Source organism: Ruditapes philippinarum, unplaced genomic scaffold (genome assembly GCF_026571515.1).
Source record: "Ruditapes philippinarum isolate M1 unplaced genomic scaffold, ASM2657151v2 ctg14_1_1_1_1, whole genome shotgun sequence".
Lineage (NCBI taxonomy): Eukaryota > Metazoa > Mollusca > Bivalvia > Venerida > Veneridae > Ruditapes > Ruditapes philippinarum.
This window is the reverse complement of record NW_026851921.1, coordinates 65012-186907: the sequence shown is the minus strand read 5'-3', so window position 1 is coordinate 186907 and position 121896 is coordinate 65012. Positions and strand designations below refer to the sequence as shown.

General features: G+C 33.2%; 3 protein-coding genes across 3 annotated transcripts; 2 read left to right on the top strand and 1 right to left on the bottom strand.

Annotated features, from left to right (window-relative positions):
* Nucleotides 1-2215: 2215 nt before the first annotated feature.
* On the bottom strand, nt 2216-22932 carry LOC132742712 (MAP kinase-activated protein kinase 2-like). Its single transcript, XM_060731180.1, has 10 exons — nt 22665-22932; nt 18286-18425; nt 14346-14410; nt 11750-11829; nt 8798-8924; nt 7552-7627; nt 6498-6622; nt 5709-5794; nt 4654-4734; nt 2216-4081 (listed from the first exon to the last, which is right to left on the bottom strand). The coding sequence occupies exons 1-10, from the start codon at nt 22833-22835 to the stop codon at nt 3917-3919; spliced, it is 1116 nt and encodes a 371-aa protein (XP_060587163.1). The 5' UTR covers nt 22836-22932; the 3' UTR covers nt 2216-3916.
* Nucleotides 22933-23137: 205 nt separating this feature from the next.
* LOC132742702 (protein mono-ADP-ribosyltransferase PARP3-like) lies at nt 23138-44212 on the top strand. The gene is made up of 12 exons (XM_060731171.1): nt 23138-23312; nt 25143-25325; nt 28938-29063; nt 29844-30023; nt 30674-30806; nt 34134-34354; nt 35102-35167; nt 35930-36022; nt 36848-36946; nt 37690-37867; nt 40548-40691; nt 44031-44212. The coding sequence occupies exons 2-12, from the start codon at nt 25143-25145 to the stop codon at nt 44198-44200; spliced, it is 1593 nt and encodes a 530-aa protein (XP_060587154.1). The 5' UTR covers nt 23138-23312; the 3' UTR covers nt 44201-44212.
* A 4690-nt stretch (nt 44213-48902) lies between these two features.
* LOC132742691 (uncharacterized) lies at nt 48903-71517 on the top strand. Its single transcript, XM_060731160.1, has 6 exons — nt 48903-49068; nt 55370-55501; nt 56086-56217; nt 59483-59552; nt 63704-63838; nt 70092-71517. The coding sequence occupies exons 1-6, from the start codon at nt 48916-48918 to the stop codon at nt 70286-70288; spliced, it is 819 nt and encodes a 272-aa protein (XP_060587143.1). The 5' UTR covers nt 48903-48915; the 3' UTR covers nt 70289-71517.
* The last annotated feature ends 50379 nt before the right edge of the window (nt 71518-121896 follow it).

Sequence of the window (121896 nt, the reverse complement as noted above, 5' to 3'; positions counted from 1 at the left end):
ACCGGACATGGATATGTGACGCACGTAGCGCACGTGCAAAACGACTTTTTTTACAGAAACGCATGGTTTCCTGCGTGTAAAATTCGGTCTACACATAAACCAACGATTATGCGATCATATATGGAGTATGTACTTTTTATTTCGGCTGAGTATACATTAAAACATTATTACATTTGTTTTGTATTTTAATAACATCATGTCCGAAACGTCGCCATATACCTTAGCTGGGTTTGTGTTAACAAAATAATAAACAAGAGGGCCATGATGGCCCTGAAGTCGCTCACCTGTATATAGGCCCCCAGAGTTGGGCCAGTTTAAACCCCAGGGCTTTTATTTGAACAAACTTGGTACACACCTATTACAAGATGTTTCATGCTAAACATCTAAGGTCTAGCTCGTTGAGTTTTAAAAAAAAGAAGATTTTTTAAGTTTTAACTATACACATATAGTTCAAAGCAATGACACCCCTAGGGCGGGGGCCAGTTTTTCCCCCAGGGCTTTTTTTAAACAAACTTTGAAGACACTCACTAGAAGATGTTTCATGCTTAATATCTAAACTCTAGCTATTTGGTTTCTTTCAAAGAAGATTTTTAAGTTTTTGCTATACACATATTAGGAAAATCAATGTCCCCCAGGGCAGGGCCAATTTTGACCCTAGGGCTTTTATTTGAACAAACTTTGTAGACACTAACTGGAAGATGTTTCATGCTTAATATCTTAACTCTACCTATTTGGGTTTTTTCAAAGAAGATTTTTTAAGTTTTTGCTATACACAGAAATAAAATCAATGACCCCCCGGGCAGGGCCAATTTTGACCCCAGGGCTCTAGTTTGAACAAATTTGGTAGACACCCATTAGAACATGTTTCATGCTAAATATCTTAGCTCTAGCTCTTTGGGTTCTTTAAAAGAAGATTTTATAAGTTTTTACTATATGCATATAGGGAAAATCATCCCCCTGGGGCGGGCCAATTTTGACCCCAGGGCTTTTATTTGAACAAACTTGGTAGACACCCATTAGAAGATGTTTCATGCTAAATATCTTAGCTCTAGCTTTTTGGGTTCTTTCAAAGAAGATGTTTTAAGTTTTTACTATATGCATATAGGGGGAAAACAATGACCCCCGGGGCAGGGCCAATTTTGACCCCAGGGCTTTTATTTGAACAAACTTGATAGACACTCACTAGAAGATGTTCATGCCAAATATCTAAGCTCTACCTCTTTGGATTTTTTTAAAGAAGATATTTTAAGTTTTTTTATCGGTTGCCATGGCAACAAGAGTTCTGCATGGAATAAAATTCTTTGAACAATTTTTAAAGGTGACCACCAATGGAACATTCCTGTAAAGTTTGGATGAAATTGGCTCAGCGGTTTATGAGGTGTTGTCATTTAAAGTAAAAGTTTACGGACGCCGGACGAAAAGCGATCACAAAAGCTCACCCTGTCACTTTGTGACAGGTGAGCTAAAAAAATATTAGGAAATATAGAGTATGTACTTTTTATTTCTGCTGAGTATACATCAAAACATTATTACATTTGTTTTGTATTTTAAGAACACCATGTCCGATTTTTTAAGTCTACTCCTGTTATTTGTAGAATTGATTTGCCCAGCTTTTAAATTTAATTGTATACATGTACAGTTATGGTTCTTCAGCACTGCACAACTCCGCGAGATCTATTTATTTGTGAAGTTTCAAGTAATCCAGTACCTTCTGAGTTATTCCCATAACAATAATTATGATAAAATATGAAGGGTATTAACTTCAAAAATATGCAACAATGTTGCTTCTCCTCTGTGCCATCTGCCAATCTATACAGTTGACACCTCCCAATAGTTCTTGTGCTTATATAAGCATGAAAACCTGCAAAGGGCAGTACCTCTAAACTTATGAAAAGATACTGATAGTTATGGTTCTTTAATAGATGCTACAATCAAGTCGATACCTTTTAATAGATTCATACTTTTTCATTATAATGCTGTGGACAAATATCAAATAGGAAATCTTACAAAGGGCAATAACTCCAAAATTTTGCAGCAGATAGTTATGGTTTCTGGATACTGCATTTCTCCCCATTGAGATTTATCCATCTATGAAGTTTCAAGTTAATACCTCCAATAGCTTTTCGTACTTCAAAAAAATCCTGGCGGTCAATTAGACAAACTGGCAGATTCTTGATGTGTATATATGTGTTTGGGCAAAGAACAACTAAATACATTTTATATATAAATTTGTATTATCTCTTGTGTTATTTTTTTTTCAGATGTCGAAGCATTTACATCTAACAACAAAATTCAATTATCATGTTACATTAATACAGTAGAAGAGCAAAGATACATTTATTGATAAACATCTTAAAAATGAAAAAAAATCTAAGACTTGCAAGAAAGTTTGCAATGCACTATCAAATATTTCAAGAAAATTTAAAAATAATCTATACAGTATACAAACAAAAAGAGACAGACTTTTTACCATTATGGAAGAGCAACTACCTAAAAATGATATTCGTTTGTTCACTAAACTGGATATTTAATATTTCTCACTGTTATTTCTCGGGTATTTTTCGTGAGCAATGCGCACAAGTTCAAGATATCAAAAAATATCATAGCTGGATATGAATTTATTCCATGTTCATTAAAACACATTCTTTTTTTTTATTTCATATCCAGTTGATGCTTTTCAATCAGTACTACAATTTTTCCAAATGAGTGATATGATATTTATCTCACTCGAGTATATTTTGTAACTATTAAATACATGTAACACCAACATACTGTATACATTTCAAAATCTACTAATTGATATGCATAATATCGGTAACTTTGTAAATTTATCAAACTTCATTTCTCTGAACTAAAATATTTGATGAATTCCTAAAATGGTGGGATTTCAAATTGAAATCAGTAGTACAGAATTGACACAAATGTGTAATTCTACTTATTCAGAATGGTAAGATTTGAGAATTTATATTATATGGATTTAAAAAAGGAAAGAAATATATTCTCTTAACATATAAAACAGTACCGGTAAATTCATAATAACTTATTTACTTATACATACGATGGGATTTCAATATGTCTCTATAAATGTAGTCATGAAAAAGTAGACGATCATAAAAACAAACAAATACATATTTCCTATACCTTGAAACAGATCTTCACTAACTCTGTTCCTACACACACCTTTCATCATGTAGAAACATTTCATTCTTTAATATTATTGATAGAAATATTTTTTTAAATATGAATAACAATTTAAAAAGTTGGGGTATATAATGTATATAAAACAACTGCATAAAAAAGTGACTTAACAAAGATACATTTTACAAAAATACCAAGATTTAACATGGGTAAACAAATTAAACAATTTATTATTTAAAAGCGTTCCAAAAACTCTCATTTTCAAACAGACTGTTCCCATATCCCTTCAATTTTCACAAATTATAGCAAACAAAACTTAGTTTTAAGTTTATCATTTTTCATCATATTGTTTTGCTAAAACGTTATTATTTTTGTATAATTTCTATTATAAATGGATAAAGTTAAGTAAAACGTATTATCATCTGTTACAATAATTGGACAGTGCAAGGACTTGTTGCAAAATATCCGTACAATCTTCATCGAGGAGTTACTGCCATTCACAACAAGCCCTTGACATTTTAAGAACCAAAATGGGAAAATTTCGATTTTCATATCTAGGTGTAAAAATATTAATACAACGGTCAGCCTGATCTATGATCTCTGTTTTAAAACGTTTGTTACCGGTACAGTTTTTAAAATGTATTCTCGTCACACGATGTACTCATCATCAAAACGAACAAATTTATTCCGTTTAAGATTGTTTCAGTTCAGTTTCTATTCAATCACTTGTGCAATTCATTTTTACAGTGTGTTCATCTCAACTTGAAATATTATTGCATCACTTAGTCTCCATGGATGTCTCTTCCAATAGAGGTGGTGGACCTGGGTTTCCTGTTTTCTTCCTACGTTTCATCAACATCGGGTTTGTGGACTCGTCCAAATTTTTGATATTTATTTGATCATAATCCACTCTCATTGTGGCTAGTGCATTTGTCATTTCCTCCTGTACAACAGAAGAAAGATAAAAAATTGTAGCAAGTCACTAAAACTGATAGTTACATATTAACAGCATAAAGAATGATTGAAGTTTACATGATTTACGTCTTGTGTTAGTGACTATAACAATGTGACTTAAAAAAACATACACCTATCCCCTCCTGAGTATCACATGTTATTCAATGTTATAATCTTAAGCAAAGATTTATGGTGCTTTTCTCTATGTAGTATGTCAAATATATTAAAATTCACAATAGTTTTTTCATACATTTTAGATTTTCTGCAGTAAGTTAGAGCCGTTATTGACTACACACTACATTCTCAACACTTAACCTGCTAAATCTTCTGCAACATATTCACCAGCTTTGAATCTGGAACAGTCCATTCCAAGTTTAAGGGATATTTCAATATCAAAATACAAATGTTGATTAACTAACAGTTGGCTTCCATGGAAGTACAGACTGGCCATGTAATATATTGGTGGTTAAAGCCAGTCACTCTTGATTTCAGCAGGTTAAATCTCGATTCATTCTCTTATGAAATATCTCAAAATATATATTATTAGATAACAACATTAACCTGTACATCCATCCAAGTTTCTTCTTCTTCTCGTAACACCTGAGCTGACATTAATGGAGTTTGTGGCACTACTTGGTGATCCTGTAATCATGAAAATACACATGAACATTCACATGAACATACACATGAACATATAGATGAACATACACATGAAAATACACATGAACATACACATGCATTATATGCATCTACCTTTACATCCATTGAACAAAATAAACATCTATTATTTTATTTATACAGTAAACATCAATTTCAAATAAGGGAAACCTCTTTTACATAGTTGACATTTATTTTACATAATCAACACCTTTTTTTATATGGTTAACATCCGTTTTATAAATAGACTATCTATTTAATACCCTGAGCAAATCTTTCAGGCACTAGAAAAACTAGCAAACTGTCTATAGGACACTGATGCATCCACATTCCAATGTTTTGTCTACATACCAACAGCATGATAGCAAGTCAGTGGGTTGGATGGACAATGACCAATTAATATCCCCAATGAGAGAGGGCATAAGTATATATTAATTTTTATTATGTTTTTTTGGCTTTTTTTGTTGGGTTTAACATCATGCCAACAAGAGAGGGTATAAATACATATTAATTTTTAAGATGTTTTTTTAGTTATTTTTTGTTTTCTTTTTGTTGGGTTTTACATCGCACCAACAATTTATAGGTCATGTGGCGACTTACCAGCTTTACTGGTGGAGAAAAAACCTAAGGTGTCCTGTGCATTATTTCAGGCACATACAGGCACCTGAGTAGAACCACGGACGTTCTGATAGCTTCCACACATGGAAGAATCCAAAGTCCCTGTGGGGATTCAAACCCACAGAAGTCAACCACCTTAACCGCTCCAATATTTTATGATGCAAAAATATTATGACATATTTTTCATAACAAAAAACATTTTACATAAATAAACATCCATTATATCTAAAACAATAATTTATACATCGTCAATCAAAATAATTATATAATGTAACATCCAATTTACATTAAAAACAACATTTACTAATTTCCAACACAATGAATAATGTTTTAAAACTTACTGAAATCCATTTATTTCTCATGACCTGATCAATGGTAAACCTTTCCTCTGGAACTGTTTTCAATAAGCCTTTGATTAAATCTTTTGCTGTAAAATATAAAATAAGTTTATTAACGTACAACTTTTTTGTAAATATCATCAAAATAAAAAGAATGCTTCCTAAACTTGTGTTAAAGTGTGATTATATACACAGGATGCACTACCTGTGTGTATGATAATTTGTGCTTCTTTTTTTGGATTTAGAATTTATAATATATTGCTTATGTCTTGGTCACTCAGTTTTCTTCTTCTTTGTAAAAAGATGTAGGGGGCTGGTAAGTTCGGTGGGGTGGTTTATTAGGGGAGGAGCATTTAATATAAGAAAAAAAAGTGCTAAATGAAAATATTAGTTTTTATAATTTTTGTTTTGTTTTATCATTAATTTGTAATAAGCAGGAAAAAGAATCAAACACCGGCTATCGTCACAGACAGGAATATCTGGCTCTCCGGTAACTGTTTAGCGGAAACTAGGCAGAGCCTTGTTACCGCCATAAACAGTTACCCTCGAGCTAGATATTCCTGTCTATACCTGCAGCCAGTGTAAGATTCTTATAGTATCTACTTTGGCTAGAATCATTACAATAGTTGTTAAGAAGCAATTGCTATACAGAAGGTCTCTCTACAAAGGTTGCATTTTATTATTGTAATAAACATGATGGCAATATTGGTTTTTATGTTATAAAAATCCTTCATTAAAATACAATAGAAACATGGACTACAAGACTATACAGTCATCACATTGAGCACTGACCTTCCTTTGAGACCCTGCTCCATTCTGGATTTGGGAATTCATATTGTCCGTTCCTTATTCGTTTCTTCATTCCTGGTGATATAGCTGCCCCATGATTACTGTAAAATGGTGGATAACCACATAATCTGTAAATAAAACACATGTTATTGTTAAGTTTTTAAACTGAATGTCTGAGTGAAAAACTTCATTCAGTACTTTTATTCTAGGCCTGTAAAGTGTAAACTTTGCATTGGATATATTGGGTTTGGTTTTACTTCCCATCCAACACTGTAAATGTCATATGGCAACTTTCCAGCACGATTGTTGGAGGAAGATAAGGTGCCCTCATGTGAATATGGGCACCTGAGTAGAACCACTGACGTTCTGACAGTGTGCTTGATATCTTCCAACATGGCAGAATTTGAACCCACAGCAGTAAATAAAACACTTCACACGAACCCTATATATGACAATGTCATTTCAATATTATACACTTGTTCTTTTCTTTCACCCTTCTATTAACTCAAATACCAAAATCGACAGCATTTATAAAGTCAAACTTGATATACAAATACACGTTAACAATACAGTCTAACTTGCCCATGCAACCACAAGTATTCATCTACTTAATAGATCAAAACTGATTGTCAATAAATATCTGAAAGTCATTTTATTTCATTTCATCATTTATTTAGATTTTCAGAGCTAAATAATTATTACACATTTAAATAAATGAAGTTGAAAAACTCCGCAACACAAATGAAATACATTTTGACTTTTTCTTAAGAGAACGTTGCATTAAACAACCATTTTTTGTGTTTTGCTGAATACAAGTTTGACTGTAAATACAAAACAAATACAGCTAATTACATTTCAGGTAGGTGTGTGATCAATGAGAAAAGACAATAATTCAACACTAACTTCTCACAAGGTAACAACCATTTCTGATCACACATATGACAATTTATACTGACTTATTACTGTAGACAAGGTCATTAAGCTTCTAAGCCTTTATTACAATTCAGCTAGAACATTATTATTGTAAGCTTACACAGAAGAATGAGTTTATACTTACAAAATATACATTATAACACCTAAAGACCACATGTCACAAGATTTATCATATTTTTCTGGACCCAATACTTCCGGTGCTGAAAAAAAAGAAAAATTATTTGAGCCGCGTCATGACAAAACCAACATAATGGGTTTGCGACCAGCATGGATCCAGACCAGCCTGCGCATCCGCGCAGTCTGATCAGGATCCATGCTGTTCGCTTACTAACTCTATTACAAGAAGAGAAACTGATAGCGAACAGCATGGATCCTGATCAGACTGCGCGGTGTGCGCAGGCTGGTCTGGATCCATGCTGGTCGCAAACCCATTATGTTGGTTTTGTCATGACATGGCTCATTTTCTTTTTTGTTTCAGGTTTAATTGATTTCGTTTAATAAACATATATATATTTTTTAAATCAACAGTACATGTATTGAAACAAAACATTGTTATGAAACTAACTACACATGTACATTTCGATGATAATTAGTATTTAAACATACAATTCCAATTACATTATGCTAAGTAATGAATCATGAAAATTTAACCATTAAAGACATACATAAAACATTGACCTTTACACTTTAAATTCCTCAATCTTAATATTGTCTGACTGATTGCTTATTTGACAGTAAACAAATTATAGATTGTGATTAACCTTTAATCAAGCATGCTTTAAACTTGCCAAAATTACACACTCACACAGTTAACCATTATATTGTTGAATTTATGTAATTGATTTTCTAGCTTTGAAATTAGAGAAGTCAAAGGATTTTAATATCAAAATACAAGAAAAGCTGTTGGTAGGTCAGCATGCTTGAATATTCTAAGTGCTTGATAGTAAAACAAGAGCTTCAATGATGTAGAGTTTTTTTACTTCAAAAAGGGCTATAATTCTGAAAAAATCCATGCTAGAATTATGGGCCTTGGATAGTGACCTCCTATTATGCTTTCAAATCATTGTGTGAAGTTTCAATTCATTCTCTTGAGTAGTTTTGGAAATAACAATTTGCACCCAAAAAGTTAACCAAAGAGTGATACCGACGATGGGACAAGTACAATAGCTCTCCCTATTAGATAAATATTGAGTTACAAACAGTATAGAGCCTGGTCAGACTGCAGGGATGTGTACAGGTTGGCCTGGCTCTATACTGGTGGCTAAGGCAAATTGAAACACATTGGGTTTACGTTAGGGTTTAATACTTATTGCACAAGAAACAAATTTAAGATTATTTTAGTGTTGAAAATTGAATTATTGAGTACTTACCAACATAATACGGAGTATAACATGGAGTTTGTAGGGATTTATAAGCTAAAAGTTCTTTGGCAAAACCGAAATCAGTTAGCTTTATAATTCCATCAGGACCTTTAGAAGAGTATAACAAATTCTCTGGCTGAAATATACAACAATGTTTACAAATTACAACTCAGTTAATATAAATAATATATACTGTACATTTGTGATTTCACTAACTAGCAATGAGTCAGTCCATTTCAAAAGACAATTTCAATTATAAAGGGCAGTGAACACTCAATATATAATGACACTCATTTATTTCATGGACAGTTCAGTACACAATGATAAAACCTTCACTAAGCAACCAAGTTTTCTTACTGACAAAGCCATGTTTGTTGCCCACTTTTATTTTTTTTTTTTGATATTTAAGTCCCTCAATCTCAAAATGGATACCTATATAAATAAGTTTAAACATTTTATTTTAGCATGATCATTATGATTGTAAGTTTGAAGCTTTTTGATTATCTCTCTAGCCCACTTCCTGGAAGTAACCAGTACTAGTGCCATAAAAAAAGAAATATGGTTGTGACTGCAGTAGGGCTTGAGACCCAAGAACCCTGAATTGAGAGGGCACATACCTTAACCACTTTGCCACTGCTCCCATTAATTCAAAGCAGGCCAAGTAAATTATATACATGTAATTCAGTATAGTAATGGTTAAATATATCATATTATGGAATATAAAAACAGCAGCATTTTTTAAATTTTGGCAATTTATATACTGATCATTCACAAAATTGACATTGCTAAAAATAAACAGGAGCCATATATAATTTTATCAGCTATAGTAGTAGTAAGTATTTATACAATTTATTATCTAGTGGGTTACAACCATGGTTAATGATATGAGATAAAAAGTTACAATATATCACACACTGCTGATCATCTGAATTACATTATTATTACACAACCACAAAAATATTTTAAAATGTATGAAATTTTATCAAACCATTCATATTAATGTTTCAATAATTCATTCGGAAACTTTACGATACAAGATTTTTTATCAGTGATTATATGAGATATTGACAAACTATGTCAAAATGATTTGAGCCGTGTCATGACAAAACCAACATAATGGGTTTGCGACCAGCATGGATCCAGACCAGCCTGCGCATCCGCGCAGTCTGATCAGGATCCATGCTGTTTGCTATCAGTTTCTCTATTTGTAATAGGGTTGGTAAGCGAACAGCATGGATCCTGATCAGACTGCGCGGATGCGCAGGCTGGTCTGGATCCATGCTGGTCGCAAACCCATTATGTTGGTTTTGTCGTGACACGGCTCATTTCATCATTTACTTAATCAAGCAAGAATTATCATATGTTTATCTATTATCTTCAGTCAAGTCAGAATATGTATAAATACATCATACGACGGTTGATCTACTATAAATAAATCCCGCGTCTCATTACCACTGTTTACATGACAACCATCTAGTGTCATTTCAACATTTTAATCTTGACAACCTTTCAAGTCTGTCATGTGTGTAACTTCTGTAAAATTCATACAATTATGACACTGGACTCACTTTAATTTTAAAGGCCCATTCTGCCACAGAAATGCTTTAATTTAGTTTGATAATTTTGGTGTACTTTTATAGTATCCAAAAAGTTGGTCAATTACCTGAACCATACATTTCATCTGCTGCTTTTTGACAATAAGTACTGTTAATATGAATAAATATTTTACATGGAAGTCAAAATACATTTTGCTACTTTTATGACGAATTATTTCACATTGACTGCTACTTTCTCTAGTTAACAAGCATCTAACATTCTCTAAAACCATTTGATCAACATTATCAAAATCATGTTTGCCCTTTCTAAAGAAGTAAAAATTTATTTGTTTCTGAGATATAATGTGCCTTTAATTCTTTTGTAACATATCAACTATATATGAGAGAATTCACAAGGCATTATGTCATTAACTAAAGAAATATCTAGCAAGTACATGACAAATATCTTTATAAAATTCAATGGTCTCTTATTTGTGGTGACCTTAGACATAGAAAGAAGCGTATATACGGTACTCAATCAAGATATAATAGCTTTGATAGCATTGATGCACAAGTCAAATATGGCAAAAATGTGCGAATAAATTTTATTCATTCATTTCCTTCAATTGTATTTAACTTTTATGGCAAAAATGTGCAACCAAGGTTTACTCACTCATTTCCTTCAATTGTATTTAACTTTTATGACAAAAAATGTGCAACCAGGGTTTATTCAACTTTTTCCTTCAATTGCATTTTTTTTATCTGAGTAACTTTTCAAACATTTCTTCCACAACAATAATGCATGATACATTCCCTTAAATGGTAGGTTTGGGAAAAGAGAATAACCTGTCAACTTGCCTCCAGTATTACATAATTAACATGTAACAAAGTAACAGCATGTATAATATTTTACATTCAAACACATACATGTATATAACCCAGCTATGTACTACAATTGGAATTACATGTCAGGCTGAGTATTAAGTAACATTCATAAACAGTGATGTCAATATGGTGTCAGCAGAAGTGGAAATACAATTTACTCCCCTGTATTTTTATTCTGAATATTCATGATAACAGTAATTTTAACATATGATAAAACATTTCAGCATATCAAGCTGATCCAAGTATGGGATACACACTCATTTAATATTTGAACAGCAACAACTATTTTGATAAAATAAAATTAAATGTTCATATTGATTATTCATTTAAATTACCTTAAGTGGCGGCATGATTAACCAGTAATATATCTAGCTATGTGCGTTCAAACCCCATCAGTGCAAGCTGTTGTTTCCTCGAGTAGGAAACATTACATTCACTGCTCAGTACTGGTGGGTTCCAGGAATGTATTCGAGAGTGGGTCTATAAGTTTGTAGTTTTTTAAACAATCAAAATAAGATAAATTCTGTATTAACTAACAAACCTTCAAATCCCTGTGTGCTATATTCATGGAATGTAGGAAGTGTATTGCTTTTACTATATCACTAATAACTGCTGCTGCCTCTGAAAGAGAGAAAATTAACATATTACTTTTAGACTTAATCCACATAAAATCATATTTAATGTGTATATCCAACTAGCCTACCTTTAACTTGGGTCTGCTTATTGTCTTTAAGGGGTATGATATCAAAATACTTATTTTATAAGTGGGGGTGGGGGTGGGGTATGATATCAAAATGTTTGTGTTAAAGAACCATGAGGGGTATGACCTCAAAATGCCTATTTAAGCAACTATGACTAAGGGGAATGATATCAACATATTAATTTGGTAAAGGAACCATATATATGCTTCTGTTAATCAAAGATCAGGGGTATGGTATTGAAATGTGTGTGTAAAGGAACCACTCAAGATTTCAATCAGGGGTTTAAAAAAATACACATACAATATAATGTGGTGTGTTTATCACTTTGTCCCCAATATATCACAAAGGTTCAGTGAGACAAGATCAAGTTATTCTTATATTACAAAAGAAACCTGCTATCAGAAAGATACCCCACACGCTACAGTGTTCACTGGTAAGAGGATCATGATAATGATTAAATGACCTTTTAAAGCTTACAGAATACAAATGAATAAACTAATCTGTGTTGTAACAGATTTCTAAAACATTAATCATAAATGCAATTTCTGCCATCATGTGTAACTAGTAACGCTTACGTGTGGAGGAGTTTACCAAAGTAACACTAACTGTAACACGTACGTGCCATTCTTCATAGAAGAAAATTATGAAAAAGGAAAAGAAAGGGAAAGATTTAAAATAGCACTACTTCATAATCTAGTGCCATGACAAACATTTTAATTGCGGAAAATTACCCTTAAACTGCTGAATTTGTGTAAAAGGACTTGCCCAGCTTCTATTTTTGGAACTGTCAATTATCATTTAAGGGGATATCAAGAGGAAAACTTGAATATGTTCAGCCTACAGTATAAGAACCTATTCAGACAGCACTGATGTTCAGGCTGGCCTGGTTTTATACTGGTGGCAAAAGATAATCACTTTCAGTTTCAATGTTTAAGGGTTTACTTTCACAGTAAAAACTTCCACGTGCAAAATTTCACGATGTGAAGTATGTAGTCTATTATTCCGATAATAAGTATAATTAACCATTTATTGGTACACGTACATGTTGAAGGGTTGATTGCTAATTCTCAGAAAATTAAAGTTACTTAACACTGAGGAAATAAACTGTAAATTCATTTCAAAGTAGCATATTCTAAACAATACTGTATCTTAAAGATCTTTCACTTATTCCCATTAAAATTTTAACCAAACCCTTGGAATTTTGATAGCACCAATTACTGTCAACAATCTTAAGAAGGATGAAAAGACCAACTAGGTTTCAGTAATTAAGATATGGCAAGTTTTACTAGTAATTTCTCAGTACTGATGTGGCATAAATAGACCTGGTATTTTTTAATCATAGCAAATGTAATCAATTAAGATACAGTCTTTTTAAATATGACAACTCAAAAGAAATTAATTAATGACAGCAACAACATGACAATACAGTTCAACCTCTGAAGAGTTACCCTCCTTACAGCTACCAGCTAATTATAACAACAGTATCAATTCTTCCCTATATAAAACTTCACAATAAATTTAGCCTCTGTAGTACAACCCCCTTCAGAAAGAACCAAAATCATTTTCTCCCAAAGGATGTTGTTCTACAGGAGTTATACTGTATTTTATACCTGTTACAATGATGTATTCACAAAAGTTAAAACCAAACATTTTATATCTGTTACAATAGATTGTTAACAAACTATACTGTACTTCATTAATCTGATTTAAATTAATATCATACCCTATAGGTACACGTCTAACAAGAGTACCGTATAACACATAATATACATATCAAAAAAGGATGAATATCCCCGATCCATGTAGCATAAACTTTGCATATTTTATGTAAAATATAGCTCAATTTACTGTACCCTCTTCGTATCACTATAATTATCAATGTGTTTAAAACTTAACAGCTTTCTTTAGGTTGACACATTAATATTATAGATATCATAAGCTCACTTGAAATTTGGCAATAGTTTAAATAATACTACCAATTCCTTAATTTTCAAAAAAAAGATGCATGCATCCAGATGCGTCAAAATAATTCAAGATAAAAAAATTTGAGAAAAATGCTTTAAGATTTTAAGAAAAGTCAAAAGATACAAGTCATAATTTACATATTATAAGGATGTGCGATAAGTGACTATATTGCAGTACTTATCACTAGTACTTACACAGTAAGAGCTGTTTTTGCATAATTTGTCCGCTTTTTGGTAATTAAGGTGGATTGTATGTGCTGTTTGCAATGTGTACATTACTTTCCTTGTTCAATTTACAGTATTTTACTTTAAAATTTTTATACATTTTCACAATTGTTATGAAAATTGTCATAGTGCTCTAACATAAGATAATAAATAAATCAATTATTACATATATTTTTTCTGTAAATTACAATCCATGTGCAGGTAATGTAAACTATAAGGTGTATTAGAAAAGTGTAAACAACTTTACCTCTTTCAGTGAAAGCAGAATCTGCTCTTTCTTGTATTCTACTAAACAGTTCACCTCCTTCCATACTGTAAACAAATAAAATACATAAATTATACACAAATTATATACTTTTCAAACATCAAGCGCACCCCTGAGATTGTATATTTTCTAGTTTTATTCAGCTCTTAACTCTGAAAATGATTACTGTTTCAACCTTAGTATGCTAGGATATCCTGTAAATCACCTTAATGACCTTATTTTGACTATTTCTGTTACCATAGCAACAACAAAAACCTCCACAATTATAATCATAATCCCTATATAACCAGTACCACAGCTTCACATAAATAAAGATTCATCAATATTATATTACTTGTATTCCCTTAGTTATCCCAGTGACCATCTTTTAGTGCCTTATTTTGACTTCTTCTGTCACCATAGAAACAAGAATTCTGACAGTGACTGAAGGAAACATTATATAATGTGCATCATCTCCAAAATCTTACTTATCACATACTTAGTTGTTTTATAATGAAACATACATGTGACTGATTTTTAAGTTACAATACTGGATAATCATGATTCCCAAATAGCTGGATGGTTGGACAGAGGCAATGGTAAACTATAGGACACTTTCCTTTAAACATAAAACTCGGTCCCTTCAGGATATTGTGTTCTCTTAAACAGCTTTACAAATATCTTTATAAAATAACATGCATTTAAACGGTTGTGTTATTTTTTACTTCAACGTGAGAACTAGGAAGTTAATAATTGTGGCTCTTAATAGCTAATAATCATGTATACATATACACAAATATTCATGTGTAAAATAGGATCATCTAAACATTATGCTATCTGCCTAGTTTCTGCTCATTACAATTTGTACAATTCATAATGTTTATACAAGGCTGTCAGATTGTGTAATGTGCAGAATGTTAAGTACAACAGAACATTACATGCTACTTGTTCAACTTTATATTTCATGTTTTCAGTTCTATTCTCCAACATTGTAACACCCCCCCCCCCCCCCAACACACAACATGCACCCACTTAGTTTAGTAAGTGATTGCATGCAAAATTAAGACTAAGTGAGTTCACATAAATAAACTACCATAATGACATAATGATACGGAAATTTAAATCAAAGACATGTATATATAATTAATACAATTATAACTGCAAAGTAAATGTTTTAAATTAATTTAAGGAAATTAAGTACATAATGAATATGAAAAACAATAGATAATCATCATAGCTCTTTTATAAACTCTGAATATATTCTAATCTTTTTTTGTGTGTTTTTTTTTATACTTTTTTTAAATCCATTCCCTCCCAAAACCTCTTGATAATGATAGTAGGCACATTTTTTTAAACCGACCCCCTCCCCGAACTTCTTGATAATGAATTTAGGCACTCTTTCCCTTCCCTGAACTTTTTGATAATGAATTCAGGCATTTTTTTTAAACCCTCCCCATTGTGGAACCTCTTGATAATGAAATTAGGCACAACTTTTATGAACCCTGCTAAACTTCAATCATTTCACTTTTAAACTTTCTGCAACACCAAATAACAATATACATTATGTAAATTTAATCATTAAGATGAAAAATGTACATAGAAAATGTAAAACAGACTTGTTGAAACATGCAATGTGGACGCCTTAGATGTAATGCATAACAGTAACCATAATTTCAATGGATAATTCAAATATTTAAATGTACATGTAATGAGTAGTAATATTTAAACTTTAAACCAGAAACTGCTAAATTTCTTGAATAAACTTGTCCAACTTTGAAACTGTCTATTATCTTTATTTAGGATATGAAGATGTTCAACTTCACCTTACAGTATCATGCTTAACTAAGCTGCATGGATGGCCGGGCTCTAAACGGATGGCAAAGGGTTTCAGCTTGTTAAAGGTTAAATCTGAATAAACATGTTCAAAATGGCTGACTGACAGGAAGTGTCGATTATATAACTGCTTCACTTCAGATTCCAAATTATATTACCCATACTATAACAATGTTTTCTTAATTAAACTGTCATTAACTTATATTACACTACAGCAAACTAGATAAACTGCCAGCAAATATATAAACATATATTATATATCTTAAACATCTGTTTTAAATGATTACCGTTTCAAACAAAAACTTAGAAACTTTAGAGCATCTGTTCAAAAGCATGGTTTTGGTTTTCAAATCAACATACAGTACAGTAACTGTTATTAGTTTTCACTCAGACTCTATATTCTAAACTTAATCCACTTTAATAGTATAAATCGCCTAGATTAAGTCCACCTTTTAATGAAAAACTGGAGTTTTAATCAATAAAAAGCTTTTTCCGTGCTTCTTTCGTATACTTAACAAAGAAACATGGAGCAAACAGCCAACAACAGATTTTTTTCAGAAAATGACAAAATTTTGTCATCATCAGAAAGAGGAATAAGCATGGAACACCATCATGATCAACAAAATAAAACACTATAATAGTCAATACAAAGAAAAATTCATCTTTGAAACAATAATAAAACAGACTGGCCAGACAGTAAAACATAGCTACATTGAATTCCGGGCTTATGAAAATTTTAAGAAGATCTAAGATTTCACACTTTGGAAAAAGAATTTGGGCTTGTAAATTGAAACATAAATTTTAAATTACTGATAAGAGTAACAAATAGAGTTCCAATAAAAAAAGTTTTAAAGGAAACTAAAAGAACATTTTTTTCCCCTCTAAATTAAGTGAAATTGTCTATGAGCACTTAGCAGATTTTTATAGCATTTAACCAAACACGACATAATTTGTATCCCTTTAATGGGCATTCTGTTACTAATGGACAATATACATGTACCAATACTTAAAATGGGCATACTGTATGGGTAATAATTAATATACCAATACCTTTAATGGGCATACCAATACTTTAAAAGTACATGAACTCAGTATAGTACGATTTTTACCATGTATCAAATTACATACATGTGTGTTAAATTGCACAACAAATAATGCTTTACATATCACCGCTTCTAGTCTGTCAAGTATTTTAAACTCAGTTAATAACTTACTTAAACTTAATATGGAAACTTCAGATAAAGACTAGGTCTGATATGTCTCTATATATATGTACAGATATCATCAGAAAACATTATCTTATCAAATCAAACTTTAATATCGTGTACACATGTTATATCAATTACTTGCCTACAACCAATATAAACTGGTGTTGGGATTCAGACACCTGGCATACATATATATTGTCCATCGGTAATGCTTAGTACATAGACATACTCATGCTGCACATACTGATACATGTGTATTATTTAGAACTAAAACAAACTGAATGGTAGCTTTTTTTTAGAAATATACATTCATGTATGTGCATTAAAATGTTGAAAATCTTAAAAGCTAACATTTGGTACATGTAACAAATGTACAAATGTATAATAAACTTATAATTAATCAAAGGGTACTTTGTGGTGACATTTTTAGATCATTAGCAAGGTTCTGATATAAATTTCAGACAATGTACATGTATTGGTATTATCTCTTCAATTATAAATACCACAATCACCCAGTAATAATAATGGTTACCAAGTAATACAATACCTTTTAACTAGTCATAAAGAGCGTGTAATAACCTAAAGTTTCATTAAAAATTCTGAAATAATTTATAAATTGCGTATTGGATATGAAAATTGTAATGTGGTAACAAATGAGCCGCGTCACGACAAAACCAACATAGTGTGTTTGCGACCAGCATGGATCAAAGCCAGCCTGCGCATCCGCGCAGTCTGATCAGGATCCATGTTGTTCACTAACCAACTCTATTACAAGTAAAGAAACTGATTGCGAACAGCATGGATCCTGATCAGACTACGCAATATGTTGGTTTTGTTGTGACGCAGCTCAAATGTCAAGATGGACCAAGTTAATATCTGTAGAAATAAAATATCACTCTCACCATTCCATGACAACCAGTAGACATTTCTGACCACCGTATGTGTTTTCATATACATCAATAATTTTCACGATATGTTTGCACCCTGAGGCTCTCCAGTGGAGGTCAATTTCTCTCCGCGCTTTTGGCACATCTCGGAGAACCTGCAAGAAACAAATTTCTAACGTTATGTTCATTCCATTACTTTCTTCTACCTTCTTTTTTTGAATATTTTTTCCATCAACTGGAAATTCAAATGTGGAATTAAAAGGAATTATGCATACTTTGAACACAATAATATTTTGCAGTGCATTGCATAAAAAATACAGTCATAAATAAAATGTCATTTGAACACATGCCAGCGAGGTACAAATATATTATAATTGTTATAAAGAATCAAATCAATAAACATGTTATTTATCTTAAATACACATGTATCTGCAAATAGGGTAAATGGCTATAGAGACATAATCAATCTTCTTCAACATTTGCTTTCTTTTTAGATTTAAATATTTATGTTAATGCCCCATTTTGATATATACTGTTACAACAAAGTAAACATTTTTAGGTTAAATCTCTACATTAGAATCATTTAACTTGTTACTCATATACATTACATGTATGTAATATGACTTAGTACCAAAAGATATATGAGTTAGTATACAAATTACAATGTACATGTATACAATTCTATATGGGTATCATTTACAGTATGGTAACAAAATCTCCTTTGAAATAGGGTACCTTTCAAAAAAAAAATTAGTGGAATGCATGACTGTTCATGACACAATTACATTAACATGTTGTATAAACCTTTAACCCCTTACAATCTTTTGGATGTTTTAAAGATTTCAATATTTGGTGTGACAGGCTGGCCTAGACTTATACTTATGTCTCATTGGTTCCAACTGGTAAAGGGTTAACTGCTACATGTATGTATTATTTATAATACTGCAAGTTTGTAACATTGCTTTTCAACGTTTATATAGTTTTATATACACCCTGCTGTCAATTTTAAATTTATGATATTTTTTTCATTTTTTTTTTCTCTAAAAAAGGAAGTTTGCTAAATATAAATTTGTTGTGAAGATTCCTGCTAGGTTATACAAATATATAAAAATTTATATATATATATAAATAGTTGTTAGATATATTATAACCCTTCCCTAGCAACTTGGGTTATATTTCCAAACAACCATTTATATATACTAGGGCCTGTCAAAATTTTTTATTGTCTATACAAACTTGAAAGTACCAAATATTACAATAAAATGTAGAAGTATTATCTTAATAACAATACTTATATGAGCCGTGTCACGACAAAACCAACATAATGGGTTTGCGACCAGCATGGATTCAGACCAGCCTGCGCATCCGCGCAGTCTGATCAGGATCCATGCTGTTCGCTTACAAACCCTATTGCAAGTAAGAAACTGATAGCAGACAGCTTGAATCCTGATCAGACTGCGCAGATACGCAGGCTGGTCTGGATCCATGCTGGTGGCAAACGCATTATGTTGGTTTTGTCGTGACACGGCTCAAATACTGTTTGTCGTAGTTGTGTTTTTTTGTTGTTGTTTTTTATAAAGAGACAGTAAAGTGTATAGATCAAAAAGTCAGGAAAAACTAAAAGGGACTTTGATGTTTCAGATCTTGTGACTAACAAATTACAACCTCTTGTTAAACGAGTTCTGTCAACATTTAGTATCACATTTTCCATAACAAGGATCTCTTATATTTATTTAGAGCACTAAATTTTCTTTTTCTATTAGACACTGACCAACAATCTAATGCTTAACCTTAACTGTCAAGGTTTAACTTTTCAAAACTTTATTGACCAACAAAATAAAGAATAGTTGCACGTTAGTGCTTTCAAACAAATTTAACTGTACTTCTTCCAAACCTTTATTGGCAAATAACAATGTTGTTCAATACCATATGGCTAAAAACAATAATATACATAAACATTATCACCAAAATCGCCGATACATAGAGAGTTCCTTCCGTTTAAAATACATTTTGTTCTGACAACAGACACCATACCATCCAAATAGCTCAGTCTGAGCAAAAAACAAACTTATAAATCTTAGTCTTTAACTTTAACAAATTTAAGGCCAACAGTAATTTATAATGACAAAATTTTTAACTAAAAGCTACAGTAAGTCACCAGGTTATCTGAAATGTCCTAAATCTGTGTTAAATTGTTTAACTGATTATATAATTTTCACGGCATATGATACAACTACTTTAATACACAGTGACTGTGCCAGGTCATAAAATATTATCTTTAATTTGATCAACGATACCTCAATTTTAATCATGTTTATTCTCCCCACAATTTATGATCACAGCCTTACAGGTAGCTGAAATTATCTCCCTTAGTACTGTTTTATCAAACTTCATTCCAAGTAAATGATAATTATGTTTAGATAAAGCGGAATGTCCCAATTCTTAATATGTTTCAATTGTTAGATAAGTTAATTGTTCCAATTCTTAGTCACCAATTTATAGATAACATAAAATGTTCCAATTCTAAAATATTGATTCTTAGATAAAGTAAAATGTCACTATGTTAATAGCTGAATAAAATCTTCAAGAGAGATTCATACTCTTTAATAATCAACATTGCAAAATGCAGAACTTCTATTAAATTTACACAAAACTTGTATATCCGTAAATCCCTTATGCAATTATAAATGAAATTCAATTTTTTTTAATGACATCAGGTTTATGTTTCAATTCTTAGATAAGTTAATTGTTCCAATTCTTAGTCACAATTTATAGATAACATAAAATGTTCAAATTCTAACATATTGATTCTTAGATAAAGTAAAATGTCACTAAGTTAATAGCTGAATAAAATCTTCAAGAGAGATTCATATTCTTTTAATAATCAACATTGCAAAAATTAGAACTTCTGTTCAATGTACACAAAACGTGTATATATCTGTAAGTCCCTTATGCAATTGTAAATGTAGTCAAAGGTTAAACTAAATTGTATGGTTATAATTGATGAAAATGTTTGTATTGATTATGATATAATGGAATGATGAATTCCAGGTTCAAGCTACATTTGTAGCCAAGCAAGAGGATAGAAAGTGACTTCTCACTTCAGACAGAATAGATTTCTTACACAAAGACAGGAAGGAATTGGTTTTAAATTGTATTCATATTACAGGCTAAATTGAATCTTATGTCAAATATAAAAAAAAAATGATATATCAATTTATTTCATGCTTTCCACTGTTCTATTGAAATATATCAGATGATTATATTCTGATAAACCACTAGTGAAATTTATAAAATATAATTTTCACTGTAGCCAGACTATATCTGCATGCGATTGAAAAGAAAATTATAACTTAATGGAATAACAGGCGTGCGTAAATAAATATTAAGAGATTGCAAAAAAGATCATAATTTTCTATTCTAAGGTACAATATTAAAACGAATCCGGGTCAGCTCGGCCCTAAAACATACTCGGCCCCCGAGTCAGCTCGGCCCTATTCCAACTCGGCACGGGTCAACTCTGCCCACTTTTAAAAAAGGGTAAAGGACATCAAAGGACTCCTATTGTCACGGGCTATTATTATCAATCAATGTGTATGTTAAAGATACCAAGTAATTAGGTGATAATTATGATTGACTTATTCATTCAAATTTGATTAGTGACCACGTGCAATTAATTAGAAGCTTATGCTATTAAGTAAACACGTTTTTGTTTCATTTTTTTTTTTGAAAATTACTTTACAAACAAAATGTATCTAAGGAAACACATTTTTATTATACCTATATTCACAGGCACAAGTATCGTACCTGGGAAGAAAGAATATGAAGTTATTTTATCAATCTGTTCATGTTTTTTCTTCCCAGGTTCGATAATCGTGCCTGTGTCTATATTAATTTTATCGAATCTGCAAGACAAATAAATAACTTTTTTTCTAAATATACTTTATTTCAGCAGAAGTACAATGTATAATTATATAATGATAATAAGATATTTCTTATTATTCATTTACCTTAACAACATGCAAAGCAAAGTAAATACGTTATAGGCCTATATATTTTTGTAAAGTGGGCCGAGTTGACCCGTGCCGAGTTGACTCTTTTCCTATTGAAACAATATAATATATGTACACATTTTAACACTGTTAAGGGGCAATCATATAGCAACAACATCACAAATATAAATAAGACTGAAATAAAACTTATTTCCTGAAAATCTTCTTAATTTTACAAGTCCTGTACCCTGTTAACTTTGTAATAATATTGATATAGAGTATGATGTCCATATACTATGACCAGTTCATCTTTCGTTCACGTGACATGTCCCAAACTTATGTCAGAACATGCCAGTTTATTGAATTGCCAAATTTATTTTCATAAATACACAAAATGATAACCTTCAGGGCAAATTTCTCTCCAGTTTTGTGAGAAAAACACTCCACTACTTTCCCATTTATTCCTAAACCTAACACACTTGCTGTCACTCTATAATCTTGACTGATTGAAGTCTTTTTTGGTTGTAAGTTCCCAAATTGTCTCGATTGAGTTTCGCCCATCATATTGAACATATTAAGATAGTTACAACACTTTTAAGTCTGAAATTAGTAAATTTCCGACATCTGTGCTTTACAGCACCCTTAATTGCGTAAAACGTCATCAGTTTACGTTGTTTGATGTGACCTTTTGCGATAAGGCCGAATGACATCAATTCTAAATTTAGTAACAAAGCGTTTGTATGATTGCGAAAGAGAAAAGGACCTAATGGGGTTTGTTTCCCCCATTAAAAAGAAATAGGAAAACTGACAATCTATTTCTTTTAACGATGGACAAATATATTATTAAATTACGAAATTCTCTTCATGTTTTAAAAAAAATAAATGTGATACGCTTCTTACTATATTCTCATGTTAATTTATACCTTAAAAGAGCCTCAAAAAATCATTGGTTGAAAATGGGCGAGCCCCTACTTGTCAGAGATAGGTAAACAAAATACACCTCCAAGTTGCTGGGTAAGCATTCTGTGCAAAATCGGGATTACTGAAAAGGGTACAATTTTCTAGTGTCTATTCCTTATGTTTTAATATGAAATTGTTACGTGTAGGATGAGACAATTATGCAAATAAGTTGACATGTTATTTAATATAAGTTATTCCCGATATCAAATTAACACATAATTTGAATCGTTCTCGTGTACTGTCGTACCACGGACTGTAATTGGCAAATTATTGTCCGTGGTCGTATTTAGTACAGTCTTAAGCGTTTTTTTAATTTTATTAAATTATACGTATCATGGAAAAGTCTGGAAATGGCATGGATATAAAGTTGTCGGTGCTTTTGAATTGAACTGTTGAATGTTATAAGTCAATAAACAAAGGGGTACAGCTCATTGAATTTCACAAAATATGTGTTTGATGGTAGAAAACATTTATCCTAAGTCAGAAATGAATTCTAAGTGAAAAGTCCATTGCACTATATACTAATATATTGATGGCAGAAAACATTTATCCAAAGTCAGAAATGAATTCTAAGTCCATTCCCATTACACTATTATAAACTAATATATATTAATTAGCGGTAGTAATAGAATGCGAAATGGACTCCATTTCGCGAAATGAACTTTTCGACTACGAAATGGACATTTGTCTCTTTAATTTTGGTTTAAGTGTACTATTTAATATCATTTTTAATAATGAACAAGTGATATATGACATGAAATTACTATTTAAACAATTTTGTTAATATTTTTTTCATTATTTATGCTTTTACATTTGAAAATAATCGTATAATAATGCCACATAGTTCAGTGTTTTATACATGGTCTTTCAAATAGAAAGATTCTGTTTTATATCATATGTTTAACCTGGGACAAAAATATTTTTGTCGTCCCAGAATAAACGTAAGTGAATAGAAAAGATACCCTTTGTGACATGTCAGTTACACCATAATTTGTAAAGCAAAATTTTAATGTCCATTCCGTAAGCGAAAACTTCATTTCGTGGCCGAAAACTCCATTTCGTAGAGGCCAGATTATTTTCAGAAATATGACTATAAAATAGGAAAATAGTAATTTTAATTGGTTCAATCTGTAGTTTTATGTCATATGTTAAACATAAATTAATAAAAATAATATTACTCATCATGGTTAAACAAACAAATGTCCATTTCGTAGGCGGTAAGTTCATTTCGCGAAATGGAGTCCATTTCGCATTCTATTACAACCCATTAATTAGTATATACATGTAGTCACAGATTTATATATAAATCTGATAAATCCGTGATGTGGTGCAATGGGAATGGACTTAGAATTCATTTCTGACTTAGGATTAATGTTTTCTACCATCAAACACATATTTTGTTAACATTCAATGAGCCATACCCCTTTGTCAATAAACAGATTCTGCAATGGCTTTAATTTTGTAAATAGTTAATACATAACAATTAAATGGTCATTTATAGACTTTACTTATTTATTTTACATTCTAGTTATCAGTGCATCATCCCAGTCATTGATTTAGGGAGTACCCATGTAAATGGAGATGCATAAACTAAAGATACTGAATGACATAAAAAAAAAATTTTTTTGAATACACATTTTACATAAATTTTTGTTTAAAAACAAGCAACTATATACCACCTAGATAATTGGTCTCATGTTGATGTCTAATGTACTTATGATTCTAAAAGAAATAACATTGATAAATTTTTATATTTAAAAAAAAACATTATATTTTTAAAGACCAGTTTGTTGGTTAATTATAGATAAACTGTTTATGTTTTTTTTTTGTATTGTGATATCTTCACTTAAAACCCTTAAAGAAACCATTGTCTTATAAACTAGGCAATTTCAAGCTATAAGCAGCAAATTTTTATAACAGATGCCACCAAAAAGGAAAGCCGCTGGTGCAGGAGCCAAGGGAGGTAAGAAGGCTAAGACAGAAGCGCCTGCCACCCCAAAGACGATGAAAGATGCTGCTGCAGCGCTTAAAGCAGAGGATAAAAAGTCAGGAGGAAAAAAATCTCATAAAATTGATTCCTGTTGCACATTAGGCTCAGGAGAGGTTTGTTATGTTTCCTGTTTTAACCCTTATATTTACATTAATACCTTGCTGGTGGCAACTGTATTCATGCATGCCATCAGTCAGGTTTTTTTTTTCCAGGATTTTGGGAACATGACCCATACCCATGGAATTTGGAATTTCAGCAATGTTTTGTTAAAAATTGGGAAAAAATGGATGACTTAAATTTTGCAGTGATTAAATGAATGCAAAAATTCTCTGTCTAGGACTTGGCATCTTCAAACATTTAAGCACCACAACAATGAAAAAGTCCTTATTTTCAAAGATTTTAGAATTGGTTTTTCAATATTTTTATTTGTAACTTTCAATTTGGATTTTTTTCTTAAGAAGAAGTGCAGTGCACAAGAACCGGTACTCTGCATTTCTTATTTTTTGAGTTATTGCCCTTTGTTAATTTTCATACTTTATTTTTGTCCAGGCCATTTCTCCTAAAGTATAAAAGCTATGGTCTTTAAACTTCATAGGATGATAGGTCTCATTAAGAAGAAGTGCAATGTACAAGAACTGGTACTCTGCACTTCTTATTTTTGAGTTATTACCCTTTATTAATTTTCATACTTTGTTTTTGTCCATGCCATTTCTCATTAATTATAAAACCTATGGACTTGAAACTTCATAGGATGAAAATTAGATCTTATTGATAAGAAGTGCAGTGCACAAGAACCGGAACTCTGCACTTTTTATATGCCCGAAAGTATTTCGGGCATATTATGTTATACCCCGTGGCGTCCGTCCGCCTGTCTGTCTATCCGTCCGTCCGTCCTTCCGTTAGCAATTTGGTTTCCGGAGCATAACTTAAGTTCCATTTAGCCCACAACATTCAAACTTCATAGGATGATTGCACATATTGGGTAGAAGACCCCTATTGATTTTGGGGTCACAAGGTCAAAGGTTAAGGTCACTATCACCTTAAAACTGAAAACAGTTTCCGGAGCATAACTTAAGTTTAATTTGGCCCACAACATTCAAACTTCATAGGATGAGTGTCCATATTGGGTAGAAGACCCCTATTGATTTTGGGGTCACAAGGTCAAAGTCACTATCACCTTAAAACTGAAAACAGTTTCCGGAGCATAACTTAAGTTTAATTTGGCCCACAACATTTAAACTTCATAGGATGATTGTCCATATTGGGTAGAAGACCCCTATTGATTTTGGGGTCACAAGGTCAAAGGTCAAGGTCACTATCACCTTAAAACTGAAAACAGTTTCCAGAGCATAACTTAAGTTCCATTTGGCCCACAGTGTTCAAACTTCATAGCACGATTGTCCATAGTGGGTAGAAGACCCCTATTGATTTTGAGGTCACAAGGTCAAAGGTCAAGGTCACTTTTACCTTAAGACTGAAAACAGTTTCCGGAGCATAACTTAAGTTCCATGTGGCCGACAGTGTTCAAACTTCATAGGATGAATGTCCCTATTGGGTAGAATACCCCTATTGATTTTGGGGTCACAAGGTCAAAGGTCAAGGTCACTATTACTTTAAAACTGAAAACAGTTTCCGGAGCATAACTTAATTTCTATTTGGCCCACAATATTCAAACTTTATAGGAGGATTGCTATTGGAAGGAGGTAATACTTTATTTAATTTATGTAATGTCTTACAAATGCTTCATCCTTAATATAAAAAAAACACTTTCGGGCATATAATGCTCCGCCTAGCGGTGCTCTTGTTATTTTTTGAGTTATTGCCCTTTGTTATTTTTCATATTTCATTCTTGTCCTGGCCATTTCTCCTAAACTATATTGTTCACAAGGCAACACATCCGGCTCGCGGAGTTCTAGTTTCAATTGGGAATATGACCAAATATTGGCTATAAAATAAACAAAAAAAAATCCCTGTCATTGCAGATCAAGGTTATCCTTTGCCATCTGGCCATGGACTGCACTGTTCCTTATTCAGTTAGTACATATTTTGTTCCTAAAAATGACCTTTTTCAAATAGGAAGATGGACAAGTCCTGCTAAAAAAATTAGCATGGAAACCACCTTATATCATGCTAAATACAAGTACTTAGATAATAAAATTAAAAAAAGAAAGAAAATTAAGACAGATTAATGGTAAATTCATATCTTGATAGGTTTAAGTGTAAATCCATTATTACTGACCTCTTAATTCAATTCAGTATTTGTCAATTTTCAGACATACATACAATTATATCAGTATGTAGCTTATCGTCAGTCACTAGGTAAGTAAAATATTGTTAAACAATGCAGCATACATTCAGTTTCTACCAATATTGACTGTGTTGTAATCAAAGCTGTAATTAGCAACTTGTGAGATATGCTAGCTAGACTATCCATAACTTACATGTATATAGTCTATAATAAGCAATTGCTAGTTTACTGATTAAACATTTAAAATGCTTTAAAGCTGCATGCCTAAAATATTTTCAAGAAAATCAACCTAGGGAAAAATGTACTAGAATTTTCAGAAAAGAAAAAAATATCCAAAATTCAAAAAATAAATTTACATCTCATATGTAATTAATGACTGATTTTGAAGTTTTTATCACCATATTTCCAGTGCATGCAGAAAAGGCTATTTTTGTATATTCTGATCTAGTTTTGGTAATATTCATAGATTTTAAGTGTTGTTTGCAATGTGTGAATTACTTATTTTGTTCACTTGACAATATTTTACTTTTAAATAAGTGATTTAAAAAGTTTTAGTTTTGATGAAAATAAGCATGACTCTTGAGGCATGCTCCTTTAAAAACAAAATGGTAGTTCTACTCAGGTGCCCGTTTGTGCCTGAAATAATGCACAGAAGGTCACCTGAGGTCTTCCTTCACCAGTTAAGCTGAAACGTCGCCATATGACCTATATAATACTGTGTCGGTGTAACGTAAAACCCAATCAAACAAACAAACAAAACAAAGTGGAGAGAACAAGAAGAAAAAATAGAACTATATAGTTGAGCAGAAAATTGGTCACTCCAGTAATCTTAGGATAGAAAAGCAATAATTTGCACTGAAAAACAATTAAGGGTACTGTGTTATTCAATGAAACTGATAACTGGAAAGGGAGAAGAACAACAGGTCTTCATTTTTCAGTTTCGTGCCAAATGGGAAACCTTGAAAGTACATTGTATATATACATATATACAACTCAGGGTTTTCATGTTGATCTTATTTAGGGAACGTGTACCAATGAAAACAACCGATTTGGCCAAGGGTCAAGGGGGATATTTTAATGTATAGGCTGAAAATACAAATTTCATCAGCATTTCATCTGATGATATAGACCGCCAATCTGTTAGTAACGAAAACCCTGCAACTCCAAGTCAAGTTGCATTGTCCCATCCTTTTTGTACTATTTGATTTACCTTTATATCTTTGAAACCAGTACAGGCATATATTTAAACCTGAAACATAATATTAATGGTCACAATATACTCAGAAGTTTCATAACTCTTCATTGCATTTTTGACAAAATTATGCTATTTTTTTTATTACAAGTCAAAAAAGTATATTGATTGCCACAATACTGTACATGTATAACAATATTTAGTCTGGAAAACATTGGACTGTTATTTTCCTTTAGACTGGTTTGCTTATCTCTGTCTGACTATAAACATTTTGACTGGTTTCAGATTGTGGATGACTATGATTGTATGTTGAACCAGACCAACATTGGACACAACAACAACAAGTTCTATGTGATTCAAGTTATACAAGATGGAGGTTCATATTATACATGGAATAGATGGGGACGAGTGGTGAGTGTCAGAATAGTGTTGTTCTAGTAGTGTCACCTTGGTAACATGCATTAGTACATACATACTGTTACATTGAAACAACATATTGGGAACTGGTTTGATTTTTGTCACAAGTTAGGTTTGATATTACAAGGAAACTATTCAGCTAGCTTAAGAAATGTTAATGGTTCTACTGCAGTGCCAACTGTGCCTGAATATTACAGGGAGAAGCATCTTAGGTTTTCTGTCACCAGTAAAGCTGGAATGTCACCATATGGCCTCTACTGTGATGGTGTTATGACTATAACCCAAACAAAAAAGGTTTAATAGATGTTGAATTCTGATAATTGAAATACCTCCATTTTTAATGAAAATCCAATGTCAGTCCAATGTTGGGTTCGAGTGTGTGTAATGCATTAATATGATGTCATGTTGTTTGTTTGGACATCGTGTTGTAAATTATCACTCTCTCATCAAAAACTACACATTAAAAAACTTTAAGGATATAAGTATAGAAAGTAAGATGTAGTTTTCAGGGCCAAGAGAGGAAGTACATGTACCATATGTTTTGCTTGAATCACTGAATTATAGAATTACCAGGATGGACGTCTCCACTTGAATTTTGCATCATAGCTATTACAATACATGTTTTGCTTTAAAAAAAACTGCCTAAAATCTGCATTTGCTTTTAAACCATGAATATTCACAAAATTCTATGTCAAATGAATTATTAATTTGTACTGTAATTTAGGATTTTTACTCTTTCATATTCACATGATTTTCATAATATTTGTTTTGTAGGGTGAAAAAGGGGCCAATTCATTGACAGGGCCCACAGATTTGGCTTCTGCTGTTAAGGCCTTTGAGAAGAAGTTCAAGGACAAGACAAAGAACAATTGGGCCCAGAGGGGTTCATTTAATCCTGTGGCAGGGAAATACACTCTGATCGAAATGGCAGATGATGATGAAGATGATGCTCCTGTAAGTTAACCCTTACATACCCTGCTGAATTTATGTAATGGACTTCCCCTGCTTTGAATTTGGGATAGTCCATTAGTAAATAAAGGGAGTTCAGTATCATAAATATTAAATTTTAACAGTCAAAGGTATAAAACCTGGTCTTGCTCTGTACATGTCACACAGGTTTAAGCTCAAAATAATTTGACAGACTCATACATTTTTAAATGATTAAAGAAATATTGTTATTTTTAGCAGAAGACATTTTTGTTGCTATTACAAAATCAACATGTCAAAGGTCAAGCATTAGAAATGAAATTGATGCCAGCCCAATTGCTTTGACCTAAAACTACAAAGTAAATGAGGATTGCCAATGGTTAGTGGATGTATTAATTGTTCACCTATTAAATATTTTAAATGGACATGGCCAGCTTGCATTCATGAAACTCTCCATTATTGATTTTGGGGATATCATGAAGAAAATAGCTAATGATAGTCCTCTGACACTAAAGAGCCTGGTTAGACTGCATGGATGTGTATACAGTATAAGTACTTTAACCAGACTGTTGGCAGATTTAGTGTTTACATCATTAGTGGTTTAACAAGACTGTTGACAGTATATAAATGTTTTAACAACACTGATGACACTAAATATGTTTTATTTTACATTGTAGGGACCATCAGTAAGTTTGTCAACAGCAGGAAAAAAAGTTGCAGGCAGTAAACTGGACAAAACCACTCAAGGACTCCTAAAACTGCTCTTTGACAATGACATGTTTAAAGATTGTATGAAGAAATTTGATATAGGTATTGTAAAGCATGGGTACTTTTTCATAGAGTTTATGAAGGGTTTTGGCATTGTCTAAAACCTGTAAATTACATTTGATCATATTAAAACCATTAACTAGATGTGTGTTAGAATATTAGTGAGTAAGTATTGGACAGATATCATATAAACAGTATCTTCGTTGTCTTTTATGTCAGTAGTGCTTGATGATCTTACTGCTATTTTTGTTTAATGGACTTTCCCCTGCTTTGAATTTGGAATTGTCCATTGTAGATAGAAGGGATTTCAGTATTATTGTTGTTGTTTGGAAGTAATGAAGTTAGTTTATAGAAGGTTGATGGTTCTACTGTCGTTACTGCTGACTTATGTAAGAAGTTATTAAATGAAGGTTTGAAAGTTTGGTGTAATGGAGGAGATCATGGGTTCTTCCTTCAGGGGTTATAGCAGGAAAGTTTGAAGTAATGGAGGAGATCATGGGTTCTTCCTTCAGGGGTTATAGCAGGAAAGTTTGAAGTAATGGAGGAGATCATGGGTTCTTCCTTCAGGGGTTATAGCAGGGAAGTTTGAAGTAATGGAGAAGATCATGGTTTCTTCCTTCAGGGGTTATAGCAGGGAAGATTGAAGTAATGGAGGAGATCATGGGTTCTTCCTTCAGGGGTTATAGCAGGGAAGTTTGAAGTAATGGAGGAGATCATGGGTTCTTCCTTCAGGGGTTATAGCAGGGAAGTTTGAAGTAATGGAGGAGATCATGGGTTCTTCCCAGGGGTTATAGCAGGAAAGTTTGAAGTGATCATGGGTTCTTCCTTCAGGGGTTATAGCAGGGAAGTTTGAAGTAATGGAGAAGATCATGGTTTTTCTTCTTCAGGGGTTATAGCAGGGAAGTTTTGAAGTAATGGAGGAGATCATGGGTTCTTCCTTCAGGGGTTATAGCAGGGAAGTTTGAAGTAATGGAGGAGATCATGGGTTCTTCCCCAGGGGTTATAGCAGGGAAGTTTGAAGTAATGGAGGAGATCATGGGTTCTTTCTCCAGGGGTTAAAGCAGGGAAGTTTGAAGTAATGGAGGAGATTATGGGTTCTTCCTTGAGGGTTTATAGCATGGAAGTTTGAAGTAATGGAGGAGATTATGGGTTCTTCCTCGAGGGGTTATAGCAGGGAAGTTTGAAGTAATGGATGAGATCATATGGGTTCTTTCTCGTAATGGAGGAGATCATGGGTTCTTCCCCCAGGGGTTATAGCAGGAAAGTTTGAAGTAAAGGAGGAGATCATGCGTTCTTCCCCAAGGGGTTATAGCATGGTCGTTTGAAGTAATGGAGGAGATTATGGGTTCTTCCTCGAGGGGTTATAGCAGGGAAGTTTGAAGTAATGGAGGAGATCATGGGTTCTGCCCCCAGGGATTATAGCATGGAAGTTTGAAGTAATGGAGGAAATCCTGGGTACTTCCTTCTGGGGTTATAGCAGGGAAGTTTGAAGTAATGGAGGAGATGATCGGTTCTTCCTCCAGGGGTTATAGCAGGAAAGTTTGAAGTAATGGAGGAGATCATGGGTTCTTCCCCCCAGGGGTTATAGCAGAGAAGTTTGAAGTACAGGAGGAGATCATGAGTTCTTCCCCCAGGGGTTATAGCAGGGAAGATTGAAGTAATGGAGGAGATCATGGGTTCTTCCATCAGGGGTTATAGCAGGGAAGTTTGAAGTAATGGAGGAGATCATGGGTTCTTTCTCCAGGGGTTATAACAGGGAAGTTTGGTGTATTGGAGGAGATAATTGGTTCTTCCCCCAGGGGTTATAGCAGGGAAGTTTGAAGTAATGGAGGAGATTATGGGTTCTTCCTCGAGGGGTTATAGCAGGGAAGTTTGAAGTAATGGAGGAGATCATATGGGTTCTTTCTCGTAATGGAGGAGATCATGGAGGGGTTATAGCAGGAAAGTTTGAAGTAAAGGAGGAGATCATGCGTTCTTCCCCAAGGGGTTATAGCATGGTCGTTTGAAAGTAATGGAGGAGATTATGGGTTCTTCCTCGAGGGGTTATAGCAGGGAAGTTTGAAGTAATGGAGGAGATCATGGGTTCTGCCCCCAGGGATTATAGCATGGAAGTTTGAAGTAATGGAGGAAATCCTGGTACTTCCTTCTGGGGTTATAGCAGGGAAGTTTGAAGTAATGGAAGAGATGATCGGTTCTTCCTCCAGGGGTTATAGCAGGAAAGTTTGAAGTAATGGAGGAGATCATGGGTTCTTCCCCCCAGGGGTTATAGCAGGAAAGTTTGAAGTAATGTAGGAGATCATGGGTTCTTCCCCCAGGGGTTATAGCAGGAAAGTTTGAAGTGATGGAGGAGATCATGGGTTCTTCCTTCAGGGGTTATAGCAGGGAAGTTTGAAGTAATGGAGGAGATCATGGTTTCTTCCCCCAGGGGTTATAGCAGGGAAGTTAGAAGTAATGGAGGAGTTCATCGTTTCTTCCCCAGGGGTTATAGCAGGGAAGTTTGAAGTAATGGAGGAGATCATGGTTTCTTCTCCCAGGGATTATAGCAGGGAAGTTTGAAGTAATGGAGAAGATTATGGTTTCTTTCCCCAGGGGTTACGCCTATAGCAGGGAAGTTTGAAGTAATGGAGAAGATCATGGTTTCTTCCCCCAGGAGTTATAGCAGAGAAGTTTGAAGTAATGGAGAATATCATGGTTTCTTCCCCCAGGGGTTATAGCAGGGAAGTTTGAAGTAATGGTGGAGACCATGGTTTCTTCCCCTCTAGGGTTATAGCAGGGAAGATTGAAGTAATGGAGGAGGTCATGGTTTCTTTTCCCAGGGGTTATAGCAGGGAAGTTTGAAGTAATGGAGGAGATTATGGGTTCTTCCTCGAGGGGTTATAGCAGGAAAATTTGAAGTAATGGAGAAGATCATGGTTTCTTCCCCCAGGGGTTAAAGTAGGGAAGTTAGAAGTAATGGAGGAGATTATGGGTTCTTCCTCGAGGGGTTATGGCAGGAAAGTTTGAAGTAATAAAGGAGAAAATGGGTTCTTCCCCCAGGGGTTATAGCAGAGAAGTTTGAAGTAATGGAGGAGTTCATAGGTTTTTCCTCCAGGGATTATAGCAGGAAAGTTTGAAGTTGTGGAGAAGATCATGGTTTTTTCCCCCCAAGAGTTAAAGTAGGGGAGTTAGAAGTAATGGAGGAGATTATGGGTTCTTCCTTGAGGGGTTATAGGAGGGAAGTTTGAAGTAGTGGAGGAGATCAGTGGTTCTTAAATTTTTATATCTGCAAATTATTGAAATTGAATTATATTATGACAAAACTGAGAGGAGGATTGTAAGTGCTTTTTTATAAAATGAGAAAGGCATGTAAAACAATTCCTTTTGATTTAGATGTGAAGAAAATGCCACTTGGAAAATTGAGTAAAGGACAAATTGCAAAAGGTTTTGAAGTTCTTGACGAGATTGAGAAAGTGCTGGACAAGAAAGGGAAGGGAAATATTAATGAACTCTCATCGAAATTCTACACAGTTATTCCCCATGATTTTGGACGTAATGTACCTCCCCCAATAAACACCCTTGAAAAACTTAGACAAAGAATGGATATGCTTCTGGTAAGGATCTTTCTGTTGTTTTATTTAGGGAAAAAGGTTTAGTAATAAAATTACATGTACATGTAGTTGAAATAAATTACCTGAAAAGTAATTCAGATAGTGGTTAAGAAATGTGCAGGTGATTTGCAAGAGAATAAATCTAGAGATATTTAATACTCAATACATTGTCTGGCTCACCTGAGTCATCATATGAGCCATGCCATGACAAAACCAACATAATGGGTTTGCGACCAGCATGGATCCAGACCAGCCTGCCCATCTGCGCAGTCTGATCAGGATCCATACTGTTCGCTTACCAACTCTATTATGTACAGAACAGCATGGATCCTGATCAGACTGCACAGATGCCTATGCTGGTCTGGATCCATGCTGGTCACAAGCCCATTATGTTGGTTTTGTCATGGCGTGGCTCATATGACTCCAGTTTCAAATGTCCTGTTGAAGTTGCACAAATACTGCATAAGAAACTTTAAAGTTTTTCTTCACTTTAGTTGTCATTTAATGTTGTTTTCTTTGAATAAGTTTGAATTTGAGGTGATCATTTCTGGTTAAATCACATGCAATAAAGAATTGTTTTTTTTTTGTTTGTTTTTTCTTCAAGTATTGTGACAGTCATTTTTGCCAACAGCTGCTTCCTTACAAAAACCTTATGAAAACCCTCCATTGGGCTATATGTATAAACTGATATAATAAGGAAGATACATGTACATACATGTTGATAATCACAAATTGTTTTTACAATTTCAGGTACTTGGTGATATTGAGATAGCTCAAAGTATGAAGAAGGAAAAAGACAAGCAGATGGAAGCCGAGGTAAGAATTATCCGTCCGGATTAAAATCTTCATTCTTTATTTTATTTTGCAATATCACAATGTCACCTGGTAGTATGACTGATTAGAATTAGAAATCAAGTGTTTTATTCTAGATTTTCCGAACATGTATGATGAATGATTAATGGTATGTCTTTGGAACATTTTTGTATGTTTGTGGAACATTTTTAGCTTTTTATCCTCTTGGAATTCATTTCAAGGGAACATGTGGTCACCATTTTATTGAATATTTTCTCATATAAAGTTATGTTTTTTTCATTGTTATTACCAGTATGTTATATGCTTTTTTCTCATTATTTAGATGTTCTATACTTTACTCACCATTATTATTATGTTATAATGCTTTTCTCATTGTATTGTGTTATAAGAATTATGCTTCTCTCATTATTATCTTGTATGATTTTCTTATTTTTATTATGTTAATATATGCTTTTCTCATAATTTTTATTTTCTTATATGATTTTCTTATTGTTATTATGTTAATATATGCTTTTCTCATAATTTTTATTTTCTTATATGATTTTCTTATTGTTATTATGTTAATATGTGCTTTTCTCTCATTATTATTATTATGTTATATGCTTTTTCCATTGTTACTATATTATATGCTTTTCTCATTGTTTTTATCTTATATGATTTTCCTATTGTTATAACATTTTAGAATTTTTGCTTTGTTGTTATGATGTTATATAATTTTCAGATTGCTATTAGAATGTTATATTATTTTCCCCTCTAATTTTCTAGAAAGGTGATATGCTTCCTAATCCAATCGATGTAGAATATGGTCTCCTGAACTGTGACCTCGAACTTGTGGACAAAAAATCTGATGAATTTAAGGTAATGCATTATATATGTATATAATATTAAATGAACCAGTATTATAGTGTATTCTTGCATAAAACTCGGCACCCGGTATACATTAACAGAGAGGAAAACATGCAGTAATGGATAAAATTAAGTGAGCACAGGCCATTGTTGCAAATTATTTAATATGCATGACTCAGGGCATCTTTTAAAAACTACAATGATGGCCCTGTTTGTTTCATTATTGAAACATAACTATCAAAAAACATTGCACTAGCACTTGGAAAGTGTGATAGAATAGTTTCTTAATACGAAAGACAGATAACGCAACTCTGAATTACCGAATAAGACATACTTTTATGCAAGAATAACTCAAATAAACCTTTTTTCATGCATGAACATCTGCAGAAGCATGAAAACATGTTTTATGTCTGAGCCCCCAGGGTTAGAGATTTAATATGTGTGAGGGTAACTGCAAATGTTAATGCACAAAAAAGGTGCATTGTCATACATTATCCAAATATGCAGGTTTTTTTTATATATTATATATTTGTTAAAGTCTGTATGAATCTTCTGATTGCTACAATAATTGATCAAATAAGCTTTTGTAATTGAATCATTAAACATGTCATAAAAACAACTAAAATGACTACAATACAGTAAGTGTATTTCTCTTACTAAAAAAAAAGATACTTTACATTATTGTGTATCATGATTGACTTTTGTTGATAGTAAGACATTATTGTTGTCAATGGTAACCTGCCAGGTATATTGAATTTTTGTTTATCATTTAAAAAAATATAAAATAGAAATATGTTTTATTCTTTTCATTTTTAACAAGAATTGATTTTCTTACAGAAAATACAGACATATACTAGTAACACTAGTGGATCAGGTTATTTCTACCGTGGTAATGCTAAAATAAAAGATGTTTGGAAAGTGGGCAGAATAGGGGAGGTAATTATGTTTGAAAATATTATTTTGGAAGGTCAGAAGTTGTTGTTCTCTCTTGTATGTAGTCCATGACAACAATTACAATTCATGTGTCAAAATAAGAAATTTTTCAAAAATATATACAAAATAAGCATTTTTTTTAAAAAAGAAAAGCATTATTTCTGGCTTTTCATAAAAAATTCTAAAAACATCATTTTTCAAGTTTTCGTCAAATTTTTTTAAAATATCATTTTTTGCCTTTCTTAACTTTTTTTGAAAAAAAAAAACCTATCAGATTTAGTATTTTCATAAAAAAAATTATTAGAGAAAGATTATCATGGACAGTGGATACTGCATGAATTGTAGTAAAGAGCAGAAGAAATAAAGGATATTGAATAAGTTTAATGCTGAATTTATTGAACGAGTTGAATAAAATTATATTATTTGCGCCTGTGGCAAGCATTATATTATTTCATTCAATGAGAATTTAGTAATGAACTTACAAGAATTTAATATTCTATTTATCACATACCAAATATAAAGACCGTTTGAAGTGAAAAAGGACCATTTTTTATTGAAACATGTATAGAATAATGCTAACATTTAGTGTGTCTTAACGCCATGTTTATATAACTGAGCATTATATAACTCAAATGACGTCACATCAAAATATATGCACTGCTGTGCAATACCATATTTATGGAGTGGCAAAATCGGCACAGTATGTGATAAAGCAAAATATCAATTACACTTTCTGAAAATTGCAGGATAAAAGATTTAAGGAGCATGATAAGATAACTAATCGTAAACTGTTATGGCACGGTACTAATGTCGCAGTTGTTGCAGCCATTTTGAAGAGTGGTCTCAGAATTATGCCTCACAGTGGTGGTCGAGTCGGAGCCGGAATCTACTTTGCGTCAGAAAACTCGAAATCTGCTGGATATGGTATTGTATTTTTCTCATCTCATCACCTTAGTGCAATAACAAACAAACTACTATTAATTATATAAGGAGTTAACTCATTACTGCACTACTGTCTTAAAAAAAATTTCTTTTGAATTTTTCATTGTTTTATGTTAAATGATCTTGTAGACATGGAGGGGAATGTAATATAATGATTAAGGTTAAGCAAATCACATAATGATTATCATATTTTTTGTTGTTGACATCTGGTATGATAAATATAACTTTATACCCCCAAAAACGAAGTTTGGGGGGGGGGGGTATATAGGAGTCACACGGTGGTTGGTTGGTCGGTCGGTCCAGCGGTTTGTTGCATTTTCCTCAAGCATAACTTGAAGACTAATGGTTGGAATTCAATATAACTTCATACAATGGTCAAGCACATTGAGAGGAAGTGCAGTGCACAAGAACCATAACTCCATCTTGACTAATTACAGAGTTATTGTCCTTTGTTACTTTTCCTTGTCCGGAGCATAACTTAACACATACTGGTTGGAATTTAAAACAACTTCATACAATGGTCAAGCACAATAAGAGGAAGTGCAGTGCACAAGAACCATTACTCCGTTATGACTATTACAGAGTTAGTACCTTTTGTTACTTTTCCTTGTCCGGAGCATAACTTGAAAACTACTGGTTGGAATTCAAAACAACTTCATACTATGGTCAAGCACAAGAACTATAACTCTGTCCAGAGTAATTATAGAGTTATTGCCCTTTGTTTTTTTTTCCATTGCTTTTTTCTTGCCCATAGCATAACTTTAAAACTACTCGTTGGAATTCAAAACTATTTCATACAATGGTCAAGTATATTGAGAGGAAGTGCCGTGCACAGAAACCATAACTATTTTTTGACTAATTTAAAAGTTTTTGCCCTTTGTTACTTTTTATTGTCCAGTGCATAACTTGAATATCAATGGTTGGAATTCAATGAAACTTTATACAATGGTCAAGGGCAGTGAGATGAAGTGCAGTGCACAAGAACAATAACTCTATTTGGACTTATTACAGTTATTGCCTTTGTTACTTTTTTGTCCAGTGCATAACTTAAAACTAGTAGTTGGAATTCAATACAACTTCATACAATGGTCAAGGGCAAGGAGAGGAAGTGCAGTGTACAATAACCATAACTCTATCTTCAGTATTTATAGAGTTATTGCCCTTTGTTCCTTTTCCTTGTCTTTCTGGACTTATTACAGAGTAATCCAATAAAACTTCATCAATGGCCAACCACATTGAAAGGAAATGCAACATACAAGAACCACAACTATCTTTAATTGCCCACAACCATAACTCTATATTTCAATTCTTTTACAAGGTATTCTGTTACTAGTAACATCCTCATTTCCGAAGCAGTCTTGTGGGGGTATTAATCACATTTAGTGCTAGTTCTAGTTTAATATACTTATAATCATTATTTACTTTTATCCAGTAACCTGTTTAAAGCCAGGCCCTATACTGTTAAATTAAAATATTTATCTTGACTTCGCCAAAGTTGATAATGCACAGTTCCAAGAAAGGACAAGTCCATTTGGAAAAAAACCCAGTAAGTTAAAGGTTAAAGGGTGTAAAGCTACTATATATGGCTAAAATATTTATTTGAATCTTGATAAAAAATTATATCAAAGTACCTTAATTGTTAGAATGGTGTTTGTAAATATTGGATGAAGGTGAATGTGTGTGCACATAATTCTTACCAGGTATGACCATAAGAATATGAACACAAGGTTATCATACCAATTTTTTCAGAATCTAAGTAAATTCTAAGTTATTTCTAAGTGAAGTTTCACCTTACACCCTTTTAGGGCTGGGGCGATTATCCGAGTACTCGGATAATCATGAATCAAAATGAAAAATCTAGTACGAATATTCGTCAGTCCAGAGATTGTGTATCGCGATCTTATTTGTTTATTACACATTTGCTGTTTCTCACACTTTAAAAGTAAAAAAAAATGAGTATGAATTATGTGAAGTTTACTTAAATACAAATCACCAATTAAAGACAAGAAGTAAACAAACATACACAATGAGCCTAGGAAGTCATTAGTTTCAGAAAAGGAATCATTTTATCTCTATTGAACACTATTTTTACATGAAAATTAATAAATATTTTTAGTTGCTATGTATAGATTTATAAGAACGGGACATGTATCGAAGACGGTTTTATTTAAAACATGAGTGCCACGTCACACATCCTGTCTGCAACAATGGCTGAAAAGGAGTTGCACAAATATAGAATCCCACCACCAATGTTTGGAAATGTGATAAGACTAGTTTGTTGTACCATTGGTATAAGTCATTTTGCCGTGGCATGTTTTACCAACTGCTTTTTCCTCATTTTCATTTGAATTCCAAACACTGGAAGTAAATTTTGCTTGTGGGATTTTATATTGGCGCGATTTGTTTTCAACCTTTAAACCTTCTTTTTATTTGCATGTATATTTTATGAAATTAATGTTAGTTTTGTTTAAAGACAAATAAACATGTTTTCAGAACTAATGTTCATGTTTTTATGACTGTCTTGATAACAAAAGATTCATGGTTCGATTTGTGAATCACAAGTGCTGAATCGTGGATTGGATTAAATTGGATTGTCACTTGTCTGACTATCCACACCTCAACACCCTTTAGGAGTAGATTTTATTATTTGCTTATATTACAGTTGGAACAGTGGGAAAGACTGGTATAATGTTCCTAAATGAAGTGGCACTGGGAAAAGAGAAACATGTTGCCACCAACCAGAGTCATCTGAAAGCGGCCCCAGCTGGATATGATTGTGTAATAGCACAGGGAAACAATGAACCAGGTAAACTACTTATATTGTGTAATAGCACAGGGAAACAATGAACCAGGTAAACTACTTATATTGTGTAATAGCACAGGGAAACACTGAACCAGGTAAACTACTTATATGGTGTAATAGCACAGGGAAACACTGAACCAGGTAAACTACTTATATTGTGTAATAGCACAGGGAAACACTGAACCAGGTAAATTACTTATATTGTGTAATAGCACAGGGAAACACTAAACCAGGTAAACCCCTTATATTGTGTAATAGCACAGGGCAACACTGAACCAGGTAAACTACTCATATTGTGTAATAACACAGGGAAACACTGAACCAGGTAAACTACTTACATTGGGTAATAACACAGGGAAACACTTAACCAGGTAAACTACTTATATTGTGTAATAGCACAGGGAAACAGTGAACCAGGTAAACTACTTACATTGTGTAATAGCACAGGGAAACACCGAACCAGGTGAAGTACTTATATTGTGTAATAGCACAGGGAAACACTGAACCAGGTAAACTACTTATATTGTGTTATAGCACAGGGAAACACTGAACGAGTTAAACCCCTTATATTTTGTAATAGCACAGGGAAACACTGAACTAGGTAAACTATTTACATTGTGTAATAGCTCAGGGAAACACTGAATCAGGTAAACTACTTATATTGTGTAATAGCTCAGGGGAACACTGAAACAGGTAAACTACTTATATTGTGTAATAGCTCAGGGAAACACAGAACCAGGTAAAGTAATAATATTTTGTAATATCACAGGGAAACACTGAACAAGTTAAACCCCTAATTTTGTGTAATAGCACAGGGAAACACTGAACCAGGTAAACTATTTACATTGTGTAATAGCTCAGGGAAACACTGAACCAGGTAAACTACTTATATTGTGTAATAGCACAAGGAAACACTGAACCAGGTAAACTACTTATATTGTGTAATAGCACAGGGAAACACTGAACCAGGTAAACTACTTATATTGTGTAATAGCACAGGGAAACACTGAACCAGGTAAACTACTTATATTGTGTAATAGCACAGGGAAACACTGAACCAGGTAAACTACTTATATTGTGTAATAGCACAGGGAAACACTGAACCAGGTAAACTACTTACATTGTGTAATAGCACAGGGAAACACTGAACCAGGTAAACTACTTATATTGTGTAATAGCACAGGGAAACACTGAACCAGGTAAACTACTTACATTGTGTAATAGCACAGGGAAACACTGAACCTGGTAAACTACTTATTTTGTGTAATAGCACAGGGAAACACTGAACCAGTTAACTACTTATATTGTGTATAGCACAGGGAAACACTGAACCAGGTAAACAACTCACATTGTGTAATAGCACAGGGAAACACTGAACCAGGTAAACTACTTACATTTTGTAATAGCATAGGGAAACACTAAACCAGTTAAACCCCTTTATTGTGTAATAGCACAGGGAAACACTGAACCAGGTAAACTACTTACATTGTGTTATAGCACAGGGAAACACTGAACCAGGTAAACTACTTATTTTGTGTAATAGCACAGGGAAACACTGAACCAGGTAAACTACTTATATTGTGTAATAGCACAGGGAAACACTGAACCAGGTAAACTACTTACATTGTGTAATAGCACAGGGAAACACCGAACCAGGTAAAGTACTAATATTTTGTAAAAGCACAGGGAAACACTGAACGAGTTAAACCCCTTATATTGTGTAATAGCGCAGGGAAACACTAAACCAGGTAAACCCCTTATATTGTGTAATAGCACAGGGCAACACTGAACCAGGTAAACTACTTATATTGTGTAATAGCACAGGGAAACACTGAACCAGGTAAACTACTTATATTGGGTAATAGCACAGGGAAACACTTAACCAGGTAAACTACTTATATTGTGTAATAGCACAGGGAAACACTAAACCAGGTAAACCCCTTATATTGTGTAATAGCACAGGGAAACACTGAACCAGGTAAACTACTTATATTGTGTAATAGCACAGGGAAACACTGAACCAGGTAAACTACTTATATTGTGTAATAGCACAGGGAAACACTGAACCAGGTAAACTACTTATATTGTGTAATAGCACAGGGAAACACTGAACCAGTTAAACCCCTTATATTGTGTAATAGCACAGGGAAACACTGAACCAGGTAAACTACTTATATTGTGTAATAGCACAGGGAAACACTGAACCAGGAAAACTACCTATATTGTGTAATAGCACAGGGAAACACTGAACCAGGTAAACTATTTATATTGTGTAATAGCACAGTGTAGTCCCTATAATAAAAAAGTGCTTGAAAATGAAAAAAAACTCCTCAAAAGTCTTTGAACTTGGTATTTTTCTTAAAAAGCATGGACAGTGCATGGTAAAACGTTTTTAAAAAAGATCAGTCACAATGATTCAATATTTCATTATGATGACTGACATACTTTATCATTGGTAACAACTTACAAGTGAAGTATGTCAAATAAAAAGTGCTTTAAAATTTGGAAAATGAACATTAGCACAGTTATATAGATTCTGTGTATATAAATGTGAGTGTGCAAATTGACCTTTTGGTCTAAAGGTGCTGTACATTAAATTTGTGCCGTTTGACCAATATCTGTACTGACCTCTATCCAGTCAGTAGATATTTTGAAATTTTCCCTAAAAATGATGAATGGTTTCGTCTAGATTGAAAGATGGACAAGTCCATGTTAGATATTTGGTGTGGTGAGGGTTAAATATACGCTCAGAATGTGCTGTGCAATAAATATGTGCTGGGAAGGTGTGTTTTAAATAGAGGATATTCAAGTCTTTCTATAAATACATGATTTATTTTCATCAAGTGGTATGAAAATTAATATTTTGTGAGTGGCGGTAGCCACGAGTGAAATATGATAGTTTTCTCACCATCATATATTTATAGAAAATCTTTAAAATTTGAAAGACTTTCCCTTAAATTTTGTGTACTGGCAGAATTTAAAAGAAAATAATCTGGCAAAACACCGGTGAAAATACAGAAAATGTGTTTCACTGCAGTGAAAAATAAATTTTTACAGGGAAAATACGGAAAATGAAAAAACGCATTTCATTTATCAATATTTAATTTATAAGTATATAATAAACATACTGTATATACATTATATACAGTTCTGAAGACTCTGTATACAGTATGTTTGCCTATATATTGCCGAATAAAAACAGTACAGTTGGTTAACTTAATGTTACATTGCCAATACATGTAATTTGACTTTTTTATTGATGTTGGGAAGTCATTTTAATTTGAAATTTTAGGTACTTACTATGATAAAAGTTTCTATTCTTATTTTGTCTTTTTTTTTCAGATCCGAAACAGCATACAACTTTGACTCTTGATGGTAAGAAAGTAGTGGTACCACAGGGGAAACCCATTCCCAATCCAGGCTGGAGTCACAGTCATTTTGATCAGAGTGAATACCTTATTTACAAGGAAAGTCAAAACCGCATACGTTACCTGCTACTCTGTGAATTCTAATCAAAATTATGCTGATTATTTTCATGTGTATAACTGGAGTTCGAACATTCTATGCTATACTTCATCCTATTTAAGAAATTAATAATACAAACTTATATTTTATCAAATATTAAAATACGGGCAGACCTCTGATGAGAAAATATAAATTCTTAATTAATGAGCAAAATTTACTAAATTTTCCCTATTCAAATAATTAATTAATTGAATAGCTCATATTTTAAACAACAGTAAGAAGATAGGTTCATATTTATTATTTCCATTGTAAACTTAACATATAATCATAAATTTTCTGATTTTCTGATTTTCTAATCCTATTTTAAAAACGTAGGAGTAATATGTATCGCATTTCTGATTTAATCATACTAGCTACAAATTTGAGTCACTGCTTATGACTTGGCTGATCTCACATTCAAAAATCAGTGTGTGCATAAACTTTGAAGTACATTATACCAGCTTTGTAATAATAATTATAGTATAGGTTAGTTTAACTACTACATGTTTATAAGAATAATACTCAGCGTTGTAGATTTTCTTGCTCTTGTATTAATTATTTTCAAAAGGACATCATGAAGCTTCATACTTCTTACTTCATACATGTATTTCTGTTACTTTAGTCTTTATTTGTTAAGTTTCTTTCAGTTTTATTAACAAACTGTTAGTTGATAACTTTTTTTGGAGATATTTTATTTATTGTTGTTTTTACTTTTTGATGACAATTTTTAGCTCGACTTTTCTATGAAAAGGGGAGCTATCCTACTCGCCCCGGCGTCGGCGTCGGCGTTGGCGTTGGCGTCACACCTTGGTTAAGTTTTTCGTACCACCCCACTTTATTTCAGAAGTATTACAAGTATGGCTTTGAAACTTACCATACTTGTTCACCATCATAACCTCCATCTACAGACAAGAGTACATAACTCTGTCAAGGTTTTTGACAGAATTATGGCCCTTTTTTGACTTAGAAAGTGTATTGAGCTTGGTTAAGTTTTTTGTACCACCTCACTTTATTTCAAAACCATTGGAGGTATTGCTTTGAAACTGACCATACTTGTTTACCATCACGACCTTCATTAACAGACAAGAGGACATAACTCTGTCAAGGTTTTTGACAGAATTATGCCCCTTTTTGACTTAGAAAATACATTGAATATGGGTAAAATCCACTTATTGCCTTAACCCTTTGAGATATTGCTTTGAAACTTTTAATGCTATTTCACATCACACAATTCAGTAAAATAATTCTTCACTAAATATCTTAATGCTCATGGCCATTGTTCACTTTAAAAATACAGAGATTCTTGTATTGCCTTTTACTGCAAAAACTTTTTTTATTGGCAAGCAATAAAAAAGTCGAGCGCGCTGTCTTACGGACAGCTCTTGTTAAACTGGTTGTAAAGGAATCAATCATATTTGTTTTTTAATCTTAACTATTGAAAATTTTATTTTAGTTATTTTTATTGTGAAAATTATTTACCTTAATTAAATATTGCTTTTGTTTACTTATTTTAGATAACATTATTTTATTTGTTAGACACTTACGTTTTACTCATGTACTTTTTATATTGATTTTATGTGACTTACATGTACATATTTTCTACATGCTTACTGACAATGAAGTTGTATTGCTAACAACACACTAACCGGTATATAAAGTAAAGGTGTTCCGATATTGGTTGTTAAGAAGTTCATTTTATTTTCAGAACTATATTTTTGTGAAGCTATCAAATAATATGGAAAAAAAAAGATTTTATTTTTCATTTCATACATGATTCATTAGCTTTTTAAATTTTCAAACATGTGAAATTATTGAAAAATGGCCATCAGTTGGGCGTAAGACATGTTGTATCAGAACTTGCATTGTATTTAATTACATTATCAATTTCATCATTTGTAAATACAAGAATCCACCATTAATGACCAATATCCACCATGTATGACCAAAATCCATCTTATATGACCTGCAACCACTATAAGTGATATATTCAATCATTTTATAAAGGTGTAAACAATCCATGACATTGATGTAGCATTTATTTATTATTTATTTCATTATATACAATATGATCATAACTAAATATAATTCTACATATAATCTCTAAACATTATTTATAATTCTGCATATTACTCACTGAAGAGTTAATAGAGATGCCCCACTATTTGTAGAAATTTCTTGAGATTAGTTCTTTGTACAAGGTACATGTATATACTGCAAAATCATTTTTATTCAAATGGGCACAAATTTACTTGAATTCATGGATAGTTTGATCCAACATAGTATTATTTCGTCTGCTGTAAAATTATTTTAAATAAAGCATTTTCATTTTAATTATTTTTGCAAAAACAGACATTCCACATACTTAAAAACCCTAAAATTGTGTCCATTTAGACAAAACCATGAAATTTCATGCCCACAATATTTAGAGAATACACAGCATTTGCCATTGGTTTCTATTTTTAGCCCTTACACTACTGATATTGTGTAATGGACAGTATTTGCCACATTAAGGTTGCTATTTTTAGATCTTATGTAATAGACATGACTGAATTCGAAACTCTCAATTAAGAATTTTTTTTATCAAAATACTTAATTAACAGTATTGAACCTGGTAAGGTTATATGCAAGCTGCAGACCTAGGCAAGCAAGCTGAACTGGCTCAATATGGTGGCAAAGGCTGTTCACTTAAGGTTCCAGCAGTTTTAAGGGTTTAAGAAAGAAAATTAGAATAAGGTCAAAAGGCTTGATAACTTATTGATTTTTTTACAAATAAATCTTTTGTCCAATGATAGTTTTAGTTATAGATATGTTTAGAGTAAGCTTTGTAACTCAGTTATTTTACTCTTTGAAAAAACCATCATGACAGACTGACAATACAGCTTGCTGAAAATTGTTCTGTGTACATGTTGTTAGTTTTATTTAATTTTTTATGTTAGTTCAAGAATTTGAGATATGCGTTGTTAATTTTGTCATTTAGAATGTGCTAATTATTTTACCATTTAGTTAAATTAAAATCAGATATATGCAAGTACCAATATTGGTATACATGCAACCTTTACTTTTCTCTTGTTTTCTTCTATCATTTAGATTATTTATGCACTAAGCAATTAGTCACACAAAAGAATTGTTACTAATATGAGTTATGATAACAATTTTATTAGGTTATTTGATAGTATTTAGATGGTTTTAGAACCAAGAAATTTGTTCTGAAAGTTTGTTTTTTTTTTAACAAAATAAAGAACACTTTCTTGAACAGTGCATTGTTTGTTTTTTTATTATTTTCCCTGTATAATATTAAATTGGTCCACTTTATCATTCTGTTTTACCTAGCAAGGAAACCGTTTTAAAATTCAACAATTCATGTTTCATATATAACTTGCTCTTAAGGCTTGCCCATGTATTGTTAACATTCTGTTATGTTTCCCTTAGAAATATGAATGAGCATGTTGTTGCTCCAGGACAGTTACCTTTTTTCTGGGACTTTATGGCATGCATAGTTTTGTACAGGTTTGTAACTTTGTTTTTCTGCTGGTAGAAAACAGTGTTAAGGCTCAAATATGAAAAAGTTGTTTTGACAGATATTTTGTCAACTTAATTCACTTAAAAATTGAAATGTATTCAAGACTACCTAATCCGTCTGGGGTTCAATAGGTCCATGAAAATGTGGAATTACAAGTGAAAATGGATTTCTACTTATTATCTTGAGATAACCTTGGTTTATAATCAGTGGTAAGGGGTCACCGAGTTGCTGAATGCTTACTGGTATATGTCACAAAATTTTAATCACTTGCATTGGCCTGGATTCCCCTATAATGTAAGGAGTCTTTCAATTGTTAGGATCCTATTGTAATAGCTTTCAGAACTTTTGTGACTCTACTCAAATGCTCACTAATGCCTTAAATATTTCACAGGTAGGATTGGGTGTTAGCTTCAATTTTCCTAGGATGGTTAATTATGACCCATGATTAGCAGATTTTTTAGATTCATAGCATTTTTAAGTTTGACAGAAGTGATGTTTAAATGGTGACTAGAACACTTGACCAGTAAAAAGTATCTCAGAATCTACCTTTAGACATCGAGTTATTTTAAATCTCTGAAAATGTATAGCCTCTGCAGCGTCACAGGATCATGAGGTACGTTTGTCTTACAAAACCAAAATAGGCCTCATATACATGTATTTGTCTGATACATTATACTAAAATATTTAATAAGAGGTACCATAGGATTCCAGATGTCAAGTTAACATTATAAAAGAGAATCATCTTTGAGTTCATTTTGCAATTTAACAAAATAACTGGCAAAAAATGTGACAATATGACCCAGCAAATTTACTAGATGATGGTCTTAAGTGAGAAAAGTTGCATTATAATGGACCATATGTCTCCTTTTTTAATTAAAATTAATATCAGTTTTTACACTATTTTGTTGCAATAGTAAAAAAAATGCAGATCCATCCTTTTCTACAAGTGAGGGTCACACAATTCTTATGAGAGGTAATGCATGGGCCCTATTCCCGATGGAGTTTTGCATTTTACTTGTTTTCTAGAACAGGTAATGAGTCAAATTCTTGATGACTTTCACTGGCTTTTTGAGATTTTCACACACACAAAAAAGTCTCACATCACAGTTTGAATGTGGAGGATCATGAACCCCTAACCCTCCTTCACGGCTACCCGTGATGACAACGATGTGTATTATGTACGTATTTACTCCTTACCCAAAAATGAATTTCAGATCATGTAAATCTTGTGCTCATTTTTTCAATAAAATCAAATGTTTGACGCGATCTAAAACAGTCAAACACAAATATACAACGTTTTGTTTCAGTTCAGCAGTAGCTACGAAGTTGTCATGTGATGGAAGGCGTAAAATACAGGTAACTAAAGTGTGGTAGTTTTCGGATAGGAAATTTAGAAGAGTACGCTATTAATGATTAAACATGGTGTATTTGTAAGGTAAACAAATTTATCAGCCTAAGTCAACCCAAATAGAATTCTAAGTTCTAATTCCACTTACACTAAAAAAATAAAACCCCATATATAGTGATTATATTATAGTATTGTTATGGAAGGACTTAGAATTCTTCTACTTAGGAAATGTTTCTACATCAATACAATTTGTGACATCATGAGCTCGAACATTATCCTAAGTCAAAAATGTATATTTTCAAAGTTTTCCATTATTACAAACTATATATAAGCGTAAAAAATTTATATATGTCTATAATATATTTTAGTTAAAATATAGGTTTGGTAAGATGTGGGAAATTGATTTAAGAATTCATATTGTGATTATTAAATATTTACTACCTATCAAATACATATTTTGTGAACATTCAATGAGCCGTACCCCTTTGGGGAAATTTAGATAGAGTAACTATTAAATGATAAACACTGGTGTATTTTAAAGGTAAAGCAAATCTTAAGTCCAAGTCCATGAGGTCTAATGCCCAGGTTTTTAAATATCAGTTCAAGTTAAGTGAAGTGCACTTTTTATAGTTAGTCTAATATATCGGACGTTACAGACTTGACAGACATAAAATATAACAAGCCCAGAAGCAAAAATATCTCATAGTGATGTCATATTCATAGGACTACTTTTATAGTTAGTACTACAGACACTTTGGGTGTGGAGCTTAAAACGCCTTTAAAGTCCAAATAAAATTGTATATTTGTCAATCCCAGCACATGTACTGATCATACAGTATATATCAAAAAAACTTAATATAAGCCGTTTTGAAAAAAATTCATATTTCAATGTCTATAATAATATTATTATAGTGCTGGGATTGACAAATATACATTTTATTTGGATTTTAAAGGTGTTTTAAGCTCCCCACCCCAAGTGTCTGTGGTTAGTCCAACTCATTGTACTACATGTATCAGTTGAGATATTGTGTATGATAAATCTCAATATTTCCACTGCAAGACCAACCAATTTTACAATCTTATATTACATAGATGTCTGTCTTCGGACGACCATCATCTATTATTATTAAAAGCCCTCAAGCGCACAATTTGTTGGGCTAAGATATTGTGCTATTTTTTAAAAGTGAACAAGACACTTTGTAGGTAGATAGATCTCATTTGGTAGATATGCAGTGCAAAAGAACAATAATTCCGCCTTGCCTCTTTGGAGTTATTGCCTTCTTGATTTTAAACTTTGATTTTTGTCCGGGACATAACTCTTACACTACAAGAGGTATACTTTTCTGTGTCCAAAACCTATTCGGGGAGCATCACTCGGTTCAAATTCAAATAGGTTTTGACTTCATTATGTCATTAATTCCACCATTTAAGCATTAGTCAGCTGTCTTTTTACAAACTGTATTAATAATCACCCACTGATGGAATTAGGAGGGGGATATTGTTTTGGCGTTGTCGGTCTGTCCTTCCATTCGTCTTTTCTTCCATCCATCTATCCGTCCGTCCGAATTTCGTTTTCGCACTCGATCTATGCAACTACTGGCTGAAATTCAACAAAACTTCAATATCAAAAGCAGATGCCATATCATCGCCTTGTTCTGGTCAGACCCATTAACTCAGAGTTATGGCCCTTGATTAGTTATGCAGTATGCATATAAAGCAATAATCGTTTCTATGCTACTCCTCTGCAACTTCTGGCCTTGTTTCGGTCAGACCCTTGAACACAGAGTTATGGACCTTGATTTGTTATGCAGTATGCATATAGAGCAATAATCATTTCCGCGCTATTTCTCTGCAACTGCTGGCTGGAATTCAATGAAACTTTATGGAAACCATCAATACCAAGAGAAGATGCGCATATTATAGCCTTGTTCTGGCCAGACCCTTCAATACTGTTATGGCCATTGATTAGTTATGCAGTATACATACAGAGCAATAATCGCTTTCCTGCTATTTCTCTGCAACTACTGGCTGGAATTACATGAAACTTTATGGGAACCATCAAAACCAAAAGGAAATGCGCATATCATTGCCTTGTTCGGGTCAGACCCTTTAACTTAGAGAAATTGCCCTTGATTTGTTATGCATTATGCATATGATAGAGCAATAATCATTTCCGCACTATTTCTCTGCAACTACTGGCTGGAGTTTAACAAAACTTTATTGGAACCATCAACACCATGAGGAGATGTGCTTATCTCTGCCTTGTTCCGGACAGACCCTTAAACATAGAGTTATGGCCCTTGATTCATTATGCAGTATTCATATAGAGCAATAATCGTTTCTGCGCTATTTTTCTGCAAGAACTGGCTGGAATTCAAAGAAACTTAATTGGAACAACCAATACCAAGGGGTGATGCTCATATCATTGCCTTGTTCCGGTCAGACCCATCAAGAAAGAGTTATGGCCCTTGATTAGTTATGCAGTATGCATATAGCGTAATAATTGTTATCTGCACCATTTCTCTGCAACTACTGGCTGGAATTCAATGAAATTTAATGGGAACAATCAATACTAAGAGGAGATGCGCATATTATAGCCTTGTTTCAATCAGATCCTTTAAGACAGGGTTATGGCTCTTGATTAGTTATGCAGTATGCATATAGAGCAATAATTGTTTCAGCCCTATTTCTCTGCAACTTCTGGACGGTATTGAACGAAACTTTATGGGAACCATCAATACCAAGAGGAGATGTGCATGTTGTTGCCTTGTTCAAAGACAGAGTTATTGGCCTTGATTAGTTATGCAGTAGGCATATAGACAATAATCATTTCCGCACTATTTCTCTGCAACTACTGGCTGGAATTTAACAAAACTTTATTGGAAACATCAATACCAAGAGGAGATGTGCTTATCTCAACCTTGTTCCGGTCAGACCCTTCAACATAGAGTTATGGCCCTTGATTCATTATGCAGTTATCATATAGAGCAATAATCGTTTCTGCGCTATTTTTCTGCAAGAACTGGCTGGAATTCAAAGAAACTTAATTGGAACAACCAATACCAATGGGAGATGCTCATATCATTGCCTTGTTCCGGTCAGACCCATCAAGAAAGAGTTATGGCCCTTGATTAGTTATGCAGTATGCATATAGCGTAATAATCGTTATCTGCACCATTTCTCTGCAACTACTGGCTGGAATTCAATGAAATTTAATGGGAACAATCAATACTAAGAGGAGATGCGCATATTATAGCCTTGTTTCAATCAGATCCTTTAAGACAGGGGTTATGGCTCTTGATTAGTTATGCAGTATGCATATAGAGCAATAATTGTTTCAGCCCTATTTCTCTGCAACTTCTGGACGGTATTGAACGAAACTTTATGGGAACCATCAATACCAAGAGGAGATGTGCATGTTGTTGCCTTGTTCAAAGACAGAGTTATTGGCCTTGATTAGTTATGCAGTAGGCATATAGACAATAATCATTTCCGCACTATTTCTCTGCAACTACTGGCTGGAATTTATCAAAACTTTATTGGAAACATCAATACCAAGAGGAGATGTGCTTATCTCAACCTTGTTCCGGTCAGACCCTTCAACATAGAGTTATGGCCCTTGATTCATTATGCAGTTATCATATAGAGCAATAATCGTTTCTGCGCTATTTTTCTGCAAGAACTGGCTGGAATTCAAAGAAACTTAATTGGAACAACCAATACCAATGGGAGATGCTCATATCATTGCCTTGTTCCGGTCAGACCCATCAAGACAGAGTTATACCCTTGATTAGTTATGCAGTATGCATATAGAGCAATATTGCTATTTCTTCTCAACTGCTGGATTGATTTCAACAAGACTGTATAGAAACCATCAATGTGAAAAGGAAATTTGCATGCCATGATAAATTTATGTAAATAAAGGCTTATATCTCCAGTTGTTGTGTTTGTTATAACCAGTGCTCGGCGGGGGATACAAATTCAACAGATTTGCTTGTATATGAATGCAGTAATGAATTATTTTTTTCAGTCTTTGATAGAATACATTCAATGATTTAAATGTATAATAATTATTTTTCAAATATGTATAAATAATACTTATTCTGAAGTATTTAAAATGGGGTAAATTTGGTAAAGTGTCAATATGTCCGTGGCTGAAGTGGCTTAAAACTTTTATAGTTTGTCACTCCCAGTTGCTGCTACCACAGCTATATTTTGTTATCTATTTAGTCTATGCTCCTATACATTGCTCCTTTCATTTAATATTGTCTTATTATACCCCGCACAAAAAAGTTGTCAAAAAGTATAACCCCCGTATACTGGAATCAGATCCGTCGGGCGTCCGTCGGTTTTTTCTTGTCCTCCCAATAACTTAGGATTCCTTTGACCCACAGTCTTCATATTTGGCATGGAGGTTAGTGATGATTAGTAGATGACCCCTATTGATTTTAAGGTCACCAAGTCAAAGGTCAAGGTCACAGGGGCATTGACTTCAAAAAGCTTGTACGCCCAATAACTTAAGATTCCTTTGACCCACAGTCTTCATATTTGGCATGGAGGTTAGTCATAATTAATAGATGACCCTTATTGACTTTGAGGTCACCAGGTCAAAGGTCAAGTTCACAGGGGCCTTGACTTCAAAAAGTTTGTCCGCCCAATAACTTAAGATTCCTTTGACCCACAGTCTTCATATTTGGGAAGAGTAGATGACCCCTATTGATTTGAGGTCACCAGGTCAAAGGTCAAGGTCACAGGGGACTTGATTTCATAAAGCTTGTCCGCCCAATAACTTAAGATTCCTTTGACCCACAGTCTTTATATGTGGCATGGAGGTTAGTCATGATGAGTCGATGACCCCTATTGATTTTGAGGTCACTGGGTCAAAGGTCAAGGTCACAGGGGCCTTGACTTCAAAAAGCTTGTCCGCCCAATAACTTAAGATTCCTTTGACCCACAGTCTTCATATTTGGCATGGAGGTTAGTCATGATGAGTAGAATACCCCTATTGATTTTGAGGTCACCAGGTCAAAGGTCACAGGGACCTTGACTATAAAAGCTTGTCCGCCCAATAACTTAAGATTCCTTTGACCCACAGTCTTCATATTTGGCATGGAGGTTAGTCATGATGAGTAGATGACCCCTATTGATTTTGAGGTCACCAGGTCAAGGTCACAGGGGTTTTGACTTCAAAAAGCTTGTACGCCCAATAACTTAAGATTCCTTTGACCCACAGTCTTCATATTTGGCATGGAGGTTAGTCATAATGAGTAGATGACCCCTATTGATTTTGAGGTCACCAGGTCAAGGTCACAGGGGTTTTGACTTCAAAAAGCTTGTACGCCCAATAACTTAAGATTCCTTTGACCCACAGTCTTCATATTTGGCATGGAGGTTAGTCATGATGAGTAGATGACCCCTATTGATTTTGAGCACACCAGGTCAAAGGTCAAGGTCACAGGGGCCTTGACTTCAAAAAGCTTGTCCGCCTAATAACTTAAGATTCCTTTGACCCATAGTCTTCATATTTGGCATGGAGGTTAGTCATGATTAGTAGGTGACCCCTATTGATTTTAGGGTCACTGGGTTAAAGGTTAAGGTCACATGGACTTTGACTTCAAAAAGTTTGTCCGTTTATTAACTTAAGAACTTTTGACCCACAGTCTTCATATTTGGCATGGAGGTTGATGATGACCATAAGGAAACCCCTATTGATTTTGAGGTCACTGGGTCAAAGGTCAAGGTCACAGGGACCTTGACTAAAAAAATTCTTTTCCCCTCAATTGCTTAAGAATGCCTGTCTGCAGTGTATTGATCTTGACATTTTCACATTTGAAGCATGTAGAATACATAACTTAGCAATGCACTGGCTTCGTAACCTCAGATTTGGCAGGGAAGTTGTCCTGACAAAGTGGTATGCGGGGGTATGCCATGACAGTGGCAGTTCTAGTTTGTGCAAACAAATTTGGAACTAAATATTATAACATCTGAAATTTTGACTGCAAGCGGGGGCATCCGTGGCGTGACGACACATTTCTAGTTAGTATCTAACTATTATACAAATTCTTTTGTACAACAAGATATTAAATAAGAGAAAAAATTATCAGACAGCCTACATTAAACATTGAAGAAAAATGCCTTTTTAGCTCATTCAAGCTTTTTTACTCCACTTCTATAGGACTGGGCCCCTTTCCATCTAAGCAAAAAAAACAACAGTAACCCTTTTCAGCTCAGCATTAACACGGTGCCTATACCACATGACTTATTGATATTCATGTGTAGTATAGTGATAAATATTTGTTTATATTGCAGGAGCCCGATGCATCTAAGCTAACAAGAGAATATCTTATACATTCATCGAGTATATCGACTGCAGAAAATGCTGTTACACTTCTCACACAAACTGCTCTGGCTCTACAACATGCAGATTCAGAATATAAGGAGGTACATTTGTATTTGCTCATTATTGAATTTTCCCTGCTAAATTTGAATGAGGATTTTCTCAGCCTTGAATTTGAGATGTTGTGTCGTAACCTTCCCCTAAGGATGTCTCATCAGCTTACAGTATTTGATTGTTGACACTGGGTACCGACTTTTAGTGGTGACACATGCAGAGTTAGTTCCCTTTGATGAATAATGCCATTTAAAGGAGAAGAATTTCATAAGACAATTTGTATTTCATTCTAATCCTGTCTTTGTAAGAATATTTGAAATGCTTTGTGTATATTGTAAATTGTAACATGTATATTTATTCTGAGAAATAAAATCTGTTTTAACTACTGGTAATGCAGTTTGTAACAAAATACAGTTATTTTCTGGACAGTGTTTCTAGCTTAATTACCTATGTAAGTAGTTAATATTAATGTAGAAACTAATGTGTTTTAAGAAATATGCTAAAATTCAACATATCCAGTATTGGCATTTTATAACTAATTTGAATATTGTCTGAATAATATTAAATGATATTAAACAACAAAAAGAATTACTGAACTTGCTTCAGGTTAATATTTATCTTATATTGTTTTTAGGCTTTGTTGGCATTAGTATTTCTGCTTGAACTTAAGCTCACCATTCTTGGCAATTCCCAAGAAGAAGCTAGATTATGGGATCTTGTTCTTGAAGGACGAAGTCTTGTTGCCAGTAGTAAGAAGAAAAGAGATGTAAGTTAGTGGTAAATGTAGAATTATATGTACTTTACTGTATGTATATTACATATAAAAATGATCCAGGCGGTGGCTCTTGTCTAGAACTGCTGTAGTTTTTGACAACAGCAAAGAAAATCTTCTTGTAAATGATGTGCAGATATTTTCTATTATTTCTGTGAGAGTTACGTAGTTACTGGATTCCTAGCAGTTTCCGGCCCTAGCAGCTTTCCGGCCTCTAGTAGTTTTCCGGCCCATTATAATTTTCGTCCAGTACGGTCTATTTTTACCAGTACGGCATCTATGTTACTTCATTAAATCAGAGGGACATTTGTTTTCTATGCAACACAGCAGTTAAAGTAATACAGCGATTTATGTGTTTTGAAGATGTGTCTGTTGTTTAAAGTTACCTTAGAGAACATGCCACATTTAGAAATCAGCACCACCTGGGGAATTCTAGTTTGAATGGCCATGTGCAATAACCACTGCGGGTATACCGTACCCTGGAAATTGCTCGATATTATGAGGACTTTCATTACATTTCGCGACTTTGAATGGGGAACAAAGGTAAGTTCAGCGACGATATTTAGTCATTTTGAATTTGTTTGATATAAATTTTATAGAAAAACAAATACTTTGATGATTTTCTAGTCAAATGTTGAGACATTATAAGCTTTGAAATGTAATTAGGAGGTAAATTCGTTTCTTTGCTCGCATAATAAATAAGCTTGGATCAGACAAATTCAATGTTTTTGTGCATATATACTACCTTAAAAGAAAAACTACAATCAAATGAAATGTGATAACGATGATAAATATTATGTTGTAAATGTTCAATTAAAAAAAGAATTTCAGATGACAGCGCATTTAGAGAATAAATTCACATGTGTCTGTGTACCGATTTTTGCTTTGGAGTTGCTGGCCGGCATCACAATTATTTCTTTTTAGTGTAACTAGCATTGGTTATTAATTTCAATTAAATGCAAGGAGTAAACACATAGAATTTACTACATTCTTAAATATTTCTTATTGTGTATACTTATTGACACTATATGTGCAAAATATGCAGAGTTGGAAACATCTACTAATAATCCATAGGGAGTGAGATTTTCATTCCTGCTCTGTTGGTTTCATTAAACGAAATGGATTTCTATATCTCCTGTAAATACTTAAAGTCTGTGTGTCCCTAACAGACAACATTTTTTTTAATTCTCTGATATATTTCATATACACATTTATCTTGCTTTACTGGTGAAAATAGTGATAAATATTTCGAAGACTATAGGGAGCTGTTTAGTCACAAGTTAGTTGGCCTCTTTGTCTACAACCTTGGTTCAGGTTTTGCCTGAAAGAATTATTCTAAGAAGTTACTATTGCTATTTCTTTTAAGGGGACCTACAATGGCAAGAACAATTATTTGATTTTTTTTTCGTGTAATTCCTATTTTCTAAATTAAATATTCTTGTATAGATTTTGAAGGCCCTTTTCAACATCATTTCATAGTTTTAGTGTCAAATGTTCTACACTCATTTGTCACCACAAGGTACACTGTAGCCTCGAAATATCTCTCTCCGTTATAACTCTAATCTCAGTATAGCGCTCATAGACCTTGGCGCTCCCCCCCCCCCCCCCCCAAAAAAAAATACATGTAGATCTAGATTTATAGAGTGCCATGTATGTTATAACGCTTGTTCAATTTGACTGTCAAGTACAATAAGCAATTGTAATTAGGACATTTATGAGAGCCAAAGGTATGATTGTAATTAGGACATTTATGAGAGCCAAAGGTGTGATTGTAATTAGGACATTTATGAGAGCCAAAGGTGTGATTGTAATTAGGACATTTATGAGAGCCAAAGGTGTGAAAAACATGCAAAAAATTGCTTGATTCAAAACTTTTTTATTTTGGTAATAAAATCATTTCTAAAGTATTGCGGTCAATAATTTCTAGTGAGCAGCCGATCGTTTAGGGGTAGTTTTTACAAATACCTGGTTTACTTTCATGTCTTTTAGAACTACAAAAAGTACTTCTAGATAATTAAAACCTGTTAAGTTAAATGAAATAGCCATAAGTTTTAAAATTTTGTCGTTGAACTTATCTTGGTTCCCCGTTCAGAGTCGCGAAATAAGATGAAAGTCCTCATTATATTGAGCAACATCCGGGGTACGGTATACCGCAGTGATAGTGACCCCATTCCAGGTAAATCAATACTTCTGAACAATATATTTGCAGATGACGTTGAAAAGGTTGGGTAGTTCTATATCATTGATAAAATCATCTTAACATTTCTTATTGGATCTGAATTATATTCAAAATAAAAAAGGGCTGTAAAACTGCTATGAAATTTTGAATAAACATGAGAAAAGGTGTTACATTCAGGCCTATATTCCAATTAAAAAGTAAAGTAAAACAAACATTGAAAACATGGTTATGCTAGACAGGTACCTAACTTTAATTCGTCAAAGTTTTGTACTCATCCCTAGACAGATTTTTATTTAATTTGTTAAAAAATGTGATTTGGGGCTGGAGACTGGTAAACATGGTAAATTGACTTAACCCATTACTTCATGAGCATTTTGTGAAAAATGGCTGTTTTCATTGAAAAGTCTCCCGTTACAAGTTCAAATTGCTATGATACTATAAAAACTGCTTCAACACTAATCAAACTTGGCACAAATGTTGACTGGACCATTGCCCTTGCAACAACATGCTCAGGCTTAAATTTTCTGTTACCATGGCAACGAGGGGACATCTCAAAATTGCCAAAAATCACTATTTTGCGTTGATTTTTTTCATCAAAATTGATTTCAAAGTGCTGCAACTTCTCAATGGATTGAGATAGAGTCAAATGCTTTTCAGCGTTGGTTACACATTACCTTATGATCAATCTGGGGTCATTTACAGCCTCTCACAAGTCCAAAATTTTCTTGGCGATGAGGGGGACTCCGCCCCCCTTCAAACCCCCCCAAACAGAAGGGGGCACATCCCCCTTCTGGCAACCCCCTGATGTATCTTTTGGTTGGGGGGCCGCGCCGAAAAAGAGCTCACTTTTTTTAACAACATTTCTCAAACAAAAACAAGTGTTTGGGGCCTAAATAAGGCATTTTTTCATCATTTGAGACAACAAAAAAAGGGGGGGGGGGGTGAAAAAGGCGTTAAAAGGCGTGTATATGAAGTAATGGGTTAAATGTATACATTTTATATAAACTAAAGAAATGGTTTCATAATGTTTGTATCATATTGATGGATGAAGCTATTACAATGTATGTACATATATTTCAGGATTTAGAGATGTTGTTTAGCAGGTGTCAAGCACTAGTAAATAATGCAGCAGAAATTTCATACATGACAGGTGAGTTTTATATTACATTGGAATGAATTCTTAATTATTTTCTTTTTATATGCCCAAAGACATGTGACTTCTGGACGTTATTATGGTAAAAAATCTGCCAGTAAACAATAGCTTTCCGTATGATTATTTTTGAAGGATATCAATGGTTGTGTTTATATTTGGCATTTAAGTATGTTATATTGAACCATTTTTGGTCCGTACTCTCAATGCCTGAAAGGGCAGATGGACGCTTATTAAACTTAGGACACACATTATTTTTAAACACAGGTGAAGTTTAATTTTAGCTGAAATCAAGGTAATCACCATAGACTTATATGAAGACATGACCATAGATTATATGAACATGTGACCATAGAACATATGAACAAATGACCATAGATTTTATAAACATGTGACCATAGACTATATAAACTTGTGACCATAGACCATATAAAAATGACCATAGACTATATGAACCTGTTACCATAGACTATATGAACACATGACCAGACTATTTGAACACGAAACCATAGACTATATGAACACATGAACATAGACTATTTTAACACGTAACCATAGACTAATGAACACATGGCTAAAGACTATATGAATATGGGACCATAGAAGACATGTGTAATCATAGACTATATGAACACGTGGCCATAGACTATATGAACACATGACATCATGACATATAGTAGTAACTCATTCCAGAAATGGCAAACTTATATTCAAACATTGCTTTTTTGTTGTATTTTTTGTTCCAAATCCCTGAACTGTAGATAAACAATATCTCCGAGTGTTGTTTTATGTTGGTAGGAGCTGACATTATTGGTAATAGTGTTGTTTTATGTTGGTAGGAGCTGACATTATTGGTCATAGTGTTGTTTTATGTCGGTAGGAGCAGACATTATTGGTAATAGTGTTGTTTTATGTTGGTAGGAGCTGACATTATTGGTCATAGTATTGTTTTATGTTGGTAGGAGCTGAAACCATTGGTAATAGTGTTGTTTTATGTCGGTAGGAGCTGACATTATTGGTAATAGTGCTGTTTTATGTTGGTAGGAGCTGACAATTTCGGTCTTAGTGTTGTTTTATGTTGGTAGGAGCTGACATTATTGGTATTAGTGTTGTTTTATGTCTGTAGGAGCTGACATTATTGGTCATAGTGTTGTTTTATATTGGTAGGAGCTGACATTATTGGTCATAGTGTTGTTTTATGTTGGTAGGAGCTGACATTATTGGTAATAGTGTTGTTTTATGTCAGTAGGAGATGACATTATTGGTAATAGTGCTGTTTTATGTTGTACAAGCTTACATTATTGGTCATAGTGTTGTTTTATGTCAGTAGGAGCTGACATAATTGGTCATAGTGTTGTTTTATGTTGGTAGGAGCTGACATTATTGGTAATAGTGCTGTTTTATGTTGGTAGGAGCTGACATTATTGGTAATAGTGCTGTTTTATGTCGGTAGGAGCTGACATTATTGGTAATAGTGCTGTTTATGTCATAGGAGCTTACATTATTATACCCCCAAAAACGAAGTTTGGGGGGGTATATAGGAGTCACCCGGTGGTCGGTCGGGCGGTCGGTCGGTCCAGACGTCCGTTGCATTTTCCTTGTCCGGAGCATAACTTGAAAACTAATGGTTGGAATTCAATATAACTACATACAATGGTCAAGCACATTGAGAGGAAGTGCAGTGCATAAGAACCATAACTCTATCTTGACTAATTACAGAGTTATTGCCCTTTGTTACTTTTCCTTGTCCGGGGCATAACTTGAAAACTACTGGTTGGAATTCAAAACAACTTCATACAATTGTCAAACACAATAAGGGGAAGTGCAGTGCACAAGAACCATAACTCTATCTAAAGTAATTACAGAGTTATTGCCCTTTGTTGCTTTTCCATTTGCTTTTTTTTTTTGTCCGTTGCATTTTCCTTGTCCGGAGCATAACTTGAAGACTAATGTTGGAATTCAATATAACTACATACAATGGTCAAGCACATTGAGAGGAAGTGCAGGGCGTAAGAAACATAACTCTATCTTGACTAATTACAGAGTTATTGCCCTTTGTTACTTTTCCTTGTCCGTGGCATAACTTGAAAACTACTGGTTGGAATTCAAAACAACTTCATACAATTGTCAAACACAATAAGGGGAAGTGCAGTGCACAAGAACCATAACTCTATCTAAAGTAATTACAGAGTTATTGCCCTTTGTTGCTTTTCCATTGCCTTCTTTTTTTTGTCCGGACCATAACTTGAAGACTAATGGTTGGAATTCAATATAACTACATACAATGGTCAAGCACATTGAGAGGAAGTGCAGTGCATAAGAACCATAACTCTATCTAAAGTAATTACAGAGTTATTGCCCTTTATTACTTTTCCATTGCTTTCTTTTGTCCGGACCATAACTTGAAGACTAATTGTTGCAATTCATTATAACTTCATACAATGGTCCAGCACATTGAGAGGAAGTGCAGTGCACAAGAACCATAACTCCATTTTGACTTATTACAGAGTTACTGCCCTTTGTTTCTTTTCCTTGTCCAGAGCATGACTTTAAAACTACTGGTTGGAATTCAAAACAACTTCATACAATGGCCAAGCACAATAAGGGGAAGTGCAGTGCACAAGAACCATAACTCCATCTTGACTAATTACAGAGTTATTGCCCTTTGTTACTTTTCCTTGTCCAGAGCATAACTTGAAAACTACTGTTTGGAATTCAGTACAACTTCATACAGTTGTCAAGGACATTAAAAGGAAGTGCAGTGCACAAGAGCCATAACTCCATTTTGACAAAATACAGAGTTACTGCCCTTTGATACTTTTCCTTGTCCGGAGCATAACTTAAAACGTACTGGTTGGAATTCAAAACAACTTCATACAATGGTCAAGCACAATAAGAGGAAGTGCAGTGCACAAGAACTATAACTCTATCTTCAGTATTTATAGAGTTATTGCCCTTTGTTCTTTTTCTTTGTCTTTCTGGACTTATTACAGAGTAATTCAATTAAACTTCATCAATGGCCAACCACATTGAAAGGAAATGCAACATACATGAACCACAATTATCTTTAATTGCCCACAACCATAACTCTATGTTTCAATTCTATTACAAGGTATTCTGTTACTAGTAACATCCTCATTTCCGAAGCAGACTTGTGGGGGTATTAATCACATTTAGTGATAGTTCTAGTTGGTATTAGTGTTGTTTTATGTCAGTAGGAGCTGACACTATTGGTAATTGTGTTGTTTTATGTTGGTAGGAGCTGACATTATCGGTAATAGTGCTGTTCTATGTCGGTAGGAGCTGACATTATTGGTAATAGTGCTGTTTTATGTCGTAGGAGCTGACATTATTGGTAATAGTGCTGTTTTATGTCGTAGGAGCTGACATTATTGGTAATAGTGTTGTTTTATGTTGGTAGGAGCTGACATTATTGGTAATAGTGTATTTTATGTTGGTAGGAGCTGACATTATTGGTAATAGTGTTGTTTTATGTTGGTAGGAGCTGACATTATTGGTAATAGTGTTGTTTTATGTTGGTAGGAGCTTACATTATTGGTAATAGTGTTGTTTATGTTGGTAGGAGCTGACATTCTTGGTAATAGTGTTGTTTATGTTGGTAGGAGCTGACATTATTGGTGATAGTGTTGTTTTATGTTGGTAGGAGCTGACATTATTGGAAATAGTGTTGTTTTATGTTGGTAGGAGCTGACATTGGTAATAGTGTTGTTTTATGTTGGTAGGAGCTGACATTATTGGTCATAGTGTTGTTTTATGTTGGTAGGAGCTGACATTATTGGTCATAGTGCTGTTTTATGTTGGTAGGAGCTGACATTATTGGTCATAGTGCTGTTTTATGTTGGTAGGAGCTGACATTATTGGTCATAGTGCTGTTTTATGTCGGTAGGAGCTGACATTATTGGTCATAGTGTTGTTTTATGTTGGTAGGAGCTGACATTATTGGTCATAGTGTTGTTTTATATTGGTAGGAGCTGATATTATTGGTAATAGTGTTGTTTATGTCGGTAGGAGCTGACATTATTGGTAATAGTGCTGTTTTATGTCGTAGGAGCTTACATTATTGGTAATAGTGTTGTATTATATTGGTAGGAGCTGACATTATTGGTAATAGTGTTGTTTTATGTCGGTAGGAGCTGACATTATTGGTAATAGTGTTGGAGACAGATTAAACAAGCTAGAGATGGTGATAACAGAAGAGAGATTGAAAAGTGAGCAGGCAGAGAAAAGGCTACAAGAAACAGAAATAAAATCTATAAATGCTGAAGGTAATTTTGGTTGATATTTCACGCTTTCCGGTGTTTTACTGTAATATATCAGATGATTATATTCTGATAAACCACTAGTGAAATTTTTATACGCCCGTTTGAAAAACAGGACGTATTATGGGAACGCCCCTGGCGGGCGGGCGGCGTCCAATTTTGTCCGGAGCATATCTCCTACATGTATGGAGGGATTTTAATGAAACTTCATAGAAATGTTCACCACTATGAGAAGCAGTGTCGCGCACATGAACCAGGTCTCTAGGTCAAAGGTCAAGGTCACAGAGCTCATTGAAAAATGCTTGTCCGGAGCAAAACTTCCACTTGTATAGAGGGATTGCAATATTACTTGGCACAAATGTTCACCATTGTGAGGCGGAGTGTCGCGCGCAAGATTCAGGTCCTTGCGGCCAAGGTCAAGGTCACACATAGAGGTCAAAGTTCTGATAAAAATATGAAGATGTGTATATGGACCATTTAGTCATCATTTATTGAGGGATTGTAACACAAATGGTCATTATCAAGACTATGGCTGTGATACATATAATTTAGGTCAATATATACAAGGTCAAGGTCACTAAAGATGATGAAATATCCAGATTTTGTCCGGAGCATATCTCCTACACGCATGGAGGGATTTTAATGAAATTTCATAGAAATGTTCACCATTATGAGAAGCCATGTCACACATATGAACTAGGTCTCTAGGTCAAAGGTCAAGGTCACACTTAGAGCTCATTGAAAAACGCTTGTCCGGAGCAAAACTTCCACATGCATAGAGGGATTTCAATATAACTTGGCACAAATGTTCACCATTGTGAGGCGGAGTGTCGCGCACAAAATGCAGGTCCCTGCAGCCAAGGTCAAGGTCACACATAGAGGTCAAAGTTTAGATAAAAATATGAAAATGTGTATAGGGACGATTTAATCATCATTTATTGAGGGATTGTAACACAAATGGTAACTATCATGACTACGGCTGTGACACATGTACTTTAGGTCAAGGTCAAGGTCACTAAAGATGGTGAAATATCCAGATTTTGTCTGGAGCATATTTCCTACATGTATGGAAGAATTTTTATAATACTTTATGGAAATGTTCACCACCATGATATGTATTGCTCCAGGTCTCCAGGTCAAAGGTCAAGGTCACACTTAGAGCTCATTGAAAAATGCTTGTCCGGAGCAAAACTTCTACATTCATAGGGGGATTTCAATATAACTTGGCACAAATGTTCACCATTGTGAGGCGGAGTGTCGCGCACAAAATTCAGGTCCCTGCAGCCAAGGTCAAGGTCACACATAGAGGTCAAAGTTTAGATAAAAATATGAAAATGTGTATAGGGACGATTTAATCATCATTTATTGAGGGATTGTAACACAAATGGTAACTATCATGACTACGGCTGTGACACATGTACTTTAGGTCAAGGTCAAGGTCACTAAAGATGGTGAAATATCCAGATTTTGTCTGGAGCATATTTCCTACATGTATGGAAGAATTTTTATAATACTTTATGGAAATGTTCACCACCATGATATGTATTGCTCCAGGTCTCCAGGTCAAAGGTCAAGGTCACACTTAGAGCTCATTGAAAAATGCTTGTCCGGAGCAAAACTTCTACATTCATAGGGGGATTTCAATATAACTTGGCACAAATGTTCACCATTGTGAGGCGGAGTGTCGCGCACAAAATTCAGGTCCCTGCAGCCAAGGTCAAGGTCACACATAGAGGTCAAAGTTTAGATAAAAATATGAAAATGTGTATAGGGACGATTTAATCATCATTTATTGAGGGATTGTAACACAAATGGTAACTATCGTGACTACGGCTGTGACACATGTACTTTAGGTCAAGGTCAAGGTCACTAAAGATGGTGAAATATCCAGATTTTGTCTGGAGCATATTTCCTACATGTATGGAAGAATTTTTATAATACTTTATGGAAATGTTCACCACCATGATATGTATTGCTCCAGGTCTCCAGGTCAAAGGTCAAGGTCACACTTAGAGCTCATTGAAAAATGCTTGTCCGGAGCAAAACTTCTACATTCATAGGGGGATTTCAATATAACTTGGCACAAATGTTCACCATTGTGAGGCTGAGTGTCGCACGCAAAATTCAGATCCCTGCGACCAAAGTCAAGGTCACACATAGAGGTCAAAGTTCAGATAAAAATTTGAAGATGTGTATAGGGACCATTTAGTCATCATTTATTGATGGATTGTAGCACAAATGGTAACTATCATGACTACAGGTGTGACACATTTAATTTAGGTTAATATTTGCAAGGTCAAGGTCACTGGAGATGATTAAATATCCAGATGTTGTCCGGAGCATATTTTCTACATGCATGGAGGAATTTTAATGTTACTTTATAGAATTGTTCACCACCATGAGACGTAGTGCCCTGCACATGAACCAAGTCTCTAGGTCAAAGGTGAAGGTCACACTTAGAGCTCATAGAAAAACGCTTGTCTGGAGCAAAACTTCTACATGCATAGAGGGATTTCAATATAATTTGGCACAAATGTTCATCATTGTGAGGCTGAGTGCCGTGCATAAAATTCAGGTCCCTGCGACCAAGGTCAAGGTCACACATCCTGTGCATATCTTCCCTACTGATTTGTTTTAAGGTTCATTTAACAACACAGTACCAAGAATAAAAACTTGCTTGCTAGATAACACTTATCCATAATGCCCCCATCTCCATCTAAAGCTTTCGTAAACGGGCGTATTTTGTGACTATGGCACCCTTGTTAAAATAAAATTTTCACTGTAGCTGGACTTTATCTGAATGCGGATGAGAAGAATATCATAACTAAGTGGAATAACAGGCAAAAATAAATGCTGTCATACCTAAATATTGCTCTTGTTTTTGGAAAAGGAAGTCAATGTCATCATACATCATGTTAAAAATGTAACAAAATTAGAGAAATTAACAGAACTGTTATTCAAAATTGATGATGTGATGTCATGAGGCACATTATGCAAAACAAATAATTTTTTTACTTCTTTAGAAAGGTCAAACATGAATTGTATAATGTTTAATCAATGGTTTTAGAGAATGTTAGATGCTTGTTACCTGAAGAAAAAAGCGGTAATGTAAAATCATGTGTCATTGAAGTAGCAAAATATAAACAAAGTAATATTTGACTTCCATACAAAATAGTAATGTCTCTATAACTGTGCATATTTTCAAAAAGTCACAGATGAAAAAGTTGGTCGAGGTTATTGGCTAATGAGTAACTTTTTGAATGTTATCAATATACACTAAAAAGAAATAAGCTTTGAAGAAATATGAATAAAAGCATTTTTAAGGCATAACAGGCCTTTAAGCTTTTTATGCCCCCGGGTATATAGTAATTGAACCGTCCGTCCGTCCGTCCGTCCGTCCGTACGAGGTTAACCTAGAACGGCAAGTTGGATTTTTCTTAAGATCTACCTGTACCAATGTCTTCTTAGTTTACACACTTACTAATCAATACAAAGTACATGATCTGGTCAAGTTTCATAACTATGGCTTCCATATTTACCAAGTTATTGCCCTTTTCAGCACTTAAAAAATGAATAATGGTTAACCTTAAAAGGCAAGTTGGAAATATCTTAAGTTCTATCTATACTAATGGCTTCATAATTTCCACACTTACTTATCAATACAAAGTACATGATATTGCCAAGTTATATAACCGTGTCATCCATATTTCCCAGTTATTGCCCTTTTTTCACTTTGAAAATAGGGCCTTGTCTGGTTAACCTATTCCGGCAAGTTGGATTTATCGTAAATTTCTCTTAATTGCTTAATTTATTTTATGATATCTTGCATATTTGGTAGGTGGAAACCTTTAATGGTCCTCTAATTTTTGTGGAGTAAGTGGTCTCTAGGGTCAAGGTCACTAGTTTAGAAAATAAATTTAAACATTTTTGCTCATACAGCCTTTATTTTTTGGTTGATGTCTTTCATGTTTAATACAAACATGCCAAGGGAGGTCCTCCTTCTTTGGGTATAGTAAGGGGTCATTTAGGTCAAGGTCAATGTCACCAATGTCAATGTCACCAATGTTAAAAATAGATTTTTACAGGTGTATTAACCATATTCTATAGACAGATGTCATTTATAATTGATAGGAACATAAAATTTGATGGAGTTAGTGGTCAGTTAGGTCAAGGTCACCAGTGCTAAAAATAGATATTTACACTTTTGCTCATACAACCTATATTTATTGACAGATATATTTCATATTTGGTAGGAAGATAACTTGCATGGTATTCATCCTTTTGATTGGGGTAGGGATCAGTGGGTCAAGGTCACTTGTGCTAAAAATAGATTTTACACTTTTGCCCATACAGGCTTTATTTATTGACAGGTGTATTTCATATTTGATAGGAAGATAACTTGCATGATATTCTTCCTTTTGATTGAGTTAGGGATCAGTGTGTCAAGGTCACTAGTGCTAAAAATAGATTTTTACACTTTTGCCCATACAGCCTTTATTTATTGACAGATATATTTCATATTTGGTAGGAAGATAACTTGCATGTTATTCTTACTTTGGATGGAGATAGGGGTCAGTTGGGTCAAGGTCACAAGTGCTAAAAAATAGATTTTTACACTTTTGCCCATACAGCCTTTATTTATTGACAGATTTATTTCAGATTTGGTTGGAAGATAACTTGCATGGTATTCTTCCTTTGGATGGAGTAGGGGTCAGTTTGGTCAAGCTCATCAATGCTCAAAATAGATTTTAACATTTTTGCCCATACAGCCTTTATTTATTGACAGGTGTATTTCATATTTGGTAGGCAGATAACTTGCATGATATTCTATAGGTGTCAGTGGGTCAAGGTCAAGGGTGCCAAGTATAGATTTCTTACATTTATATATATTTGATAAAGTTGACACTTCACAAGTCATAGCAATGACTTGGCAACTTATGTATTTCACAATTACAAAATGCCATGACTCTGTCAAGCTATATAACTTGTGTTTACAATTTTTTGGCAATGTTTCTGTCCATAACTAAGTGAATGGGTAAACATTTTTTGAAATATTGCTACTGACAAGAATCAGAGCCGGGGGCATTTGTGTTTAACAAACACGTTCTTGTTTGATAATTGAATGGCTGTTTTCATTAAACTTTGTTTAATTGAATGAAAGTTTTCATTAATCTTTGTTCATAATTGAATGGAAGTTTTCATTAAACTTTGTTGATAATTGGTTGAAAGTTTTCATTAATCTTTGTTGATAATTGAATGGAAGTTTTCATTAAATTTTGTTGATAATTGGTTGAAAGTTTTCATTAAACTTTGTTGATAATTGAATGGAAGTTTTCATTAAACTTTGTTGATAACTGAATGAAAGTTTTTTGTTGATAATTGGTTGAAAATTTTCATTACTCTTTGTTGATAATTGAATGGAAGTTTTCATTAAACTTTGTTGATAATTGGTTGTAAGTTTTCATTAAACTTTGTTGATATCTGAATGAAAGTTTTCATTAATCTTTGTTGATAATTGAATGGAAGTTTTCATTAAACTTTGTTGATAATTGGTTGAAAGTTTTCATTAAACTTTGTTGATAAGTGAATGAAAGTTTTCATTAAACTTTGTTGATAATTGGTTGAAAGTTTTCATTAAACTTTGTTGATAATTGGTTGAAAATTTTCATTACTCTTTGTTGATAATTGAATGAAAGTTTTCATTAAACTTTGTTGATAATTGAATGAAAGTTTTCATTAAACTTTGTTGATAATTGAATGAAAGTTTTCATTAAACTTTGTTGATAATTGGTTGAAAGTTTTCATTAAACTTTGTTGATAATTGAATGAAAGTTTTCATTAATCTTTGTTGATAATTGGTTGAAAGTTTTCATTAAACTTTGTTGATAATTGAATGAAAGTTTTCATTAAACTTTGTTGATAATTGAATGAAAGTTTTCATTAAACTTTGTTGATAATTGAATGAAAGTTTTCATTAATCTTTGTTGATAATTGAATGAAAGTTTTCATTAAACTTTGTTGATAATTGAATGAAAGTTTTCATTAAACTTTGTTGATAATTTAATGAAAGTTTTCTTTAAACTTTGTTGATAATTTAATGAAAGTTTTTATTGGTTTAAACAATATTTATTTCTTCATCATTATTTACAGACAATATTACAATATATAAATTTCATTCAGGATTGAGTAGAAAGCTTGGAGCTTATATGAAACTCTCTCCTGGTAAGTTTTTATTAAACTATATATTAACATTTTTTAGGAAAGTATGCAGAAGAACATGCAGATGAACTTGAGATAGAACGACAAAAAGTGGTACAGATTTTAACAGCTAGTAATTCTGAAGAAGAGTTAAAAGGACAGGAAACAGAAGGCAGAGAAAGTAGGGAACCAGACATTACTGATATATTAGACAATGCTAGTGACAATTTAACAGATAATGCTGCTGAAGAAATATAATAATACATGATGGAAATTTTATGGAGATACTAAGATCTGAGGTGAAAAATGTTTTGAGCTTAAGCATAGGATGCTGGCAGTGTTGGATATTTAGAACAAGTGTACAAGATTGGAACAAGTATACAATATAAGAACTAGTGTACAAGATTAGAAAAAGTGTATAAACTTAGAACAAGTATACAAAATAAGAACAAGTATATAAGATTTGAACAAGTGTACAAGATTATACAAAAGAAGAAGTATACACTATAAGAACAAATATACAAGATAAGAACAAGTGTACAAAATTAGAACAAGTATACAAAAGAAGAAGTATATAAGATTAGAACAATTATACAAGATAAGAACAAGTATGCAAGATTAGAACAAGTGTTCAATATTAGAACAAATATACAAGACAGCTGCATTATAAAATATTTGAGTCACTACACGCTTCAGTGATTTTGGTTGAGAAATTGTTATTGTTCCTTTTTGAGAGCCAACTCGTTAAACCGTTCTATAGTATAACTTGCATGAAGCTCTACCAAAGTTGTTCAAAGAATTAAATTCCATTAAATGCCATGGCAACGGAAAGATTTTTTTACAAAAAATCTTAAAAATCTTGTAAAAAAACGAAAGAGCTAGAGCTTAGATATTTGGCATGAAACATCTTCTAATGGATGTCTACCAAGTTTGTTCAAATAAATACCCTAGGGTCAAAATTGACCCCGCTCCAGGGGTCATTGATTTTCCTTAAATGTATATAGTAAAAACTAAAAAAAAATCTTTTTGTGACAATCCAAAAGCGCTACAGCTTAGATATTTGGAAAAATGAAACACCTTCTCCAAGTTTGTTCAAATAAAAGTCCTAGGGTCAAAACTGGCCCGCCCCAGGGGTTTATTGATTTTCATTAGATATACATGTAATTAGTAAAAACTTAAAAAAATATTCTTTTGAAAATCCAAAAGAGTAAGAGCTTGGATATTTTGCATGAAACATGTTCTAGTGTATATCTTTCATAACCCCTAGGGTCAAAATTGGTATATTAATATGTATTCTATGATGTCATAATAGTTACATATATATTCCTATGATTTTATTGCAGTTACATTTACATATGTATTCCATGATGTCCTTATAGTTACATATGTATTCTATGATATCATTATAGTTACATATGTATTCTATGATGTCCTTATAGTTACATATGTATTCTATGATGTCCTTATAGTTACATATGTATTCTATGATGTCAGTATAGTTACATATGTATTCTATGATGTCCTTATAGTTACATATGTATTCTATGATGTCAGTATAGTTACATATGTATTCTATGATGTCCTTATAGTTACATATGTATTCTATGATGATAGTCATATGTATTCTATGTCTAGATGTCATAGTTACATATGTATTCTATGATGTCAGTATAGTTACATATGTATTCTATGATGTCCTTATAGTTACATATGTATTCTATGATGTCAGTATATGTTACATATGTATTCTATGATGTCAGTATAGTTACATATGTATTCTATGATGTCCTTATAGTTACATATGTATTCTATGATGTCAGTATAGTTACATATGTATTCTATGATGTCCTTATAGTTACATATGTATTCTATGATGTCCTTATAGTTACATATGTATTCTATGATGTCCTTATAGTTACATATGTATTCTATGATGTCAGTATAGTTACATATGTATTCTATGATGTCAGTATAGTTACATATGTATTCTATGATGTCCTTATAGTTACATATGTATTCTATGATGTCAGTATAGTTACATATGTATTCTATGATATCATTATAGTTACATATGTATTCTATGATGTCAGTATAGTTACATATGTATTCTATGATGTCAGTATAGTTACATATGTATTCTATGATGTCATTATAGTTACAGATTTATTCCATGATGTCATTATAATTACATATGTATTCCATGATGTCATTATAGGTACATATATATTCTATGATGTCCTTATAGTTACATATGTATTCTATGATGTCCTTATAGTTACATATGTATTCTATGATGTCAGTATAGTTACATATGTATTCTATGATGTCAGTATAGTTACATATGTATTCTATGATGTCCTTATAGTTACATATGTATTCTATGATGTCAGTATAGTTACATATGTATTCTATGATGTCCTTATAGTTACATATGTATTCTATGATGTCATTATAGTTACAGATGTATTCCATGATGTCCTTATAGTTACATATGTATTCTATGATGTCCTTATAGTTACAGATTTATTCCATGATGTCATTATAATTACATATGTATTCCATGATGTCATTATAGGTACATATATATTCTATGATATCATTGTAGTCACATTTGTATGAGATCATTTAGAAAAATATCATTAAAAAAATTTAATACTTCAATGAAATCATTACAGAAATTGTTTTGATCTTTCATTTTAAATTGTCAAGATTTCAAGATACCTTAACTTTTATAGAAATCAGATGAAATATCACTGAGCAATACAATGAAATTTATCACTAAACGAGATGTCTTCCATTTTATTAAAATCATTTTATAAGGTGAGCATCAGCCATGTTTTATATTCATTGTATTTAATATTATCATTATTAAGAACTGCTGACCAGTGTATCTCACTATTTTTAATTATTGAATGATATTAATAAAAGAAACAAACTAAGTGTTTTTGTTATTTGATCAGGTTGACCCATGAGCACACTTGGACATGTGCTGAATTTTAAGAAAGTTTAGACTTGTGCATGTTGGCTTGTTTAAAGTAGTCAAGTGGGTGAAGGTTGCTGACTTTAAATCACTTGCCCCTAACCAGTATCAGAGGGAATTCAAGCCACACTATAACATCTCTCATATAATGAAGCTTTCCAGCAAGCCTAAAGGTATTCAGTCTGCATGTGACAAATAATGCATGGAGGGTCAGTCCCAAATGTCTTCCTCGACCAGTACAGCTAGAATGTCAGTCCCAAATGTCTTCCTCAACCAGTAGGCCTACAGTTAGAATATCAGCCCAAAATGTCTACCTCATCCAGTACAGCTTGAATGTCAGTCCCAAATGTCTTCCTCAACCAGTACATCTAGAATGACAGTCCCAAATGTCTTCCTCAACCAGTACAGTTAAAATATCAGTCCCACATGTCTTCTTCAAGCAGTACATCTAGAATGTCAGTCCGAAATGTCTACCTCATCCAGTACAGCTTGAATGTCAGTCCCAAATGTCTTCCTCAACCAGTACATCTAGAATGACAGTCCCAAATGTCTTCCTCAACCAGTACAGTTAAAATATCAGCCCCAAATGTCTTCCTCAAGCAGTACATCTAGAATGTCTGTCCGAAATGTCTTCCTTAACCAGTACAGCTAGAATGTCAGCCCCAAATGTCTTCCTTAACCAGTACAGATAGAATGTCAGTCCAAAATGTCTTTCACATCCTGTAAAGCTAGAATATCAGTCCCAAATGTCTCCCTCAATCAATACAGTCCCACATGTCTTCCTCAACCAGTACAGCTAGAATGTCAGCCCCAAATGTCTTCCTCAACCAGTACAAATAGAATATCATTCCCAAATGTCTTCCTCAACCAGTAAAGCTAGAATGTCAGTCCCAAAAGTCTGTCTTATCCAGTACAACTAAAATAGCAGTCCCAAATGTCTTCCTCAACCAGTACAGCTAAAATATCAGTCCTAAATGTCTTCCTAAACCAGTACAACTAGAATGTAAGTCCCAAATGTCTTCCTCAACAAGTCAGCTTGGTTTATCAGTCCCAAATGTCTTCCCTCAACCAGTACAACTAGAATGTCATCCCCATGTGTTCCGTAACCAGTACAGATAGAAGATCAGTCCCAAATGTCTTCCTCATCCAGTAAAGTTAGAATGTCAGTCCCAAATGTCTTTCTCAACCAGTACAGATAGAATGTCAGTCCAAAATGTCTTTCGAAACCAGTACAGCTAGAATATCAGTCCTAAATGTCTTCCTCAACCAGTAAAGCTAGAACATCAGTCCCAAATGTCATTCTCAATCAGTAATGCTAGAATTTCAGTCCCAAAAGTTTTCCTCTACCAGTAAAGCTAGAATATCAGTCCCAAATGTCTTCCTCAACCAGTAAAGCTAGAATGTCAGTCCAAAACATCTTCCTCAACTAGTCAAGCTAGAATATCAGTCCCAAAAGTCTTCTTAACCAGTAAAGTTAGAATGTCAGCCCAAAATATCTTCCCAAACCAGTACAGCTAGGTTTATCAGTCCCAAATGTCTTCCTCATCTAGTACAGCTAGAATGTCAGTCCTAAATGTCTTCATCAACCAGTACAGCTAGAATAGCAGTTCCAAATATCTTCCTCAACCAGTAAAGCTAGAATGTCAGTCCCAAATGTCTTCCTAAACCAGTACAGCTAGAATGTCAGTCCCAAATGTCTTCATCAACCAGTACAGCTAGAATGTCAGTCCCAAATGTCATTCTCAACCAGTACTGCTAGAAAAGCAGTTCAAAATATCTTCCTCAACCAGTACAGCTAGAATGTCAGTCCCAAATGTCTACCTCAACCAGTAAAGCTAGAACATCAGTCCCAAATGTCATTCTCAACCAGTACTGCTAGAATGTCAGTCCCAAAAATTTTCCTCTACCAGTAAAGCTAGAATATCAGTCCCTAATGTCTTCTTCAACCAGTAAAGCTGGAATGTCAGTCCCAAACATCATCCTCAACCAGTCAAGCTAGAATATCAGTCCAAAATGTCTTCCTAAACCAGTAAAGTTAGAATGTCAGCCCCAAATATCTTCCCAAACCAGTACAGCTAGGTTTATCAGTCCTAAATGTCTTCCTCAATCAGTACAGCTAGAATGTCAGTCCCAAATGTCTTCATCAACCAGTACAGCTAGAAAAGCAGTTCCAAATATCTTCCTCAACCAGTAAAGCTAGAATGTCAGTCCCAAATGTCGTGCTAGATAAATAAAAGCAAGAATTTTGATAATTTACAGTAAAAGTATGATTTTGTGATTTTTTGTGATCAGCAGATTGTGATCTTATTCTACGTATAAAAAATCTGGAAATTAGCATTAATCAAAACAAAATTACATGAAAATTGCAGACTCTGTTTGATTGAGTCTGTACATGAGGGATAATGAATAAGTGCAACATTCCTCACGGCCCCTACCACCGGCTTGAGCGGTACTCAATTCTCAACACTTAATAGTTCTGGCATCAATGATCCCGAAGGACAAGAAAAATATAATAACACTGAAGTGAAGTACAGGCAACTTTTTACACCTGCCACACAGCACTTGACACCTGCTGTTGTGAAGTTGAAAAATCTGTAAACAAAGTGATCCCTCGGAAGCATAATCACAACAAAATTTCATGAAAATTGCAGACTCTATTTGATTTAATCTGTACATGAGGGATAATGTATAAGTGCAACATCCCTCAAGCCCTCTAGCACCGGCTTGAGCGGTACTTAATTCAAGCCATATGTCATAACTTAAAGTAACAAATACAAGAACTCTATTTTAAGTAATAAGAGTTGTTCTTTCAAGGACAGTTCACTATGAATTATAACTGATTTTTATATTTTTACAGGACTGATTCTTGCTGCACAAGGTGTTTATCATTTGATTGCGGATTTCCATGTGAATTGATCAATCTGTGGCTGGAATAACTTTGACTAAATATATATATATATATTTAACAGACAGTAACTTCACATATCCCAATGTTACCGAGTTCTAGCTGCCTATTATAGAATTGTCCAATACAATGATTAGAGGGAAGGGAGTGAAATGAAGCATGTTATTTGATGTGTTGCATGTAAAATTAAAAAAGTTTCCATGAAGAAAGTGTTTTAAGAAAGACTAATATCATTGTTACTGTGTATGGCATTTTAGTATAGATTAGCTTTTGTGCGCTGCATTGAAGACAATAATTGTGTTCTACCACATGGCTTACATATTAAAGGCATTGAGGCAAATACAAATGAATCATTTTGATTGGTTTAGAAACAGTGGGTATTATTTTTTTTTAGAATGTGTAAGAAATTTAAAATTCTGTTGTTTTTTCTAATGTTGGTGTTTTTGTGTGGTTTTTTCTTTCTTTCAAAACATTTAAAATTTTTGCACTTCTGTGTATTCAACCTTTGGTAGACATAGATTATGATTGCTAATATGGCACTGTAGTTATAAAGAGGTGATTGATTGTTGTAAAGAGGTTATTGCTTTACACAGGTTGAGATGTAGTTCATGTCGTTATTAAACATTAATTACATGTAGATCAAGAATATTTAATTTCAAAATGTTTAAACAGTGTTATAAATTAATAAAATTGATATTACCTTTTGTGATTTCATATTTACTTCATTATTTGTCATAAGGATAGTATCGTTGACTTATATAATGGTCAATTAAAATATTTTTATCACAAAATGGCACCACCGACGTTCTATAATATCATATTTCGTAACATCGAATTTAATATTTCTAATCAGGAATTATTATCTCGTAAAAACGAATTCAATTCCGGGGAAAAGTGTGGAAAATGTCACCTTAGGGGCTCCGTAATTTTCAACATTATTTGTAGCTATGATCTTTTTTAAGTTGTTCATTTTGTTTTCATATATTTTGCACTTTTTATGGTTTAAAATTAATATTTCAAAATTAAATGTCATTTCAATGCCATAAACTAACACAAACCGAAGAGTGTTTTTAATATACTGCACCCCCCCCCCCCCAAAAAAAAAAAAAAAAAAAAAAAAAAAACAAAGAAAAAAAAACAGTAGGTCTAAAAACAATTACAACAGTAGGAATCGAATCGAACCATAGACGTCCCACACATTGATCAGTCAATCACTTAACCGACTGTGCTATTGCGGTAACAATTAGCATTGTAGCAGATATGACTTTCACGTTCACGTTGGCTACATAGTAGAGGTGTTAAAATATAATTGTAATACACCCTTTGTTAGCCATTGAAATAGTATTTAATGTTTAAAGGACTTTCAAAAATGGTTATTATTCAGAGCGGGCGCTTCGGTGCAGTGGTAACACTGTCTGCCTACAGATCAAGGGGTCGTGAGTTCGATCCCCCGCTACTCCACTGAACAAATAAAATGACTACAAACCAGAACATGGAATTCTAAAAGCTAATCGTAAATAACATACAAACAGGGACTAAACGGAAAGAGGATAAGAGACATAATGGAACAGGACAGAATGGCGGCAACGATACAGACAAGAGAAGACCTTAACGGAACAGGAAACGAGGACGGAAAGTACAAGACCGAAGACGACGACCGATAACAGAAGCACGGAGACTGGGACCGATAACAGAATAACTGACAACAAGCGAACAGAGACGAGGACCGATAACAGAATAACAGAAACTTGGACCGATGACAGAAGAACATGTAGACGAAGATTGATAACAGCATCGGTGACCGATGACAGAAGAACTGACAACAAGAGAACTGCGACGAGGACCAATAACAAAAGGACGAACATCATGACCAATAACAGCACATCTCACAACAAGAGAACTGAGACCATGGCCGATTTCAGTAGAATGGAGACAAGCACTGATAACAGAATAACGAAAACGAGGATCGATAACAGAAGAACGAAGGTCACGACCAATAACAGAAGAACTAACAACAAGAGAACTGAGACGAGGACTGATAAGACAAGCACGGACATGACGAGCGATAACAGAAGAACTGACAACAAGAGAACTGCCGATAATACAAGCACCGCGACGAGGACCGATAACTTGCCCCTAACCAGTATCAGAGGGAATTCAAGCCACACTATAACATCTCTCATATAATGAAGCTTTCCAGCAAGCCTACAGGTATTCAGTCTGCATGTGACAAATAATGCATGGAGGGTCAGTCCCAAATGTCTTCCTCGACCAGTACAGCTAGAATCTCAGTCCAAAATGTCTTCCTCATCCAGTACAGCTTGAATGTCAGTCCCAAATGTCTTCCTCAACCAGTACATCTAGAATGACAGTCCCAAATGTCTTCCTCAAGCAGTACATCTAGAATGTCTGTCCGAAATGTCTCCCTCAACCAGTACAGCTAGAATGTCAGACCCAAATGTCTTCCTTTACCAGTACAGATAGAATGTCAGTCCCAAATGTCTTTCGCATCCTGTAAAGCTAGAATATCAGTCCCAAATGTCTCCCTCAATCAATACAGTTAGAATATCAGTCCCAAATGTCTTCCTCAACCAGTACAGCTAGAATGTCAGCCCCAAATGTCTTCCTCAACCAGTACAGTTAGAATAGCAGTCCCAAATGTATTCCTCAACCAGTACAGCTAGAATATCAGTCCCAAATGTCTTCCTCAACCAGTAAAGCTAGAATGTCAGTCCCAAATGTCTGTCTTATCCAGTACAACTAAAATATCAGTCCCAAATGTCTTCCTCAACCAGTACAGCTAAAATATCAGTCCTAAATGTCTTTCTTAACCAGTACAACTAGAATGTAAGTCCAAAATGTCTTCCTCAACAAGTACAGCTTGGTTTATCAGTCCCAAATGTCTTCCCTCAACCAGTACAACTAGAATGTCATCCCCATGTGTTCCGTAACCAGTACAGATAGAAGATCAGTCCCAAATGTCTTCCTCATCCAGTAAAGCTAGAATGTCAGTCCCAAATGTCTTTCTCAACCAGTACAGCTAGAATGTCAGTCCAAAATGTCTTTCGAAACCAGTACAGCTAGAATATCAGTCCTAAATGTCTTCCTCAACCAGTAAAGCTAGAACATCAGTCCCAAATGTCATTCTCAATCAGTAATGCTAGAATTTCAGTCACAAAAGTTTTCCTCTACCAGTAAAGCTAGAATATCAGTCCAAAATGTCTTCCTCAACCAGTTAAGATAGAATGTCAGTCCAAAACATCTTCCTCAACCAGTCAAGCTAGAATATCAGTCCCAAAAGTCTTCTTAACCAGTCAAGTTCGAATGTCAGCCCAAAATATCTTCCCAAACCAGTACAGCTAGGTTTATCAGTCCCAAATGTCTTCCTCATCTAGTACAGCTAGAATGTCAGTCCTAAATGTCTTCATCAACCAGTACAGCTAGAATAGCAGTTCCAAATATCTTCCTCAACCAGTAAAGCTAGAATGTCAGTCCCAAATGTCTTCCTAAACCAGTACAGCTAGAATGTCAGTCCCAAATGTCTTCCTAAACCAGTAAAGCTAGAATGTCAGTCCCAAATGTCTTCCTAAACCAGTAAAGCTAGAATGTCAGTCCCAAATGTCTTCCTCAACCAGTAAAGCTAGAACATCAGTCCCAAATGTCATTCTCAACCAGTACTGCTAGAATGTCAGTCCCAAAAATTTTCCTCTACCAGTAAAGCTAGAATATCAGTCCCAAATGTCTTCCTCAACCAGTACAGCTAGAATGTCAGCCCCAAATGTCTTCCTCAACCAGTACAGTTAGAATAGCAGTCCCAAATGTATTCCTCAACCAGTACAGTTAGAATATCAGTCCCAAATGTCTTCCTCATCCAGTAAAGCTAGAATGTCAGTCCCAAATGTCTTTCTCAACCAGTACAGCTAGAATGTCAGTCCTAAATGTCTTCATCAACCAGTACAGCTAGAATAGCAGTTCCAAATATCTTCCTCAACCAGTAAAGCTAGAATGTCAGTCCCAAATGTCTTCCTAAACCAGTACAGCTAGAATGTCAGTCCCAAATGTCTTCCTCAACCAGTACAGCTAGAATGTCAGTCCAAAATGTCTTCCTCAACCAGTACAGCTAGAATGTCAGTCCCAAATGTCTTCCTCAACCAGTAAAGCTAGAATGTCAGTCCTAAATGTCTTCATCAACCAGTACAGCTAGAAAAGCAGTTCCAAATATCTTCCTCAACCAGTACAGCTAGAATGTCACTCCCAAATGTCTACCTCAACCAGTAAAGCTAGAACATCAGTCCCAAATGTCATTCTCAACCAGTACTGCTAGAATGTCAGTCCCAAAAATTTTCCTCTACCAGTAAAGCTAGAATATCAGTCCCAAATGTCTTCTTCAACCAGTAAAGCTAGAATGTCAGTCCCAAACATCTTCCTCAACCAGTCAAGCTAGAATATCAGTCCCAAATGTCTTCCTAAACCAGTAAAGTTAGAATGTCAGCCCCAAATATCTTCCCAAACCAGTACAGCTAGGTTTATCAGTCCTAAATGTCTTCCTCAATCAGTACAGCTAGAATATCAGTCCCAAATGTCTTCATCAACCAGTACAGCTAGAAAAGCAGTTCCAAATATCTTCCTCAACCAGTAAAGCTAGAATGTCAGCCCCAAATGTCGTGCTAGATAAATAAAAGCAAGAATTTTGATAATTTACAGTAAAAGTATGATTTTGTTTTCTTTTTTGTGATCAGCAGATTGTGATCTTATTCTACGTATAAAAAATCTGAAAATTAGCATTAATCAAAACAAAATTACATGAAAATTGCAGACTCTGTTTGATTGAGTCTGTACATGAGGGATAATGAATAAGTGCAACATTCCTCACGGCCCCTACCAAGGCTTGAGCGGTACTCAATTCTCAACACTTAATAGTTCTGGCATCAATGATCCCGAAGAACAAGAAAAATATAACAACTCTGAAGTGAAGTACGGGGCAACTTTTTACACCTGTCACACAGCACTTGACACCTGCTGTTGTGAAGTATAAAAATCTGGAAACAAAGTGATCCCTCAGAAGCATTAATCACAACAAAATTACATGAAAATTGCAGACTCTGTTTGATTGAGTCTGTACATGAGGGATAATGAATAAGTGCAACATTCCTCACGGCCCCTACCACCGGCTTGAGCGGTACTCAATTCTCAACACTTAATAGTTCTGGCATCAATGATCCCGAAGGACAAGAAAAATATAATAACACTGAAGTGAAGTACGGGGCAACTTTTTACACCTGCCACACAGCACTTGACACCTGCTGTTGTGAAGTAAAAAAATCTGGAAACACAGTGATCCCTCGGAAGCATTAATCACAACAAAATTACATGAAAATTGCAGACTTTGTTTGATTGAGTCTGTACATGAGGGATAATGAATAAGTGCAACATCCCTCAAGCCCTCTAGCACCGGCTTGAGCGGTACTTAATTCAAGCCATATGTCATAACTTAAAGTAACAAATACAAGAACTCTATTTTAAGTAATAAGAGTTGTTCTTTCAAGGACAGTTCACTATGAATTATAACTGATTTTTATATTTTACAGGACTGATTCTTGCTGGACAAGGTGTTTATCATTTGATTGTGGATATCCATGTGAATTGATCAATCTGTGGCTGGAATAACTTTGACTAAATATATATATATATTTAACAGACAGTAACTTCACATATCCCAATGTTACCGAGTTCTAGCTGCCTATTATAGAATTGTCCAATACAATGATTAGAGGGAAGGGAGTTAAATGAAGCATGTTATTTGATGTGTTGCATGTAAAATTAAAAAAGTTTCCATGAAGAAAGTGTTTTAAGAAAGACTAATATCATTGTTACTGTGTATGGCATTTTAGTATAGATTAGCTTTTGTGCGCTGCATTGAAGACAATAATTGTGTTCTACCACATGGCTTACATATTAAAGGCATTGGGGCAAATACAAAAATGAATCATTTTGATTGGTTTAGAAACAGTGGGTATTATTTTTTTTAGAATGTGTAAGAAATTTAAAATTCTGTTGTTTTTTCTGTTGTTGGTGTTTTTTGTGTGGTTTTTTCTTTTTTTCAAAACATTTAAATTTTTTGCACTTCTGTGTATTCAACCTTTGGTAGACATAGATTTTGATTGCTAATATGGCACTGTAGTTATAAAGAGGTGATTGGTTGTTGTAAAGAGGTTATTGCTTTACACAGGTTGAGATGTAGTTCATGTCGTTATTAAACATTAATTACATGTAGATCAAGAATATTTAATTTCAAAATGTTTAAACAGTGTTATAAATTAATAAAATTGATATTACCTTTTGTGATTTCATATTTACTTCATTATTTGTCATAAGGATAGTATCGTTGACTTATATAATGGTCAATTAAAATATCTTTATCACAAAATGGCACCACCGACGTTCTATAATATCATATTTCGTAACATCGAATTTAATATTTCTAATCAGGAATTATTATCTCGTAAAAACGAATTCAATTCCGGGGAAAAGTGTGGAAAATGTCACCTTAGGGGCTCCGTAATTTTCAACATTATTTGTAGCTATGATCTTTTTTAAGTTGTTCATTTTGTTTTCATATATTTTGCACTTTTTATGGTTAAGTATGGTTTAAAATTAATATTTCAAAATTAAATGTCATTTCAATGCCATAAACTAACACAAACCGAGAGTGTTTTAATATACTGCACCCCCCCCCCCCCAAAAAAAAAAAAAAAAAAAAAAAGAAAAAAAAAACAGTAGGTCTAAAAACAATTACAACAGTAGGAATCGAACCATAGACGTCCCACACATCACTTAACCGACTGTGCTATTGCGGTAACAATTAGCATTGTAGCAGATATGACTTTCACGTTCACGTGGGTTGGCTACATAGTAGAGGTGTTAAAATATAATTGTAATACACCCTTTGTTAGCCATTGAAATAGTATTTAATGTTTAAAGGACTTTCAAAAATGGTTATTATTCAGAGCGGGCGCTACGGTGCAGTGGTAACACTGTCTGCCTACAGATCAAGGGGTCGTGAGTTCGATCCCCCGCTACTCCACTGAACAAATAAAATGACTACAAACCAGAACATGGAATTCTAAAAGCTAATCGTAAATAACATACAAACAGGGACTAAACGGAAAGAGGTTAAGAGACATAATGGAACAGGACAGAATGGCGGCAACGATACAGACAAGAGAAGACCTTAACGGAACAGGAAACGAGGACGGAAAGTACAAGACGACGACCGATAACAGAAGCACGGAGACTGGGACCGATAACAGAATAACTGACAACAAGCGAACAGAGACGAGGTCCGATAACAGAATAACAGAGATTTGGACCGATGACAGAAGAACATGTAGACGAAGATTGATAACAGCATCGGTGACCGATGACAGAAGAACTGACAACAAGAGAAATGCGAGAAGGACGAATATCATGACCAATAACAGCACATCTCACAACAAGAGAACTGAGACGATGGCCGATTTCAGAAGAATGGAGACAAGCACTGATAACAGAATAACGAACACGAGGATCGATAACAGAAGAACGAAGGTCACGACCAATAACAGAAGAACTAACAACAAGAGAACTGAGACGTGGACTGATAAGACAAGCACGGACATGACGAGCGATAACAGAAGAACTGACAACAAGAGAACTGCCGATAATACAAGCACCGCGACGAGGACCGATAACAGAGGAACTGACAACAAGATAATGGAGACCAGACCGATAACAGAAGAACGGTGATGAGGACTAATAACAGAAGAACGGAGGCACGACCGCTAGATAACAGAAGAACTGACAACAAGAGAATGAAGAATAACACATAACCGAAAACAGAAGAATGAAGATGAGGACTGGTAATAGAATAACTGATAACGAGGATCGATAACAGAAGATGTTTTGTCGTTTAATTTTGTTGAAATACATGTTTACAATGTTAAATCGGCAAACTCAATCCTAGAATGCATACAATGGAGTTTACATACCGGTACCGTTGGCCTAGTGGTTAAGGCGTCCGCCTTCGGATCGGGAGGTCGAAGGTTCGAGCCCCACGGGGAGCGTTAATTGAAGGATGAATGTTTCTCGTGGGACTCGTTCCGAAATGGCCGCTTCGTGAGCCGCGAGGTAGTTAAAATGAATGGTTACCGATTTCTATCCGCCTGGCGCCTGGCATAGTGGTAGGAATTGGGAGGTACATGGTATGCAACCAAAAGGTGTCTCATAAGTCAAAATGGCTGGCCCTTTCAGTAGGGGTGACACTATAATAAACAAGACCTTTACCTTTACCTTTACCTTACAAAGAAAAACATTGATCCAGTATGAAATTACTTTATCAGTATAATTATTTTATAGATTTTCATACAATATTTTGACATAATGATGTCTATCTACATTTTGGTGTCAACCTTAGCTTGACATGTAGCATTAAAATTTCATTAGACAGCTTCTTACTAAATTTGGGGTGGATCAGATTAAACATGACATTTCAAGTTCAAACTTAAGGTGTTAACATTTTTCAAGAGCTCCGAGCTTCAACTGTACATTTCAAATTTTTTTTTATTAAACTCCTAACAGTGATTACCTCCCTTGGCAGATTGTATATATATATATATATATATATATATATATATATATATATATATATATATATATATATATATATATATATATATATATATATATATATATATATATATATAAATCTGTACTGATAAGGGAGTAGGTTGTGGTTTGATGTGATCCAAGATGGTGATTACATCAAGATTAACATGATGATTATAACACGCGAATTAACTTGACATGACGTCAGATTAACGAGTTCTGTCGAACTGAGCGCCACACAAGTCGACATTTGATGAATATAATATAATGTAGATAATCAGATTACTTAACATAGAAATATTAATATTTTATTATCTGAAAATCTTTTATTAGCGTCGATGATTAGATTTCATGACATTTAAAAATTACGGTGGTGATATACTTATCGTGTCAGTCGTATTATAATAAACAAACAATTGACGTCTATAAGCATAATACCATAGTAATAGAACGGGATTTTTAACTTATTTTTATCCAAGCCTAGAAAGAAAGCCCGTAAATTAATTAATTATATCATCATATATCTTCGTTTTATTTCCAAACATCTTCGTCTTGGCGCATTCTCTGTAACTCTCCTATCATATATTACGGATAAAAGAAAAAAAACCAAGTTGATGCCTGCTTTTTTTTGAAATCGTAAAAAATTATTAACAAGGTCAAATTTACTACGTATTCGAGAGTAGTAAATTGTGTAGTAAGTAAATTACATATTGTTGCCAATAAAGTTGACTTGAATCAGTCGGTTTTTCCAAGTTAATCTCAGCGGAGAGATAGTAATCTAAATTGATAAACCAAAATTAAAAAAATTTGTTAAAATTAAAGGCCTATACTTTTTTTTTCTGCTTTTAAAATTTTTTAAATTTGTTTAAAGAAAGGATTTCCCGCATGGTTAAATAATGAAAATTAAATTTTTTTAAACATGTACTTTTTTTGGTGCATTTTACAAGTATTTTATACATGAAATTTGGGGGGTAGGGAGAGAAACCCATGTTTTTAAAAGGAAAAAAGTTTTTTCCATTCTACGTGTTTTTTAAAGGGGGACCAAAATCCCAATTTTAAAGTGAAAAAACAAAAAACCCGTACGGGTTTTAAAAAAACGAAAAAAACGTCCCCATTTTGTAAATGGGTTTTTTTAAAAATTTAAAATATATTTTTTCCCCGGGAAGTAAATTATGTCCCGATGGTTTTTTCCCTTTTTAAAAGGAAAAAAAAAACCTTGGTCAGGGAATTTTTCCCTTTTAACCCAAAAGAGGGGCGAAAGAAAACCGGAAGGGGTAACGTGAATATGGGAATAATGTTATCTTTACTGGTGGAGAAGAGACCTCATGTTGCATTTCCGTGAAAGGCTTGAACAAGCACCTGAGTATGAAACCACCGACGGTTTCTGAAAACTTAAAGAAATAGGCTAAAACAAATGAAACTCGTTTCACTGGCCCCAATTTCCCGGAACTATCCCTTTGTTTTTTCTAAATCTTCAGAAAGGACCATTTTTTTATTACACCTAGCCGGTTAAACTGTCATACCAAACACAAATTTCAACAGCAAAAGTGGTCATTCATTTATTTCATTGTGGTCTTATTCGGGAGATGCTTTTAAAAATAGTAATTGCATGCATCCGTGATAAAGTTGGTTTTGGATTTTTTCTGAAAACAGACAGCCCTATTTTCCAAAAGGCAATTTGAAAAAAATAAAAAAAAAAAACGAAAAAAAAACCTAGGATAAGCAAAAGAGTAAAAAAGAAACGAAAAAAAACTAAAAAAAATTAAGTAAAAAAAGTATCCTCTGAATGGTCGAGCTTTTGAATATTCTGATTAATATTACCATAAAATAGACCGACATACCCTGACTTTCCGTTAAGCTTCTTAATAAAAATGAAAGTAGAAATGACTCCTACGTTTAATGTATTTTTATTTTCTAGAATATGAAGGAAGTGACCCCCTCCCAAAGTCACCAAACCCCTCCCAAAGTCACCAAATAAAGTGTATTTGATAAATGAAAATTGGTTTGCATGATAATAGGATGTTATTGACCAGTGCTTAACAATATATTCCATTCCATATACAAGAAAAGCATTGATGCAAAGCAAAAAAAAAAAAAAAAAACGCCAAAAAAATTTGATAAAGTTTTGCACCTAAATACGAAACAAAAGAATGTGTACTTTATAGCAGTACCATTACATGTGACCTGGAGGCTAGAACCCTGTTTAAGTTGAAAGTTGAACTCTGTCTTGCCAAGTTATAGTCAATTAACCAATCTTATAAGACTCATTGCCCTATTTAATAAGAAAAATTTTTCTTCAGATTTTATTTTTCCCCAGGATAACAGATATAAAACCTGAGTCAATCAGCAAATATAAATTACAAAAGAGCGATCAGGGGTAAATAGGGTTTTCCCCCTAAATTAAAGGGCCCAAATTTTATGTTGGGAAAAGTTTTTGGGACAAAAACCCGGGACAAAACCAAAACGGACAGGGGGCAAAAACTGGGGGTTTTGGTTTACTGATACCGAAAATTTTGGAAAAAAAATTGCACCAAGTATTTTATGATGATAGCCCCCAAAAACAAGTTTTTTGGTGTTCGGGGAAAACCAAAAAAAAAAACCCCCTTTTTTTATAAAAAGGACAAACTGGGCCCCAAAAAATTTAAACCCGGGAAACCCCCCGTGCAATAGGGCGAAGGACTTGATTTTAAAAGATAAAATCTTGTAAAGTTTTTTTGGGAAAATTGGAAATTAAAGTAGTAAAAAAGAGAATTTCCCCCGGACAAACTTTAAAAAAAAAAATTATTAAAGGGCCATAACTCTTACAAAAAATCATTGAACCGGAAAAAAAAAAAAGGCTGACAATATGGACATCTAGATTTGGTACTGATCATTCCTGTAAAGTTTGGATGAAATTGCACCAGTAGTTTATGAGGAGTAGTCTGGACAAGTTTTGTGACGGACGGACAGACGGACGGACGGAAAAAGAGGACAGAAACCTCAAGGGGGAACCAAATAGGTCCTCGGAGTAGAAGTAGATGAGTCCAGCCACAATTCACCAGCTTGCTGGGTCTATCAGAGATAAGACTTTAAACCCATGTAAGAATGGTCAATTACCTATGGCAGAATGCTTTGAAGTTTTCATGAAAAAAGAAAAAAGAAGAAGAAAAAGAAGGAAGAACTTCTTTCATGGGGGCAGTATAGGGGGTAAATCAACTGTATCAAATGCTTTTTGGGTTAGAGGGTTCCCCATTTTAAAAAAACCACTTTTTTTTAAAACCCCTTCCAAACTGCCTAAACCCTTTGATTTCCAAAACCCAGGGATTTGTAAAAAAGCCCAATTTAAAAGCTTAAAAACCCAAGCCCGGCTACACATTTTCTTTTTAAATAATAAAAACAGTTTTAAAACCAAACATTTTTTTCCCACTTTTTAAATGTGGGGGTTTTAAAAATTTTCTGATTTTTAAGAGCATGGGAAAAATTAAATTCCGGGGTTTAAAATGCAGTCACGGGATGAAAAAAAATTTTCCCGGGCTTAAACCCAAAAACTCAAAACCTTTTGGACCAAAAAAATATGTACTGGGGGGCCCCCTTTTGCGTTTTGGACCCCTTCGGGCCCGTTTAAACATTTTTTTCCCCCCCTAAATAGGGAACATTCAAAACCGAAACAAATACTTTTGGATTTTTAAAAAAAAAAGTAGTTTAAAATTTTAATTAAAAAAAAATAAAAAAAAAAAAACCTTAATTAACTAAAAAATAACAATTTTTTTAAATATTTTTGGTATAATTTTTTTCAACAAAAAGGGGTTTTGGGGGAAAATTTCCCGGGTTATTGGTTGGGGGCTTTTATTTTTTTTAACAATAAATTTTGGGAAAGGGGAAACCAAAAAAACTGTACTAAAAACAGGGTCTTTTAATCAAAATTTTTGTAAAAGAAAAAAATTTTTAAAACCCTTTTTTATATAATAACAAAATTTTAAATGAAGGCTAAAATTTTGGAAATTTTGGGGCATAAAGGGGCAGCGAGCAAAAAACATAAAAAAAAGCAAAAAAAACAAAAACCACTTTGTGGTACATTGTTTTTCATGTTTTAATCTGGGGGCCCGGGTTTTCCCTTTTTGTACTTTGGTTTGGTTTTTCATGGGGGCAAAAAAAAATTTCCCCATTTAAAAAAATTTTTTAGCCCAAGGGGAAAGTCCAAATTTCTACTTATAAAAAAAAGTCGGTTGGGGGGGGTTTTGAATCTGGAGCCCTTTGGAGGTTGAGCCCCGGGGGTCCCTCCATTCAAAAAAGAAAAAAGACAAAAGCTGCCCCTTTTTCAAAACAAATCCCTTTTTAAAATAACTTTTCCCAGAATTTTGGATTTTTTGAGACTTTTAAAATTAATTTCCCTTAAACCCAAATTTTAAAAAGGCTTTTTTAAAATCAAAAAACATGTTTTAAATCATTTTAAATTTTAAAAAAAAAGCCCTCTTTTTTTTAAATAAAAAATTCATAACTTTTTAATTTTTTTTTAAATACAGAAAAGTAAAAAGTCTCAATCATAAAATATACTTAAAGAATACAAATGTAAAATCACATAAAACATTAATAATTCCCAGTTTCTTATTAAAAATTAGAATTTTAATGAAATCCTAATAAAACATTAAACATTGGTAAACTAAATTTGGAAATGGATAATTCAAAACTAGGAGAAAAGAAAATATAAATGTTATGGAATTTACACTGGGTAATAAACCACCGCTATTAACATCCAATTGGGTTAGCTCTTTAAATACAGAAATACAACAATTATATCCATATACTAAGATACACAATGGTTAATGCTTGTAGAAAGAAAACTATAATGTATGATATAAAAGTAAAAAAAAATCTCAAATACAAACTGTAGTCTATATCATATAATAAAGATTGAGTTGTGTGAGTGTCTAAACATTAAATGCATATCTCTTACAGTAACAAATACTGCCCCTCTTTTAACCTTCCATTAGACTTTACTATATAACTAACTGCATATAATATTATATCAAGTTAGTTTTATCATTTAAAATTAATAACTTCAGGATGTTATCCTTTCTCTGTTTTAATATATGGACATGGGCACCTATATGCATAGCTTTAATTTTCTACCTTTCATTTTTACCAAAGGTTATTTTATTAACAATTTATATACAAAGACATAGAAAATAAAAATTAGTTTCACATAGTGATTAGAAGATTCCTGTAGCAAGAAATATTTTTTACGTATGTAAATTAAAAATGAAAATCTAGAAAAAACCAATCCCAAGGTATATAAAGCCAAAATAAAAAAAAACTTTTAATAGGGCACTTCCCTCTGGGCCCCTTTTTTCTTTTTAAAAGACCTTAAAAAACTGGTTTAAATTTTTTTACAAACAGAAAAAAGTAAAAATAATTTCCCAAGTTTTACAAAAAAAGAAAAAAAATAATTTTTGTAAAAAAAAATGAAGGTTTAAATTTTTCCCCTTTTAAAAAAGAGAAAAACCCCGAAAACCCAAAAAACCTTAAAAAAGCAAAATTAAAGGGAATGTAAACTAGTTTTAAAAAGGCCCTGCAAAAATAATAAATAGAACGTAATTTTATAAAAAGGGTTTGATGGGCCCTGTGACAGCAGTAAGGGAGAAAATCGGAAAAGCTTTCAAACATCCGGTACACTTTGTAAAAAACCAAGTTCAATTTCTTGTGCCACTAATAAAGATTAAACGTAATAATGGATACAAATCAATAAGGGATAATCGTTTTACAACTAGTTCCCATTCCTATCCTAATTACTCAATTTTTTGCCAAAGGTGAAACGTTTCTTTACTTGTAGGAAAAATTTTTGAAAATTAACTAAATTGAATGAAAAAAGAAGAATACGGCAATCAATGTAGACCACAACGATATTTCCGAAAAATCCCGGGTTTTAGGTTATTGGCCGGGCAAGGGGACCCTAAAAAATGACAATTTTTGTATTTGATTGGTGGCCAGAGAAAACAACAATTCCCAAAAAATATTTCAAGAATCTGTTTCCACAAGGCCAGATAAACCAGTTGACACCATGCAAAATTTATTTTCAATGAATTATGACAGTACATTGTAAGAAAATGAATAGTTTGCAATGCCATTGGGCTCCTCTTAAAAAAATTGAATGACAGCAATTTATGTTTACCCCCACCCAGCCAAATATCACACCTAAAATATACCAATATGGGCAATCTTCATGAAGGTAGCTAAAGAGACTTCAGCGAACAGGTTTTATAGTACTGCTAAAGAGACTTCAGCGAACAGGTTTATAGTACTGCTAGACCTGTTCGCTGAAGCCAATCGCGTATCGAAAGTCAACCAGAACCGTGACATTTTTATGTCATGCTGTAATTTAATAAATTTGCGTGATCTGGACAAAAGCTATTTTAACACAGGTAGTTAGATATATTTAGGATACTTCAGTCAATATTTTTGAACACAGAACGTTAGATTGATGAAATAATGCCTCAAAGTTTATCAGTGGGTTCACATTTCATAAAATTGGCCGCCATTGCTGCCCTAATTATCACGTGACTTGCGAGAATTTAGGTTTTAGGTTCGGATACCTTTGCATGGCATTTGGTGACACGTGACCAAAATGCTATTTTTAATTGAAAACATGGCTTTTGCAATTATGAATAACGGTGTATTTATTCAATAACAGACATTGTACCAAAAAAATGTTGGATTTATATTGTTTTGAGTGACGATTCGTGAATTATTTGTTTGTTTTTATTTAAAATCGTTCACTTACTAAAAAAAGTGTATGGTCCGTTACTAAAAATAGATGCTAGAATTCCCAAAACTTGAAGTCCCGCGAGATTTCATTTGAAAGCAGACTCCATATTGGTAAACATTCTCTACATATTTCCCTAACAAATAGTTGGGTACACAATGTCATTGAAGTTTCATTTAAAAACAAAACATGAATTGATTCAAAATTGATTTCTTTATTAAATGGTATTTTTATTTGACCCAAATTTGATTAATAAGGGTGATTTTAATAGGTTTTATGAATGCAACAGGAACTGCAAAAATTCTGGTAGACTTTGCAAATAGGGTTGACCCATAACTTTACTGTCGCACAACGTCAAAATAAAAGCGACATATAAAGTTATGGAAGCCAGAACTACATGAAGGTGCAGCATACTCCAGAATCCGCCCGATTCCTATAAAAGTGTCACTTACACGCAGTGCAAGCTATGGCATTTTCAAAAATGACCAATAAAGTGTATGTCATACGTTTAGAGTTTTCACAAAATTTATCCGAAATTTCTTACTTGTTTGGCGCCAACTGTCAAAGCTTGATTTTTAACTTTTTCACCTCCATTCGGAGAGTCACAAATACATACAAAGCAACCAAAATGCTTAGTTTCGGGTGAAAACCCCAAAATACTGCTTATTTCTTACTTACAAACAAGAAAGAATTACAATGAAAGAGATATATCAGACGTTTCCAGTACCTTCAAAACACCATGTCTGAGTTATTAAAAAATTTGACATCATTCGAATATCTCCCCTGCCCCATAAGGGACAAGCTTTGAGCCTGCAATTTCGTGAAAATAATATCACAATGCACATGCTTTTAACATGAAGTTATTAAATATAAATATAACAACATTGTTTACTTGATTTTTACGAATCAAAATAAAACTAATTAACACAACATGACATCAACTGCTAATAATAACTGCTCCTTCCATAGGTCAAAATAAAAAAGCATTCCATAAGAGACGACGCCGCTCACCGGCATCGCCAATAACATTATGTTCCATTTCATAGAAAACATAAATAACTCAATTTTTGAGCTCATTCTTGACAGAAGTGAAATTTAAATGATTTCAGAACGAAAAGTAACGTTACGAAAATAATATGAAAATTTAGAAAAGGAGAAATAAAGGCATATCTTTTCAGGACACATGGAGTTTCGTTATTTTTACAGAAGCATTCTATTCACAAGAAGTCCGAGTGTTTCTATCGATTTTTGGAGCACCTTTGTCAATATATGATTATTCCATTTTTACTTAAAGGAACTCCTCCGAGGCCCAAAAAGCATAGAATTTGAAAATCTAAAATATATCAAGTAGAAAACTTAAAATGGTACCTCTGCAAAGAATACCAAAGACATATACTAAGAATTGAATTGAAAATATCTGTTTTCTGTGCTATTCTTAGCCGGATTTGTGTGGAAAGTGTTTCAACGATTTTCATTTTCTGGTCATTTTACGCATTTTGGAAAAACGGAATGGAGGAATGAACTGAAAATTTGCACACAAGTTGTAAGTCGAGACAATCAACCAATTGTACACCAATCTCGGGAAAATGTTCCCAGTCCCGACACATCAAAAAACCTCAGTGGAGTCCCTTTAATAATTTTAAAAAAATGGTGTCTTATTGACAGTAATAAGTACTTTGGTAAATATAAAGCCTGCTTTGTTTGTCTCGGAGTACATTTGTCTTACGTAAGACCGATGCGGTCGCATTTGTCCCACATGAGACAAATGGGACCTCAAATGTCTACCCCAAAAAACAAATTTGTGTGACAAATGTGCTCCGATCAAGTTTTTAAGGGACAAGAAAGCACATTTGTCTCATGTCATTTTATATGAATTATTTGTAAGATATTTTCCTACGGCAGAATTGTTTTTATGTTCGCCGTTTTACCTCTTGTCAAGTGTAACCATCAATAGGTTTGCTAATCTTTTTTTTTTTAAACCTATACCTAAAAACTACCGTGAAACTATTAATTCTAATACCTCTTATTCAAGAAATTTGATCACTTAAACATACGGAATCCCGTTCACGTACCCGATGGTGGAAGCGCGATGGCGCGATGGTACGATGGCGAAAACACGACGTTCGTACCATCGTGTTTCACCATTGTACGAACGTGAAACAACGATGGTGGAACAATGAAGACACGATGATGAAAACGTTATGTTACGATGGTGAAAACACGATATTTTGATGGTGGAAATGCGATGGTACGATAATGAAACTGTGTATGATGATGAAAACGTGATATTATCTTTACCATTGTGTCATCGCATCATCGTGATTTCATCATCGTGCCATCGTTGTTTCATCATCGTGCTATCGTGTTTTCACCAATGTACCATTGTGTATCGCGGTTCTGGGAAACAAAACTAGAACTATCACTAAATGTGATTAATACCCCCGCAAGACTGCTTCGGAAATGAGGATGTTACTAGTAACAGAATACCTTGTAAAAGAATTGAAACAGAGTTATGGCTGTGGGCAATTAAAGATAGTTGTGATTCTTGTACGTTGCATTTCCTTTCAATGTGGTTGGCTATTGATGAAGTTTTATTGAATTACTCTGCAATAAGTCCAGAAAGACAAGGAAAAGGAACAAAGGGCAAAAACTATATACATACTGAAGATGGAGTTATGGTTAATGTACACTGCACTTCCTCTCAATGCACTTGACCATTGTATCAAATGTATTGAATTCCAACTACAAGTTTTCAAGTTATGCACAGGACAAAAAAAAGTAACAAAGGGCAGTAACTGTAATTAGTCCAAATAGAGTTATGGTTCTTGTGCACTGCACTTCATCTCACTGCCCTTGACCATTGTTTAAAGTTGCATTGAATTCCAACCATTATTGTTCAAGTTATGCACTGGACAATAAAAAGTTACAAAGGGCAAAAAGCTTTTAAATGAGTCAAGAAAGAATTATGGTCTCTAAGCACTGCGCTTCCTCTCAATATACTTGACCATTGTATGAAATAGTATTGAATTCCAACTAGAAGTTTTCAAGTTATGCTCTGGACAAGAAAAACAGCAATGGAAAAGTAACAAAGGGCAATAACTTTATAATTACTCTGGACAGAGTTATACTTGTGTACTGCACTTTCTCTTATTGTGCTTGATCATTGTATGAAGTTGTTTTGAATTCCAACCAGTACGTTTTAAGTTATGCTCCAGACAAGGAAAAGTACCAAAGGGCAATGACTCTGTAATTTGTCAAAATGGAGTTATGGTTCTTGTGCACTGTATTCCCTCTTAATGTGCTTGACAACTGTATGAAGTTGTATTGAATTCCAACCAGTAGTTTTCAAGTAATGGTTCGGACAAGGAAATGTAACAAAGGGCAATAACTCTGTAATTAGTCAAGACGGAGTTATGGTTCGTGTGCACTGCACTTCCTCTCAATGTGCTTGACCATTGTATGAAATTATATTGTATTCCAAACAATTGTCTTCAAGTTATGCTCCGGACAAAAAACGCAATGGAAAAGTAACAAAGGGCAATGACTCTGTAATTAGTCAAGACGGAGTTATGGTTTTTATGCAATGCACTTCACCTTATTGTGCTTGACTATTGTATAAAATTGTTTTGAATTCCAACCAATAGTTTTCAAGTTATGCTCCGGACAAGTAAAAGTAACAAAGGGCAATAACTCTGTAAATAGTCAAGACGGAGTTATGGTTCTTGTACACTGCTCTTTCTCTCAATGTGCTTGACCATTGTATGAAGTTATATTAAATTCCAACCATTAGTCTTCAAGTTATAGTCCGGACAAAAGAAAGCAATGGAAAAGTAACAAAGGGCAATAACTCTGTAATTACTTAGATAGAGTTATGGTTATTGTGCACTGCATTTCCCCTTATTGTGCTTGAAAATTGTATGAAGTTGTTTTGAATTCCAACCAGTAGTTTTCAAGTTATGCTCCGGACAAGGAAAAATAACAAAGGGCAATAACTCTGTAATTAGTCAAGATGAAGTTATGGTTCTTGTGCACTGCACTTCCTCTCAATGTGCTTGACCATTTTATGAAGTTATATTGAATTCCAACCTGTAGTTTTCAAGTTATGCTCCGGACAAGGAAAAATAACAAAGGGCAATAACTCTGTAATTAGTCAAGATGAAGTTATGGTTCTTGTGCACTGCACTTCCTCTCAATGTGCTTGACCATTTTATGAAGTTATATTGAATTCCAATCATTAGTCTTCAAGTTATGCTCCGGACAAGGAAAATGCAACGGACCGCTGGACCGACCAACCGACCGACCGACCACCGGGTGACTCCTATATACCACCCCCACCCCCCAAACTTCGTTTCGGAAGTATAAAAAGTTACTTGTGTCATAATGTAACACCGTAATCGGGCGATATTTGACCGATACAATATCGTGACTCGTTTCGCACCTCGCCGGAATCTCGCGTCTCTCTGACAAGAAAATCCTTTGAGGCCAAATACCGCTAAATAGTATTCCCTTAATTTTCAACATAAAACTGACATTGATCAAAGAGCTAAAAACATAGCTAGACCAATTTTAGAGAACAAATCGTTTTATATCAGTTTTATTATAACTTTTAAGAATTAGATAGAGAAAAATAGGGGTAAAATCACTTTAAAATCACACTGCTGTGACTTGGAAGAACCACCAATACTTAAATTGAAATTGTCTTTATCAAATACAACCATTCGCCCGCATTTTTCTAAAATAACCATGATGATATTTATACAGAAAAAAGCTTAAATTTAGACGTCCATTACCGAGAGACACGAAAAGCGAAATTCCGGGAAAACACGAAATGGATGCAAGATATTATACCGTGAATCTCGTGGTACGGGATACTTCGACATTGCGAGGTCTCTTGTTACAATATCGTGTCTCGCTTCGTGTCTCGTCGGAATGTCGCGTCTCGTCCGATTCTGCGAGGCCCGATATCATAATCATGGCATTACCCGGACTTATTTAGGAACTCATGCACGTTGCAAATGTTTTTTCAATGGCGGATCTGAAAGCAGCAATTCTTGGAAAATGGTGATTTTTTTATATATACAGTATATACATTCTGATAAACACAATATACGTGTGGGTGGTCTTCTCATTTTCTTCCTTAGATCATTTAAGGGCCTCTGTGGCCAAGTGATTTCAAATCCACTTGTCCGTAACCGCTGTAGATTCGAGTCTCACTCGGGGCGTCGAACTATACATGCGAGGAAGCACGTCCATGGTCCAGCTATCCAGTACAATTTCAATGTACTAAGCAGAAACAGTTTTCTTTTAAAGTAGAATTTTATGGACAGAATGTGAGACAAATGTGCTTCGAGTGTCCTTTTTATTGTATGTCGAACACTTCCGTCTCATTTCCAGTTTGTCGCAAATATGATTGTTTACGAGCACGTTTGTACACTGCTTTGTCCTAACGTGCATGTACATTGTCGGGAAGGAAGGTTAAATCGTCAATACAACCATTTATTATGTGTATTATTTTTACACGTTTGAACTGATTTTCCTTTATATAGAACATAAATTACCTTTAATTATTTCTCGGAAAGTATACCGTAAATACAAAATTACATAATTATTTTGTTTTGAAAAGATTTATGTCCGTGTATCACAATTTAGTTGTTTTATTACATTCCACAGGGACATTTATAGTGAGATGTGAAAACACTGCCAAAATAATCAACCACCTTTTAACATTTATACCTCCTCACTCCCCAATTAAAATTATACGCACAAAAAAATAGATAAAAAACATAAATGAACAAAACTGTTGCTGTTCACTAGATATTAAATCAACGCACGTAAAGATTCGTGCCAATTCTAATGAAATATAAGAAAGTCTTTAAAACATTAAAATTATTGACTTCTATGCAAAAAAGTACTTTTCAATTGCATTGAGTACTAACAATTCGCTCAAATTATGTACAAGTTGTCAAAATATGCAAAAATAGTCCTTCCTCAAGTACAGGATTTCTTTAAGAAGCCAATTTAGTCATATTTTAATTACAGACAATGTTAAACGGTGGTCGTTAAAATTAATATTTTATTCAAAAATTTGCTTTTTCGGCCCTCAGAGCTCTTTGAATTTATATTGACTTTGGAATATATTTGGAAGTGGGCCGTCCGTGGCCGAGTGGTTAAGGTCGTTGACTTAAAACCACTTGCCCCTCACAGCTGTCGGTTCGAATCCCGAAATGGGCTTTGGATTCTTTCATGTGAGGAAGCTATCCAGCTAGATTACGAAATGTTGGTGGTTCTATTCAGGTGCCCGTCTGTGCCTGAAATAATACACAGAAGGGCACCTGAGGTCTTCCTCCACCAGTAAAGCTCGAACGTCGTCATATGACCTATACTATTATATATGTCGATGTGACGTAAAACCCATTCAATCAAACAAACAAACAAACAATTGGAAGGAATGGATAAAATCAATGAATGTAGTTTATCATTGTTTTTTATATAAGATTTTAAACTGACAAGTGGAAATATCATTGCTCATTATAAGATCAGAAAATATAAAGGAGATTCGGAAACTAATTCTCTAGTTTCTTCTACTAACCCCTCGTCGTAAGAAGGCACATGGCAGGTCAAGGTCAATTATAAGTCTAATAGTTGACCTGCTTTGACTTATACGGGGGGATTCGACTATTAAAGACCGTTTTTAGATATGTCTTAAAGGCATTGTCTTTTTCTTTCTAAGAAAAGAACAGCAGATCGATTAGCATGATCAGTCTCTGTTGATGGAGTACAAAATTGGACCGGCAATACGTAGACATTTAGGCCCTCATGGGCTCGTCGCTGGGGCATGTGTGAACTATACCAAATAAGCTAAAACACTCAGATTAAGAGTATGATTCACATTTAACTATCGAACTGAATTGAACGGTCACTCAGTTAACCTTTATGCTTGTATCTTATAATCAGTCAAATTTTAGGCTAATGTCTGTATTCCACAGTGTTGAGAACTTTAAACATCGACAATATCCGAGTCAAATAAGAAACCGAAGTACGACACATTAGCCATATTTTTGACAGATTATTTCAATGTAAACATTATTAGTATTTGCTAATTCTGTCTATTTGGCTTTATGGTATACTTCCCAATTGAAAATTAAATTTGACCCGACTAGAGAATCGAACAATTTACATTTATGATAATGTGGTAATTCCATATTTTTTGGAAACATTATACAGATTATAAAGCACAAATGAGGCATGTTGAAAAAAATGATTTTGAGCTCTAAACTAAGAGAATAATACCACAGTATATAAATGATTCTACAAATTGGTGTGCTATAATATATATATATATAAATATGCTAAGTATGCCTGAACTCTATGCGTTTGTTTTAGACGTATTCTAGCATTGTAATTTTGTTTCAAAATCTTTTAGCATTGTCTGAAGTTTTTTTAGCGAATCTAAGCCTGTATAAATAGTGTCCAAAGGATCATTGACGAAGATCAGAGCTGAGCCAGCATTCCTTTATTTCAAGGCTATGTGGGTGTAAAAAACCCAGAACCTTACTGTCTTGTACATTGATTCTACTTGAGCTGCTTTTTTCCACATCATTCATTGACCTAAAGATACCGGGGTACACAATTTATCAGCACAATTAACACGTTTAAGCATATTTAGCACACAATCATATGATGAAAATGGATGAGTATGGTATTATTAACACTCTATGAACATGTATTGAAATTGATTACTTTTCCGCGATTTTTAATACATTTATAGCAAACGTTATATGAATTATACCAGAAATAAGGTAATCCTGTTACAGATTTGTCTGTTAATTTGATAAACTGGTGTTAACTGCGAATCACCCTTGTTATTCCGACCGCAGGGTATTGGTACGCGTTTAACTTTTGAGGCATGGAGGAGCACGTGACCTGTTTTCGGTACATGGAGGAGCATGTGATCTGTAAACCGTACATGATTGGTTAATTGACCCTTTCGAAAACCTGGCTAAATACCGTTTGCCGGTACGTTACGGATTTACCGCAGAATTACATCTAATTAAGAACAAAAAACTATTACGTGATATTTCTAATTTTCTATAAATATTTTACCGTTTAAGGTGGAAAAACTTGAATGATGTGTTTGAAAATTATCAATGTTTCTTTAATATGTATCTCAAATTTTACAGACAATATATTGTTTATACTGAAAATCTACAAAATTATCTACAAAATTAAAATATTCGATCGTAGTGGCATATATAGCTATGTTGTTCCCCCAAACAATGTTGAAAATAGTTAAATGAAATATCTTATATCATTAAAAATGTTTCCCGCAGGAAACCATTTTACTTGTTATGCTATTGTTTAGAGGTCTCATGACCGACCGGAGATCCATGGATAAAGTCTGCAAATTATCCAGAAATAAAACGAAAAAAAATAGGATTTATTGAGTTCTTGGTAACTTTAATTCCATATAGGAGGATAGTGAAATGACATTGTTTGTCCGTCCGTCGGTCCGGGTCAACATCCAATGGTTTATGAGCCAGCTTCATTCTGTCCTTATCTTAGTTACTTAAAGTGACATTATGCCCATCCAAGGGTAAATAGTGAGTGAACGGGTGAAAGTCAAATAAGTTTTCATTTTGCCATAATTCCTTTTAATTTAATAATTAAGTTCGCATAAACAATAAATAACTCACAGATCCAAACGAAATTTCTGTTAATATCCATTAGGATTTACCTATAACGCTTAGTTTATAAAAAGAGTGGGACAGTCTTTTTAAATTTTAAGATTTATAATTTTATCCTAAACATTTTCCAATATCAACTGTTGGTCAAACACCATTTTGACAGTCAATCTTTTCAAATGTAAAGTCAATTCAGCTCAACTCTACCATGAAAATATGAGCATAATGTCACTTTAAGAAGAGGAAAACCAAACAAGAAACATGGCAATGCCACGAAACCAGGTTTTCAAAAATGTTGTTCTGATTCTATACTATAGTATGAATTTTGGAATGAAGATTGCTATGAATATTCAAAAGATTATAACATGACATGAAGGAAAAGATAATATTCATGAGAATACATGATAATGAGTAGGATGTAAATTTCGGCTAACAATACTGTCTGCAAGGAGTATACTTAATAATGAGACAACAATTTGAGTTAAATGAAAGCAAGTTTGAGAGGGTTCTATAGATGTTTTAGTACAATCATTGAGACATCAACTGCTGAAACATCATATAGAAATATACGCTTGCTCTAAAATTCTTCAAAAAGTTCAAATTTTTTAAAATTTTCAAGTTACAAAGTAGACATGAAATAATATATCATATCTTTTTTAAATTACCTCCAAAGATGATATGACCTTTGACTGCCAAATCAAGTTAAAATCATGTAAACAGGATTTTCAATGTTAATGTCACTGTGACCTTGACCTTGGAGCCAGCCATGCGGAACATGCGTTCTGCCATCATCTTGATGTGGTAAACATTTGTCTGAAGTTTCATCAAAATTCTTCAAAGGGTTGAAGAGTTACAGAGCGGACAGGATTTTCAATGTTAATGTCACTGTGACCTTGACCTTGGAGCCAGCCATGCGGAACATGCGTTCTGCACGTCATCTTGATGTGGTAAACATTTGTCTGAAGTTTCATCAAAATTCTTCAAAGGGTTGAAGAGTTACAGAGCGGACACAATTTCGTTTGACGCCCGCCCGCCCATCCGCCCAGCCGCCCATCCGCCCATCCGCCCGCCATACCCCAATCTAATAACCAGGATTTTCAAAATTGAAAACCTGGTTAATAAACTGTCATTTTAATTAAGTGGAAACTTTTAGATTTTTTTTTTGAAAAATGCCACATAAAGAAAAAAATGCCAATAACCCCATATTATTGAGCAATAATTTACAAGTGGTTTATTACATTGATAAGAAACTCAGAAGGAATGTATATAATAGTAAGGACTTGATATTATTTAAATATCATTATCAAATTCTGAACATGCATTTTTTAGTTATGGTTCTTTCTTACTTCAAAATATGCATTTTTAATGAAAAAATACTATTATTGGCCATGATTTACCAGTTGTTCATTAGGTTTTATTGAAATTCAGCATCAATGTATATAATAGTGAAAAAAAAGTTTCTTACTTAGCTTTGATCTAAATGTGCATTTCTGAGTTAAAACCCTTTGTTACTTAAAAATAAAAGGTATTTTCTGGAAGAAAAAATAAGTGGAATTTTTATCCACGCCTTATGATACAAATCACTCTACTGTGGTTTTTAAAGAAACTCTACTGAGATAAAAAAGCATAAAGGCATAAACATTGAATTTCTTACTTAGAACATCTTGGGCACTTAAAACAGAAAGAATGCCAATGATAATTAAAAAATACACTCAAAAATTAATTGAAAATTATATTTTTTGTGCTCCTTTTATCCCGTGTTGGGTGAAAAACGTTGCGGGTAGAGAAAAAAAAATGTGTAGGCCGCGACCTGCACGGCCTATAGGAAGGTACGCCAATGAGTCAGTATTTAAATATAATACTTGTATATCATTGGTAATACTTTCTGCTATCCAATTAAACACTGCAGGCATACATTTTGAAACAAGAAGGTATAATTAAAAGCATGTTGATGCTTTAAAATGCTTATCAATGGAAGAATGTGCTGAAAGTGAAAAAAAAATCTCAAAATGGTAGCAAAGCGGTATTTTTCTTCCAAACAAAATAAACTATTTCCCTATAATTGTACTAACTGTCAAAGAAAGAAATGCAGGATAGTCCACCTTGATGGACAATGAATACGGAAATTGTATCAGGACAACAGTTTATATATCTATATATAATTGCAAACACATCCTTCCTGTTGGTGTATGCGTCCGTTTGTTATCGCCTCAGACACTTTTTCTCTACACCTTGGACCAGCAGAGTCCCAAAACAAACAGTTTATTTATCAACAAAAAACGCGCAGTTCTTTTAATCGTTACTAGTGTAATGGCAAGCAAACTAGAAGCTGTCCAGATCCGCCCGCATACTGACATGTACATTTTGAAGGGGGACGGACACGGGGAGCACATTTACTTATTAATAAAGTTAGAAAGAATCGTAAATATTTAGCTTGTCTAAAGAATTTACATTGAAAGAATATTTTAAATATAAACATGGAATCAAAGTAGAAATGTATATATCTCTTAAATTGAACGTTCTACATGATCACTCAGAATTGTCTGAAAATGTGCATTGTCATATCCTATAGGGATACTTTCAGATTGAGCACCAAGAGGTGCATCATTCGTAGCTGTTGCCGTTTAGAACTTTTCGCTCCTCGGGAATCTTTATTCGACGCTCATACAGAAAACCATCTAATTACCTGGAAACAGCACACGAAGAATCGCCTCCTTTTTCTATGGTCAATAACACAATAACAGGTTCCGTTCTCATCGATTATACATCACCATTTTGATCTCGAGAGTTTGCTTATCGTCGTATAGCTCATCTCGATATATGGTGTAAAATTCTCGGAATAGACCTCCACTTCGGTGTACTATTCGAAAGGATCAATATAGGATGAGAGAGTGCATTAATTACATCATCAATTTCTGGAAAGACCCCCTACCCCCAAGAGCAATGAAACATATAGTTGAAGATCGCAGACTCACATTCATTGGGTCTATCCATGAGAGATAACGGCAAGTGCAACGCCCCTTGCCGCCGGCTTAAGTGGTATGTTATCCTTAATTCTTAAGACATATGAGTCATAAGCACAGAAGGATTATAATACTAAGATGAAAATAGTCATCATATACCAGAAATAGAAATGTCAGCGGGAAGAACGACAGGAAACTATGATTGTAAATGGTAATTAGTAGTGTAAATTAAAGATTTTCTTGGCAGATGTATCTTTAATGAACGTCAAAGTTCTAAAATAAATGTCGTTTGAAATGCAAAAATGTACGATTAGTATGTATTAGAAATCATTACAAAGCTGCCACACAATGCCATGTACTCCATACTTTTTTGCAATATGAGAGAAAATATCTAGAGCCGTTTACAGCGTTCGCGAAATGTAGCCACAAACAATACCCTGCCACAAAATACAAATGAAATGGCATCCAGTGGGGGACATGGAACTAGAACGAGGAAATTAAACGACTTAGACAGAGGGCACCAAAGGTGTAGTAGGGCTGAATTAAGATATAACAGATATGATAAAATACATTAGGAAAGTATGATGCGAGAAAGTAGTTTTGTTCAAGTTGGCTTCATATATTCTCAATCTTGATTCACTAGACACAATGTAAGAAAGTATTCTCCTAGCAGATAATTGTAAAAAAAATACCTCGCATGCAGTATTTGTTCAAAATATCTGGAGTATGACCATTGAGATGTGTTTTAAGATCAGGTCCCGTTTATGAAATATTGTTTAAAGAGTTTACTTGGGTCTTTTCTTCGGGATTTTTAGGAAATGAATTGTTAGTTGTTTATTATTTAATTTTTATTTATTTGGTCACTTCATTTTTCAAACAAAAGGTCAACATGACGGATGAATTTAGAAATGGTCTCTTCAGTATCAATATCTATTTCTTTTAAACAGTTTGAGAAAAGTAATTTATAATTATAGATTTTTTTCTATAATTGGTTAAATAAAATATATACCTCAGACGAAAAGTATTCATCAAACATTAAGACATGTATACTATATACAATTTACAGCAGTTTAACCCACTCAAGATACATGCCTCGCCCACTAACTAAATATTCACAATATTTCAAATATATATTTTAAAGACAAATATGTACATAAAATAAACAATGTATTTCCTGCTCAAGTAAGCATGTAATTTTTAAAAATGTTTGATCTTTATCAAGATTGCGCTCTGTTGTCCAAAAGTCGAAAAAGTCAGAAATTGGTCATTAATAAATTCATTAATTATTATTATTGGTGATTTTAATGTCCACTTATTTAGCGCTGCATAACAGTATTATATTCACATATGGTCTAGAATGCCAATAAAGGACTGTGTTTAATAGAAAAGTGAAACCATGATTACAAAGGTGTGTGCCGCGCGCGAGCTTTGATCACATACCAATAACCCGCCTATCAGATAACGGGTAATTATACGCAAAATAGGTGTAAAAAGGGCTGTGAACATAAACATCATATTTCACGATTTTATTGCCTTGGCTACTGGAAACATATCATCAGATAAGTCAATTCAATTAAATTTTACATTAAGTTGACCATTTTCCGTGACTAACTAGCCGCGGAACAAGCTCAAACAATGGTTCTATACATCTGGGAGCATAAATACGGCGCTCGGGTGGTCATATACCTCGCATGCTAATGAATAATATCACCAGGTTCACTACTTTTACTTCAAAACCATTTAACTCTTTTTTATTATAAAAGGATTAAAATACCAAAACACGTTATTAAACTGCAGACGTTAACTTGTCCTTTACTAAGTTACAAATCTACTTCCAGTTATCTCCCTTCATCTCCTTGCGCAAAGTAAGATAATCAAATATTAATAAAATGGTAAATTGCGTAAGAAAAAATCCATCTTTATGTTTATCCAATCATTTTCCAGTCTTTATATTAAGATGAACATGTTTTAATTGTTCTCTATTTGTAGCTGATTTGTTCTTTACTATACAGTTTCGTAACTTTTTTCAGATATATAGGTAACATAACTCCTACATCTGATGAAGATAATACAGAAAGCAAGGGGTTTGTTATCTGAAACTCAAGGATTTTACGTAAATTTCAAGCCATGTTGTACACTTATTTAAATAACATTAGAATAATACATTTACACAACTTCCTTTGATACACATGAAGAGGAAACGCCCAAGTGCTATTTATTATTTTAGTTAATTTTTAAGTTTATTTTTCATTATTTTTATAGTCAGTACTCTGTTAGGAACCATGTTGCTCTGAATATGCTGAAAACCCCTTTAAAATTCCATGACTGACCGGACTTTAAATAATTTGCTCGACTACCTGGTAAGAGGTACCGATGGTCTAGGTATAAATAAAAACACTTTAAAAACGGCGTTGAACAAATAAAAATCATCCATGGTGTGAGCCAAGTGTCGGAGACTGTATCCACCTTATTTGTGGAATGTCGGTGCTCAAACAATTGTTTTGGAGTTGTTGTTGTTTTAATAAATCGTGAGGGCGCACTAACGATAAGCAGTGAATCAACATGTCACATGAATATCACATTAATATTAGTATATGTATGATGTAAAAAAATAGTTTTGTTATTTAAAAAAAAAAATAAACAAAAAATAAACAAACAAAAAAACAACAACAATTTAGCCCAGCTTCACCAATATTTGGAAAGTCAAATTTCGTTTTACAACAAACGCCTTAAATAATTTAAAGTTACTCGACAATTACAAGCACACATGCACGTACAGTATGTAAAATATAACATATTTGAGGATATACGTGTTCCAGTGCCTGTGGTTATCCGAGATTATTAACGAATAAGAATGAAATCTTGATTGATCCGAGATCAATGTAATAGAGGTGTGTAGAGATAGATTACGGGCCAGGTGATTCTATTGATGACTCAATTTTCAGGGATTTCATTAAAAACGGCACTAAACATTACTAAGAACAAAATAAGGTTGTTTTTTTTTTTTAAAACTGGTACTGAAAAAAATGTAAATATTCTGGTAGGTACACTACAAGAAGTCAAAAATGTTACTTTGTTAAAAAAATAAATTGAAATAATTAGAAAATTCTCAAAATATTAATTCCACTTATATTAAATAATTTAACAAATACTTCATATTGTACTGATAAAATGTTTTTGTATTATATCAAGATCTACTTCAAAAATTAAAACTTTGATAAAATCCATTTTAAAAAAGCGACAAAAAGTGTAACGTATATTATACTGCTTAGATCAATCTTAAACTTTTTTCAAAGTGGACTCCGCCCCTTGAGTGATTGACAGGTGTTAAACAGCAATATTTGTTTTGACAGTGTCCAATGACGATCTGAGATATGACTCAGGTGTTATGTTAACTTTCTCAGGCTATTCATTCATAAATGTAGTAAAATATAGTACTATCGACATACCTGTAGTAACATTTCGATTACTGGTTCAGTTAAACGCTTTCGGATATGCGGTTAGTTAGGTTCCCATTTATGTTTAACACCTAACCGCCTAATATTGTCATTGTTTCAATTAAGATCGACAAAAACGTACAAAAACATTCCGTTTCAGTGAAAAGGCGCGCACACACCCTGTCTTTGACTGAATTAAAATAATTATCCGTTAGTTCTATTTAAGTTTCGCTAACAAAGCTATCTCCGTCGTATTTATTCAATATATCTAATTAGTTACAAAATGCTATTTTTGTCGTGTCAAATGTTTGATGAGGAAAAAGTGGTATTGTTACATTAGTTTATTCAATACCTGTTTGAAATGAATCACTGGCGACTAATTTGATCGGGGCTTTTAGTAGAGGGCGACATAAATGCTCAAAGCGGCTGGTAAAAACAATAAGCCCCCTATCTGATTACACCCGATTTGTCCATCAGTAAAGATTATGCAACGGAGAATTATTTTGACGCGCATTAGTTTGTAATGACTAAATTCGTTATTTCCGAAAGTAAGTAATCAATTATCTCCATAAGTCAATATTTTCATATTCATTTTTAACGGAAACGACCTATTTACTCTAATTGTGGAGAATATATTTCTGTACATATACGTATATTCTTTCAGGATCGTCAGTAATTGGAAGATTCTTTCTATCTTTCTTTATTTTTTCTTTCTTTCTCAATGGTAATTATTCTTTCTACCCTTTCTTCACATATTCTCTCAAATTTCTTTCAAATTTCTTCAAAGATTTTTCTTTGTCTTTCTTCAATTCTTTCTTTCTTTTTAGAAAGACAGCTATTTATTTGATTTTTTTAAAACTAATGTCATTTTAATGCTATCTCTTAAAAAGATTTCTCTCAAAAGACCATTCACAAAAACAATAGTAATTTCTTTTGAAATACACTATCGTATGATATCCATGTTATGATGTCTATACTATTTGTAGAGTAATGGGGTAACTAAGCTTGTAAAATGAAACGGAAATTGATTAACCTCTGCCACTTGTATAGAGCCAGCCCTCGAGGTTATAGTTGAGTCTTAAATCCCAGGATTTTCATTGGTCAATGAACATTTTGTGTTGGTTTCTGACCAATCAAATACCCGAATTCTTAGTTTGTGCTCAATAAATTTATTTATAACCTCTGCAAATTCGTGCAAAACTAAACAAACTCTTTACTTTGGTAGCTCAACTTTTATTTATTTTGATACTGAAAACCCTAGCACTTCGAAATGACAGCTCCAAAACTCCATTAAAAAGCAGATTTAGGATAAGGCTAAAAATAACACTGATGTTGAAAACAATAATGTGCTAGATCTATATTACAATAAGAAAGTCAAACTATTGATATATTACTTTCTTGGTTACACCTTAAGCAAAAATAAAACAGAGTTCAAGTGCACTTTAATTTAATTTGGAACAAGATTTATCCGGCTTCATTTTAAAATCCTGGATAGAAAATAATTTGATTGGCTAATATCCGGATATTGTCATGGAAAAGTCCAATGAGAGGGTAAAAAATCGAGGAGATTTCGGTCCTCCAAAAAAACTCGTGTCTTCCTGAGAGCATTTATTCTAAGAAGCAACAATGAATATAGAGTATAAAAAGTATATTGTATTACTCAAGTTATTGAGTCTATTCACTTATTTACATGATTTGGTTTGGTCATTTTATGTGGGGATTTCAATACATGTACTTTTATTATCTAAATTTTAAAAGTCTGTATGAATATCTTTGGCATTAAATACCATGTACATGTTTAAATGTTGAGTTCCGCTAAAACCGGTGCTAGGGGGCTTGAACGGTATCTTGCATCATAACACTGTCATCTTCGGACAGTCTCATTCTAACCGAGCCTGCAACATTCTCCATTTTGCATTATTTGTGTGCCTTTCAAGTTTCCATTTTATCAATCAAAGTAAATTTCAACCATACATTTCGCTATAATGAATTTATAGCGAAATGTATGGTTGAAATTAACTAAAAATATAAAAAAAAGAAAGAAAAAGAAAATACTAAAACGTGAATAAAGACATCACGAAAATCACATTTGTATGATTCAATATATTACAAAGTTATATTTGTTTTTATGATTCAGTCTATAATATGCACAAAGTACGGAAGTAAATTGACTTGTTATTATTTGTCGATCGACCACATCTTAGTGTTAAACTTACATAAACATCAACAAACGTGATATTAAAGTTGTATGACTTTGATATTGTTCATATTAAAGTAAGATGTATCGTCACGCAAGAGGTATTCGACTTTCTCGAGATTTATTACATATTTTACTTTTTTATCATTATAAAAACATTTTAAATCGTCCGAAAGGAAATAATAAACGCTAATAATTTGACTTCTGAAACACTTACTAGTCTCTTAGTGTCAAATAGATTAAACGCCACAAGAATGCACGAAAGCCACAGAAATTCGATGATTATTGCCGTTATAGTGTACCCCTCACAAAGTATCATCATACACGATGAATTTGCAACTTCATATCGCTTGTTTAGCAGTTAAGGCGAAATGAAGTGTGACTAAAAACTGTAATCATCGACTGCAATGACTAAAACCATTTAAATTAAAAAAAAACAGTTTAGATGTTTATCTTTGAAATTTAAGGAATGTTGCCTTTAAAAATTGTCCCATGTGTGTAGATTAACACAGGTGTCAGATAAGAATCATGGAAAGTGATAAGCCGTTAGTTACGTTCTTGGTTTCCGCGATGACAATGTTACCCACACATGTGCACCCTGGCAGCACCGCCAATTCTCTCCCTATGATTAACAGTAAACATATCCGTTCAAAGTCAAGGTGTAAACATACCATTTTTAAAACAATGAAAAGAAACACATGCAAGGTCATTCAAAAGTGAAAACAATATTATTAAGTAGGAAATCATTAAGCACTTTTACTTTCAAAGTAATTAGTATATTGAAGAACTTATTTTCGTAACTCTATTCTCTATCTAATATACAGTAGCAATTATTTCCCTTTTTTTCTTAAAATAAAAACAGAATTTCTTCAAGATATATCATATCATTATGAACAGTAAAATAGAATATGTTTATAATCGGATTATATGGGAGCAAAATTAATTTAAGGAAAAATGATACTTCTTATAGATCTAATAGCTTAAATGGTGTTAATTTCTTTTTTAAATTGTCGTATTTAGGCGTGGTATCTTTTGACAATAGTGAAATACCGAAACTTAAAAATAACATATTTTCGGAATTTTTCTTTTAAGTCAAGAAAGAACTCTTTTCTCTTTGCGTTTACTTTGTTAGACTAATATAGATTATGTACGGAATGTGAAAGACATGAAACATCAAAGAGAACGAATTAAATGGAACGGAGTTCTTTCATATCATTACTTATTTTAATATATTCATTTACATGTCACACTTATATAAGAACATAAACATAAAAGTACATAAGATTTACATTAGATGTTATTGCATAAAATTATTTAATAGTAGATTTCATTTGGAAATTGAATGTAATGTAATTTTTCTCAGTATTATGCAATAGCGTAGTAAAATTTATCTTATACGTGATAAAACAATAACACAGTAAAACATTTATGTGAATTGAAACCACAACAATAACATCATACAATGGGTCATTAAGGCCTAACCAGACTATACAACACTTATTAAAGATTTGCTTGTACATCTAAGTTTTGATTGGTGTTGTACTTCATATTGAGGCCAATCAGGATAAGAAAAGAGAACGAAATCTCTTACTTCAAGTATGGTACATCAGTACTGATTGTATTAAATTAAATACATGTATAGATGCATGAAATGAAATACATAGAGACAACACTATACATAGAAATTTAATTTATAAAAAATGTTTTACAATTGAAGATGAGAGGATTACCATCAAAGAGATACTTATGTATTAAGAAAAAGACTTATTGACTGACAATTTTAAGTTATATCCCAGATTCGTTACTTATAGAGAAGGGTAGTTTGTTCCACAGGACACAGCCATTATATGCAAATGCTTTGTACCACAACCTCTGAATCTGGTTGAAATATAGCATCCATTTTCACTTGACTTTGTACGATACTTTATGAATGGATAAAATCTAAGGGGATTAAGGAATTAATCTTATATTCAAAACAAAAAAATGACATTTTTATCTTAAGGAAACCACAGAGTGTAATTTGTTCCACTCTTCTTATGAAAGGGTATTCAATTTAAAATCTTAAATTGTTCATAATCAATCTGTAATCTTTAATAATTACAACGAATCTTATAGATGCATCTTGAAATAGTAAGACCTAGTTCAATATGTTGAATGGAAAGAAATGTCTAAAACATTTATGTTAAATATTTAAATACAAATACAAGTACTAAATATGTTGACAAAATAAAAATATCGAAGTAAGTTAAAGAATATAGCGAAAATAAGCACTTAGGAATGGGTATGTTAAACAATATGTCACGGGTAAACATGAGTAACTAACCATTTATACGGTGCCATACTTGACACAACAGTTATAAGAGTTATCGCATCAGGTCATATTATTTATAAATGGATTTTGGATAACAAATGCCTTTTCCGTGCATTTGCACAATTTTAACAATACCGTTTTTATTTAAAGAAGTAAGCAAAGTATGGAATTAAAACACAGATGGTTTGACATAATAAAAACGTTTAATATATTTTGTTCTAATTTGAGAATAAAGTGAATTCATCTTCCATATCACTTGTGTTACAACATAAACAATATCTTTCGTTTTTGGGTAAATAATTACGGGTATACCTTCCTGTTTGTATTTTCATGTATTTTCAACGGATGCCATGAAACTCTAAGTTTAACAAAATGAAAGCGGTTATATTCAGAACAGATCTTGTGTGAATATCCCCTTTCCATTCTTGCTAACTACATTTAAATTCACAAATAAATGCATCCACATTTACAGAACTAGGATTCTATTAAACAACAAGAATTGTTTCTGCCAATATTATATCAATGCTCGGACTTAATCAGACTATTAATAAAACTAACAGATGCTCCGTAAACAAATAATTGACACGATTTTGTAAATAAAACCGATGTTTGCGTATAGGACTGATGTTGACGTTGAAAAAAAACACACACACGCAATAACAACTAAGCTCTTAGACACGAATGATGGATTATTAGAAATCATTAATTAATTGATTATATAAATGATGTCTGAAAAGAGTTTGATATTTTAGAACGATCTTCAAGACTCCACCGTGGGAGATTTTAATATTTATATTTGGCTTAAAAGGCATTTGTTTTATACGGTAACAATGACGTAACATGTGGAACCAGATTGAGTCGCGTGTTCTAAAACATGAAACTTGTTCAGAGATCAACCATACCCGAGTACTAGATTTTTATTGATGATAAACAATTGAATCACGCGTTTGCATAATAACGGAAGTTTGGGAAAGCATAAAATGATTATTAAATAAAGGTTGGACGTAGATTATTTACGACATCTTGTCATAAATAATCGTTTTGTAAATAATATGAAAATGATCGCTTTAAGGAAGTAGCAAATACGAGTTGATACTTCGATATAAGGCATTGCATTGAGATAGCTAGCCCCTATATGTAAGGGACATGTTTAAACATATTTTACAAATCAAATTATACAACATATCAAATACACCGGTCCAATGGTCCTTCAAGTCACCTTAAAAAACAGGAAATATTTACATTAAGTCACAAGTGATTATATCAACAGGCTCATCTGTAGAAATCGTAGCTATAACGTGAAACAAATATGAATAAAACATGTTATAATTCCCTTTAATATGGTCATCATTCGTTAATTAAATGTTTATAATCTTTGATTACTTTACAGTTCATGTTATATGTGATTTATTCTATAAAATCTGTAAATGCTTTGTCGTCTGTTCCTATTTGTAATGAGCTTTACAATTCTGCCTGTGGAGCGATAATATATCACTTATAGAAAAATGGGAAATGCTTTGATATATTTGAGATATAATTTCATGCTGGCAATCTACTCTATCATGATATCATTTTAGTAAACAAAATCATACATTTCAGCATGGAAAATAAGTACAAATTAGATATTTTCGATTAAAATGAAATAGAAATACATGTAATTCCAAAATATATAGTCGATATAATTAGATTTTTTTCAAGTCATAGAATGATTAACAAAGTCATCAACTGTTTCTCAAGACTGGAGAATATAAACACATTTCGTCTTGTAGCAACTTGACCACTTAAGATTAATACGACCAATCTGATATTGAATTATAAAAGTGCACGTTTGGTGGCTGAGAATTGTGTAGCAATGACGTACAAGGAAGCATGGGCTTTAAGTGGCAGTGGAAGCGTTTGTTTGGTGAATACTTCACATTGATCCTCTAATGTAAATAGGCAAATAGTTAGAAGGAAATTTCTAGGAGATTAACGTAATATTTCAAAGAAAGATGTTGGAAATATTGTCTAATGACGTCACATTTATATTACATTGCTACGGTGACGCCACGTTCCCTATAAAATGTTAAAGCTGCGAGCAAATATAAACTTTGCTTGTGACGTATTATTCTCAAAACCTAATGTTTATCTAACATTTCAAAAACATAAAAATCGGGATTATTCAGGAATATGTGTAGTGGCGTTGGAAAAGGTCCTGCGTTTTTTTATAATTCCAGTTAAACAATTAACAATATTTCATACTACCGTTTAAAGTTCACCAAATTGAAGTTTTTTATGGATATTTAAGAAGAATAAGTAGATTTAAATTTTTTATTTATAGATGGTACAACTGAACTTCAAACTCACTTTTAGAATGAAAATGTATCAAATAGACAGATACAGAAAGCCAAACTGCTTGAAAATACACTTTTAGATCATATGCTATATAATACATTTTTATTAATAGAAATGCTTGTATTTCCCCTTTTCATATTACGTAGTTGCCATTTTTCAAACGGGTTTGGTTCGACAGAAAGATCTTATCGCCAAAGAAAATGAAACTGTTACTGTTTGGGGTGAATTAATTTGAAAGGAATTCTTTTCTTAAGCCGTGAATAAAGAAAACAGAACCAACGCCTTTGACGTGCGATAGTATATAGAATTCTACTTTTAAGCGACGTAGTCATTCTTTACATTATCAAAAAAATGGTAAAAAAATAATAATATACTTCAACACTGTTGTGATTTATATTAAACTTTGGCTGTCTTATATAAAAAATTAAGTTATTAAACATGAAAAATCTAAAATAATATCAGGATTTATACCTACAATAAAATGAAACTAAATCTATGCCACTTTTATAAAGTAACTTTTAACTAAACATACACATTTAGTCTTAAAGTTTCATTCACTTTTCCACCGAAAAAAAGTTTTGTTTTAAAAAAAAAAACACTTATTCTTTTTTTTAAAGAAATTAGCTTAAATGAATCAAATATATACAAGTAAGAAACTATATCAACATGCTCCAATTAAAAGTGACCACCCTTTGCCACAAGTATACAGCCAGACCAGCTAGCACATCCTCGTACATGGCCGTGGCCAAAATGGAAGCTTGGCTAGAACATTTAAGAAATTCGGCAGATAAATTGATAACATTAAACTGAAAACCAAATGCAGACGACACAAGCACGTATACTCTTCACAAGATAACTGTTTGGGTTTTTTTTGGCCACAAGGAAGTAATAAGTATGCAAAGCTTTTTTGAGTCACTGTGTAATTATTACAAAAAACACTTTAAGGTGAATGTGTTTCTTAACGAACCTGTCGTGTTTCGGAAAGTAAACTCAATTTCTGACACCAACATCTACGCAGCTGGTGGTAGGCAACTATTTTTAAATGCTTGATTAATATGCAAAACATATGAAAATTATAAACATTCTATCAATTGAACACATTAATAATCATATGATATATAAGACACTATTTATAAACTGAGGGTACCTGATAAGTTCTGATATCATTCTCGTTATTTTTGACAAATTCAAAACTCAGATCTTGTGTAAAATAAACTCAGTTCTTTTGTAAAATGAACTGCTCACTAGAAAATGTAATAAGATCTGAATGCAGGAAAAATTGTAAAATATCTGAGCTTAACTATCTTGTACAATTTATTTTAAAACTACCCTTTACATTTAAATTTATAATGACAAGAACTATCCTTTTACATGTTAGTTTAGAACTATCTTACAATGACGAGAACTATCCTTTACACTTTATTGTAGAATGGCCAAAGAGATTCCCTAATTTAATTTTGTAATTTTAAAAAATGACTTATAAGGACTCTACTTATATTCAGTTTTCCCTGTAAACATAACATGAAGCCAAACTGATTTTAGACCAACTTTCGGTCGGTAAATAATAAGAATTACAAGCCTAGTCTAAGAAACAAATTAAATTAATATTTCACTTAATAAATCTTAAAAGTGAAAAGAGTACTCGAATATTAACAGGCGAAAATAGCGTCATTTTTTTTTAAAAAGATTTTATAAAAATTATAATTGGAATTTTTGCAAGCATTTCAAGGCCGATTAACTCCTGACAAGGCATGGTCCAACATCGAAAATGACACGTTAAGTATATTCTTTGTTTTAAAGCAAAATTGCATGTCTTGAATTCGAGACAGTTGAGCATGCGTGTAACAACATAAAGCTGATAATCCGAATTTAAAGTCATCATATAATTGCAAAAAAGATGAAAGTTGTCATAATTAAATCTTATCCTTTGATTTACTGAACTGTTTTGCATATATAAAATTTCAATTTTAACAACTCTTTAATTTCAATGACATGTAAATAGAAGCTTTTGTGTCAATATCATTCATTTAAATCAGGCAATGTATGAGTCATGCAAACTTTTGCTTGCATATATTAGGATTTTTTTTTATTTTAGTTTACGGAGACAATGTATAGTATCTAATTGGAATCTGTTTAAAAGGTTTCTTTACTTTGTAAGTTGACATAATGTCAATAAAAGTGGTGGAAAATTTATTCTAATAAATTTAAAATGGCAATGGGACACCTACATCATCTGCATTTTTTTGTAGTGAAGAAAACTTTGTTTTCGTTATGTAATTGTCTGCATCACTCTATTGGCTATATCAGCATTATATTGCCACAAAAAATACAATATAGCATCATTGCAAATTTGTATTTTTGAAAAGAAATTTGTAAATTAACGAATTCCATTGGCTTTCATAAGGAAACGAAGAGGCCGGATGATTACTCAGATGACGTTTCACAAATTTATGAGGATTTTACTGTTTCCTCAACATAATTATTCAACAATAATTTTGAATATCAATCCAGCGTTCTGATACAGATATGACTCCTTGCAATATTAAAATAAATGCAACATAAGCGCGCGTAAATCTACACGTTATATCCGGTGTTATTTTGAATTTTTACATCTATTTATATTTTCATTGTTTATATGTACAAGTGTTAGTCAGACTCCAAGTAAGCATGCACTTTTAAATACTAAATAATACCTTTGTCATGAACGCCATATGTTTGTATAGAAATGATTTATTGCAGAAAACAAAACCAAAACATTCAAATATGAAAGAAAAAACATTTTCAGAAAAGACAAAGTTTTGTTGTTGTTGATGTTGCTGTTGTTTTCTTTTTTCTTGGGGGGGGGGGGGTATTTTGTCGTCAATTATCCGAAATATTTCCTGAAATATTTTGTAACGGACCATGGAACGTTTTAGTTATGACTTAATGTAAATGCTCAATATAAAATCGAGTTTTCCCTGTTCTATTTATAACTCCAAACTATGATTGATCTTTGAAATATATTTGCAGGCTTGCTTTTCAAAGAAACAATTTACTTAAAACCGGTAAATGGTTAAGGTTGTTTGGCAAACACTTACAATTTGAATTATCTGTTTTTGCAATGCTTTTTATTGGTAATGAAACTAAACGAAAAGAGCTGTGCGTGTGTATATTAATGTATCTGCAACGTGCATTCCGGTTTGTATTTTATATTGTTTGTAATGTTTCCCCATTTTTAAGGATTCTACCTGTTAACAACACTAGAATGGAAAATACATAATTAAAATGAAGGCTATGTTACTTTACAAAGCAACTTTAGTAGTTAAACTTATTTATCAATGTATATAAATACTAATTAGAGATATTTACAACTAACTTATGTATTTTAGAAATTATTAAAATGTTCAAAGGATTCAACCATGTTTCTGCTTTTAACAAAGGTTTCAAAATTTATTGGCTGTCGACATGCACAATGTTTTTGGCCATATTTATTAAAAAGCATATATGGCAAAGACAGACATATATGATATATACAAGCCGAAGGGCATACAATTATCATATATAGTATTATAATAATTATTTTAAACATTTAAGAAACATTTATATTTTCCAGGGAATATTGTTAACGTCGATCAAAATCATTTAACCCCCAATATATATGATATATACAAGCCGAAGGGCATACAATTATCATATATAGTATTATAATAATTATTTTAAACATTTAAGAAACATTTATATTTTCCAGGGAATATTGTTAACGTCGATCAAAATCATTTAACCCCCAATATATAGATATGGACATACTACACATGTGTATAGGCTGTATTGGCTTTTTACTGGTCATTTTCAATATATTTTGACGTTGATATACTTTAAATTAAAAACAATTGACAGTTCAAATTCAGAGAGAGAAAGATAAAACAATAAAAAATATCCATATTTTAAGCATATATTTATCCTGAATACGTCCGCAATTCTATATGAAACGATTTATTTTTAACATTTAAGAAAATTGTTAATGATTTAAATTTATAAAATGATATAATTATCTCGCCATGGAATAAATTATTGATCTAAGGCTTTAAAGAATTTGCTGATGTCATTTTATGTATACCATTTCTATATCATTTTTCAAAAGATCTTGTTTTCACAATGTGCTCTATGCAATGCAACAGTTCTTTATATTTGAGCTGATATTTCACTTCTGCATCATTTTAAATAAATGTTTTGTCAGATGAATTTATTGCTCCATCTAACGGAATTAAGTAAATCGTAACTGTCACTTCTAAAGTTGTGTTTAAGAAAACTAAATTATACATTGGAAATAATTTATTTATTATGACATTTGAAAATATCACATAGCATTTTCGAATGTCAAGAATTCATTATAATCACTGATGATTAATGCAAAGCATTTAACCATGTATAGTGACATTTCTATTCGCCATAAAGTCGATATCCAATCAGCGTGGCCTCCTCCTGAAGTTCATGGTAAGAGCAGAAAGATATTATGTTATATATACGTCAAATAAAGATAGTATAGTTTGGCAAAGCTTTTTTATTTCTAAAGAGAAGCGTCTGTACCAGTGCAATGAAGATTCTGTAATGCGATGATGATTCAGCTACAAGACAAGGAGAAGATGCCCAAAGAGAAGATTTGCATACCTGAAATAATATTAAATTTTAACCATCTGAAATTGTAATTAAATTGTAAAAACAATTGCATATGTAATACAGGAACAAGTATTTTATCATGCATTTCAAAGACATTTATGCATGTTATTTGGTGTAACATTTATCTAAATGATATAAAGCATTTCGCGCAATGCCAAAAAGAGGAAGATTTTTTGTTTTTATTTTCCTTTGCAAATTATATTTGTTATTATATTCTAAAAATTCTTAGATTATGTCAGCAATACCTAATGATTTATCTAGAAAAGGCCACCAAGTCAAGAATTTAATTTCAGTGTATGCAAATGTACATGCTGACATTTCAAAAATAAATGTCCCTCACAAACAGACTAAATCAACAGAATCTGCAGAGTCCACAATTTTTGGTTTGCATTGCTTTTGAAAACTTGTTTCATCCTTTTCAGAGCGATAATCTGTTTGAAAAGAAAACATGATAATTCTGAAATACACAGATCCTCTGTTTTTTGTCAATTTAGAGCCAATTTTTGTCATAAGAACTAATTACAGTTATAAGAATATAATAAGTATTGTTATGACATTTTTTATTGTACAACAAAGTTGATACATTAGGCGACAATTTACTCTCTCAGTAAACCTTGTAACACATGTATTATACATGTAAATAGTTTCCAGGGAATAAATCGAAAGGTTTCGATTCAAATTATATGTAATAAAATTTACGTTTTATCGTACAATATGTACGTACTAAAAAGTATCCAGTCTAGAAGAAACATACAGCATAACCTTCTTAAACTCTGGTGTTGTAAATTTGATATGTTATGTAAGACAAACCCATATGGTGTGCATAAAAATGCATTTTTTTTCTTCAAAATTAAGAACACACCACATGCGCATCATTAACAATTAACTTGTCAGTCATTTGTACTTTCCCTGTTTAAAGCGTTATCTAACTTTCAATGTGTATATTCAAATGTAACTCCTTTATTTTCAATTAGCCTGAATGAAGACATACAAGTCATTTTGTAAATGTGTAGCGTATGGTTGAAATAACAAAAAAAAAATAACAAAAAAATAACAAAAATAAATAAATAAATTTAAATGAAATAAAAAAGACAATAAACAAATAAAAAAGAACAACAAAAACATTTAAAATGTCTATCGTAACAGGTAGCAGAGAATATATATATAGAATAAGCACGCTTTATTCTGTACCACATTTTATTTATTGTTTAGATAGTCTCAGTGCAAATAAATACTTTTTTTTAATCATTTTTCGTATCCACCCCGGGTATCCGAAAAATGCTTTTCACTAGTTATTTCTTTAAAAATAGGATAGGAACCACATTTTCAAAATATTCGGTTTTTTTTCCATATCTATTTATCCGTTTAAAATTGAACATTTCCCGTATTTAGAACATTTTGAAACATGATAAAGAATTTATTATTGCTAATCATTCTAAAGTGTTTGATCATAACAGAGCAAATTTAATTTAATAAGTCATTTAGTGTCTGTACAAATACACTCATGTCTTCACGTTTCTAACACCTGTTTAAAGTGCTTTACTTTGTAAACCCATAAAAAATGAAAAGCCCTCGAATCTGAAGGAATTAGTATATAAAGGGATAATACTCACAAATCTGTGACTTATTTCTTGAGTTATGCTATTTTACAGTATAAAAGATGCGCATCATTAACAATTAACTTGTCAGCCCATTGCCCTATCCCTGACGCTTTAAACCCAATTCATAAACAGATTATAGAGTGTATACGACCACAGCAAAGAAACCTTTCAAATTACATACTTCTAAAACATCTGTGCATAAAATAGACGATGTGGTTGAAGTTTACAACGATTAAAGGTATCAAACTATACTCCATATTATGTTTAAAAGAGTTTTAATATTCTCGTTTTGTTGCAAAATTTTAATCCCCTGTAATCGATGTTTCGGAAAGAAGATCATACGAATTCAGCTCTCCATCCCCGGAGAAAGAAACAAGTTGACAAAGTAAATATCAACTTTATTCTTTATATGTAGAAGAATTGCAATGTAATGGGGGCAAAGTTTCAAAGGAATTCTCTGATCAATCTGTGTGTGTGGCTTTTTGGTGTGTACGTCTGCGGTATTTTACTCTTGTTATGAAACAGTTATCTAATCAGCAATTTTCCCTTTTTCCATGCATAATTTGATTTTCATTTTTTTTCTCTCGTCTGCTGCTCTTCCTCTTCCGTTGATTTTTTGCAAATCTGCATTGTGAGAAGATTTAATTTTCAGTACAGATAAAACCCGTTAATTTCAACAATTTTGTACACCTGGTTAACGGCTACTGCTTAGCTTCATGTGCGCGCGACTTTCATATTGATCGTCACTAATTTTAACGAGTCACTTAACAACTCCAAAAGCAGTATACAGCACACAAATACAATCCGTTTATAGTTAAGACTATAAACAGAAGATTGGCTATTTTGTTATGATGTCTACTATATCATCGTTCAAAGTCGTGATTGCTCTCAATTTTATTGTTTCCAATAAAACAGAACAAGCAAACAAAGACACGCAAAAAGCTACAGATCATGACATTCTAAACGCTATTAAAAGTAATTTTGGAAATCTCTTTACAGTGGTGAGAGAAATTAATCAATTTTTTATATATTACTTCTTGTCATTCGGAAATAAAGATCGTTGAAATAATAAAATGCAACAAGCAACAAGTGAAATGCGTGGTCGGTAAGATGTCTATTTCAAAGATCATTTAAATTTGTTATCACAAGAACAACTGATATCCAATTTTCTAAATTAGATTAAATCATTGTAGCCATTATCCCGACAGCAGTTAAAGATAAATGGTAAAAGAAACAACAACAATCAACAGAAAACACAATTTTTATATAAAATATATAGTAAAACAAAAGCAGATAAAAATATGCTTCAATACTAAAACCAATAAAGACGCGTGCAATTTTCGCTGTTTTATTCCATACTATACCATTATAACAAATAGAAATTCAATGCAATCATATACAAACTGCATAGTCATATAAAATAGTTTTGTTCATTTTGGTATTTATTTCATATGAATTGTCGTTGCGAATGAACAACTTTCGTTAAAAGATGGAAATTGCATAAAAAATATATTACTAATTGTACAATGCGTGGTGGAATTTAAATTAAACAAGTCTGATAAATTTTGATTCGATCATTAATATCTGTAATGTCAAATTGCTTCCTTTCTTTATTATACATTATATTCATATTACTCGTGTTCAAACTTTAACTAGGCACATGTTGAAATAAATCATTTATTCAGCTGCAAAGAATCTGTTAAATCAAACAATTATCACTTTCCAGACAGATACCTGAATTTTATATTACAAAGATAAAAGATAAAACAGTCATTCACTTTCAAGTCTACAATTTATGGCTCTCAAATGGGGCGTGAACTATCAGTTTGTCTTTTTAAGTGTGTATTGACATTTCTTCACAGATATAAGAAATAAATTGGAACAATTATAAAAGTATTATAATCTATTGCTCCATAAATTGATTTTTAAAACTTAACAGCGTTTTATGAAATTGGTTTGAATGAAATCAAAAAGCATTCTTTGGAACCTTCAATTAAGCGTTTAAAAGTTTACACCCTGAATGGTACTTCACATCAATAAAAATAGTGTAAAATTATATAAAATACCTCGGAGCATAATATTTCAAATATGAAATGATTGAATATAAAGTCTATGATAATATCAGACACCTTTTGATAAAATATGCTCTTCTGTCGACCTATCTTAATATCAATCTTGATTTGCAAATGATCAAATATATAAACCAGACAAATAAATATTTCTGTTAGACATTTCAAGCATTACATCACTAGTGAAAGAATTTAGTCGAAACGTAAAACTTGTAAATTAAAACAAGAAAACTCATAACGACAAAATATTTAAAAAGAGTTAATTTTGAGGTTTACTCTACCGACCATAAATGTATTAAATCAACTTTTTATAGCTTTAACGTTACTAGTTTCGGCTCTGCTGCATAATT

Bases quoted from the DNA above. Each gene is read 5' to 3' on its own strand.
- LOC132742712 (XM_060731180.1), bottom strand. From the start codon at position 22,835: ATGTTCAATATGATGGGCGAAACTCAATCGAGACAATTTGGGAACTTA. The intron at 18,426-22,664 runs GTTATCATTTTG...TGTTTCTTGCAG, and splicing joins GAGAGAAATTTGCCCTGAAG to GTTCTCCGAGATGTGCCAAA. The intron at 7,628-8,797 runs GTAAGTACTCAA...CTTTTTTTTCAG, and splicing joins TTATACTCCGTATTATGTTG to CACCGGAAGTATTGGGTCCA.
- LOC132742702 (XM_060731171.1), top strand. From the start codon at position 25,143: ATGCCACCAAAAAGGAAAGCCGCTGGTGCAGGAGCCAAGGGAGGTAAG. The intron at 25,326-28,937 runs GTTTGTTATGTT...GACTGGTTTCAG, and splicing joins GCACATTAGGCTCAGGAGAG to ATTGTGGATGACTATGATTG. The intron at 34,355-35,101 runs GTAAGGATCTTT...TTACAATTTCAG, and splicing joins AAAGAATGGATATGCTTCTG to GTACTTGGTGATATTGAGAT.
- LOC132742691 (XM_060731160.1), top strand. From the start codon at position 48,916: ATGAATTTCAGATCATGTAAATCTTGTGCTCATTTTTTCAATAAAATC. The intron at 49,069-55,369 runs GTAACTAAAGTG...TTTATATTGCAG, and splicing joins ATGGAAGGCGTAAAATACAG to GAGCCCGATGCATCTAAGCT. The intron at 56,218-59,482 runs GTAAGTTAGTGG...CATATATTTCAG, and splicing joins GTAGTAAGAAGAAAAGAGAT to GATTTAGAGATGTTGTTTAG.